The sequence below is a fragment of the Chroicocephalus ridibundus genome, chromosome 3 (assembly GCF_963924245.1).
Source record: "Chroicocephalus ridibundus chromosome 3, bChrRid1.1, whole genome shotgun sequence".
NCBI lineage: Eukaryota > Metazoa > Chordata > Aves > Charadriiformes > Laridae > Chroicocephalus > Chroicocephalus ridibundus.
In genome coordinates this window covers 60,198,426-60,307,928 of record NC_086286.1, presented here as the reverse complement: position 1 = coordinate 60,307,928, position 109,503 = coordinate 60,198,426, and the positions used below count along the sequence as shown (strand labels likewise).

Sequence of the window (109,503 nt, the reverse complement as noted above, 5' to 3'; positions counted from 1 at the left end):
TGCTACACAAGGGTAGCTGTTAAGGCATTGACTGTAAGATTGTCCTCTATTAGAAACTTTTATCAGCTGTCGTTGGGCTTTATGGTTATGCACTCATTCACTCTCAAAAACTTGATTCAAATTGAAAATGAGTTTTAATTGACTCATTTTTGTCCCTTTTCCTGAGAGAAAGGAAGGAAAAGAAGGGAATATCTATGGGAGGCACTTGTTCATAAATTATGTCAAGTTCAAGGAAAAATGAAGTCCCTTCTTCTCTTGCATGGAGAGGGGAGGAGGTCTGAAGAACTTGGGAAAGGCTGTAAGTCCATAGCCACCTGCAGCCCAGATATTTCAAGAAAGGACCACTGCTCCATAGCCACCCTCTAATCAATATTCTCAACCAGTATGGCCAACACTAGCAGAAGGAACCTCACTTATTTCTTCAGGGACTTTCTGGTAGCTGCTTTACCTATGTATATGTCACACCAAAGCTTCTCTCCTGTGTCCTGTGGAGCCTCTTGCTATGTGGAGTGGTTGTATGTGGCTCTGAGAGGTGACCACTAAGCAAGGGTGTTTCTTGACTCAGGTATGCACTAATAATGTCCAAAGCATTTCTTTACCAAAGAAGGAAGCATGTAGCTCTTTATTTCCTTTTCTTTATATTTGTTACAAAACATTAATAATACCAAAAATCTCTTTCCAAGAGAACCAATGGAGTAGGCTGTGATCTGGAGACGGGCTTGGTGTCGTGTAAAGAACAAGTGTGCTGTGCCCACTGGATGATAATGCAATCGGTTGAATAAGCTGCTACAGATGTGTGGTGGCAGCTAACAAAGTCCTATATTTTGTTTCAAAGGAACATTGAAGTTCCTCACTGCATGAACTGAGCTCATAAAATCTTTAAGAGCAGGTTTTACATGGCTCGATGAAAAGCACTCAGACTTTAGATGGTTTGCTTCCCTACATGACCCCTCTCCCCTAGCAAAGAATAGAGACATCTGTGTGTGATGCACAATATTAACCAGCTGATGTTTAGCAAACAGCAACATGGCGCAGGTCATTCGCCACTATCACTACCATTTGGGAGAAATGCCACTGTTGGCTTGGGAGAATGGTTTAAAATGCAGGAAAATCCTATAGCAGTGCATGTCACAATATTCCTGAGTGGGGTTATTTTTCCCCTTTACAGTAACAGCTCCTGTTAGAAGTTCTAGTGTATGGAGAAGTGTTAAAAATTCAACTTGCTCAGATCTTTCCTTTTGCATTTTAATATGATTTGGAAAGAGTGAGATCTGCCCTGTGTTTGTGGAATAATTTCTCCTACCCACTTCTGCTCTTCCTCTTTGTACCATGTTAATTGAAAAGTGAGGGGAAACATGTGAACTCCCAAAGACCAGTGCCTTTGTCCAAGAGGTTAAATTTGAAAGAAGTTGATTTCTTAACTTCTTACTGTGTATAGCAAATATAGAGGGTGCTCTTTAGTTTGGGGGTAAAAAAAAAAAAAAAAGACCCACAGATCTAGGAATAAATCATAGGCAATATCTTTCTGGCTTAATCTGAGAAAAATGTAGGTAACAAGTTAGAAACTGCTATTATGCAGAAACTTGGCTTGTCTCTTGGTATTGAAGGTACATGTATCTGTTCTAACAAAAACTATGCCTAGGTTGACTTCCCTAATGAGTACAACATACGTATCCAGATATCCTGCCGTGGTACAGTGCTCCACAGTACTTTGAATACTCTGTCACAATGGCAAAACATGACAGTTAATTGGAAAAGACTGTAAAATCCACAAAAACATAAAAGACTATTTGGCACTCTTGCATAGGTGTATAGTGAAGTTTCAGGAATGTGCAGTTCAGAAACATTGAGCAGGCCTCTGTTTTAGTCTGTAGAGTGTTTGCAAGCCAATACCTTGGGTGTTCCCTTACATAACCATTGTGAGAAAATACTGTTCTGGATGGTAATATGAAAGAGGAAATAAGCTATAAAAATGAGTACTAATAGCTTGTAGAGACAGAGTTCAGGGCAGTTCTTCAAAAACTGTGTTTCCTCTAATATTAAGGTTAGTTAAATTAATCAGTGTTTGAATTCTGGATGACCAACTGAGCTGGGCAGAGTACTGTTAGTATACTAATTTTATACTAATCAATGAACTGATAACCCTTTTTTCCCTCAGAAGCAGGGCTTGTTTTAAAAACAACATGCTCCACAAGCTAGGTGCTCATTGAACAGAAAGGGGAAAAAAAATAAATTCTAAAACTCAGCCAAACCAGGAAACAGATGGTGAAGGCTGGCTTTATAGTTGGAGAGGATAAAGAATTTTCTTCTTACAAAAGTAATTTTTTTTTGGTCCAAATTATATGTCCTGTTTTTACTACCTTCCCCACAGGCAATCTTCACAAACTGCTCTTTACCTGCAGCCACGTCGTGAATAGACCAAGTTAAACCCCTCATCAAGCTTTAGCTTGGACCTTGATGATAAATTCAGCTCAAACCTTTTCTGCAGGTTTTACTTCCACAGGAGTTTTTCTGCATTCATCAGTCAATTTTTGGAGTCACCATCTGGGCAGCCAAGCTCTTGTGTGCGTGCATTGTCAGAACTGCCTTTGCCAGCAAGATTGGTATCTCGGAGGAGAATGGGTGCTGGATTGTGCTTGTGGTTTCTGCACTTATTTAAGTACTTCCCCCGGCTTCCAGTGTACGTCCTAGTGCGCCATCTCAGACCATGAGTTAGAAATACTCGTGCCCCATTGGAAAGAAGTGTTGGGTCCTTTGGAGTAAACTGACCTTGGCTGTACAACTGTGACGTCTTTCTTCTCTTTAGTCTGAGTTTTCCTTTCCACATGCCTTGCTTATGGAACACATGTTCTTTGTGGCCATCACATAGAAATGCTTCTGTCATCTTGCAAGCTGTAAGGTTTTATAATGGACAAGAGCTCTCAAGAAAGCCATCGACTTAAACTAAAATGTAGAAAGAGCACTCAAAAAAAGACCCAGTTTGGAGAATGAAGAAAGAGGGGCCGGGCTGAGCTGGACGTATGGGCCTGTGTTGTGTTGAACACCCTTTCAGCAGTAATGCAGGAACTCTGCAGAGAAAACAACCCAAACAAGTGCTACAGGCCCGCTTGTTTCTGCTGCTACATTTGTGTGGTGCTGGAATATGAAACAAGGGCAGTCACTCAAAGTAGTTATATATAGTTCCATGCACAGCACTTGAGCTGTAAGATACATGACAAAAGCAGTCAAGAGCTGCTGTCAATATATAATTTCACCAAATTCCACTGCCTACGCTGCTGCTGCGTCAGTTTAAAATAGTAACCTTTTCTGCTGTTGCCTGCACAATGCCAACCCAGCTCCCTGGCACATGCGTAACCATCAGTATTGCTCTCTTTTGTGATAGTCGGTACCTGCTGGTGAGATTGTGTCATTTCCGTGGGGCCTCACGCAGTGGTCCAAAACCTTAGTTTAAGTTACGCTGGACTCAATCCAGAAGTGGAAAGTCAAATTTTAAAACAATATGGCCGGGCCAATATAACTTAGAGTTGGGATTTTATTTTATACATACTGAATGTGAGACAGGCAGGAGTTGTCTGTTGCGTGTACTTTGCCAGTAGGAAGAAAAATGAGGATTACATATTTGGTGGAAGAAAAAAACCCCAGACCTTTGTGTGTCCTCCAGTTCCTGCCAGTAGGAGAAATGTGTTTGTTTTAGCATGACATAGAATGGATGGAAACATTTCTTTTTAAACCTCCCTGTGTGGCCACCTCAGTTGTTCAGGATGATGTAAGCCACTGACTTTCCCCCTTAAGTGGTTACGGAGTTAACCTAATATATTATTTTGGGAGAGGGCAAAGATATCTCTTCTTATGTGATTATGCGATTTGTTAACTGGCCATGGAGACAGAGAAATTAACCATAAAACAAATGCTGGACAGTGCTGATTTGCAGGGAAAATCCTTGGGATCAATTTGTGATTGCAGTTTGTGTTTGTTCCCTGGGCTCTGTTGAGGATGAAAGTGGTGGCAGTTTGGCAGCAGCTAAAGAGTCGGAGGACAACCAAGTCCAATTTACCGTGCCACTTTCAGCAAAGTGAGTTAGTTGCTGGTTTGTGTTGTGTTGTGTTTTGTTTTCCCTTCTGTAAGTATAGCCCTCCTTCAGCACAGATGGGCCAGAGCAGGACTGGTTGGAACGGGCACGTGGAGCAGACCCGACGAAGCAGCGAGCTGTGCTTGCTGCTGCCGCTCAGCTGCTGCGTGCTTTGGTGTACTCCGGGAATGCCTTTGCAGGTAGTGAGCCCTCATGCCTTTGCTGAGAGGCTTTTTTTTTTTTGTTTGTTTGGGAAATATTTACTGAGAGCCATAGAAAATGCCACAGTCTAAACTGGTACATGTATTTAATGGCTTTTTCAAGTACTTGCATGCTTCTCGGTGCTACTTATTAATGTGTTTCCCTCCCATCCCTCATTAGCTGTTTCCAGTGCAAATGCTTCTAATGAAATCCTTGCATATTTCCAGTGAAAATATTAATAATGCCAACTAGTCACAACTGGGCCACGAAGTTTTACCTGTAAGCTGTAAAACACCAAAGAAAAATCAAACAAAAACCAAAACGCAAGAAGAAACCTTTTTTCTACCTTATGAATAATAACTTTATGAATGATGACAATGAAACTAAAGTTCATCACCCTGGTGAAATGATCGGCCAGACTTCAGTGGCTGCATCTCGTATGATTTATATGGTTTTATTACATGGTGGTAGGAAGTGAGGGCAGTAGTTGAGGTGGTGTAGGTTCTTGTAGAGCAACTGCAGTGTTTAAATTTCTTTCCGCAGAACCTGAATGAAGGTTTTCTTAAGCATAATGCAGCTCTAGCTGAGACTGTCTTCCCCAAGTCCACTGAATGTCCCACTGAACACGCAGAAGTTTTAATACCTTCTGGCACAGCTCTTGACCATTTGTTTCTGGTGGGAAGTTGGTGTAAGTTGCTCTAAGTGAGCAAGATAAGAACAAAATCACTGATCTCCAAAATGAATTATTTCCCTTTCCCTTCTTCCTGCTTCCTCTCTGACCTTCTCCTCCCTACATTAAGGCCAAGGGACTTTCCAGGAATTTCTTGCACAAACAAACAGCTATAAAGCTTTTAATATTTATAGCATAATCTAGTTTGTTTTGTTGTCCAAGATAGCTTTGGCCAGGCCTTTCCAGTAAAAATAGTGCTGCTGGCAAGACAGTGCTTCCAAGCTCTTGATTCGCGTAAGAATTCCTCTCTGTTTAGTAAGCTGTCAGCTTAGACTCTACTTTGAGGCTGCTTAGACCACCCCAAGCAGTCCTTGTCCCTTTAGCTCCAAACACACAGGCTTCTTATCACTGGAGAGGAAGAAAGGTCTGCTTTTTCTCCTAGCTCTGAGTTTTGTAACTGTGGATTCTCAAAATAAAAATTTAGACATTTTTTGGCTGCAGAAGCGACAAGTAATTGTTCAAGGTTTTTTTTAGAAGCAATAAAGACAGGAAGTACAAATGTCTAGGATCGAGCGCACCTAATCATTTCCCAGTCAGAAGGCTTGCCTGGGATGCTGGGCAAGCATGTGGCTGGGCGTTAACCCTTGAAGCAGCAGCCACTGGTAGGCTCCGTGGCCCTCTCTCCTGTCATCATGCAGGGGCTGCTCTGTGGGTTTCTTTCATGAATGGGCTGGACTTTTACTAACAGCATCCGCACTGATGGCTTCCTGCTGCCCTGTAGTCAAGTTGAGGGTTGCCTTCCACCCCCAGTATGGCTTTTTTTTTTTTTGTGAGCTGGGAGCCAGGTGAGACTCATTCCCCATTAGCAGGGAGAGAGGGGAGAGGCTGGCATGGTGTGCTGGGTCATATCACCTGGCCCACGTGGGCTGTGAGGTGTCCTGCAGTGACTAACCTGCACTTGATTGTTTTGACTGTCCCAATGAGCTGTAGGTCAGAACTAGCTTGTGAGTATACATGAATAGCAAAGGAATCTGGGACTAGAAAACTAAAAACTGGAATAATAAGGCTAATGTGATAAGATACATTAATTAATCTTTGATTTGTGAAGTTTGTTTTCCTGTGGAACTGTGTGAACAGTTTGGGTGGATGATATGTCCCACAGCATGGTGTCAATGCACAGGTAATGTGAGGGAGCCGTTATTTATAAAACAAAAAACGTTTGGCAGCATATGAGTTCCTTGTACGGCATGGGCATGATTCACCTACTGCAATGCAGAAAGGCCTTTATTAAAGCAAAGTGAGCTGGGGTTTTCTGGGAGACTGCAAAGCAAGGCAGACACCCAGGGGGGCTCATGCATGGGTGAGCCTGGACGCAAGAGGTGATGATACATTTGGCTTGCTGCTGACTGGAGTTTGCTGTTGTGTTTGGGATGGGTATGGTCTGTGTGTGAGGAACAAGGCCTCTAGCAGGATGTGGAAGAGGCTCAGGTTTCAATATTGTGACCCATTTTCCCAGTGGTTGACCAGAGAGAGGGGAGTGTGATGGGAAGCCATGATGAGAAGTGCTCCCTTTGCTGTCAAGAAATGGTGGGGAGTGAAAAAACCATCACCAGAATTTTGAAGTTCAGAAAAACTGAACTACCGCTGGTAACCAAAGCACATGACATCTCCCACAGCTTGCTCCTGCAAATGTGGATTTTTCATCTAGCTTCTGATGAAGTATTTGACGTGTTCTTACATTGACGAAGATTTCGGGCACCCTCTGATCTCACACAGCGCTTGCTGCTGATGTATCTGGGTGTGATCAGAGACATCTTAGTGAGGGTGGCCGAGTCTGGCAGTGTTGACTCAGGACAGGGGCTGCGAGGTGAGAGTTGCACCAGCCTGACTAGTTTCATACAAACTATTTGGGTTGGACATACCTAACGTGTCTACATCTTAAAATTAAGTGGAGGTCTGTTATAAAAAAAAAACAACCCAAAACCATCCAAAAGCCATTAGATGTTGCCAAAGCATCATTCTCTGGTTGCTTTCTGATACTCTCACCTACCTTGCACCCCTAAGACAAAATCCTATGTGGTGCCCTAATGGAAATGGGCACACTTTGGGCTTCCTTCTGTTGATGAAAGCACCAGGCCAAGCAACATTTCTGTTGTGTTTTTTTTTTTTTTTTTTTCTCTAGGTCTTGAGCAACTTCCAGTGATGGCCAGCCTGTTCAATCTGTTGCTGCCTTCTCCCTTTGCTTAAGCGAGGTGGCCTGTGGTGGCATGGGTGCTATACGTGCACTTGGACAGCAGTTGCGCGTTCCCCTGGATGGTTCCAGTTTGGCTGCCCTTGCTGAGCACCTTGGGCACTTTCTGCATTGCTGGGCTTGTGTGCCTGCAGCAGGCAGTGTTGTGTTTGATGTGCTTGTGTTCTCTAGGTTAAATAGGCATTTCTCCTGCTGAGTAAATAGGGCTTGTCTGGCAAGAGGGTCCATCCAAGGCAATGCTAGGTCTGATTCTTCTTTTCACTTTTTTTGTCAAACCTGCTTGGTTTATTAGAGCCATTTCTGACTTACGGCTGCAGGGGTGAAATGAAAATAGGATCTTGCTGACAAAGAGGATTCAAGTGAACGTTTGAACAAGTGAGAAAAGGCCAAGGAAATTAGAGAAGTAAAAACAGGCCCTATTTCTTCATCTTTGAGCAGTGCTAAACCAAAAATACACCAAGTAAACGTGTATGTGTTTTGCATTTGTGTGTGTCTTTTTTTTTTTTTTTTTATCTCAGCCTAATGTCTGGAAAATTTTAATGTTATTCTCCTACAAGTTTCTAGACTATGAGAATATCTTGAACTTTCAAAACGTAGCTGCAAGTAACTTCATGGGACACTTAGGATCAAGCTGCTGCTTATTGTGCTGATGTGTCCGGGGGAGCAGGCTGCTTGCAACATCTGGCTTTTCTGTTCCTTCCCAGCCCTCCCACTCTAAACCCAGCACACATCACATCAGGTGGCTTTCAATATGATGTGCTCGTCACTAGATCCTCTTTTCACTGCCCTGTTTGGTGCAACTTTCGAGAACAATATAAAATGGATTTTTAAAGGCTGGAGATACTGCAGTATATAAACACAGGTGGATGTAATTATTAGTAGGTTTGAGAACTGGAGCTGTTGTAAGGTGAAGTATACACTGCTGCATTCCAGATGAAAAGTTGTTCTTCAAATAGAAATTGTGTTGATATGTACTTGGACTATTAATTATGCGTTTGATTCAGAAATGCACAAAGCCGCATTTGTGTGCAACTTCAGTAAAGTTCACGTGGAAAAGCTGAATCATCCAAGCCATCTGAATGATGCACACTATTCGGTGGTTGTTTTCTTCAGCAGGCAGCTGGTGATCTCTCTTCCTGTATTCAGGGCGAGGGGGGGGAAGAAAAGGAAGACAGGAAGGAGTCTCCGTGGGGGGGAGCCCTCTTGGTTCATGTGTGCAAACTTTTTGATTTTCCTGAGAGATCTCTAGATTTATGGTAAGTGGAAACTATATTCAGAGGATTGAATAGGCAATATGCATTACAACTAGGTTATAAAGTGTTTTTATTTTAAAATAATAATGCTTTATACATTTTTCAGGCATGATTTGCTTAGTGTAAGTTATATTTCAAGCAGTGCTTCACGTGGAGGATATGGGAATTGTGCTAGGGCTGGGGATCCTTCAGACGGGGTGGCTTTTGCGTCTCCTGCTCCCCCCCTCAAAATCAGGAGGTGAACTGTGAGATTTGGTGCCTCCTCGACCAGAAAGTGTTAACTCGGCTTACCTTTTGTGCTGCCTGTGTTGTAAACTTAATACTTAATTTACATGTTTACCTACCTAAGCTCAATGGTAGTGAAGGGCTGTTTAATGCTGGAAAAACTTCCAGCTAAGGAGTGGGACACACAGGTGATGGGGCAGGGGGGGAGCAGTTGTTTTGCAGGCATGTCCCTCCTCCCCTCCCGCTGCTGCAACTTCTTTAGTTTTCCACATTTAGGATGTATCTGGTTTCCTGTGGGATATTTTGTTTACATTGAGTGTGGCTAACAAGTTAACTGTTTTTATGCTCTATCCCTTTATTACCGTCTGTCATATCTATTTAGATCGTAAGCTTTTTTTTCTTTTGTAGCAAGCCAGATCTTACGGTTGCAACATCCTGAGCACGCTGGGACGGTGATTTAATTGGCTTCTAACCACTTTCGTAGTAAATAGTAATGATACAGTTCAAAAGGCCTAAAGAACAGCAGCAAGAACCTTGGTTTGGAATGGAAAAAGCAACACAGAGGAGCTTTGCTCAGAGATCTTTTTGGCTTGATTTCCCCCCACCCCCCTTAAGCTGAAGAGGGACACAACCAGCAGGCATTCAAATCTTCGAGTCTATAGCAACCTCTGTGGCTATGGCAGTACAAATAATAATCTGCCTGGGAAATGATGGTAAACTGCTTATATTTCTAACCAACACAGAACAGAAAAAAGGATCGGAGTTCTTGTTTTAGGCAGGTTCTTCAAGAGTCTCTCATTGACTGTGCTGGGGCGGGGGGGACACTTCTATTCCTTTTGGTGTCATTTTAGGGCTGGTAATGCCAATCACGTAACCTGGAGTACTCACCACAGCAGGTATTTCCAATGAGGGGGCAACAACCCCCTCAGGGCTCTTTGCATAGAAAACATTGTCTTTTGAGGAAATATTACATAAAATAATGTTGCATAGTCTTAAGAAGAGGTGACTGAATTGGTGTCATAAGAACAAGCATGATAAAGTTTTTATGAAAGAAAATTATAGGACAGATTTTCATAGGACAAGAGATAATAGGCTTAAATTACAGCATGGAGCTTGAAGTTGTAGAAAAATCTAAAGTCAAGGAGAGTTAACCACTGGTTTAGGCTGCTGAAGGAAGCTGTGGAACCTCCATTATTTGATGTCTTTAAAAACAGGTTAGGCAGCTCAGCCTCTGTTCAGGAATAGCCCAAGTATAATTGATCCTGCTGGGAGAGCCAGACTTAATGATCTCTTGATGTCTCTTTCCAACCTTATGAATCTGCAGAGGCCCTGTGAATAGGCCCTATATAATTGCCTCCTGGTGGAGTTCATCAAGCACTTTCAGGTTGTTCTGGATAAAAGCCACCATATGCACTTAAAATCACTATAACTATAGTGAAGTTCTGAGGTTTAAAGGACCCTGAGGCAATTGAGTAAATGCATGAGAAGATCCAGTTCAGTGGAAGACCAACAATCAGAACAGTGGAAATCAATACTTTTGCAAATTCGCAGCTGTCTAGAATAAAATCATCATCTTCTGCAATTACCACTGTCATTTCTTCAGTTAAGGCACCTGCAGGACATTGGAAAAACATAGCTATCTAACTTGAGGAACCACATTTTTTTTTCCCCCTTAACCAAATGAAAGTGTTAGAGATGGCTCTACACTTTCAAGTCTTCAAGGGAGAGCATACTGATAGCTCTAAAAGATATTTTAGTCTTTGAAAACCAAAACAACAGATCTACAAAATCTACTCCTGCTTTATATCACTTCCTTGGATATAATACAGTTGAAAAATCCCTGCCCCCTGCCCATTCCTGTTGTAATCCTTAATTTTTTAGAAAGGAAAATGACTTGCAGACAGGCAGGGTAGCTCAGTGCTTATGGAAATAGCTTGTTTCTGTATGTAAGTTCCTTGTTAAAACAAGCTGTGAAGCAAAAAAGTAACCACTGTCGTCTTCTTTCAACCAATGAGCGGCCCATGGATAAGAACTTTGTGGGGAGACACAGTGATGGCATTATGCTGAGAAATTAATTTCCCCACACAGTGCAAGTTATCAGTGGCCAGAGTCTCCAGAAAGCAGCACCAGATGCCCAGAGTATTTTGGCATGCAAGTCTGTAGAAAGCTCCAAAGAAGAGGAAGTGAAAGAACGGTGGTAAGTCTCTCGCAAGAAATTTTAGAGATGTGGGACTTCATTTGCACATGAGTAGGACAGCTCTCTTCAGCAAAAAGCATGGCGGGAAGTGGGATAGACTGTGTCTTTTCTACCACTGAAAGGACGGAGCCATCTGCTTTTCCATGTCATCACTGAATGCTGACATGTCTGCTTGTCTTTCTCTCTTCTATGGACTATTCATTCTTTCCATAAGTAACACATACGCTTCTTCAGGCCTGTCGCTATTGTCCTCACTGGGTTCAATGCATATGTAAAGGCAGTAGTTATTTTAGGAAGCAATAGCTGAGTCTGTGCATCAGATTCCAAGATATGTTCTTGGGCAAGTTTTCAGATAATCCATTTATATGCAATCAAAGTGCTTTGAAGATATAAAGTGCCATGTTACTGATAACAACTGATTAGTCATGCAAATAAATGGAAATATTTTAATTAGGGCAATTTCAACATGACTCGTACTGTGGAAAAGAGCCTATATAAACATATTAAATAGATAATCTATTAGTGGGAACAACCTATGATTAAGGGCGTTGTGTTTTAATTTTTTTTGTGTGTGTGGGAATAATATACATAGCAAAGTAGCAATGCAAGAGAATAACAATCTGATAAGCTAAAAAACAATAACTAATAACCTGTGTTTTTCAAAGTATGAAGAAAGCTACAAATGAGATATTTGTGTCCCTTCATCTCTGCTTGAGCCACAGCACAATTCAGAGTAGGCTGGGGATGCCTAGGTACGTACTGCCTGAAATGTGGCAGCTTTGTCAGCCTGTCACTGTTTCAGTCTACCTACACGTCCTGTGGTGCTATAGTAGCTTTGTTTTAGGGTTTATCATCGCTTTTCTGCCAGGACCCTTCTTTCTTGCAAAGTCTCTTTTTTTGGGGGGGTGATCTGCCAGCATCCTGACTGGGAGTAACAGCAAGTGGCTGGACCATTTGCTACAAGGCCTTCTGGTGTTCTGTAGGAGATGCGTGTCAGATGTTGCTAGGTCGTTTTATATCTACTTCATAGTCACTTTTTCATGTGTGTACAGCTATGTGTAAGGTGGATAGAAATGGAAGGCCAGGATCAAGGTATCGTGTTGCACCACACGTGTTCAGGAAGGCTTCAGAGGGTTAGAGCCAGATCTTTGATGTTCTGTAGGCTGCACCCTACGCCTTTGCTTCCCTCGGAGAGCAGGATCAGGTACCTCTGTGGTAGGGAATGGAGCAGAATATCAGACTATTGTTATTGATATGTGTCTGTTTATCACCTTTGACAGTACATCTGGGCAATGTAAGTGATGAGTGTTTGATGGATTATGGGAATACATTCATGAAATTATGCCTTGTCTTTTTGTTTTTAGTGCCAGGACTTGTTTATAGTGGAGTGTGCCGGAGTTCAATTAACCTCCAATTAAAAATCAGGAGAAGCAACAGTTTACCTCATGGTAAACACCATGTAGTGCCTCAATTTACTGTCTGCCAGTTAGTCACAACACCCACAGTCTATTTAATTTATGATTAAAATGCAAAGGCTTAATGTAAAGTGAATCTTCCAGTCCGACTTGCTAGTTTCAGTGGAATTTGCCTGAGCCGTATATGGGTGAATTTATGTGTGTGTATGTCTGTGGGTATCCATGTATATACCCACATGTTTTTGAATCCTGCCCAAGTTTAACCTACTCATCTATAATATTTATTAGAGATGGAATTGCAGGGCTTGTCAGCGCTGTCTTTCAGAGTCGCTCTTTCACCTTTGCTGCAACGCTTCCCAGAAAGCCTAGACTTAAAACCTGTAGTCAAGGCACACCGGTCTCCAGTTGCCACATTTCCCTGTCCCCACAGCAAGTCCCCTTACCTAGAAAGGGGGTAAAACCAGTCTCAAGTGAAAGCTTTTAATGATGCAGCTCATGTGTAACTTGCAACTTTATGCCTGTACAAGAGGCATATTTCTCTTGGTTTTATGTTTGTTTTTTTTTTTCTTTAAACTGAGAATATACAACAATAAATTTTCACAGTCGTTGAGGTTAAGATGCCTATTGAGTAGGTTTTTATATGGCTGTCTACATGAAGTTTGGTGCAAAACATCTTGTTAATCATTGCTATTCTCTTTCTAGTGTAAGGGTTACACTCCAAGTGCAGCTGTGTCTGTCTCTGCCTTTAAAAAGAGGTCAAATTGACATTTAGAGTTATGCTTTGAAAAAACTGCTATGACTTCATGACCTTTCTAAAACTGGTATTCTCTGCCTTTTAAATAGGGACTTTCACTTGAAGGAATTTACAACAGATTTTCCTCTCAATCCTTCACATTTAGATCCTGGCTTCGTTCCAGATTGTAGAAACTAGATTTGTAATTGCCTTATTTACAAGGTAGGGTTTCCCCCTCCTTGTTTGCTTAACTTGACAGATTGTAGACTATCAGGCGCCACTTAACCTTTTCAAAAAGATGTTTTATTTCAATTCCCTTTGTCTTAAAGATCCATTTATTCGCTTGAGAAACTTTCATCAGAATGAATAGAAAAAGTGGATTAACCTAGATTAAATTTGTAATACCAGAGACTGTGTCAATTTGTGGGTTTACCAGAATGGGGGAAATTAGATTAAAGTTGTGCTCAGTCTTATTAGCAGAGAATTTGATTAAAAAATCCTGTTTTCCCATGAATTTGCAAATTCAGATAAAATTTGGATAAAACAGCAGTCTGAATTCCCATTCCAAGCTTAAAAAAAGTCTCAAACATGGTAAAATCCTAATCCCAATTGGCTTCTGGTTTAAGACCCTGGACTATTTATTTATTACCTTCAGTCTCTGCTCTTTGATATCCACATAGCACTAGCAGTCTGAAGCACAGCTGGGAAGGAGACACAGCCAGCACGCGGACACTCATTGGAAAGACTTGTGCGTTCAGGACACTCTCAAGCCTTTTTCTGTCAGACATGCCACCATGTGCCCTTCTGCCTCCTCGTTGCCCAAACCAGTTCCTCATCAGTACCTTCCTCTTCCCAATCACCCTACCAGCAAGTCCTGGGCCCAGGATTTTCTTTAGGAAGAGATAGTTGATGGGTGAGAGAGGGTGTAGTCCAGAGTTTGTTTTGGGACCAACAGGCTATAAGAAAGCTCCTGAGAGAGCTGGTTGTCCTCCCACTGTTTTTCGTTCTCCACTGGACTCCTCCCACTGAGGAAAAAGGCTGCAGCAGTGCCAGGTCCTGCTCACAAGGGTGGAGGTGGAGGAGGAATGGTGCCTCCTCTTTGCCGTGGTAGGGATTGGACCATGACTGGAGGAGCCGGGGTGTCTGTCTCATTATCCTGTTGTGCCGGGAGCACTGGGTGTTGCTGACGATCCCTGAGGAGGATTGTAGATTAGAGCAAAGAGGAGGATACCCTGCACCAAAGCATGTGTGATGCCTGCAGCGTCCATCCACACAGCACCGTCATCGTGCAAGGTGAAAGCAGGCACAGTGGTACCACCACTGCACCTCGTGTCTCCTCACTCCTCTGAGATCAGCACCAAGTGACTCTCCAGCATTGGTGCCCTGAGGCGTTTGTGCCTGCAGTGCTGGTCAGAAGGTCTATACCTGAGAAAGGTCTTTCTCTTGGATGGAATACTCTTTGCTGCTCGCCTGCTGGAGCCTCCCTCACCCTGCCCCCTTCACAGAGCATACAAGGACAATCGAGGTACAGCTGGAGAGAACTGGTGCTTTTCTGCAAACTGCAGCATCTTGTGTTGGTAACCCTGGCAGACCCCAGTCTCTGCTGGTTTTGGGCAAGATGGGAGCTTTTGTGTGACTGTGCAGACTGTGACTACCAAAATGTGCGTTATTTATACAGCGTATTCTCCTATCGCTTTCTATAGATTTATTTCAAAAGGACCCATGCAAAAGGCTAGCCCTCATCTGGAATTTCTGACAAGTTTTGTTGCTGTGTTACTTAACGTTTTTTCACGTATCACTGTGTGAGCAGATGGCACTTGCCGTCGGGTTGGGCAGTCGGGCTCCTGGCTGCATGACTGCTGTAGGAGACCACAACAGTAACTTTTCCGCTAGCTGGGCTGCTGAGGTGGGGACTAGCGCTGGTTGGATTTTCTGGTCCGCTCCGCCTTCTCTTTTGTTTTATCTCAAATAGAGTGCGAAAGATTCTGAATTGTGCAAATTGGCTTATCGTCTGTAGCTGTGTGACGAGCAGCTCGTGTATAACAGCCTGGTGTACAAGTCCTTCGGAAACTGTTTGCTTCCATGGTTTCCCATTTGTTGTTCGTGGCGTTTGACAGCCTGGCTGAGTTGTGTAGGTTTCTCTCTGCTCCCTGACAATTTTTTTTTCAGTGGGAGAAAGATGTTTTTTTGTCCTCCGTGGATGAATATGGGTATTCATAAAAAGCACAGACTGTCCAGTCATGCACATAAATAAAAATCCATTCAAGATAATGATGATGAAATAGGAACATAACATGAGTCGGATAGATCATCTTCTGTAAATCCAGATAATAGTGAAGTCTGTAGAATCTACTTAATTTAGGCCCTGGTCCTGCAAGCATTTATCAGTGTGTGAATACATTTATGTAGCACTGCTGACTTCCAGATGACTGCTCGAATTCATAAGATTAGTCCAAAGGCTATGGAATAACTAGAGTCATTTTGTTAAATCTCATCTATTTTAATGTGTCAGCGTCTTCAGGCTGTGGTCATATATATTTTGTACTTCGTAGGCGGGGGAAGGCTGTCCCAGAGGTGAGTAATTGTTAATTGGAAACTTGCAAGTTGTGAGCGCGGGTCCCGGTGCTGCTGCTGCTTGAGCCTCAGCAGTAGGAAAAGGAAGGTCCTGGAAGAGAAAGTAATGTTTAACTCTCATATTTCAAAGTCTTATAAGAGTGAATACTTTCAAAACTGTGAGGCAATCCAGAACTAGCCGTGGCTTTTTATATTTCCTATTGGAGGTCAGCAGCTTGACTGACATTTGATAGTGCATGTAGCTTATTGCAAGGTTCAGATGTGAAACTTCTGATAAAGAAATACCTTTGGGTTTGCCATCAGGAAGAAAACTTTGAATAGCTTGTTTGGCCTCATCCACAAGCTAAAGCAACTAAAGAAAAAAGCTAAAGCAACTAAAGAGAATGGGCTTTGGAGCTAAATAACTGTTTAAAACCACTTTGGTAGACAATTGAATTCTTTTTTTTTTTTTTTTTTTTTTTTTTGAAGAAGAGAGATTTAAAGCCTGTATATGTTAAATACAATGTCAATGAATGTTGATTGTCATTTATAACTATACTGCCTTTTGATACATTGAAGACTTGTCTCTCAGTAGAGACTGAGCAGGGGAATGATGGTCATTCCTGCACCATCATTGTTGTTCAACTGACTGAAATGTGAAAGTCCAGATGTCTCTTTAGGGAATGTCTCGTGCTTTATCATGTACATGTGCGTTACCGGAATTCACGTCTGAATTCATTCCATGCCAGTGAAAAACAATGTATAGCTGAGTTGTAATGGAAACCTGGATACAATGAATAACAAGAGAAGAACTTGAAGGGAAAGAATGAGAACAGGAAGTCTAATCTTCAGCTTTTTTCTATATATAGAAAACACCTCAAGGGTAAGCACATACTGTTTTGTATAAATACATTTAAAATGTGTTTTGTAGGCACATATTTTCAATGTGTTGTCATGATTGGAAACACATGTAGACTCTGAAAAATTATGTGAAGCATGCAGAGCTCTTGCCCATGCACATAAGTAAAAGCTATGCACGGTGTATACGTGTGTAAATATTTAGCTGGAGGAACAGCCACATGAGAACTACTTCAGAACAATCCCCAAGTCAGGAAGCCACAAATTATAGGTCTGAAATTTACCACATTGGCATGTCTACATAAATAAAACCAACTGGAAAGATAGGAGGGAGGAAAAATGCATTTACAAACAGTATTAGATTAGAGAAGACGAAAAATGCTAAACCCTTTTCTTGGCTCTAATCAGAAGGCAGGGAGATTATTACAGGCAGGAGCTTGCAGACTTCAGCTAAACAACTTCCCGGCTCTGAGTTTGAGTTTTGATTTTTATTTACGTGTATGCATGCAGAGCTTTACACATAGTCATTATTTTGACAGAGGCCAAGAGGAGGCATGGTTGTATTTGTTTTTCCCCTTTCCAGGAACGTTACCATCTTACTCCCTCTTTATCTTTGCCAGCTCTTTGGGATGGGATGATGTCATCATCTTTATCTACCTAGTATCTACCATGATGAGGCCTTGATCCTGACCAAGGGTGTTGGCTGTTTCATGAATGTTGAATTGGGAAGCAGCCATAGGAAACCTGTATTTCTGTTGCAGACAGCAGCACTTCAGCTAGAGTAAATACAACTGATACTTGTAAAACCACCGAGACAACTGCTAGTTATCACAAGGCCTTATACAGGCATAGGTACGTCACTCCTCTTCCAGTCCTCCCACCCTTAGCCTATGCCGGAGCAAGCTCCCAGAGCTTCTCTCCCCACTCAGTTGTCAAACTTGCAACTGAGCTGCAGGCAGGCTGCTGGAGGCTTGGAAAAAGTAGCTGCCCAGAATGATCGCTCGCTTCTCGGACCCAGGTCTTCCTGGAGCTGGACAAGGACAGCAGGTAAAATACAATCCTTTGAACCAAGGAGTAGGAAAAGGGGATGTCACTAGGTCTGAAGAGAGAAAGCAAAGTGACTGTGTGTGTGTCTCTGGAGTTGTCTTTTCCTTCTATCTCTCTGAAGAGAATCGCTGAGCAGAGGTGTATCTGTCTCTGACGTGGAGCATCCCCACGTGGTAGAGAAAGTCCGGCGCTCCTTGGGTCTGGAAGGTCTGTAGCACGACCGACGAGAATGTAGCAAGGACCACTGCTCTTCCATGTGCAGACTTCTGGGGCTTTGTCCACGTCCTCTGCTTCACCATCTCAGAGGATGTAAGGGAAGAGGAGGAGAAGGGAAAGCATTATGTAAGTTGGGGAAACTCCCTTATTATCGAGCAATGTCTGAAACTTAAATGGGGGTGAGGGAGTAAATGCAAGTGTTTTCTCAAGACCGCATGTCGTGAAACTAGAATTGAACGCACAGGTTCAGTTCTATCACCTGGCTTCTCTGGAAAGGAAATATGAGGAGTTTATTCTGTAAGTGCCTGGAAGCTGGAGGCTTGGCGCAGGGAACTCTTGTGCTACAGGAGAAGGATCGGTAGGTTTAGAAATTGTAGTTCTATCCTTAGGCTCCGCTGTTGGAGATCATAAGCGGACGCTGAATTGACCTTAAGGAAAATGACTGTGAAGAATGCGTTGGCGTAAATGTTGATACGTGTCAACTCCTGGGAACTGCAGTGCCGGTAGGACCTGGACCAGAGGTGTTTCTGGGAGAGGGCACCTCCTGTTCTGGCACCGAGAGCTGACATCTGTGTCACTGTAGCTATGGCATTGTAATCAGCTTTATTAACTTAAAGTCATGAGAGTTTGGTCAGCAATCGGTAAGATGTAAAGGTCATCTTTTTAGTTCCTCTGGTTGAAAGGCTAAATCCTGCTATTAGTGAGGTCGATTGATCTCAATTGGCATCTAATAACAAATACTTGTTTTGGGTGGTGCCTGGGGACTGCAGTCCCCACAGCTGTGGAGCTGAAGTTCCCTATAGTGTTTAGTGGATTTATGTCTGCTCTTCGCAGTGCTTCCATCCGCAGGAGAGCACAGCGGTGTCTTTCTTTGGGTGATTTGGGGAACTGAGATGGAGGTAAGCCAAGTTTGCTCAGCACTGCAAAGCAAATGGGGGAATGAAAGCCCTTGAATTGAGCTCTTCTACAGCTGGGCTGTCTTCCCTGTTGTCAGTCTCTTAACTATTCAGTGGCTGTGGATTACTCAGTAGTACATGGTGGTGGTAACTACCAGTTATTCAGTTCTTGAAATGACCTCTGCTTGATGGGGTTCCTATGCCTGCAGAGAATTTGTCTGAACTGTATTTAATGAAGGACATGAAAAACTTAAGTCTGCAAATTAGCACTGAGAAAAACATCCGGTTGGATATTTCTCTGTCCAGAAAGAGTTTCAATTTTCTGTTAAGATTTTGATCTGTTTGGAGTGATTCCACTTTTTTTTTTTTCCACTAATAGAAGTGGTCAGGGACTAAATTTTATTTCTGTTTAAATCTTCTGGTTTAGAATGCACACAGTTCTCCTTACTGAAGAAGGGGGAAGGAAATGGTTTGATCTGTGGGACGGAAAAGTTGTGTAAAGAGAGGCTCAAGGTTTGCAGTTTGTGATGTTTCCACTGCCCACTCCATTGTGCGTGGTCTCTTTGGGGACAAGATACACATACTGTTGTCCCCCTCTGCAGCAGAAGGCTGAGCTGCGGGAGGGGGAGACTCTGCTGGGTTGTAATGATTGGAACAAAGATGTTATCCTCGACAGATTTTGGTAGAGTCAGATTTATATGTGGCAATTCTTTCAAAATATTTTCCTATGTATTTCCCCAAAGCTTTTTAACTGTATGTAAAGTTCCTTTTAGATTTTCCTATATGTGATAAGGCAGGATTGGGAAACAACGCTTAAATATTTAACCTGACTACGATTCAGGGGGTTAAATGTTGGTTATAACTCGTACTTTCTTGAATATCTTGTACATCTGTAATCTCTAACATCTTACACAACTGAGTGCTTTTCGAGCATGACCATGCTTCTATCGTGCTTTGATTAGATGGAGCCGATGCACAGAAACTAGATGTCTTATTAGACTCTCCTTATCTCATCTCAGAGCATAAGAGGTCCAAGGGAGCCTCCCACCGAAACCTGAGCCCTGCATGCAAGCGCAGGTCCCTACTTCCCTCTCTGCTGGAGGAGGTCACTCCACCAGCTGTCCCGTTCTGCTCTTAAAACCAGCCCTTCATCCAGCAATTCAACACAGTGGCTGGACCAGGAAGTATGCTGCTGATATAAATCGTCCATGGTCCGATGTATAGTTAATAGTTAAACGCTCTATGGCTGAGACAAATTTTTTACGTGGGGTTAGGCTATAGAGAAATCATGAACTGCTGCAGTTGAGTGTTTCTGGCAGACAGCCTAAGGGATGGGAGAGAAAGGCTTTCGTAAATACACTGATGCAGAAATGTATGCTTAATGTGTGCATGCAAATACATAGTATTTATTATACAAGTAGCTTTGCATAGCAGGAGAGGCGAGCAGCTGTTCTGCATATGGCTGGGGCATGGTGCTGCTTCCTAGCAGAGCCCGTCCCCTGCCCCCTCCTGCTGGGTGCCACCAGGTCCTGCCCTCTCCTGCCAGGTGCCACCAGCCCCAGGTCATGGCAGCAGCACCCTGCTGCCTACTGCAGCCTCCCTGGCTCCTGTGGCTGTGCAGGCACTGCAGGGGGGGCAGTTCCCCGAGCCCTGGCTTTCTGGTGAAGTTCTTGTTCTTTTTATTATTATTATTATTATTATTATTAATCTTCCAGTTCAGAATTTCTCAGAAAGCGAACATCAGCACTTAATCTATAGGGATTTTCCTTCTGAGGGTGGAGAAAAGCTTTCAATTATAAAGATTGTTTAGTAGGTAGCACTTGTTGAGAAGAAAGAAAACATCCTGGATAAAATTTTAATTCCAGATGTCAGTAACAAAAAATAACGTGCTTAGGGGGAATGCCAAAGAAAGCATTGCATCTCTTATCTTCATTAGACTAAACAAGTGTAGCTCTGTTACTGTCGATACCATAAATGACTCCTTCCTGGAAAGATTAACAAGCCAAGCCATAAGATAAGAGTCTTCAGGTGAGCCTAAGCAATGCACGGCAGCCTGGTATAAGATGTAAAAACCACTCTTCGGGAGGAACCACAGTGACTTCAAATTCAGCATCAGTCTGGTAGTTAGGAAACAAAATAAGGTAACTTTAAAAAGTGGACCAAAATTATATGAGAATGTGCGTTGAGAGAAATTGCCCACCTGGGCAATTGCAGCAAGAAAGAGGAGTAAGGATATGTGAGAGAAGCTACTCTGCAGACACCCAGGTCAGTGAAGGAGGAGGAGAAGGAAGTGTTCCAAGTGCTGGAGCAGAGATTCCTCTGCAGCCCTTGAAGACCATGGTGAGGCTGGCTGTCGCCCTGCAGCCTCTGGAGGGTAATGGTGGAGCAGGTATCCACCTACAGACTGTGGAGGATGCCACGCCGGAGCAGGTGGTTGCCTGAAGGAGGCTGTGACCCTGTGGGAAGCCTGTGCTGAAGCAGGCTCCTGGCAGGACCTGTGGAGCCGTGGAGAGAGGAGCCCACATTGGAGCAGGTTGTGGCCCCGCAGGGGACCCACGCTGGAGCAGTCTGTTCCTGAAGGACTCCACCCCATGGAAGGAACCCACACTGGAGTAGTTTGTGAAGAACTGCAGCCTGTGGGAAGGACTCATGTTGCAGAAATTTCGTGGAGGACTGTTTCCTGTGGGAGGGACCCCACACTGGAGGAGGGGAAGAGTGTGAGGAGTCCTCCTCCTGAGGAGGAAAAAGCGACAGAGACAATGTGTGATGAACTCACCACATCCCCCATTCCCTGTCCCCCTGCGCCACCCAGGGAGAGGACATAGAGAAACCAGGAGTGAAGTTGAGCCCAAGAAAAAAGGAAGGGTAGGGGGAAGGTGGTTTTTAAAATTTGGTTTTATTTCTCATTGTGCTACTCTGATTTCTTTGGTGATAAATTAAATTAAGTTTTTCCCCAGTCTAGTCTGTTTTGCCTATGATGGCAATTGGTGAGTGATCTCTCCCTCTCCTTATCTTGACCCACGAGCTTTTCAGTATATTTTTCTCTTCCCTGTCCAGCTGAGGAAGGGAAGTGATAGAGCATCTTTCGTGGGACGTGGCATCCAGCCAGGGTCAACCCACGACACATCCAATAGAGTAAAATGGAAAAGACTGTAAGTTCTGGTAAATAGTTGTTAGTCTTTTTGGTTTGATTGCTAAAGTCATAAAAAAGGGGGACACACCAAAATCCTTTCACATCATTAGAAATAGAAACCAGAGAAAGATTTTGGTACAGTTTGAGTTGTAAAAGAAGTGGGAAAAGATGACAAGACCATAAGAAACAGTGTTAAATGAGCCCTTGTACTAAATGTTTCTAGATGAGAGCCTTTTTGTGTGAAAGAAATCTAGAGGAACTGTCTCAAACTGAAATGCTATAAGGATACCTTTCAAAACAAATAAGTAAAAAAGGTTGATAGATCACTAGCTTTTGGCAACTGGCAGTAATGATGCAGAATTCTAAAGCAATTGGGAAAAGGAGATGTTAAATTATATACCCCAGTATATAATTTACTGTCTGAATTAGTTACAGAGTACCAAAGTGTCATGGTTTCAGTTGGGATAGAGTTAAATTTTTTTATTAGCAGCTGGTGTAGTGCTATGTTTTGGATTTGGGATGAGAAATACTTTTGATAGTGCACTGGTGGTTTTAGTTGTTGCTAAACTCTCAAGGCCTCTTCTGCTCCTCACACCACCCCACCAGCGAGCAGGCTGGGAGAGCACAAGAAGTTGGGAGGGGACACAGCTGGGACAGCTGACCCCAACTGACCAAAGGGATGTTCCATACCATGTGACATCATGCTCAGCATATAAAGCTGGGGGAAGGAGGAGGAAGGGGGGGTCGTTTGGAGTTATGATGTTTTGTTTTCCCAAGAAACTGTTAAGCATGGTGGAGCCCTGCTTTCCAGGAGATGGCTGAACACCTGCCGGCCAATGGGAAGCAGTGAATGAATCCCTTGTTTTGCTTTGCTTGTGTGGGCAGCTTTTGCTCTACCTATTAAACTGTGTTTATCTCAATCCATGAGGTTTTTTTTTTTTTTCTCGCTTTTACTCTTCCAATTCCCTCCCTCATCTCAACTGGAGGCAATGAGCAAGCCGCTGTGTGGTTCTAGCTGCCAGCTGTGGTTAAACCAAAAAATGAAGGAACAGAAAGTGGCAAATTAATAACCAGATGGATTCACAAGTATGAAGTGAGAGTAATCCTAACTTTGAGTTTTTTGGAGTGAAGATGCCATTCTTCATAAACCCAGAGTTCTTTGGATTAATGAGCAAACCTGAACTAAAGGTGCATCCAATTGATAGAGGATGTGATGCCATAGGTGGGTTAATTCAGGTCAGGAGTCCACTTATGAAGCAAATCTCCTGATTATTCTCACTGTGGTTCATACAGTAGACTGATCTCACATTATACGAAATGAGGAGCTAATCAGTCCGTGAGATCAGACTATGGCTACTCACTTGCAATACTTACATGCATGTCAGATCCTTGGCACCACCTATTTAGCTCTACAAATTCGTCATTGTTGGCCTATTGTACTACTTGCCCATGTACGTGTCCGTGCAGTGGACTTGGATATCCAGAAATCTTTTGGCAGGACTATTGTCAAAGGCTTATGACAGCTAGACGGCTACAGGTCTTTTGTGGGTTAAGAGATAATTAAAAGGTGTGAAGTCAAGGTCAGAAACAAGGTACAGAAAAGGGGAACTAGGGTTTCAGTAGATTGGGACTCCTCAGCTTGAAAAAGAGGATTGAGAGGTAATGTGATAGGGTCTGCCAGTTATGACTAGCACAGAGATGATTACAGGGTGGCAAGGAATACTCATTTTTTCATAGGAAAGCTGATATGCACCATTTATTTAAAAAAAAATCCAAAACAACAACAACAAAAAAAACCCCAACAAAACAAAAAAAATCCCCAACAAACCTGACAATAAATTGAAGCAAAAAGGAAATACTTTTTTCCACACACCACACAATTAAATTGTGGGAGCTGGTGTGGATTTTATTTTGCTGAATGTATAAATGGGTTCAAAAAGCAAGGACAAAAGTTTATGGAAGGAGAGGCTGTTGACAGCTCTTGCATACAATGAAGCTGTGCAAATCTTCCTTCAGGATGTGCCTAGACTGTGGAATGGCAGAAGTCCCCATGGAGGCCTCGCTTTACGTTCTCTCTATTTCTGTGCTCTCTATTTTGTCATCTGCTGTTGTCAGAGACGGGGTCTGGGATCACCATTACTCTGACCCAGTTCTGAGCATGAAATAAAAATTCCACTTTTATTTTGCTTTCAAACCTGACATGTAAGTAATTCAGAAAAAAATAATCCATGAGATCAGTTTTCTTCAGCTTGTTCCTCTTCATCCCCTTGGGACACCTGTATTATCCATACTTCTTTTTTCTATAGTAGCCTTGGGTCAAGTACACTGCAAAGTGTCAGGGATGAAATCTGGACAAGTATGTTCTTCTCTAACAATGTTGCCTTGCAATAGCCAGGGAAGCTTGCTTCAATCTTGGAGATCCTACTGGTGCTGTGAAAACTTGCACAGGACCTCCCAGCCTTGTGCACCACCTCTAACCTCACTCGCGGAGTCTTGCTGTAGTATCCAGCTGTGGGAAATGCCTTGCTCATACTGTCTCTGTGTCAGCGTCGGGAGTAGTGTTGCTCTGGACGTTTGGGCCAAAGCTCAGTGGTAGCAGGGAGGTGGCTGGTGGGGCGCAGGGCAGGCGGAGGGGTGCTTTGCCAAGGACTAAGACAAGCAAGAACACCTGTAGGGGGTACCTTGGTAGTTTCTGACTGTGGGAAGCAGCAGGGACGTTACAGCTGTGGTTACAGCTGTTGTAGCAGGCCGTACCACTACTTTATGGTGATGACACTGAGGGAAACATGCAGAGCTCCTCAGTGAGCTGAAATTGGAAGACCAGGTGGTCCGGGTGTCCTGGCAGGCAGAAACTGCCTGGGGGGCTGTGGAGAGCTCCTCAAAAGGTACGGTGCTCTTCTAAGTTTCAAAGATCCGTTGAACTCTTCAGCAAAGAACTGGTGCAGGCTCTTGGAGAAAAGGCAAGTGGCAAAGCTGGAATCTGTCCCACTGGTTTGTCTAATCACATCTTCTCTTTTGCCTTCCCACTTCCTCTTTTTTACTCTTTCTGTAATCATTCACCTTTGTTCCCCTTCATTTCTTTTTTGAATAGACAAAGAATTCCTTTATAACTGGAACTGTTGGAACTGAAAATATAATATGTGAGCTTGAAGTGTTTGTTGAAGTCCTCTTATGCCCAAAGCCTCGCATGAGCAGTTATTTGGATCTCAGCAACTTTTTATAGCTGTGGAACAACTCTGTAGGAGTAGTGGTGGGGTGGAGGAGCTCCGAGCCCTGCTTGAAATGTCAGAGGACAGTGTGTGGCAATGCCACTGGGTCATGCCGGCCACAGAGGTGGAGAGCAGCAGAAGGGCTCTTCATCTGCTTAATTTCAAACAGCTTGAATCTTGCTGCTCTCAGAGAAGCTTGCCCAAGTACTGGTCAGTTCCCATATAAAAGGAAAATAAATTCTGCTAGTTGGTGATGACCTTGAAAGTTAGAGTTGACGATACCATAAATAACATTGTCTTTTTAACCAGGGAATATTTGGAAGACTTCTCTGAGAGCTGGTTAAACAATTGCTCCCTTATGACAAAGCAGAAACCAGTAGGATATGTGCAGTGTAACTGCACAGGAAGTTTTCAGTGCCTTTGTACAGAATTGCTGACATTAACAATGTAAAAGTGTTGGTAGAGGTGTCACGCAAGTTCTTAGGGTTTTGCTTGTTTTTGTTTAATCAGGGTACAATCTAGTACTAACATTTTCATGTTCTGCCTCTATACAATGGGCTCAACACTGAGCCGTCTTCCTTAAGATGTTCAGAGATCTCCAGATTTAGGTCTTTACTCAAGTGAAGTGGCCTGTTGCGGCACACATGAACCTAGAAGAAAAACGACTTGGTAAAAAAGGAACAGTGAGTCCCAATTATATTTCTTGAAGCCTAGTGCTTAGGTGCTATCACAGGAGCCTATTTGAGAGAGAGAGAGAGATATTTTAACCACTAGACCACAATGACTCAAATGTTTACTAAGATATATCGCATAATGTTTTTATTCCCTTCTCTCACTTTATTATGACTGACTGTTGATGATGAAAAATGCAAATAAGCTGGGGAAGTGGGGGAAGGTAAAAATCATAGCTGAGTAGAGTGACTGGAGAGCATCCTTCACCCTCCTCATCCTGGTAGGTTCATTGCTGTGCCGGGGACAAATGCTGTGGGGGAGGAAGAGAGAGAAAGAGGAAGTAGCAATTGCAGACACTTTGCAACCTCAGCAGAAAATACTGAGGAGAAACAACAAACAGGCAGCTGAGGTCGGTTCTCTTCCTGGTGAACATGTCAGCGTTGCTGCATTGACCTCTCTTGCGCCTCGGAGGTGTGAGGGCTCAGCAGCCAGCTGCCCTCAGGCCAAGGAGACGCACAAAGGAAAAAAAGCCAGGAGGGAATTTGATTTTGGTAAATTCAATGAACCCAAATGAATCCAGGTGATGTGTATATATGTAATGATAGCATCATTTGAAGTCATTGTTTGATAAATAGAAGTGCAAACAAAACGACCATGGTGTGTCACCCTTCCCTTACCAATGTTTCAAAAATTGACCTTTTGCGAAGTAAAGATTTTTGAAGGCTCTGCATTTCAAATGGCTGTATCATGACACTATTTGAATTTAAATGCAGCTCATATGACCCTAAACTATGATTGAATTCAGTGCACTCTCAGTGACTTATGTACAAAGTTTACTGATGAATTGTTGATGTATTGTTGAATTTGATGACACAAGTCAATAGCTGCATTGGCTTTTTATCTATTTATCTTACATCTGGAATGGGACATCCCTCTTTTGTGTTCTTTACAAGTAGGCTATCCTTAGGAAGCTTAAAGCGCAACTCTAGAGTTACTTGAAAAATACATTTGAGATACATGAAAATAATGATTTTTTTTTTTCCTGAAGACTTTCAAACACTTTAAAATATTTTCATTTTCAAGAAATATACTAGTTTTTCATTTTTAATTTTTGCTTTTGCAAAATGACCCTGTGTTTGGAATAGAAACATTTGAGTGAGAATGCAAAAAATATGTCTTGCTGATTTATTTTTCCTGTTTAACTAATTTTTTTCTTCTCAAGAAAATCATTACATCCAGCAGCTCCCCTCTTTTCTTAAATAATTTTTTAAACATGAAATAGTTGTATAAAGGTCTTATTCCTTTTTCTGTCTATGAAAAACATGCTTTAAAAACCTTAAGTTTGGGTGACTTGGCAGAACAGCTGAAATGTATGAATGAGGTAGAAGGATGTGTCGGCTTAGTGAGAAAAGAAAATTTCTAAACGAGTATATTTTTGAAGGTGTATAGTCTCGGTTTATTACCATATCCTTAACAGTGTTATATTTTGTATTTGGATTTTAGCATAGATTTTTACACATGGAGAAGGCTCCAGGGAGACCTTATAGCGGCCTTCCAGTACCTGAAGGGGGCCTACAGGAAAGCTGGGGAGGGGCTGTTTGCAAGGGCTTGTAGTGATAGGACGAGGGGCAATGGTTTAAACTAGAGCAGGGTAGGTTTAGATTAGGCATTAGGAAGAAGTTCTTCACAGTGAGGGTGGTGAGACACTGGAACAGGTTGCCCAGAGAGGTGGTGGAGGCCTCATCCCTGGAGACGTTCAAGGCCAGGCTTGACGAGGCTCTGAGCAACCTGATCTGGTTAAAGATGTCCCTGCTTACTGCAGGGGGGTTGGACTAGATGACCTTTAGAGGTCCCTTCCAACCCAACACATTCTATGATTCTAAGTACCCAGGTTTTCCTAAACTCGTGTTTATATTAATGCATATTCTGTTTTTTGAAAATATATACATCTTTCTACTTTTGGGAAGACTTTTTACTATCTTCATTACAAGTTTGTGGATGATCTGCTAGTCAGAAGTAGTTTTGGATCTAACAGGGAATGACAGGCTCACTGCGATACCCAGGCTGGAGGGGATCTGGGGAGGTCTTGGTCCAACCTCCTGCTCACAGCAGGCTCAGCTGTGAGCTCAGAACAGCTTGTTCAGGGCTTTATTCTGTTGAGTCTTGAAAACCTCTAAGGATGGAGACTGCACAACCTTTCTGGGTGACTGCTCCCATTGCCCTCATGGGAAAAGAGGTTTTCTTCATAACCGGTCTGAAGCTCTCCTGTTTCAATTTCTGCCTGTTGTGTCTCATCCTTCTGTTGTGGCCCACTGGGAAGTGCCCATCTCCATCATCTTGCTTCCCCCCTCGTAGGTGGTGGAGGGCTACTGTTAGGTGGCCCCTGAAGTTGTCTCTTCTCCAAGATGGAAATGTCCCAGTCCCTCAGCTTCTTGCAGGAGAAGTGCTCCAACTCCAACCATCTTGGTGTCCCCTGCTTGAGTTTGTTCCAGTTTGTCACCACCTTCCCTATATTGGGGTGGTCCAAACTGGACGCAGTATTTGGATGTGGTTAAACCAAGCAAAAGGGATAATTATGTCCCTTAATCTCCTGGTTATGCTCCCATCAATATAGCCCGTGATGCTGCTGGCCTTGCAAGCCTATGACACTCCCAGTGTATCTGGAATACCCCGTTTCTGTCACAGGGTTAGTGATGAAGTTGTGCATGTGAATATTTACAATGGGAAGCTGTTGCAGCCTCTCTGGCTGGTCAATGCATTTTGAACGTACACAGCCACAACAAGCAGCAGTAGTGTTAATATGACTGGAACTGCTGAAGGCTTTTTATCAGAGATGAAAGGAAAGCAGTGGCATAAGGTTGTGCAAGAAATGACTTTGAAGCAAAGAGTGGGATTTAGGATTCTGTACATATGTTAAACTCCTTGATTAGTATAGTGCTGCAATAAACCCAGTGTCTAATGTTCAACTTCGGCAACCGTTTGTTTTCAAGATGCTTAGGCAATTTTCTGGTTACTTTAAAGATGTTCTGTTTTCCTCTTCTGATAATGCTGTCATTATAAAGATAGCTAATATACTGCCCTCCCATGAAATAGTTAATCTGGGGAACTCCAAACACTTTAGAGGTATTAATTAGTAGATTTTCATAACATTCCTCCAATGTAGGTAATTACTGTGTACCTCCTTTAAAAGCGTGGTGGTAAAGCTATGGAAGTGGTCGGTTCAAAGTCAAGTGGTAAGTCAGTGCCGGAGTCAGGGCTGGAGGCTGTGAATGCTCGTTCCCCGCTCAAAGGCTGCCAGCCCCATGTCATCCATCAGCATTTTAGTCTCAAAGTCTCACACTGGGATTTAGCCAAGTGGTAGAGGTAAATATACAGCTGATTTCCTCTCTCTTGATTTTGCAGATAGGGCTTCCTCAAGGCTGACTTGATCTGAGGGAGAGAGAAATACAAGACTGAAGTGATGTGTATAAAACCCCACCATTCTCTTAACACTGGAGTGTTCAAGGGCTGCTTAGTGCTCTCAGTTTCAAATTCACTTCATTATGTCAAACAAGTTAAAATAGAAAAGAAACCTCACAGAGTAAGCTGGAACATCTTTACTGCTTTGAAGGAAAACTTTGTGGTAGTGGGAGTTGGTAGCTTTCAATCATAAAAGTTAAGTGCCAGCAGCAACTGGTTTGCATGTAACAGATGGGTACGGCAAATATGAATCATATTGGCTGATAGAGACTCATCTCATTCCACTTGTGGTCTCCGCAGCCTGGGGCAGAAGTCGTGCAACCAATAGGGTTTGTTGGTAAGTGATATGTAATCTGCTTTCAGTGGCTTTCCCATATCTTTTGGTACGTTCATCGGTTACTTAGTTGGCTGAATAGGCAATGGAAGGCTCAGATGATACCTTATTTTCCTGTTTGCAAGAAATAGACACTCACACGATGTTTTTCGAATGAAAAAGACACAGTGCCTAATGGGATTACATTGCAAATAAGCTGTGAACTGGGTCACTTCTCTTCTGATTCCTGTGACAACTGTTACTCAGCTCAGGGAGAAAATACGGATTCTATGTCTTGAATTTTTAACCAGACAGATGTGTTTTCCCCTGCGCGATGCTCAGATCCAATAGATTGATTTGAAATCTGCTGTAGGAACACAATGGAAAAGTAGTTTAACCTGCCTGTTTTCAGCAAGCCTTACTCTTCTCATCCCTGTGAGCTGCCCTCATGTTCCTAGTACATATGATTTTTGTTATTCTGCTTCCACAATCCTTTGTTCCTCACAGGAAGCTTGCCAGATAAATGGGAATTAGGAATTCCTAAATTTTTGTGGTCCCCCCTGAAGTTTTCTTGTGTCTTTGTAGCCGTGTTGGCAAGCTGTCAAGGACTTGGAAATCCCTTCAGAAATCTCTCTTCTGCTCCAGCCTCTCCCACCTCCCTGGATGGAAGCCTAGTGATTTCTACAGCCTGCATTTGCACAATTTTATGCATAATTTTTTAACTCTCTGCATCACTCATCCTACTGAAGCTTTTTTTCCTGTGATGTGCAGCACCTACCTCAAAAGTTACTGAAGGTCTCTTACTCTTTGTCGCTGCTGTGGCCCTAAGAAGCTAGTAAAACTGAAAGAATAATTTTCTTATGCTGTGAAATTTGCTATGTATGTTTCAATCTAATGTTCCTGGAAGTTACCTCATTTACTGCCCTTTGCACATAGTGAATCACTATTTGCCCTGCTTCACAGAGTAGTATTTTCAATTCTGCACCAACTTCCACGCTCGGGTTCCAAATACTGTACTCAAACCCACTTCCTTCTGTCCATTTGGTTTATCACCTTCAATTGTCTGTTCCTTCCGTTTTTGTTTTATATGACCAAGAAAGAGTTGTATTTTCCCTATATAAATCATAATTTTAAATATTTATGTTGAATCCCTTATCAGTTATGCCACCCTCCAAAGCATTGTTTGTATTAAAATCCATCTTCCTACAAAAGCTTTCTTTTCCTGGCAATTCTTGATCATTTTTTTCACTCTTTGCTATTTACTCTTACAGAATTCCTTCTATTGTTTGTTGGCGATGGTTATTTTACACAATATTCCACACAAAACTGCCACTGATTTAAACAAAAGCATTCTTAAATCCATTAGATTATTCACCATTTGCTTCCTCATTTGTCTGAACGTTTTGTTCTGGTTTTGACCACAGCTGAACATTAAGCAGAAGCTGCCTTTGAACATGTCGTACACCTCCTCTATTAAGTTTGTTTGCAGCAACAGGGCTATTAAGTTAATCAGTTGAATATTTTCCCCTTCAAATGTTATTAATGGAAATTTAATAACAAAGGTACATACACTTACTTTTTTCTTACTGTGTATCTTCAGGTGATACACTGGAAAGAAGTCTTTACGGACATCACCTTAGCTATAGGTTGGAAAAGTGGAAAATTACTTTGTTGGTAAAGGGGGGGGGGGAACAGGAAGCAACATCAAATAAGTTTATTGGTATATTCTGAAGGATATACAAGTGCTTTCCAATGCTGATGCAAAGTACCATATGCATGCAATGCGAATACCAGTCACTGAAGTGTGAAGCATTATATAGTCAATAGCTAAAAAGTAAATTAGAAGAGGAAAAGCTTAAAATAGACAGAAAGGAGGAAAAAAAAAGGTGTGCAGCCATTATGGAAACTTGCCTCAGATTCATCTGTTTGAAGGTGATGTCTGTCTTGGTTGGAAGCAGTTGAGGATGTGGCTGCTCTCTCCTGCTTACACTGGCACAAGCTCTAAGGTGGATGGACTGTGACTGCATTGTACTGGCATGTCGCCCTCCCACAAAAGATTCATCTTTGTAGCAAAATATCCTCTTCTGGGTGCACTGAGGTACTCAAAACAATGCATGTTGCTCACTGTGAACAAGGCTTTCAAGTTATTCCCTGTAGACTGACATGAGTCATCTGTTTTTTGTGTTCTTGTGATTCTGCCAAGACTACTAGAAAGCCCTATAATTATAACAACTGGCATTCGTGCCATCAGCAAGGCCCAAATTAAATTTCTTCTGCGTGTCCTACAGGTGGCACTGTAATTTCAGTGTCATGCATAGCAAAGCGTTCAGATCTCTGGATGTCTCCTTTACCTGCCTTTGGATCCTGGAATTTCCCTGCCACAGTGGAGAGAGATCTGAGGAAATACAGGAGAATCCCTAGGCAGCAGCATCCCTCCATCCCGCTTTGAAGAAACCGACCTGTAATATTCTAGTGAGTCAAAAAGGAAAAACTCACTTCAAAGCATGCAATGATCTACCTTATTTTTAGCAATGCCTATCACTTTGAAGAAGCATGAGATTTAACAGAGTGTGTGTTCTCTCTTTTCTGGGCTTCATACGATATGTGAAATAGAGTTGGGTAGAGAGAGCAATGAAAATTATTTAGGTGCTTGTGCTACAATTAGATGTCAATTCATTCCTGAAGTCCATATGCCTGTGGCTGAAACTGTTGAATACACAAGCCAGAAAAGTACCCCAAACTACAAGGCCCTGCTTTTTACTTTTCTTTGTTCCCCAAGCCTAGTGAAAGCGTAACTTATAGAAGCATCTGTCTCATATTTTGAATAAGGCTGTTGATTTTGGCTTGCCATTTCATCAGGTAGTAAAAAAGAAAAAATGGGATATAAAGACTGTTGAGTTGAAGCTGTTAGACCCATGTGCTCTTCTGCAGACCTTGCTGCCAGCCCCATCCCTGCCTGGATGGTGTTTCCTGGGACACACCTTGCAAGTGACCCAGAAAAACCAAACCGGTAGCGCTTCATGCCCCATCCTTCCTTTTGTCCCGAGGGCTCCCCGTCCTCGGCGTGGCTGGGCCCAGGCTGCCCTGAGCTCTCCCACACCTTGGGGTGCCGTGTTGGACCCTGGAGGGTCCCTGGGAGACTGAGGCTGAAGGGGTGCTCTGGGGAATGGGTTAGAAACAGAGGCCGCGCTGAGGCTCGGCGAGTACGATTTGTTACAGTGCATCTATGATAAGCTTTCTCCTGTCTCCCACAATGCACTCTGAGTGGGAGTATTCGAAGTATTTGATAGCACGGTTTTTGAACAAATTTCCATTTGTGGAAAAAAAAAAGTAAAAATTAAAAACTTGCCATCTGGGAACGTTTCTAATTTTTTAGTCCCTTCCCCTACCCCATTTCCACTTGGCTTGGTTCTGGTATTAATAGTTCTGGTGGGCACGGCTTTTAGCACTCGCTTTGATGCCTGGCTTCTGGTTTGTGTAGTCATGACTTGTAAAAGACATCAGTTTCCTCTTGGGCAATTTCAGCGTTGCAACCAATTTCTGTAAGAGTTTCCTCTCTGCTTTGTGAGGTGTGGGAGTTGACAGGGCAAGTGTGGCTGTTCGTCAGAATTCCTTGCTGGTAAGGTTGTGGCTCATTTCTTTCCTCTTAAGTGGCAAACAGTAGTTGTTTCTGTCTAATGACATCTACTTTCCTTTTTTTATTATTTTTAAATATGGTTTTAGCTGATGAGAAACAACGCTTACTTGGTACAATAAAGGAAGTTCATGCTGGCAAGTAATTGCCCTTTTTTAAAGATCTTATGCTTCCCCTTTTTTTCCCCCCACCTTTAGGTTAAAAATTGCAAATGGATTACTTAAAAATATTGAAATCATTAGAAATAATGGAGTGTATTTGTGAAGACAAGTGACAGTGTGTATGTATGTGAATGATTCCTATTTTGGACAAGTTTAATTCAGTTATGTTTTAAGATTCATCAAAGGAGAAGGTGACAGTCTAGTCATGACTGTTTCATGTAAAGCAGATATTTGTGAATACAAGTGTGTAATATGGAAATGGAAGCAATTCCTTTATTGATTTTAGGTTCCTAGACAAAAATGTGTAAATCTAGTATCGTGTAAAAACTATTTAAGGTGCAATATGGGGGTTGACTGTAATGTGCTGTGGTGACAACACTGAGCAGACTGATTTCTAGTTTTAATGTGAAAAGAATTTTAGAATACATTAATGTTTTTTGTCACAGATGTGAATTTGTGTGAGTAAAGACAAAGTACTATGTGAATGGGCTTATCTATACCATGAACAAAAGGACAGTCAGAATTAAAATCTCCTGTCCTTTGCACCAAAACAGAAAACCCCAAATCCTGACTGCATCTCTGGACTCGAGTTTTCTTCAACAAAATGTGCCTGTGGTGAAAGCTGAGATTAACAGCTTGTTTCATCATTCACTTGCTTCCAACAAGTTCTTTTTGGGGTGTAGGGTAATATCTTTCTTTACTGGGCTCCGTCCTATTAATTAGATTTCTTGGAAGGTTTATTATCCCTGCTCAGGAAGCGCAGCTCAGTTCAGCAGGATTTTCCTGTCTGCCAGTTATGCCAACACTTATTGGTTTGTGACAATTTATAAAGGGGAGAGAAATTTGTTTTGTAACGTCTCATGAAATGGCCCTTCTGTACCTTCCCCTGTGGTGAAATTTTTACACTTTCTAGAGGCAAAAAGTGCCTCTCTGGGAAGGAGAGACTTCCACGGTGCCCCTCTCTTGGCGTTGACTCTGGTGTCCCAGCTGCACATGATTTGATCAGCCCTGAGCATGGGGGAAGCTGCGTGCCCCAGGCCAGGAACGCTGAAGCTCCCTGCCTTCAAATGCTGCATCGCTTGGACTTTGCCCTGCGTGCTGCTTCTCCGCTGCCCCCGAGAGAGAGGTCTTCTCCCCGAAGCGGGGAGAGTGGGTCCTCACATGCTGCATTCCAACACCTGCTTTCCATCGGGAAGTCATAGTGGTTTTGTAGGTGGGAAAGGTGAAAGGGCACATCAAAAGGTATACTGTATGCAAAAGTGTGCTTCGCAACAGCATCTGTACCAGAGCCAGGAAGAAACAGGGTGGTGGAAAGTTCTCTTTCACTCTATAAATGGCAAGAGCCATTAATGGCAGGCTGTTGACTTTCACGTGAATTTTGGTGCAAGCTGCTTGCTACTTGTCCCCATGCATACTGGGAGACATGATTTCTTGTGGAGCTGCCTGGTGGCCAGAAAGCAGCATTTGCATCTCAATTTTTTGTGTGTGTTTCCCAGCGAGGGTGCAGCAGCCGGGTGCTGTGTGCTCAGCATGGCACGTTCTCCACCAGTGTCCGTGCAGTCGCTGTGAGGTAGCATCGAACCGTCATGGGCTGAAGAGCTTTCACAGTTGACAAGGTGTTCTCTGTTTTATTCTTGTTAATTCCAGATGTTTCCCCTTGCCCCCTGCGTCCATCCTTCCACACTCCCACACAATCTAGCTAAACTAGGCTTGGTTGTGGGTGAATAGGATGAGGACTGATTTGGATAAAGTCACAATGGTAGGACACTGCACGGACAACAGTATTGTGCACTTGCTTGATTCAGTGGTACGGATGTGCAGCCTGCTGCTCATCAGCTTGTCATGTGGAGGTTCTAGCAGGTTCTCAGTTGGTGGTGGATCCTCAGGCGGGAGCAGTAACCCAGAGAGGGGTCTATGTTGCTAAACGACAGATCGAATAGTTTTACTATTTTGTGGATGGAACTGTCTTCAAGGGATCACTCAACTGCCTGCTAACACACGTGGAACTGCTTATGGCCCTGGAGAAAGTGTCCTGCCTAATGCAGCACTTATTGCTAATGAAATCATGCTGAATCTGGTTACAAAATCACTGAGAAATCATGCTGAATCTGGTTACACAATCACTGAATGGGGAGATGGGCACTCGGGTAATGCTGTGTGTGAAACCAGATCTATTGCCCCTTTCTGCAGCTCAATTTCCCTTTCAGCTGAAGCAGAGCCGCGTTCCTATCTTTTAAGGGTTTTTCTGAAAAGCCATACATGCAGTTAAAGGCATAACTCATCAAAGTGCGTATGTGTGTGCGCTGTGTTTGTGCCTTAGTGACATACGTTTCTAAAAATATTTCCTTTCTGCACCCTCCTATACCCTCTAATTGTTCACTTCTCTCTCCTTTCATCAAGTTACATGCTGGCTACCCTCCAGTGTCTGCCGCTTTTGCTTTTGCTATGGGGCATCTCTGGCACACGTCCCACGAATAGACTGAATTCTTCTGCCGCGATGAGTGTGTCTGTCCTTCTTTAGCTCTCTGCTGCGCCTCTGGCTCAGCTGAATCATGCTTTCTCTGTGCATACACTTTCAGTTGTCCTTATGTTCTTGTCTCTTTCCTCTCCAAACAGGTCTTGCTGACTGCTTCCAAGGAGAGGGATGGAATCCACAAAGCGACATGGCCTTGCCTCACCTACTACTTTTTTAACTGCTTCTCCTGCAGATATGGCTTCCTTATCTGGGCAGAGCTCTTCCTTCGGCTTCCTTGCCTTGCTTTTCCCCAGAACCTCCTCTAGTCTTTCTCCCTTTTCTCAGCTAGTATGTTTTTATTTCTTGTATTAAATATAACCAAGCAACAAAAGTCTCTGTTCTCTGCTGTCATTTTTATCCTGGCATCTCTGATTTTATCTGAAAATCTCTCCTTAAAACCTTACTGCCTGTGATTCTGTCTGCCGATGGTTCTCCACCTGTTTTCTGAGACACACTTACAAATTGCTTTTCAGAAGGTCCTGGTATACTCCAAACTACTGGCTATGGTCTACTAAAATCCTGTCCTTGGATCCATTTTTTTTGTCTGCACCTTATGTCCAAGTAATTTTATTTACAAACATCAGTGTGGCTTCTCCCCCTATGAAGGGCAGGTATATTCCTATAACTCAGTTTTACTTTTTTTTTCTTTTTTTGACCAAATGTAGAGTTTGGCCAGTCTCTGTGATATGTCTCAGCCTTTAGTTGGACCCAGCCTGATCAACTTCTGCCTCTCCGAAGTCATCGTTGCTCACTACTGACAATGAAATTATGGTCCAAGTGCCTTCTTCAATTCTCTGTGTCTTTATTTCCAAGCTATATTTAAATTTTGCGCACACTTTCAAATGCCTTCACTCTCCTCCCTCACAGAAATAAATTGTCATCCAAGTTGTCATTATCTCATGTCACATTTCCTGAAATCTCCTATTCTCTGGCTTTGACAAAAGCAATTTCAACCAGTTTACATCAATTCAGAAACCAACTGCAAGGATAATTGTCTTGCTGTGCTTCTTTGTTGAGTCTCTCAGCCTATCTGTTTACACTTCTGGGCAGCATCAAACATATTGAGCCTTAGCTCTGATTTTTGAACTCCCTGGGATCCCTCCCTCCCTGGGATCTCTTTCTTACTTTTACGAACATTTGAAAACATCATATCGTTATTTTTCAGAGCCACTTGCTATGGCACCAGCAGAGACCTTGACAATGTCTGTCCTCAGGCATGCTGAGACCCAACATATGATGCTGATGACTCTTGTCTCGCTGCTCTCTTGGACTCTGCATCCTCCTGTTGTATCCTGTCTCAAACTGGAAGCCGCCAGGAGCAGAGTTACCTCCTCTATTCTTCCATGTTCCACAGTACTTGACACATGGTCTGTCATAATGGCAGTAAACATACTGCGCAATCCTTATTGCTAATACTTCAGAAAAGTTTCTTCAACAATATTTTGGGTGGTAATGCTGTAAATCATTTTACATAGTTCCCTGCTTCTTTACGTTGTGTAGCTGCTTCGTTGTCCTCTTTCCTTCTTGCAAGGTCTCAGGAGAACTCGTGCTCTTATTCTTGGTGCATCCAAGTCTATAAATTTCTTCCAGGAACAGCTTCTGGATACAAGCACTATCAAAATACCATACCAGCTGAGTCATATTAATTGTGCTTATTTTCTTTTAATCTAAAGCAAATGCTGCAACTGCTAGGCAATTCAGTTTAGCTTAGATCTCTTTTGTAGTTAGTTAATATGTCTCAGCCGACACATAGTAACTTGCTTATGTGTCTGAGCTTTCTGTAGCTCTCTAATACGGTCTTTAAATGATTTGTGTGGATCTCACGAAATGCGAGGAGAATGGAGATGATGTCAGTCACATTTTCTCAGAAAGCAACAGTATGAAGATGTTTAGTAAGTAGGAAGCAGCACTCCCCAAACTTGTTATTGAACATCTCTTCAGTTAAGAACAAAATAGGGAATTGGGAGGGGAGAGAAGAGGGGGTGGAATAGGGAAACAGGAATTATTGTTGTTGTTGTTATTATTATTATGTACTAGCAATTTAGTGCACTGGAGGAGTTGTTTTCAGGTATGATTTTTGTCTTGTGTCTCTATCTGGAGTCTCGTGCATTACCAGCACACTTAAAGCACTTCTCCTGCTGAGATGAAGATTGAAGCTTTACTCTAAAGTGACACATAGTATGTGCCATTGCAGGGGTAAGCAAGATCCTTCAGCAGTTTTCTGTCTTCTGGATGCGTTCTCTGTGCCCGGCATAAACTGCATTTCCAGTAAAGATGTGTTGTGGAGATACAAACCTAGAAAAACAGTGAATCACAGCAACTTAACTGTGGTCTTGGGTTCCTGCACCACAGAGGAGACATTTTCATCTTGTTTTGGTTAGTTGCTGAGTCTGTAGGGCTTTCTCCAGTTCCTCCACTTTGATAACTTCTGATGAGACCTACTTTCAGATAGTAGTTGCATTCTGGCCTGTTTGCCTCCTGATGGAAACCTTAGGACAGCTTTAGAGACAGCTACTCAGCATGCTTAACTATTTTGCTCCTACTTTTGGGCCATAATATTGCTTTATACTATATCACATTATATTATATTTGGGCCCTATAGTGCTGCCTGTGGAAGTGGAAGGACGTCGCGTGCTTAGTTAAAGTTTGTATCTTTTCTCCACTGCTGCTTCCTCCTTCTTTCACTTTTAATGAAGTGACACAGTAGGAACATATTGGTTGCACATGCAACACATTATAAAATGTGCTGAAAACTTGACTGACATCCAGTTTGAACAGCTGTTCGACCTTCTGACCTGACTTACAAAGCCCTGTGGAGTTTCAGCTGTGGCTACCTTGCATTCAACATTTCAGTTTTCTTTTATCCTAATATTTGTGTGAGCTCACTTTCTTCTGCAAAGAATTGGGGCTTAAACTCTGGAGTGGCAGACATTTAAAAAAAAAAAAAAAAAAAAAAAAAAGACCTGCCCAAACCAAACACAAACATTTTGAGAGTGAGTGCCCTGGAACAGTTTGATTTTCTTGTTTGGAGTAGCTTGGAATTTTTCTTCCTCATTGATCTCACTAAATCACAGATTGATGGTCAAAAGTCTGTCCACTTCAAGAGAAGTGGATTTCTTGCACCAACCTTCTTAGGAATTTGAATGCATTTTGTATTATTACTCAATTATATGTAAGTTATAAAATTGAAATTTAAGGACTGTAATGGAATTGAAAAATAAATATTTTTAAATCAGGACATAATGAACTTCAGACGTTTTAGACATGATACTGGGGCTTGATTCCAATTAATGTTTTTGTCATCCTATGTTGTGCTGTAAGTCTCAGGAAAAAGAAAGCTTACTGGAAAAAGGAAATAATATTGTGAGACAATACACCTGAAAAAAAAAAGTATTTTTGTCTAATTAGTCAGTTATTAGACTGTTTATCTAAATTGTGTTTTTTGATAAAAACAATTAACTTCATTTTTTTTTTGTGATAATAAAGCTTGACTTTTCCTTCAAAGCTCTATATTTTTTAACAAAGTTGTTATATTTCCTATTTTAAAATCTCTGGGTTTTGGGAGGAGAGCAAAAAAAATTTTTTTAAAAATTAAAACATTGTATTCTCTGAGATTCTCTGTGGAAGAGAAGTACAAAGTAGAACTAATGATAGCTTGAAGATGAGAAATCACCATGATTACGGTGTTCTTAGTGAATAAAACTCACATTAGTTGATGGGATTTAAAATTGTCACGTTGGCACGTTAAAGTTATTGAAGTGTGATGCTTATCTCGTTCACGTTTAGACTTTCTTCAAGATATTTCTTCATCACTGAAAAAAATGGACAATAAAAAGCTCTTGCCCAGAAAGACGAAGTGCTTACTGGTATTGAGCTGGACTTTTGCATCCAGATGTTCCCCTCAGAGCTCTGTGAGCTCACTGGGGCATTTCTGGTCATGCCCACGTGTCTGAAAAGGACCGTCACCCATCATGAGATAGTAATTCAGTTGTATTCTGCCACGGCTGTGCCTAGAGGAGTTGTATCCAAATCTTTTGATGATCTCTCAATCTTTCCAATCTTTTCCATGACTTTAACGAGACAGGAGTATCATAATCTTGTTGTGCTTGACAATGCTTGCAAAACAGATGTGCTAAATTATATCTGGTCAGAAGGCATGAGAAGCTATCTAGCTGCCAACAGAAACAGGATGCATCATGGCACTTATTTGACTAAAGCCTGAGAGATCAGCTAGGAAGACAAATACACCATTCCTTCCCTGTGTCAGAAAAAGTGTGTGTTGCAAGTTGTGTCACGGAGTGAGCTGATTTAAATTGAGACAATTTAAATTATGGATGTTTCAAATCCCTATGTTAGCCTCAGACTCTTTAACTGGTATAAATTACAGCTCTGCTGCAATGGGAAATACCAAGCGTGGGGTTGCTTTTCTACAAGCATTTACTGCTCGTTAATTATCTGTACTACCATGAGGGTTTTGTTGCCAACTTCTCTTGTTGCCAAAATAGCACATGGCATGAGAGGGAAAACTGAAGTAACAATTACAAATAACTTATTTAAACAGGATCATAAAACTAAGAGTAACTACTGAGTCTGCAATTACTGTAAGCTATACACTACCATTAAATGGTTGATAATACTAATTTTGTTTTGTCTTTATGAATATCTTTTATCATTGGGAAGTCTTAAAGTTATTTTGTCTATTTGTTTTTCTTATGTAAAACTTGAAATATATTTGTATGAGAATTAAGTTAAAAAATGGAGGTACTCTATATTGGAACACACTCGTCTACGTATAAAAGGACCTAAACAGCTGGGTACTGGTTTGGGAAAAAAAACCCCAAACAACTGAGAAGAGAGAGAATCTCTCCTTAGAAGAAAAAGGAGAGACACAGACAGAGACTTAACATTGTATAAAGTATTGGGAGAGCCATAATATGGTGGAATTTAGGGGAAAATGTTTGGTGAAATACAGCTTACGACATTAAAAAAAATCCAGACCTGAGAAAACCTGGAAATAGTTCCTGTGAAAGAACAAGTTCGCTTTCTAGTTTTATGTAAATAGTTTTACCATATTACCTTCTCCTCTAAAGAAATGCTCACTGCTTTCCTTTCAGATTTTACTACAACGAGGGCAAGCCCAGAGGAAAGGAGTAAGGAAAAGCGTTCATATAAGAAGAAAGTGCCTGATGTAGTCAGAGCTGCATTTGCAGGAGCAACAAATAGTCATCTTTAATGATTTATTTCTGTGTGCAGATGTTCTGGCAAAGGCTATAGTGTTTAAGAAGCAAGAATTGTAGTAAATCCTGAATGCCTAGAGGTGCTGATGGCTGCAGAAAAGTATTGCAGCAATCTTTTGCAAACAGTAACAGTTTTTTCTAAGTTTTATTTCATCTCCCACGGTGAACCAGCTTGTAATGATACCCATCTTGGATGAGACGCCCTTTTCATGCCGGTGGGAGGCTATCTTCCAGCAGATATTTCTTACTACTCTCTTTTTGTGTGGTGTAGCAGGCTTTCTTCCCTTGCTTATTGCAAACATAAGTTAAAGTAAAGACTGCTGGTAGCAATTTGCCCAGATAATAAGAGCTAACATGATAAGAAGAAAACCAAATCTACTGCTGAAATAGTCTAGAAGCAGGGAAACCATTAATGAGTGACCTGAATTCCCAGGGCAAAATGTTTCTAAGAGCTATGTTTCTATCATTGTTTGAACAATCAGCCATTGGAATAATCTCCCCAGGGAAGTGGTGGATTCCCCAACATCGGAAACTTTTAAGATTTGGCTGGACAGGGTGCTGGGCCATCTTGTCTAGACCAGGCTTCTGACAAGAAAGTTTGGACCAGATGATCCTTGAGGTCCTTTCCAACCTGGTATTTGATGATTCTATGATCACATCTTTGAGTCTTTATCCTAGAGGTGATTTTTTTGCTTCTCAGCAGTCCGTATCTGGTCTAACTCAGACCAGCACAGGGCTCCCAGTCACCTGCCCAGCTTGCTGGTCTGCCTGTCCTGGACCTTGGAGAAAATTGATGTTATATACTAGCACATGGACCTGGATGTTGATTTGAGGGATGGGTGCCGGTTAAATTTCTCTGGAAAAGCTCTGATGTGAGTACTCTGGTTTTCTCTGTTCTCTTGTTCCTGGGGAAATGACTTTCACCCATGGGGAAAAGAAGACCACATGCAAATCTTTATGGATGACCAGGCTTCATTATAGCACAGGAGCAGTTTCACCTTCCTGGTGCGACCTGCCAGGGCAGTTTTGCTACACCTCGCCCCACTGAAATTGCTCTATTGCAGAGGTGATGTTTCTGTACAGTACATGTATTTCGTGTACTGTGAAGGGTGAAAGAAAGATAAACTCTTCAATGCTCCTGATCTTTTAAAGAAGAACCAAACAGGACTCTCAAGGCTTCTGTTTCTTGTGAACTATGCAAATGTGGAGTGCAAGTCTTTGACGGAAGAAGCAGCAAGTCCCCAGCCACTTCTTCCTTACTTCGTCCTCATAATCACCAGTATAATGATTTTTCTTTACTTTTAAAAAGCTCTTCTCTTGACATTTCTCTGGAAGTGCGAATGCTGGCCTTTTGTATAGAGCTGTTGATATAATGAACATTGTCTGGGTGGAAGAAAGGAGGAGAGGATTCACATCTAAGCTTCAGAGAGCGCAAACAGTAGCAAATTTTTGTGGCCTTCTGTTCTCAAATGCAGGAGCCAAAAGTGTGCTCCAGTTATCCTGAATGTATTGCACTGGAGTTGTGGCCAGATGTAACAGGATTGAATGTCCCTGTTGCATCTCTCGTCAGGCTGGCGGCTCGGGAAATATTGCTTGGGTAACTCTGGTATTTTGGACATAGGAGAAAATTCCATCTGTGGTGTCCTGGAGGGCAACTGTAAACATAAGGAAGGACTGCTTGGCTTCTGCTCTAGCCTTGGGTCTCCTGCCTCAAATCAAATTATTGCTGTCCATGAGCTGGCTTGGGCAATGTGTGGGTGGGGGCTGAGCCCCCCTGGGCAGCGGGAGGCCCTTCCCCGCCCAGGGGTCTCCTGCATCAGAGGCGGGTTTTCATCCCTATGGCCACTGAAGGGGAAATAGTAAAAATTATCCAAAAGGAAAATGCCACTATGTGTGCTGAGGGAAGTGCCACAGAGCCAGTTTGTCCTTGAAATGGCGCAGGGCAGAGCTGGAAGTTGGCGTGTGCCAGGCAGCCTCCCCATGTCAGTGCTACCTGGCAGAAATTTTAGCTTCGGAATTCTGGTTCATTTTGATGACAATACCTTTTCTCTGTGTTTTTTCCTCTGAACCTTGTCCTCCAAATTCACAAAAAGTTTTGCAGCGGCTTATTGTCATGACGAAGTTTTTAAATTTTTACCTTCCATTAGATGCATAAAACCTTCTGAAATGCCCTGACAGCAAATGTTTGTCAGAACTGCCTTCCAGTGAGGATGTCTCCGTTCCTGTCACTGCGATGATCCACGTTTACGATTAGTGCAGGAGTTTTGTGCCTTTGTGCTGGGGGGAAACATCCCCCTCGTTCTCTCTTTACATTTGCTGAATGGCTGATCTGAAAAAATAGAGGAGGGAATGATGCTCACTCTCATCTTATCTGTATCTTTTTGCAAGGGACTTCCTTCAAGAGAAACCCCTTAGATTCTTGTCTCAGGAGGGACTATAGGTTTCAAGCTTTTTTTTTCCGTGGCTCCCCTCTGTGTTTCATCTTCTGTGCATATTTGGAAGAGAACAGAAGATCAGGGAAGTGCTTCTTTAGACATGGAGTGTTCCCTTACCCCTTAACTGAGCTAACTCTTCATCCTTTTCTGCAGCCAACTTAACTTTGCCTGCTTTTGTTGCCTGCCACAGCGAAAGATCCAGCTAAGATGCAGTAGGAATTGCAATATTGCACTTAATGTTACTGGAAATTCTTCCTTGGCCTTCAAACATCGCAACACTAGGAATCAGCTCAACATTATAAGGAATCTGCGTGCAAAGTCACATTTGGGGCAGACACGCTACACTAAGCACCCCATTTTGATTTCTCATTTTCGTCTGTGAGGCCACAGAGGCAGCTGGAGCATCTCTCTCCTGTTGAACCCCTTCTTTCTTTCCAGCTCCCCTCCTCTTGAAGGCGGTGAGCGTGGGCTCCTGCAACTGCTTGCTCAGAGCTGTCGACGCCTGTGATCTGCGGCTCTTGGGCTTCCTGGCTGGACCGACAGGACCTGGCTGTGATCCAAGCAGGGCAATGTCTCCAGACCCTTTCTGCCTCCGAGACGGGAGCGGTGAACTTTGTTCCAGTTTTTCCTGGCCCTCCCCCAAATGGAGTCAAAAGTTGTCTTTTTGAATTGCTCACAGGGGCGGGGATTGAATAATTTCAAATGCATTTGAAAATAAGGTTATAACCAATGGTATTATAATGCGGCAAATGCGGTTTCTTGCTGTGAGGCCTGTGATAAGAACCCTTTCAGCTTTTCAAAGGGTAATTTTTATTTAGCATGCTTAAATTTATTCATTGTGGCCAAAGCTGAAGGTATACTCTGAAAATTATGATGATACTTCCTGTTTCCAGTGCTAAGGGTAAATCTGTAGTTACATATGCAATTGGAAACGTGAAGTCATGGACACTAGAGTGGGTGGGACACAACTTCACCAGGCTGGAACGGTCCATGAACTTCCGCGAAAAGTTCCTTAATGTCTGTTTGTCATTTCTTAATGTCTAACTTTGCTGGTGAGCCAGTAAATGAGAGAAAACCTGCAGATCAAGAAACTCCTTGTACAAGATGGTCAATTTAGATAGCTAATTAACCAGTTAAGTAACTGACTAGATCTGATTAATTAGTGGTTAATGGTAAGGTTCTGTCAGATTAAATTGATCTCTGGTAACCCAAAGGACAATTATGAGTTTACAATCACTGTGATTATTTTTTCCCCAGCATTGTTTCAAGAACCCCAGTTAGAGGTAATGTGGTAATTTGGGACTGTTATGTAAGGCTGTCTCCTTGCCACAGGACAGTGCATCAAGTGCTGCTACAATTTGGGGCAATGCTATTCCTAATGCTTGGTAAGTGAGATATGTGATTAAGTAATCATTGATTTTTTTTTTTTTTAGGGAAATTTTTGTAGCACTATCACTAGTTTCATATCGCCTGTCAATTCATTGCCCATTGAAGTGCAGATGGTTGCAGGCAGACAAATAAACACAAAGCAAACAGAGATGTTAAAGCTGGTGACCAGTGTGAGAAATGTAAATAGAAGGAAGGCAAAAAGCTTATTTTCCAGGTTGTCTTACAGCTCTGACTTGGTGCTTGGTAAAGCAGAAATTTTTTTTTGAGTCTTCTGTGTCAATGCCATCTGAACAGGAACTGAGCTACGCAGATTTTGGGTGCTTTTGCAACACAAATAGTTTGAGTCATGTTACATATCTCAAATATTTTGCTCAGAAGCAGTAAGGCATATGCCCACTCTGGATGTCATCTGAGGGATGCCTGGAAGGCATGTCTGGCAAGCTTACACCAATATCATCGCAGATCAATGTACTCACTGGTAGCTTGTGACTGGTAAGACACAGCGTCAGGCCTTGTGGATTTTGACTTCCACAAGAGGAATATTACTAATGAATTAAGATTGCTTTTTTGCAATTAGAATCATTGGAACCTCAGTGGGTTTTTTCCCCTTTTTTTCTGCCCTTAACATTGCCTTTGATCTTTAACAGAGATATTTCTATTTATTTCAGAAGAGATGATGTAGTCAAATGGAAGTGATTGCAAGATATTTCTGATAAGTCATTTGCTGTGTTTCCACATCTGTTGCATCAGCTCTTACTCATGTACCTATTTGTTTATTACTCTTCTTGAAAGAACAGGAGTGAAGCGGGACTAATAAAGCTATGCAAATCGATATTTATAGTTCAGTTGTTGAATCAAAATTAAAAAAAACCTCAAAAAATTGAAATAGATATCTTTTTGCTGAAACCACATTTGACATGTTGTATACAATTCAGAATGAAATTGAGTGAGTTGTTTTGGGCACCTCCAAGCAAAGACAAAGAAATCTAGGTATGGTTTACAAACTGATAATGTAAATCCATTCCCTTTGCTTTTATCGAGTAGATCCATTACATTTTATTCTCCAGGAAGTGAGAGATTCAAGTTTGTTTTCTCCTTTATAAAGCTGCTTGGAGTAAGAGAGGTTTCACTGTGCCTTGTTTTATTTTCTCTCTTTGGTTTATTCTGCTTTGCAATTTTAGTGGATTGAACATCCATCACAGCAGACTGCTATCCTGGTGCACATTTTCCATATAGGTGCCTTAATTTGTAGGCTGGAGGTTTTCCCTCTCCTTCTGTTCCTAGATCTTACCCCCTTGCAAATGGAGAGGCTTAGGAAGAGGGCCGGAATCCACACCTTGGTGTTTAGTGTACACCTTTGGGGGTGAGACCCTGCTTCAAATTCAATGTCCACCTAAGTCAGGACGAGGATATACACATGGGTGTCTCCAATCTGTAATATAGTTCCCTGAGTGCTACGAAATGAGATGGTCTGGGCCAAGTCTTCTGCTGCAGCTGTTCCAGTTAGGAATTGGGACACCCTCCTGGTGGTATGAACCCAAGTGTTGTCTCCTACTAACCTCTCGCTGACATGCAAAGCTCCGGAGCTCAGGCGTAACTTTCATGGGCTGGGAAGCTCTTCTGCCAGAAAAACCACCAGCCCTGAGTACACTCCTGGGCTGCCGTGGTGTGACCACCTACCATCACACAGAGGGCACGTGAAGGGCACAGCTCAGCCAGGGATGCTAACTGCAGTGTCTGGGATGGGAATACTGGGGAGCGGGGGGCTATAGTTCCCAGAGACAGCCCTTGCAGATTCATGCTGAACCATCCAGTAAGGTGGGTATAGACTAGCTCTACTTGAGTAGCTACATTTATCCAGCTCCTTCTCCTAATTCACCTGTCTGTTTAGAAAGGATAGATGATTTTCCCACAATGCATCTGCAGAAAATTGAAAAGAAACACTTATTTTACTGTAGTGCAGAGATAAACAGGTTATGCCCTTCTGAAATGTTGGTTTTGCAACAGTTGAGTACACTTGAGTGGACGTAAAAATCCTAATGCTATTTCACAGTGCGACTAATCTCACTCAGGTTGGGTTTACTTAAGAGAAATAAACTCAGGTTATGTGTATGAGAGTTATTTCTGCAGTGAACATGTGATTTTTTTTTTTTTTAATACCTTTCTTTACACAGGGAATAGTAAATTATACTCTTAAATAGAATGAGACAGAAGTCAATGCTGCTTTTGAAAATTGGATGTTGGCTCAAAGATTGCTTATCCAGTGTCTGGAAACTAAACAAAAGTCTGAGTTCAAGTCACTGAGAAGATTCTGCTGAAATCCATTTCAACTCCTTTGGCACAAAGCATGCAGGCGGAAATATTTCCTTGGCAGTTAACTAACATTTCTCTTGCCCCTGGTACCGTGGCTGATTCAAATCTGTGCAGTTCCTATAATTACACCCCACCCTCTCCAAACCCAAAGGACACATGAAATGAAGAAATGACAGGAAAAAGGCCACAAGTCACAATAATTACTATCATTTGTTCTGTTATTCCCTTGCTTTCTGGCTCAGTGTTTGAGGCTTGACGTTAATTTGTTTGTATAACTAAAGGTGTTTCCTCTGCTTGTTTATACTAGCTATGATTTCTAAACATCCTTGGAATTATTTGCCATAATGTCTCTCCTAATCATGATATTACTTCAATTTGAGCCACTTATAGATAGTGCTTCTTTCTATTTTGGAAGAGAAACTGCTGGGAGCCAGAAAAATATGTGTTTGTTTGCCTTTCTATTTTTGGTTTGAAATTGCTGGAAGCCAGTAGGTGGGTTTTTATTTTCTGTTTTAAGATTTTATTTTCAAACTAAAACAAATATTATGTATGAGGATTGGCACATATCTTAAATTGCTGGTTTTAGTAACAGGAAAAAGTTCTGTTAGAAATTCTTCTGAAGTGTGGCTCTATTTCTGGAAATCCTTTCTTGCTCACATCAACAGAGTCTTGTATCCTCTCCCATTTCACTGAATGATTCTTTCATACGCAGAGGGGTGAGTTTTATAGGAACTGTGCTGGGACTAAAAAGTTGGTGTGTTGTCTTTCATCTTGTACACTGCACTGAGTCTTTCATCATCCAGCCAAAGGAAAATCATGTAAGGAGTTGCCTATTTGTTGTGTATGCCAAATTAAGTCACCTGAACTGTCATCTAAATGGATAACTGCTAATTTTGTTTGTCTTTGGAAAATAAACCCTAGAATCTGCTGTTGGACTGCACATATTTTGCTCTCCAAAAGGGAAAAACTGCAATTCACTATAGACTCTCCAGTATGAGATCCCATCCTGCTCGGGAGAGTGGGCATATTAGCTAATTAGAATTCTCAGAAAACACCGGGGAATAGCTCAGCCAAATTTAAATCAAAATCTTATAGATTTCTTTCAAAGTAAACCCCAAAACAAATGAAAAGCGCCGCCCCCCGTTTTACTTGTTTATTCTCTATTAATTTCCTAAACCCCTCCCCCTCTCCCCTAAACTCCAAACCACATCCATGAGTTTTATTCTGTTTATTTCTTACAAAAGCTTGGATAACTTTGAATTAGTGTTCTTTAGCACTGATTGACTTCTAAATCGGTAAAATCAGGTCACATAACATAGCATTATCTTTGGAAAAGATCTTTTTTGAGGGGGTGGGTAGGGTGGGAAGGGTAAAGTTAGCAGGTCAAAAGTGTATTAAGACATCTTTTTTTACTCTACTGCCCAGACTTATGTTATATGAAAATATAATGCAGAACTTAAGTAAACAGAACTTTCTCTTTTTACAGCTTTCCCACTAAACTTTGAAACCATTCATGGAAGCTGATGGCAACGCTCTTGTAAGTATAATTGAAGTTATGCCAGAGTTACTGGTCAGCTGAAGAGGCATGTTGAGGTTCTGTCCTTGTAATCACAGAAAACTGTGGATAACAACAATATCAATAAATATCAATAAATATCAGTATCAATAAAGGACATTGTAGAGAGGTTGGTGCTGGTCTCTTCTCACAGGTAATTAGTAATAGAAAAAGAGGGAATGGGTTCAAGCTGCAGCAGGGTAGGTTTAGGCTGGACATTAGGAAAAAATTCTTCACAGAAAGAGTGGTCAGACACTGGAATGGGCTGCCCAGGGAGGTGGTGGAGTCACCATCCCTGGATGTGTTTAAGATTCATTTAGATGTGGTGTTAAGGAATACAGTGTAAGGGAGAACTTTGTAGAGTGGAGTCGGTTGGACTCGATGAGCCCAAGGGTCTTTTCCAACCTAAATGATCCTATGATTCTATGATCTAAACAAGGTGTTGCTTATGGGCAGGCTAAAGCTACCACAGGCTGCCCTGGTTCTGCTCTAAGGGTGAAATGAAGTCTATTGTGTGGGCCTGATGCCACTTTCGAGTCCTACCCTTCAACAGATGAGAAAGCAGTAACTTAGGACTCATAAACTTAGCAAAGGATTTTTTTAGCCACACACCTATCTAAACCTTGAGAAGCTTGAGGAAAATACAGCTCTGTAGAAGATGAACTATTGATTATATCAGCCTTTGGTGCTTTCTCAGACTCACGCATTGTGACATGAGACATGAAGCCTGGTCTTTAGTATTAGCCCAGCGCCGCTGCTTTTGCTTGTAGAATGATTTTTTTCTTTCCCCCTAAACAGCCTCATACTCTCATTTCGTCCAATTTTTTTTTCTCCGGGAGAGTCTGCAGGCTGCAAGTCCCTCAGTCTCTAGGCAGAACTATCCCCTGGGGTGATCCTCAACTGCTCCTGGCAGCTCCCCAAGGGGATGCTGCCCACCCTAGTTTGGTTCCCGGCAATGATTGCTCAAGGCTACCCATTTGGAAGAGAGGGTGGAAACATGTAGCCTCCATGATATATATTTGCAAATCCTTGCTGTCAGGCAAGGACAAGGTAAGGGGAGCCACAAGGGTGTGGGCCTGAGGAAGCTCTAGCAGCTGCTAATGAGTGTGAATAGCTGCCCTTGACCTAGGGTGCCTGGAGCCTTTGATGAAGCTGCCTCTGTTTAGGGAGGGTCAAGCACCCTTTAACTGTGCTCTGGAGGGACCTACCTAAGATCTAGACCCAGAGGGTGGAAAACGGACCCATCAGTTTGTGCATCAGGGTGTGAAGGAGTGCAGTAAGGGGCCCTCAGTTGAAAATGTGCTGCTGTAACAGTCATAAGTCTGGTGGTAACAGGGCAGTTTCCCCAACATACGTTGCAGCAGCTGTCCCTGCCAGGGCAGAAGCTTCCACGCAGACTGAGCTTGAGATGGTGGGTGCAGGCCTCCAAGTCCCAGGCTGCAAAAATTCTTGAGACCTCTCTCTGAGGCCAGGAGAGATGTCCCTCTGCCCTGCAGGAGGTGTGCCATCTTGGAGGAGCTGTGCTGCCAAGTGGAGGAGATACAGGAGAAAGTAAACAGGCTGTGCAGCATCAGAAAAGGTGAAAAGGAGATAGGGTCTTCTCTGAGACACAACAGCTTGAAGACCCTCAGTCCCCACCTGCAATGGAGAAGTAGGTAGTGTCTACCCCCACTGTCAAAGTAAGCAAAACCTCTGGAGAAGGGGAAGGATGGAAGTCGATGACTTCTAGTACCAAAAGGAAGACTCCTGCCCCACCTAAGAACTTGCAGCTGCAAAATAGGTTGACTGCCCTCAAAATTGAAGAGGAGCCAGATATACCTACTGCCAAAGGACCTCGTTCACCTAACTGTAAACCATACAAGGCTACCAGTAAGAAATGGTGTGTTGTCGCAATGAGCAACGCCCTGCTGCCGGGGACACAGGCACTCATCTGTATGCCTGTCTAGAGCAGTTTGCTGCCTGGCAAGGGTCAGGATCCAGGATGTTGTGGAGGGACAGCCAAAGCTTGTCCAGGCATCTGACTTCTACCCCCTGCTGTTATTCCACATGAGCACAAATGATACTGCTGGGGAAATCAGTATACGCTGGGTTTGCCCAGCTGGAAAGCATCTTTGCAGAAAAGGACCTGGGAGTCTTGGTGGACATCAAGTTGAACATGAGCCAACGATGTGTCCTTACTGCAAAGAAGGCAAATTGTATCCTTGGCTGCATTACACAAAGTATTGCCAGCAGGTCAAGGGGAGCTGATCTTTCCCCTTTATTCAGTGCTGGTGAAGCTACACCTGGAGCACTGTCCAGTTCTGGGTTCCTCAGTACAAGAGAGACATGGACATACTGGAGGGAGTCTAATGAAGAGCCATATAAGGATGATTAAGGGACTGGAACATCTAATATATGAGGAAAGGCTGCATGAGCTGGGACTGTTTATCTTGGAGAACAGGCTCAGGGGGATCTTATTAATGCGTTTAAATACCTGAAGGGAGGGTGCCAAGAAGACAGAGCTGTGCTCTTTACAGTGGTTCCCAGTGACAGGACCAGAGGCAATGGTCACAAACTGAAACACAGGAGGTTCCCTTTGAACATCAGGAAACACTTTTTTATTGTGAGGGTGACCGAGCGCTGGCACAGGTTGCCCAGGGGTGCTGTCGATAAATATCTCCATCCTTGGAGATATTCAAAAGCTGCCTGGACGTGGTCCTGGACAACAGGCTGTAGGTGTCCTTGTTTGAGTGGGGAGGTTGGACTAGATGACCACCAGAAGTCCCTTCCAGCCTCAACAATACTGTGATTCTGTGGAAAAAGGGGACCTCTAAACTGACAGAAGTCTGTCACTGAACTTGTCACTCCTCTCATAGGTTTTTGCTCACTGGTGGAGGCTGCCTGGCACAGAAGTTCAGCCATGCTCAGCCCTCAGGCCTCAGTAAACTGATGAGTAAACCAAAACCTGCCAAAAAAGATTAAAACCTACCCTGTATTGCCAGCCTTGCACAAAAATGACAACCCTCCTAAAGTCGCAAGTAACTGTAACATTTTGCATTTATTTCAGAGCTTTCTGAGGATTATTGCTCTTGGATTTTCCCTGGTAACAACAAGAGCTAGAAATAGATCAGATTTTTCTGGTTATTTTTTCAGTTGAACCTGTGATAATGAAATAAGTCATTTGTCATCACGAAATTGAGCTTTGTAAAAAAACATCCACCATGTCTGCATAGTAAAATCATGACATTTGGTTCAGTTTCAGATTGTTCCAGTGACTATGTGTGGTAGTTACAGTATATTCACATCTGAAACTGCTGTTATGCCCCCGGTCAGTACCATTGGTTTTACTGGTAATAACTCTGCCTTCCACAGTATTGTCTTTGTTCTCTGCTAGTGTTAATGTGTCCTATTAGGGGTGAAAGTTAAAAGCATCTTAATCAATGTTCACCCAGGCTCACTGAAATGAAAGATTGTTGACTCTCATAAGCCAGTTTTTAGAGGAGGAAATTCTATTTAACTTCTTGAGGAAAGGTTTGCCACTGGAAACTTGCTAAAGTTCTGTGTTCTTGTGGAAAACTGAATCCAAATCTGGCTGGTGAGGCATTTTATGACTTTTTAGATTCATTTAAATATAGGTTTTCTATTGGTTTAAGATGAACGCCATTTCAATGAAAACTGTTTGTTTATTTCATAAAATATCTGACTCCAAATGCTGCTGCTTTGGAGAAAGAGGTTGTTTTTGTTTATTCATAAATCAACAAAATTTGGGAAGACAATTTTGTGAATAACACCAGATTTCATTGCCGCAGTCTAGGTCTCGGGCAGAGCAAAACAGATATTTTTTATAAAATTATGCTGGGCTTCTGAACAGCACTAAAAACATTTAAAATTGCTGCATTCCAGGCTTAGGATTAATTTGTTGAAAATTTACCTCAGCTTTCAGGAATACTGGGAAAGAAAACCAGAAATGCATCTTATTTCATGAAATCTCACTCAGCGATGATTTTATTACAGATTTATCACTGATTTTATCCAGGCAAGCTAAACACAGTCCTGTTCCCCAGTCCACAGGGCTGGGGAAACCGCCCTTACTTCCCCCATTAATTTCCCAACTCCTCCCATAAAATATGAAGAGATGGGGATTCATCACCCTTGTCAACTTGCAGCAGGATACCATCGTTGCAGCTGAATAAGAAATGCACATTTGTAAATTCTTTTTGTTACTCCCAGCTCTTACTAGGTAATCGATTTCTTCCTCAGCCTGTATATAAAGGGGGCCCTAACAGATGATTTACATTATATGGATATTAACCCTTTCTTTACAGATGAGCCACAGACCACGTTATTTTGCTTTAGATGATCAATAAGGTTAGTGGAAAGATCTCTCCTTCTTCCTTGGTTGTTTACAGAGAGCCACATCCTGTCTCAGCATCGCCCTTATGGTTGCACGAGTTTATGTTAAAGATGAAATGACCCCACTGTAGCATCATGGCAAAGATGTGACGTTGCCCCACTACCTAGTTTATGTGCAAAGAGAGCTGCTTCATATTTGTTTTTCTTAATACCACTTTGGATAGCTCTGAAGGAAGGTAATTAGTGTGACTGCATGACCCATTGGTTCATTGAGGCCGTGTGTTATTTCCATGTGTCCTAAATAGGGCATTACTTTCTTTGGAATGAAGACACGAAGGGCGGCCTGTGTAGGATGGGGAAATTGCAGAGCCTCCGATAGAGATGATGTGTTTTCTCATTGCTTTTCTTTGTCTGTTGTCATGGAGAATAGTCTGAGAGAGAGAAAGGCAGTGGTAGAATTAAAAAAAAAAAAAAAAAGAAAAAAGGAAAAAAGAATACATGATGATTAAGCAGGAGTCTGGGATTATTCATTCCTGGTAAAGCCTCCCACAGGTGTGTTGTTCAGGTCATCTCAAATAGGCACCAGATAAGCACACGACTGCGATATGCAGTTCTGCAGTCTGATACGTGCTGCAAAGATCACTGGTTGGAGAAAGTTCTAGCTCTTGTAAATGCTGGTGGCAGTGGCCTCTTCTATTACTGTTTCCAGATGGTGTAGCTTTACTCATCTTAAATTCGCCTGTGAGAAGAGCCATCAAATCCTTCAAGAAAAACATGAAATAGGGTTTTGTTTTCCTGAAAAGGCGGCTGGCTAGGCAGAGGGGCTGCATTAGAGATGTTCATAGCGTAGCTCTGCAGTGGATCAGGTAGCTACTGGCTTTGCATAGCAACGTCGTGGCCCAGCATATTAAATCATACGTCACCTTATCCAGCATTTGTCATCCAGAGGCTTCAAAACCTTCCTAAAAATAGAAAAAGGTGAATGCTTTTATTCCCATGCTGGAGATGGAAAAGTGGAGGCAAAGAGAAGTCAACTGCTTTGTCCACAATTGCACGACCAACCAGCCTGTCTGGGGAGAATTTACTCCAAAAGCCAGACCTTGCCTTTCTAATGACCTCTTTTTTGGTTGTGGTCTTCTGGTTTAGTTTCATTTTCTATGTGTTTATGTGGGACGGACAATATGGACTGCAAAAGAGTAAATATAATTCACTTGTGTTACTTTTGCAGTGACTAAAACTCTCATATATGGCCTGGCAAACTTCTGTCATATTTATGTTTTATGGTTTGGATAATCTGCCAGGTTTGTGTGATTGTTTTTTTTTTATTTTTTTTGTTTTTTAAGACATATTATGAAAATCTTACATAGTGCGAAATACATTCTCTGCACTAAATTAAAAAAGAGGAGGGGAAAATCCAATTTTTTTTCTTTTTCAGGATTTCTTAGAACGAGCTAAATGACAATCAGACCCCTGGCATGTATCTTTAATCTCCCCACGTTTGCAAATCCCCCTCAAGGGGTGTAACGAAGCATTAAAACGTTGTAGTCCAACTTCTATTTTTTAACTTCTGAACAACACAGAATACAATTCAGGCAAACACGTAGCAAAGTAGAAGCTGCCTGTGGGTGTGAAACAGGAAGCACTAGTAGATAGACTCATGTATAATAGAGTTACGTTTGCTCTTGCTCAACTAAGATATACATCAATTTTAATTAACACGTTTTATGCTTCAGCTACTAACGTCCCTTCAGCAGTGAGTGGGTTATGTGTTTCCATCCTGCATATACCACCAGCATCACCACCGCGTCCTTCTCTAGCTTCCCCCTCCCCTTTCTACACAAATGTTGCAACACAATCTGAAATTTCCTCTTTTCTTTCCTTCCTGCATTTCTTACAGGTTCCCTTGCGTCAGAAGACAAAAAAGAAAAGTCAAGGTAATGAGAGATTGTTTTTTCTTTTCTCTTCTGTGTTCCTCTTTTGTTATTTTCTTAGTATGTCTTATTCTTGGGAGGGTGAGGATTTTATACTGCTACTCAGCTGGTGGAAGGCTGCTTTTTAACTCTACTCATTCTTGCACCGATTCTGAGAAAACAAATGACAACGGGCTGTTCCTTTGGACTAAATCCTTGTGGTATGTTAATTGAATCAAAGCTGGAAATCAATGAGGTAGAATCAGCTGCCTGCACATACGCACACACTAGCGGTTTTCATGTACTTGGCATAATAGTTTTCTCTAGCTGACTTAAATAGATGTATTCTTTTCAGTGCAGCTGTGTGAAGGGAAATATATGCATGCTTCTCTTAAAAGGATCAAAAATTATTTTTAATTTACAAAAACTTGTATATGGTTATCTTAGCATTAGTTAGTGTCTGCGTTATCTATAGCTTACTATTTTGTTTCTGCACATGAGAATGCCTTTCAAATGAGTGTGTTACTGTCACAGCCATTATAAAACTGAGCGACTTCTAAGTATATTTTAAGATATGCTTGGATGACTTGCTGAGATTGCTAAGTAAGGTTGATTTCTTTAATTGGCAGCAGCATCTTTCCTGGTAATGCACTTTCAAACAAGCAGAACACTGTATTTTTAATGGCACAGGGTTCTTTATAATGAGCCGACGGAGGATATCGTGTAAGGAGCTGGGGCAAGCCGATTGCCAAGGATGGCTCTACAAAAAGAAGGAAAAAGGAGCTTTCATTGGCAACAAATGGAAAAAGTTCTGGTGTGTGCTGAAGGAGTCATCGCTGTATTGGTACAGCAGTCAGCTGGTGAGTACAGCGTCCACCCAGCTCCGGGTGCCGGACAAACAGTATCTGCTGGGACCGAGGGAAGGGGAGCTGGGGGTCACAATTTAGATGCACCCCGGAGATGTACCAACAACTGGGTTTGTTTCTCAGCCCTGACATTTCTTGTAATCTGGGAAGCGTCTATGTGAATGTGAAACATGCAGAAAACTGTGCATTTTCTAGCTCAGCAAGTACTTGTGAAATGTTAACTTGCTGTCTGGTCTGCCCTTTAAAGAGCTGCTCTTTGCAGGCACTGGTGGCATTTGAATTTGGGAAAGGTTTTCCTGGGTTGGGCAATTTGCAGACACTTGCTACCAAGCCTTAAAACAGAAACGCTTCTTCACTTCTAATTAGTTTGATTTTCAGAAGTCTCTCACTAGCTTCTCTCTCCATCCCCTTTCACACTAAGATTAATCTGTTTATTTGTTTGTGTTTTTTTTTTTTTAATTTCATCTCTTTTTCCTTTCTATCCCCCACCCCCACCTCCCCCCACCCCTCCCCCGCCCCAGTTGGCACTGGCAGGGTTGCAGATATGAACACTATTAGTCGGTGATATGTTTACTGCTGGTCTTGCTGATGTCTCATCCAGAGCATTGTATTTAAAGGTTCTCACATTCTGCTGATTTTTAACTTCCTGCTCTGATGAGTTGACCCTAAAAGTCAAATCTGCAGGAGGACGCAGTGTTTCAAATTCAAGGTCCAGCTTTCTCTTCAGAGGATGAGCTTTCTTCAGGACAGCCGGTATAGATAGCATTTCCCTTCTAGCCGATCCAGCCCAAGTAGCCTACTGCACTTACAGTGCGAGTGGGAAATAGTCTGAGACAAAGAACAGCAGGTCCTGAATTCCTGAAATCCATTGAAGAAACCAGAAATTAAAAGCTGTAAAAGGTTGGGGCGAGAGGGAAAGATGTAATGAGAAATATAGAGCAAGCCTTTTAATGAAAGGTTATGGCTGAGTTCAAAGAAGCAGTGAGTTCTAGGGAACAGCTGGTTTTATTCCTGGCTGTTTGTTACAGCTTGGCAGAGAGGGTGTCTTGCCCATCCTAGGAAGACTGCGACATAATGTATTCTCTTCACTTTGCTCTCTTGCACTGCTACCTCTAAAAAAAACCCAAACTCCTATCACGTTCAAATGATGGACTGTCAGAGCCCAGAATTGGGATGTGCAGAGCATTAGGGGACGCAAGCAACAACATAGATGGAAACTCAAATTCTTCCATGTGGAATTGTGGATGGGCATCAGGTTTCCTAAATACAAATGGGCTGCTCTGGAAGTCAGCATGTCACAGGCTCAGGAAAGGGTGAAAGATTAAAGAAACCTTTATTAATTCTTAGAGCATTTAAAGAAATTAAATGCAATCTGGGTTGTTTCCACTTTTTTATTTATATTGCAGTGATCTCCATTTAAATTCTTGCTAACTGTTTCAGGGAACAAATGGAATAGTTTAAACCATAAAAAAAAAACCCTGAAACCCTAAACAAAACTTTACTCATGTAAAGAGCATTTCACATTCTCCCTTCAGTTGTGGGTATAGTGTTGGGTTTTTTTAAACAGAATAAAAACTTTGGCTGGCATTTGAAGATGGTACTAGCTATTCTTTTTTTGAGGAAAAGTGAAAACACCTCTGCTGATCTTGCACTGTTGTTTTTTGTGGTGTTGTGGTAGTCTGATTTAGCTTCCTCTCAAGACCAAGTCAAATACCTGCATGAGAGAAAGAGAAAAGAGAAAGAAAAGAAATAGGAAAAGTAGAATAAATAAATAAAAGGCTTTATTTTCCCAATGCTTACAATATCTCTGCTTGAAAGACATGGCCTGGCAGATAGACTCATCAGCAGCATTAACACCCTGCAAATCCTTATTAACATCAGATGTTCTAATCACTGCTTGCAGCTGTACTTCTAGCCAAGCAGTGTTAAGAAACGTGAGCTGGCTGGCTGATGTGCCTTTTAGACTTGGGAACTGTCGGAAAGGAATTATTCTGAGGAGTAATTAAGCTGGGGAGGAAATAAAACAAAGCAAGATAAGGTAAAGTTTGCCTTCCGGGAAGAGAGGAGGGGGGAGGTGCAAAGTCCTCCACTTCCTTTAGTTGTTGTGGCCTCACTGAATTCCACTCTTGGGATCCAGAGAAGCCACAGTCATGCTGATCCCAGTGCTACTCGGACAGCATTTGTCATTTGGGTGAACTCATCCTTTTAGTCTATGCCTGCTTTTCGTCTGTCACTGACTGCCCCAAAATGAACAAGGCTGAAGAATGGGTGGCATCCTCATTCCGACTTATATCATACGCTCTAAAGAGCTCATGCAGCTTCAAAATACTGTTGGCTTATGTCAGCCCTGACTTCTCACCTATCACAGTTCTTGTAAAGATGCTAGCTGGTAGCACCTCTTTGCTTTCAACTTCTGCTGACTCTCACACACTATTTTACGTTAAAAATCTGAGGTTTCTTTGGACAACTTAAAGTGCAGCCTCTGCATAACCGTAGATTCAGGCAATGTTTGCAGAATGGCAGTAACTACAGGGTGTGGGAAGGAAAGGAGTTGTCCTTTGCTAAGGTCTGCTTACTTAAATTGATGAGACTTAAATATGACCAGAGCCATGCCCAGGGTTTTATCTGAGATGATCTCGACCTGCTGTGTTTTCACCGGTATTTTCACCTCTAGATTGATGAAGCAGAAATAGCAGGGACATAATCACTGGCTTGTTTGATGTTTCTTTTACTTCTGTATCTGGTCCATCTTTAATACTGCCTGTGCTTCCACTGCTTTCAGTAGAGTTAATCCTTAGTCCCAACAGGGCACCCAAGGCGACGATCTTAAATTCATAGTTGTGTTGAAAGAGGAGGACCCCTCCTCATCTTGTCCGCAAGGCTTCCCATGACAGGCTCTCTTTGAGGCTGAAGTGAAAGGTGGTGGTGGAGGAGCAGGCCTGAGGTCAAAGGAACTGGGACATGCTGGTTGCCTGTAGCTCTGCCTGACCACTTTCGTTCTTGTGAGAAATGAACATGTTTCCTTCAAGGCTGTGTGGAAACCGCAGTCAACCAGACACTGGCAACTGTAGCATAGCAACGGGGTGCTGGACCTAACCTTTTTTTCTAATGGAAATGGAGAAAGTAGGGAGTGGGTGGAATTTGTACAGGAACGTGCTTTGTCCTGGATTTGGGTAGGTAACCTCAGCTGACATTGTGTTCTCGGTGAAGTCTGTCCTTGGGCATCTCCAAAGCTCTGGATGTTTCTGTTGCTCTGATTTAATTTGCCTTCAAGCTACTCTTGTTCTGGGTCTTTCACATGAGGCAGATCAGGGGAGGTGATACAGGACATTTGTGGTGATATTTGCAGACGGTAGTTCCTTCAATTTGACATAAAATATGTTGTGAAAGCCACAGCTCAAAAGAGAACAAAATAATAAAATACTGAGAAGGGTCAGCAACAGCAGATTAGACGCCGTGAGAGTCAAGCTTCTCCTTTACTGAAAGAAAACCAGAGCACATAGGCAAATCCAAATTAGCTTTTGACTGGCTAGCTGAGGTACTGAGACTGGTGGAGTTAGGGTCCCGGTGGTCTCAGCAGGCTTGGGTAGACTGCCCTGAAAACTCTTCCCATGTACGTTTGCTCTTTCTACAAAACATGGATACCACTTGAGGCAGATAGATAAACTTTTTTTGGAGCATGGAAGCACCCCCTGTCTGCGGAGGGGAAGCTGTTTGGACTAGGAAGAAACAAAGAAGGGTTGGTTTGCAATGGAAACACAGAAAATGTCAGAGAATGGATCTGAGCAGTCAGACTTTCTGTGTGCATTCAGGAATACCAGACTCCTTGGACAACCGCTCTTTGTTAGCGTTTGGTTCCCTCTTTCGAGTGGGAGGGAGCTCTCTGTAGGGCGCTGCCGTGAAGATGAGTGTTTAAAGAGGACAGTGTGTGATCCTGCCTGCCCCTTCAGCAGTTTTAGTTCTCACACGGAAACCCCGGAGGGAACCAGTACTCCTGCATAGGAAGAGGGGTGGAGGGGTAAGATCGTCACACGTAATCCCAGGCTCCTGGATCCTTGCGCTCATTGTGACTGTGTTGGATAGTGTTGGCTGGAAAGGGACAGAGGACTAAACGGTCTAAAGGTCTTGTGGGCCTTAAGGATAGCTCGGCTGGTTTTTCAAGTAGAGTTGAAATACAGTTTTGCAGGATGTGTTAACAACGGTTGTCATGGGGATTCAGCTGAAAAGAAATATAAATATAAAATGAAAGGGTTGCAGGCTGTGATCTACTGTCACTGTTTATCTTTGATTTTTTTTTTTTTCCCCATTCACTGCATTTAAATTGGTCCTCACTTCAACAGCTTTGCCAGGAGCTGTATAATTGCAGTCTTTTAAAAGAGAAACCTTTCACCTTTGAGTTATAGTAGCTGCTTACGAGAATGATAAAAAGTCATTGAAGTCGTCTGACTGCGCTGAGGGCTTTGGGGACCTGTGGTCCAATATCTTACACAAATTATTCACAGTTCTATAGGTTGCCTCACTGGTGTACTTGTCAGAGAGAAAAAAGACTAAAAAGTCTTGAGGACTGAACCGCTCCTCCAACATCCACAGGGTCTTCTGGGGCAGCGCTGAAACGCTGTGATGAAGCCACGAGAAGTACCTTGAATTGCAGATTGCAGATGTTCCACAATAACTAGATACTTTCACTTTACAGCACTATTTTTTAAAATTCTTCTGCGCCACTTTCTGCATTCACTTTAAATACTGAAAAATGTCTCTTAAATCATTTACTAAATCTTTTAAAGCCACAAAATATAGACAAGGTATTGAGGCAAGCTAAAAAGGACATTAGCCTCTTTCAGTGAATTCATGCATTATTTTTTCATAAATATTCTTTAATTTTTTTGAGTGAAAAGCTTTTTCTGTTAAAAAATGGTTACTTTCTTTTTTGCCCCAAGCATTTGCAAAGACTGTTATTATTATTGAAATTATTTTCCCGCAATTGGGCATACCAAAAAGTGCAGATTTATATGTTAGGCTAGCCTGCATAAAACCCACAAGAGATAACAGCTTAGTCCTTTAAACATCCTGATTAAATAGGAAACACATCAAGGTTCTTTTAATTTGAGGTTTTTGGGGCTATTTTACAACTTTGCAGTAAAATCTGAAGGAAGTTTGAGTGAAATGTGTGAGTTAAGTAATAACATGTTTAAAGTCATGTTAAAGATAACATTTTGGAGAAAAGAAAACATTTAGAACTTCTATACGTGTTTAATATTTTAAAAAGTCATTTTTATTCCAAGATTGACCAAAAAGATGACTTCCACATGTTCTGTTCCTAGTGTTTATTTGGAATTCTATTTGCTGATTGATTGTAATAATGCTCACAAGGTTTTACTGTTATGATTTGGTTTCCTTTTTTCCCTTTCTTTTTTCTAATTATGGAAGTACATACCCATCAAACCCCTCTTTTCTGTTATATAGATGGCACATCTGAGATGTGTACCAATAGTGCATTAAAACAAAAAATTGACACCGTTATCCTTCTTCCTTTCACTCATACATAAAATGAAACATTAAACTTTTCTTATAAACGAACAAATGTGAAATCACTGACAGAATTAATATAAAACCTGAATGCATTGAACATAATCTTTTGCCAACTGCAACATGTCAAATACCGCATAAGAAGCCTGAAGATTTCTCTGTTGTAAAACTGGTAAATGTAAATTACTGAAATCAAAGCCTACAGACCTACTTTCATTCGCAATTTAGAGAGTACTCCTCTAATTTACATACTTATTGGATATGTCAGTAGTTCAAGTTCCACCTCTGCATGAGTGGGAGCACCCCAGGTGAGTGCCCCCACACTGTCTTACAGGGTGCTGGTAATTCACTAGTCCAATACAAAATCCGAATGCTCAAATGTTTGTGTAAGTTGACAGTAGAAGCAGTGACTTACCTAATGGACTTAGTTGCATGGTCTTAATCTCCTCATCAGTGCTTGTGCAGCACCCTGAGCAATTTATGGGCTGCAACCTAGACCAATGGCTACCGCGCCAATAGATAAAGCGGGCTGAGCTGTGATTGCATTCGTAACACATAAGGCCAACCTGCCCCAGACCCTAGTCACCCACTCACTCACCTGATGGCTTACCTAGCTCAGGCCATGGATTTGTTGGTGTGTGGGTGGGAGGGTACCTGGGTATATTTCTTCACATGGGATCTTCTGGATCTCTTTTTTTTTTTTTTTTAACTCTGTTTATTGATTCATACTACAGAGAAACAACTGGCACTGTATATATTTCTCATCCAGAAGTGTGCATAATGATGGCCTTGATACCTCATGAACTGCTTTTTTGAGGTTGGTCTCTGGTGTTCTTAGACTGGTCTTGGGAACCAAACAGGAATGCTAGTGTTTTCACTGCACCTGGTCTAGTAAGTGACCACTATTTTTGGCACAGAAGTGCAGGGTAGTACATTCTCTATCTTTAGTACAATGCAGCCCATGAATAGAGCTCCTCCTTTACTCAGTCCTACTCATTCACTCATCCCTATATACTTGGTGTAGTATGGATCTGGTATGGAAATACTAGCTTAAGGTGTAAAAAATTGATTGAAATACAGATAAAAAAAAAAAGATTTTAAAAAAAATCTTGTCACTTTTTTTCTTTAGTTAATTGCTATTTTATCTCAAAGAGTTTAGTCTCACTAAATTCCAAACCTGTGGAACGGAAAAAAAGATCCCCAAGCCAGGCTCTAAACAATTTTGACAGATACAACTATAATCAGAGAAAGTTAAAAATCCACAATAGCAAATAAGCATTTCTTGGTACAAATGAAGCCACGTTGCAAAATCAAAGGTTTTTTTCAGCCCAGATGCTGATATTGTGTCTTCTGTCCTGAAACAAAATAACAAATAAATCCCCCCTTCCCTTCCCTTCCCTTCCCTTCCCTTCCCTTCCCTTCCCTTCCCTTCCCTTCCCTTCCCTTCCCTTCCCTTCCCTTCCCTTCCCTTCCCTTCCCTTCCCTTCCCTTCCCTTCCCTTCCCTTCCCTTCCCTTCCCTTCCCTTCCCTTCCCTTCCCTTCCCTTCCCTTCCCTTCCCTTCCCTTCCCTTCCCTTCCCTTCCCTTCCCTTCCCTTCCCTTCCCTTCCCTTCCCTTCCCTTCCCTTCCCTTCCCTTCCCTTCCCTTCCCTTCCCTTCCCTTCCCTTCCCTTCCCTTCCCTTCCCTTCCCTTCCCTTCCCTTCCCTTCCCTTCCCTTCCCTTCCCTTCCCTTCCCTTCCCTTCCCTTCCCTCTCCTCTCCCTTCCCTCTCCTCTCCCTTCCCTCTCCTCTCCCTTCCCTCTCCTCTCCCTCTCCTCTCCCTTCCCTCTCCCTCTCCTCTCCCTTCCCTCTCCCTCTCCTCTCCCTCTCCTCTCCCTTCCCTCTCCCTTCCCTCTCCCTTCCCTCTCCCTTCCCTCTCCCTTCCCTCTCCCTTCCCTCTCCCTTCCCTCTCCCTTCCCTCTCCCCTCCCTTCCCTCTCCCCTCCCTTCCCTCTCCCTTCCCTCTCCCTTCCCTCTCCCTTCCCTCTCCCTTCCCTCTCCCTTCCCTCTCCCTTCCCTCTCCCTTCCCTCTCCCTTCCCTCTCCCTTCCCTCTCCCTTCCCTCTCCCTTCCCTCTCCCTTCCCTCTCCCTTCCCTTCCCTTCCCTTCCCTTCCCTTCCCTTCCCTTCCCTTCCCTTCCCTTCCCTTCCCTTCCCTCTCCTCTCCCTTCCCTCTCCTCTCCCTTCCCTCTCCTCTCCCTTCCGTCTCCTCTCCCTTCCCTCTCCCTCTCCCTTCCCTCTCCCTTCCCTCTCCCTTCCCTCTCCCTTCCCTCTCCCTTCCCTCTCCCTTCCCTCTCCCTCTCCCTTCCCTCTCCCTTCCCTCTCCCTTCCCTCTCCCTTCCCTCTCCCTTCCCTCTCCCTTCCCTTCCCTCTCCCTTCCTTTCTTCCCACTCCCCCTTTATTCTTTTGGTCCTGGAGCAGGAAAAGCTATTTACTGTTGAAAATGCAAAATATAAACCTCTCATATGGATATTTAATACATGTAAACTGCGAAATGATGGTTATGCCATGATTTATCGTATATCAAAGAACAGATAGGCAGAGGTGCAGGGAAGACATCCACTGAAATATCCATTCTGTATCCGCATTTCGGTTCTCAGAGATTCGTACTTCCAAGCATTAAAGCTCAAAGACTTGTCTCGATGAACATCTTTTTATAGTCTCTTCATATTCATGCATAATGTGACTTGAGATGCTGTCAGTCATCTTCATTTATCTTCTGTCTTTGTAATTGTTGTGTGTATTTTACCTGCTTTAACTGAGTGTACGTTTTCAGAATTTTAATGTGCCCAGGTCTGAGGGCTGGGAGCAACAAAAAAGTGATTCAGGAATGAACACTTTCTGCATTTTGGAAAGTACAGTTTTTCCTGACACTATATGCTACAGACTTTTGCCTACGTTATTGCTCCCGTTAGGAGGAGTCTTTTCTTATTGCGGCTGATCGGGTGAACGTAGGTAGATGTAGTAAAGGAAGATGTTTCAGCTGCAGGCAGCAAGAGCAGGGATTTGAGGCTAACCGGTCGCTTCAGTTTTGCTGGTGCCACTCTCTGAGGCAGAGCCCAGCTGACCCGGGACAGAGGCGCCAATGCTCTGTAAACCCTCACACCCAGGAAGGGGTGACTGCATCTAAACAGTGTACTGTAAATGTCTGCCTGGCTTTTGCTACCTCCTGTGCCACACCTGCAAAGTTCTGGGAGGAGCGATAGCTGGGTAGCCAAAGCCATCTGAGGCTGGTTTGCAGTGTTTAACAACAGAGCTCAGCTGCGTGGGACCATCCCCTTGGACCATTTCATCTCCTGGCATGGGAGCAGCCCGTATTGCCTCTGCCTTGCTCACGTACAGGCCTATATAGGTGACCCTGTGGAACAGCCCATGACCCTACAAAATGGTCCATGTTACACTTACCCAGGGGAGACCCTCCTCCATCTGTACCTAGGATCATTTTGGGTCACTTCTGAATTCCTGTCCCTATAGACATGTATTTTTCAAATATCCATAGATCACTATGGGTGGTGCTGTTGCACATCTGTGTAACACACAAGCATGCTGTATAACGGAACAAATGCTCCTTTGAGATTGTATATAACATCCAGACCTGAATGGATGATATAACCCTTACTCGTCCTCTTTTATGTCATCCCTCTCTTTTGAGAAGCTTCTGCTTTTAGAGCTGAGGTTCAGTAGGCTCGTTTTCTGTGGTCTATGCACAAAGCCTGGCTGGTCTCTTTGTCAAAAGAATTTATATGATCACTGATGGCTGCAAAGGAATTGGGTTCATCCACCTTCACGCTGTTTTCAATCCTGGTTCGATCCAAGCCTAAATTTTGCCCTTAACAATTTCAGACTCTGAACTAGACTTTTGACTTAACCATGGATCTTAGATAAGGGTGCTCGGATACAAACGCTTCGAGGCGAGGAGGACGAGCAATCTATCTCAGCACTATTGTAGGAGTTGAGGATCCTTCCACTTTCAGGCACTTTGCTGTTTGGAAGCATACAACAAATCCTGTGCTCACACTCTGCTACTTGCAGACAGGAGTGGTGGCTTTCTAGCATCCAGGACTTGCACAAATAGTAGCCGGTATAAGAATATTTCTTGTTCACAACTGTCAGCCAAAACATCGGGTGTTCATCTGTCCCCATGGTGATAAGCATATATTTTCACATTACAAAAAGCTGTCAAAAACAAGCACTTGCACATTAAATATCACTGAGCATTGGAGTTTGGTAGTTCACCATTTGGTTGATGTGGTGATTTTAATTTTTTTTTAATTTATTTATTGCAGGCTGAAAAAGCAGAAGGATTCATCAGACTTCCAGACTTCAGTGTGGACCGAGCAATTGAATGCAAAAAAAAGCAGTAAGTTTATCTCTTGCTCCCAGTTTTGCATGATTTTTACTACGTTGCAAGGAATTGAATCTCAGTAGTGCCTGACAATGAAGCTGTGGGGAGCTCTTCTGTGTTGTATAAATAATGAGATATCAACTGAGCTACTGAAAGAAAACCATATTGCAAAAATATTTTTGAAAATTCTCTGACAGATGTGGTCTGTTAAAACTACAAATAAAAAAGTAGATCAGTATGTCAAATGCTTTTTTTTTTTTTCTTCTCTCTGTTCACTGATTACGAGTAAGTTGTAGTCTATCTTAGATACCTTCTCTTATGTGGGGAGGTCAACAGTGGTGCAAGTAATGCTGCTTCCCTCTGACTTGAGATTATTCTTTAGGCTGCTGTGGAGCAACTTTGTTTAGCAGGGTATAAATTTCAAAATATTCCCTTCAAACTCCATATGCAGTACTGACTTCCAGCTGCTTTTGAGTACACTTCAAAGGTTTGGAGGGGTGTTGCTGCTGTTCAAAGTTATAAAGCTCAGCATGGTTTTTATTCTGTCCCTCAAGAGAAAGCCTTCATTCTTCTGTTTGGATCTCACGCAGACATTAGCTGTAGGTGTTCCTGAGACTAACTGTGGGCTTGACTCCTCCAAAGAAAGAGGGCAGTTAATTTGAATATGGGGAGCTCCATTTTGTTTTCTCAGAGGAAAGACTGAGTCACACAGTACAGGACCACGAGAAAATGTTGCCCTTCGCTTCTGCAGCTGTTGGCCTTCAATGACTGTGAGGAAAACACATGCTCATCATTTATTTGGGGTGGGGTAAATTGGGATAACTTTGAAGAGTGACCGGGGCTGCTGGGCCCCAGTCAAATAGCATGTGCTTCCACGGGACAGTCAGTCACCTAATGAGGAACAAAAGAGGGAAGCCACACAGCCTCAGGATCGGAGACTGTGTTTTAGGAAAAAAAAACCCCACTCTAAAAAGTCTTACTGATGGGTATTCAACTAAAGCATAGTCTGGGGCTGAGATCAACAAGGGAGTCAGGGAACTATCCCAATTTTGTTTGTTTCACCTGCCTAGGTGCCTCTTTGGTGCTTCCTAAAACTTGTCTTGGAAAACACAGTGACAAGTCAGTCCCTGATCACCCGCTGCATGCTGCTTGTGATTTTATGGAATCACAGAATGGTTCGCGTTGGAAGGGACCTTAAAGATCATCTAGTTCCAACCCCCTGCCATGGGCAGGGACACGTCCCACTAGACCAGGCTGCTCAAAGCCCCATCCAGCCTGGCCTTGAACGCTTCCAGGGATGGGGCATCCACAACTTCCCTGGGCAACCTGTTCCAGCGCCTCAGCACCCTCACATGTTACTGTATTATATCTCCCTTCTCTTAACAACCAGTTTTCCATGCTGCAGGGTCTTAGCCTGATTAATCACTCATGGAAGCTGTTCCATACCGTGGGTCACCCCTGGTGCTTTCTCTGAACATTTTCCAGGTTCACTATGCTCTTCTGAGCTGGGGGAAGCAAAGCTGGACCCACTATTTGAGATGTGGGCACACAACTGAATTATGTAATGGCATAATGAAGGTCTTTGTTTTATTCTTCATTCTTTCCTTTTTAGTTCTGTAGTTTATACCCTCTGAATTATGCGTGGCCTAGGAAATGAGCTAAAAATAGACTGGAGTTTTAAGAAAAGAGCTATGTGGATGGATAAGCTGGTCTGGATTAATATAGTGGAGTGAATAAATATTTTAAATAATTCATGGAGCCATTTTTTCTTTTCTTATGTAAACTAGTTTTCTTCATATCTCTTCTATTTTTCTTTTCTTACAGTGCTATTAAGATCAGCCACCCACAGATCAAGACATTTTATTTTGCGGCAGAAAATGTTCTGGAAATGAACACGTAAGTAGGAGCGACTGGCCATGTTTCATCCTGTCTCACGCCTGAGAACACCCTTTGAAAGTTCATTCTCTCACTGTCAAGCAGTTGTTGACAAAGTTATTCGGGGAATTACTGAATCTATTTTGTTTTCTGGTCATTGTAGAGGGGGAAAATACTGGTATTTGTTCACTAATGACAGTTGAAATCAGAATCGCATTATTAATCTGATTTTGATGCTGATCTTCCCAACATTTGCTGGTATAAATCCCTTTCCATTAGAGAGGCGCAGGGGTTTGATAGCAAGTTCATCACTTTGGGAGAAGTGAGGAAAGAAAGGAAAGAGAGAGAAAAGCTTAATATAGTTTTGTCTCAGAGCTCATCTAGGACTGGAATATAATACTATCTGCTTTCAGAGTACCGTATCAGTTAACAAGAAGGGTTAAAGAGATAGAACGGTTTCTTTAACGTAAGTAAACATTTACTTCACTGCCAAACTATGATGCAGTTAGATGATCCTCATGACAGATCAGAAATTTTCTTTCCAAAAATGTCCATAAGAACAATACATTCATGCAGTTTTTAATGCAAGAAGTAAAAATGGATATGAAATGGCCATTTTAGAAACCACTGAGGTATCAGAAGTAGATATTACTTGCTATTGATCCAGTTTTGTCTGATACAGATACTTCTTATATCTTCTTCGTCTTTTCACTTCAGATTGCAGTCTGTTCACAATGCCATTGCGTTAAATGGCCAAATACCGGATACAAAGCAGTGCAATTATAAAGGGAAGAGAGCTCCTATGGTAGTCAGGTCAGGATTTTAAACATGGCTCTGCTGGTGACCTTTGTGAGATTCTTCACAGGGCATTGACTGTTCTTTCCCTCTATAAACAGGAGACCTCATTCATATTTACCACAACAGAAAGGGATAGAGCTTGAGAAGAATGTGTGTGACCTTCCGAAAGGGCTATAGATACAGAATTGTACGTTACTACAATAGTGTACATACGTTTATATTCATAAATCTGTAATCTATAGATGCATGCAAGTAAATATAGATGGAAAGAACATGTTGCCCTTTGCAACTTGGAGCAGGACAGAGCATACTGGTGGGGAGATAACCATACGTTTCTGTATTGCTGCGTTTCCTACCAGAGCTCCTGAATGGAGTGAGAAATTCTTGAGGCAGATGTGCTGAGGATGACTGAGAATGAGGGACTGCTGGACAGGAATATTTCTGTAGAGAGTGTTACCCTGGTTGAAAGAGAAGAGAGGGAAGGATGTGGGGAGAAAGAAAAGGAAAATTAGAGCTAATGGAGGAGGTTAGTGAGTGCTAACAGCCAGTTTGGAGCCCAGCTGGAAATTCTCAGTGTTTTAATGACACTTTTGAAATGTTTAGTCTCATGTGAGTGATTCAAATCTATGCAGGTGTCCCAACTCTTATGCCTCCAGAATGATTTTCTTCAAACTCCACTTCTCAAGTAAATTTAATTTTGGCTTAAAGCTAAGTAGCCTAGTGTTAGAGCAGCTTGTACTATACTACACTAATACTAAGTCCTCACTGTTGTAACTGATGATGTTTTCCTTGGCAAAGTATAAAATACATGCATTTAATACATAAAGTACATGCATACTCACGCATATGTCAAAACAGACTAAAAGACATCTGTTCTCTTGGCTGCAGTCCCATAAATACATACGCATGTGAGTGGTTCCACTGAACTCACCGGGGCATTTGCGTGTGTCGAGTTACTGGTGTGCATTAATGCTTGACAGATCATGACCTTTCATAACTCTTCATGCGTATATATCTATTAAATCAACAGTGGATTTATAAATGCGGTCATTTGCTTCATTAATTTAGCATGTATTTGCCATTGTCGTGCACACATGAAAAGTAAATGCGTGCTGGCTAGCTGCATGCCTTTGCCAGGCCTCTTGCACATGGTTACTGGTGATCTGTCTGACCTTGTGGTTAATTAAGTCCTGTATTTTTAGCAAACCTTTACTTTTGTTTATATTTTTTTTTATTTAAAATATCATTCAGCTACAAGTAGCTGTTAGAAGAAAGTCAATAATCCACTCTCACAGAAATGACACTTTGTTTTCTTGAATTGTTATGTAGCTCTATTGTTCACACCGCAGTCCAAAAATCCAGTTACTTTGACACTGATTTTACTAGCAAATTTACCGTTGCTTCAGTAGGATCAAGATCCGATACAATGTTCTTTCACAGTTATGAATCTTCATTCCTGCCCTTCAAACATTTCCTATTTAGGCCTTGAGTTTTAATCTGAAAGGCTTGAGATTTTTCCGTTGGTAGTTTCTTAAAACCTGGATAGATCTGAATGACCTACAGGCAAGCGCAATACACAGGAAGTATATCCAGGGATTGTTTCTAGCACTAGAAAAATGCAGACACCTAGGAAGAGAAATGAAAAAAACCCTGTTAATAGCTTAAAGCAGCACAGGAAGTGGGACTTAGTAAAAACAAAAGTATATTGGGAGTTAAAGAAAACAGTATGTAATGGTCAGAAATTCTAGTTTTAAATGGCTTAGATTCTTAGACTGTGCTACAGTAGCTTTGACCAGGGCATCTGACATCATCTTCTACGGCTCCTGTGCCTTTCGCTTCATCTCAGGTGAAAGATGACACCACAACAGCAGGACTAAGCCACTGACGTTGTGTTATAGCACACATACTTTTCCTTCAGCTTCCATGAATGCAACTCCTCGGTCATCAGTAGTGCTTTTTTCAGGATCAGGGAAAGATATCACAGGTAACTAGTCCTGCTTATGAGGGGGAATATTAGTATTCAGGTAACTGGTGCCTTTCTAGAGGATGCTCTAAGAAATAGAAGGGAACTTTGATATTTGATCTTCAGGTTAATGAAAATTAATGTAGTAACATAGAACACATTTGAAAGGGGCAAAACTCCATCCAAACAGCATGGCAGTATCCGTAACTCTGTATTCCCTCTGTTTCAAATGCAGGTGGCTAAGCAAGCTGGGGATGGCTGTAGACCCTCAGGCACCCAATGGGAAGAATGAGGATGGTATGCTCCTAACGGTGGTTTCAGTGTGTAACTATATCATGTTCTTCACAGTTTCTGCTTGGCCAAATTTTTGTTAGCTATTTTCTTCCTGTTAAATTGTCAACTTGGGTCTGTCTACCAACTTAGGTCAGAGAAACCACACTGACACAGGGCAGAGTGATCACAGAAAAAGAAATAATGGTGAGAAACTGTGCTGCTGAGAGACACTGGGTGATCTTGTGAGAGGTGTGTAACTGCTTTTGGTTGCTGGCTTGCTGAGCCTATCAAGTGTGAAGAGGAGCAGCTGTGCTATGCTGGGTTTTGAGTGGGTAAAGTATATTACAGGAGTAATGATACAGTCGAGGAGTTTGCTAGCTTGGAAACATCTTGTGCAATGGAGACCTGTCTCTACTGTCTCCTCCATTTCTGGGGGTTTCAACAACATCAGTGTTGGTGAGGTGGGGGTGGCAGTGGTGTACTGAAGCCTACAATTTCCTCCAGAGCCAAGCACAAGTGTTCATTGTGGAACGAGTAATTTTAAAAGTTCCTTAGAAATCTATTGTTTTAATTTGTGCCCTGACCTCAAAGAACTTTTTGATACGCGGCTGCTTGCACTTGAATCACAAATCTGGGTAGAGCAAGTCACCTGTTAGAGTGCTTGGAAAAGCTGCTGGTGAGGACAGGCGTGATGGGAGCTGGTTTAGAACAAGAAGTGCTGTAGGTAGGGTTATATTAGCAAGCCAAGGATGGACTCGGACCTGAGGAATATGTATGATCTTCTGGGTTTTTGACCCTCCATTTTTAGAGCATTGGTACCCACTGCTTTTTTTAGAACTGCTCAGATTGTGGAGGAGCTGGAAACTGGTATTTGTGGTAGAATGAACACAGGTGATGCAGCCTGTTTTGTCTAAGCACTGAAATGCTCCTCCCTGCATCCCTTCTGCTGTTTCCCAGAATAAGGTCGTAGTTCATGTCCAGGCTTTGGACACGTAACACCATTATTGTCTAGTCTGATCTGGCTCTGTTTATACTCTGGCTCTATTTATACTCTGCCATTAGAAGGAGCTTTGGGGCTGGTAAACATATATACCACTGATTTCCGGAGGTTCACCAGGTCTCATCAATTTCTTTGTTTTCAATTCATGGTTCCTCATTATTTCTTGTCAGGAAACTTGTTAATTTCCATACCCCCAAATTCCTCCAAAATGCCTGTGTCCTCTTTGAACCCAATGTTGTATCAAACCAGTCTGAGATGATTAGGATAAAAGGCTATATTGAGTATTAGGCTGTGCAGCAAGAACTGCGTGGTAAATGTGCTTGGCGATGAAGTGTCCAAACATGTTGCCCGTGTTTTCCCAAAGGAGGAGTTTGATGGAATGTGAGGTTGGTTGAAATGCTATACATGAGAACAAATTATTTTTTTATAGCCTCAAATTATGTCATATAGATCGTGTTGGCTGAGTCGAGAATTATAAAACAATTCAAAATGAGCCAGCCCACTAACCTTAATTTAGAAAAAATGACAGAAAGATAAAAAACAATCCACTCAATAACGTAGCAGCAGGTTATCTAGTTACCCCGAAATAAACATAATATAGCCAAGATTTCTTCAGCTTCTGAAGCTGGTGGCCCATTTCCCCTTCAGAAAAAGGCACTCTGATCCTGGTGTCAAACACCTACTCGTCTTTCCGCGTGTGTTTTGTCACAGGTGCTCCAGCAGCTGCCTTAAGCGTGGGTTCAGCACCCCACTGACACGCATGGGTGGACGTGCCCTTGCAGAGGCAGTGCTGTGCTTCAGAAAAATGCTGTCATTACCCACAGTCACGTCTGTTCCTGCTGACCTAGTTCTCCCCTCTGTGTCACACACCATAACTCTTCGGGAGGGTCTTGGCTCTTGTTATGGCAGTTCTTGTATATTCGTGTACTTTCTATGCATTTTAACACCCCTCCCATTTGCCTATTTACAGTATCAGAAACAGCTGCTGATTCTTTTTCAGTCCTGTGTGCCCAAAAGGGGAGCAGTAGGAACAATAAGCTCTTTACTAAGAGTTATTCAAGAAGGCATTAATAGAGCCTTAGAATTTGATATAGGCCTTATTGCAGCCAGTCTCAGTCCTTTATGGTAAGATGTGCCAGCACATATTTCCAGTAAACAGAAGAGCAGCTATGCTGTTAAAAAACCCTGTAAGTCTGCAAACAGTGTGGGGAGAAAAAGTAATCAATCTCTTAAAGTTCCACTTTGTTAACATCTTAGAAACTTCTCTCTCATGTATAAAATTCTTCTCTATTAAAACTTTGTTCCCCTCGCATCGTGCTTATTAAAAGCCCCAAGTGACACGCACAAAAGGAAAGTGTGTGGTTATTAGTTTCGTTGAAAGATGAGATAATCACAGGTGATTTCCCAGAGACTGTGCTAACACACTGCTTTCTAGTGGTATGAACCCATGAGGTACAGCTCTTGTAAAGTACTCCCAGAACACAAACAACCCTGGACCTCTTGGGGAGAGGGCCGGGGGGCTACTTCCATCGGAGAGACCCAGCGGCTGTTGGCCAGCATGAGCTGCTGCGTGCAGCCTGTAGATGGAGAGGCAGTGCAAAGAGCCCTGGCTCCCGTGGAGACCGCACCGGTGGCCTCGGCTCTTGTCACACTCGGCGCTCGCTCATGTTGTCCTCATTAAGCTCCGACTATGTCTTTGCAACCTTTCACGTCCCCAGCTCAGTCGGGTGGGGGTGAGCGCCGTCACTCTTCACGCGTGGTGGAGGGCAGGATGCAAGCACTCGCTGCCACCAAGGTTGGATGGTTGACGTGTGCTGGGACGCTTAGCAGAGGGAAATGACCTTGCCCAGGGGTTACAGCCAGGCCCTGGGGATGGGAACCAGGAACTTACTGTCTCCCTTTTTCTGTGTCTTGTTTTATCAATGATTATCACTTCATTTAATCCGCTTTTAAAAAGCACCTGAGAAAACCCTTTTACCTGCTACACAGGTAGTTGAAAGAAATAACAACATGACTGCCCCTCTGCTGCATGTCAATAGATACTGAGGCTCTATCAGCTTACTTTCTATTAAAAAAAAATAATAAACGAGTGGGGTGTGTAGTCCTAGAGTACTGTGGTACTGTGTTTACTTTTAGTCCTAGCTCTGCACATGTACTGCCACGCTGCATGGTGTGCCTATGCGAGTTACCATGTGGTGACAGAAGACTCTCACGAGGCTGCTCTGTGGTTTCCAAAGCAGCATGCGAGCAATCTGTTTCCTCCAAAATTGGAGCCAAAAAATGAGCGCTCCAGGAAAATTTACTGGTTACAGAGATTAAGGGACAGCATCTGCTACTTGGGGCAGGTCTCCCTATCATGCTACAAATGATACAGCCTTTCTTCTAAAGGCTGAAAAGGGAGGAAAAAAACCCACCCCAAACCTATTTGTGAAGCTATCTAGAGCAATGCCACCTAGTGTTTCCTGCCATGGCAAATTAGCATTTTTTTTGACTTAAAAAAAAGAAAACGTGTTGCCATGAAGTAGTGTAGCATTACTGCAAGTGGGTTAATTTTCACTGTAGGAGACACTGACTTGTTACAGCGTGGTCCTCAGCCCAGAACATCCCACTTGGTGATCTTTGGTTACCATAGTGCTTCAGGGAATAAATGAGTGTTGGTCTAACACTTTGATTTTGCTCATTTTTCCAGAATGCTACAGTGAAAGTGAACACGATGATCCAGAAATAACAGACACGCCACCTCCCCCCTACACAGTCCAGCCACCTCCGCCTTCGGTAAGTAATTATCGTGCTTCTAGTTGCTAGCCAGTTAGAAGAAAACTTTCTTGAGGTGGTGGACCTTTGAGGAATAACCTAAAACAGTGGCTGGAAACGTTCACCCTGTGTACCTGTGGGATGAGGATGGGCTGACTGCCCCGTGGCAGAGCACACTGTTATTGCAGCCTGCGCTGCTGGGAGCCTTCCACTGCAGAGAGCAGCTCCCTCAAATGGAGGTGTATTTGTCTTGCTGGAGAAAGGGAAGCGTCACTCCACCTTGTAGGCACACTGTGTCTTTTCTTTACAAGGTTTTTAACACACTGCTATAACCCTGTTTTTCATGCTATTCTTTTTTTTTTTTTTTTTTTTTAATCATTCCCAAGTCATCTTTCTTTTTGTGACCCTGGTAGCATCATCCAACAGATTTGTATTCATTTATTTGAGTGAGCTGTTCTTTAGACTGCTGAATTTGAAGCTGCTTTTGTGGCAGTGAAGAGAAGTGAAGGGAAAGAGGCCTCTTCTTACAGTGATAAAATCGCTTCTTTTCTTCTACCTCTGAAAAATAGACTATAAAAAAAGAAAATAAGCATCCTCCCAAAATCTAAACTATTTTTCTCTCTTGTAGAGTATTTGTCCAGAATATTCCTTCCTGCTTCGCTTCATTTCATGAATTAGAATGAGCACTATGCACCCTCATGTATCTAATCAAATTGACTTGCCTAATTATCAGCCACTTGTCACCCTATTAATTTTGTTTCTACGTTGTTGCTTTTCCTAGTGACCTCATCTCCCCTTACATGTGCTTTAAAATGCAAGGTTTATTTAATTCTGTGTTTAGAAATGAGCAATCTGGTTTGGGATGGTAATTCAGCTGAAACAAGGAATCCCGAGTTCAAGCCTTTCCCTTCCCCAGCTGAAGGTTAACATCGAGGGGTATGCAGTAATACTTATTCATATACTAAATCATATTCAATACTAAATCATCTCATTGCATCTCATGGAAGGGAAGTGTCTGCTGCCTCATTGGTGTGCTACGGGTTCCTGTACGTCACGCTGAAATGACATCCAGTAGCTGGGGTGGGCACAGAGGCAGCAAAGCAGGAACAAATTTGAAATATACAGATGAGCTGGAGAAGCTCCCGCGGTCACAGGCAATAAAAAAAGGCGATGCCGTGCACAGGGTTGCCTGCCTGGCAATCTTTAATTAGCGCGCATAAAGCCGAGAGCGTATGTCACACTGTCACACACTTGCCCCCTTCAGTTTCGGTCAGATAAGTCAGTCTTCGCTTCCGCTCCTGAGACAGTCGTGTAACGTTAATCACTGCAAAACAATCCACCTGGCACTCGGGGGTGCGTGCTGTTCACTGCTGTGTAAAACGCGGTTCCTTATTGCCTGTATTAACTGGCAGTTAAATGTGGCTGGGTGACTATAAATATCGGAGAAAATAGGAACCTTGGCAATACGTCTCCACGAGTTATTCTGGGCCGAGGGCCGATAATGAAGCGTCTTGAATTTTATACCTCAGTGGCTTGCCTTTAAGAGGCTGTAGATGTCTTTTCCGTCTGCTCACCTCTGAGAGAATGCCTGCATTTTTCAAGATGATGAGTTTTAAGCAGGTGCTGTTTTTTAGTTTTCTGTTTTTCTGGCTTCCGGCTGCTTGTCCGTCTGTTGCTGCAGAGGCGATCTCCGGTTGTCTCCTTCCCATATGCTCTTCTTGAGTGCTGGCCTCCACGTTTTAGCAGGGGATGAGTGGGAGGCAGGCAATGGTGCAGGTGCCGAGGGGTCCTGCTTCCTCAGCCTTTCTCTTAAAGGTTATCTTCCCTCCAGCCTATACCTCTCTCAGCTGATTTCTCTTCTCCTCATCCACAGCCTAAAATCCCTTCCCCCGTGGACAAAGGCGAGTGTCTCCTGAGCAAAGTTGTCATCTTTTCACCCCAGAAGTGGCCACTGGAATAAGCTCCAGCTGCCATGTGTCTGCCCTATGCTCAGCTTGCTTATGTGGTGGGTAGGAACAGTTGGGTACCAACGCAGCTGAGTCTGACTGCGAGTCAGAGTCGTCTTTTAAACACCTGATTTAATGCCCCTTTCCCTTCTGGACAAGTATTGGAGTAAGAAAACCAGTGGAAGGATTGGGAAAGCACAGCTTCAATTCTAGGAGTCAATTCTGGGAGCGGAGCACTTGGTTGTCTCAGGGAAGGCTGGTTAAATGTTGTGGAATTTTTGAACCAAGCAGTGAGATCCCAAACATGTGATGGGTTTGAGTAGATACTCTGTGGGTACACCACTTCTGGAAGGCCTTCTGCTTGAATCTTTTCAAATTGCTACTGGAAGAGACACTCATCCTGGGAACCCAGCCCAGCATCAAGAATGGCACGGGCATTGACTGGGGTTTATTTCTTTGTGTTATTTTTATCTTTTTTTCAAATTGCACTTCTTCCTCCTGAGTGCCAAAGGGATCTTGAAAAGAAGGAATTAGGAGCTATGGGCATTTTGGAAAATCAAAAACCAATACTGTTTTAAGCAGAAACACCTCCAAACTTCTTGAGATCAACTCTAGACTGAAAACTATTAGTCTGGAAACTAATAGCCATCCAGGTACAGCTTCTGCTACATTTAAGAGCAGCAAACATTTTGCTGTACTTTTAGCACAAAGTTTTCATTTGCTGTTCTGTTCTCTGCTGACTCAAAACATTTTAAAACTTGAAAAAGAAAAAAGTAGTGATCATAAGCTTTCTATGTTTATGCATGCTTTTGGGTACTGTGGAAGAAAAAAAACAAGTGAGGAACAAATAAATTTTAACATCTGTAGGACAAAAGTTAAACTGACCATCTGTATTAATTTCTCCACACGTGAATGGATTTACAGTTCAAAAACCATCAGCTATGTTGAGACAATAGATTGCAGCAGTCCCAAAAGAGCAGTTGAGGTGTTTCATGGCGATAATTTTTCTCTAAAAAATGCCTAGAGACTCATTGATCTCCAGTGGAATACTTATGATCTGCTGGCTCAAGTATCTGCTTTTTAAAATGTCCTCAAATGTAGATTTATTATTATACGGATGATTGCAAAACTTCCAAAGGAACCACTTGAGTAAGTTAGGTAAACATTTGTCATGCTGAAGAAAAAAACCCACAACACATATGTAGAGAAAGAGAAACACATTCTGGAAGTCATCTTTATTCTCACCCACATTTTTTTATTTAACACACAATGAAAATGAAAACAAAAATATATTCCACTCAGCGAGGCACAGTTTTCATTTCAACGGCACTTTCTTTTGCATGGACGAATGCCAGAAAAATAGAGGTGAGATCTAACGTCTTCCTTTACTGTCTTTGAACGATTGAAATTAGACCGTGTCAGCAAGGGCTTTTACTGTTTGGTGCTTCTACTTGGCTGTACAAATGCTTCAAGAACTTGTCTTTGCGATAGGAGCTCTTAGATTAAATGCTTCACATCACCTGTGTTCCCAGGGGTGTTTTTATCATTCATACATGTAGTTTATGACAGCATCTCCTTGTCCTTTGCTTTGGATGCATTTGTGAAGGTTTCCTTTTTAAAATCAAAAATGCACCTGAAACACAATGTTGTACTTCTCATAATAGGAATATAAATTAAGTCCGGTCTCACAGTGTTGGAGGAATGGCTTTGAAAATTTACAAAAGTGAAGAAAGTGCTACAAACAAATTGTGACCCACAATCTGGAATTGGTCCTCCTCATCTTCTGAATTGATTAGTAGCTACATGATACAGCTAGATTAGAAACACAGAAAGGCAAATCTACTTTGTTTTCTTTTATGTTAAAAGGAAGTAGTATACATTACAGCAACACTGAATAGCAGAAGTTTATATATCATAAGAAAAAAAAATTCACTCTTGGTTTCGTTTATATGAATACATCTTATTTCTAGTTTAGCAGGTTATAAATAAGTATTCCAGGCTAGTCCCTTTATTGTGTTTGCAGCTTATCCACGTCTCCCTAGCAACACCTTCTCAGTAATTTTCAGTACTTCCAGTTTAGTTATCATCTGTTTTAATCCTTACACAGATCTATTCTACATATGTACTGAGAACATAAACTTGCGGGAATAGTGGTCCATCAAGTCTGGTATTTTGATTCTGGCATTGGCCAGTAGCAGATGATTTGCAGAAGGAGTAAATTTCTGCAGTAGCAGATACAAGAAATCTGGCTTTTATATCATGATGATCTCGTCATGATTTCTGATCATCACTATAAGGCTTTCTCTCCCGTTTTCTTCCATTACTTTATTACTGTCAATTAATCCTCTTCTGGGTATTTTAATGTATATTTGTGTGTTTGTGTATGTATTATTTGTTTATTTGACTCTCTTGGCTCACCTTTTCAGTGGTGTTTGGTGGCTAAGAAGCAGACTAGTGCTAGTTGTTCTTGTGTGAGTTGCTTTTGGTGCTCAGATAATAGTACAACTCAATCGATGTAAATGCCTACAGTAGAGAAAGACCTGTGCATCTATTTGCTTGTCCGGGAAGGTAAATAGTGTTCAAAACTTTGTTCTTCCTCTCAACCTTTCTTTACATGGAATTGTGCATCTATCATACCCTCTCTCATTCAACTCTCAGCTCCTAATGATGACTCTTAGACAACTCTGAGACCTCTCTGGTTGTATGTGCTCTTGTTGAGGCAGGGTGACAAGTACAGTATGGAGGGCCTTAGGATATCTTAATGATTTCTGATGTGTTTCTAGTGAAGTTTGGATCCCTTTTCAGATTTGTGGGCTGAAGGATGAATCCAAGCAGGTGAATGAGCAAGGCAAATCTTGTACCATTCCCCTTTTGCTGTCTTCTGCCCCATGACTGGCTGTTTTTCTTTCCATCATTAACTTGCCATCATATTACCCATCAGCCTTCTTGCCTTGGCGAATGATTAGTCCCTTGAATAGACCAGATAAAATGGCTTTGTGTGCTGAGAGGATCAAGGTAGTTCAGTACTTGGGCCCATTTCTGTCTATCTGCAGTTATGGCATTGGTGGAGTTATTGAATGTTTCAAGACAACTTCATGTTCAACGGCTAACTCAGAGTTTCTCTGCTGCACTCTTGATTAGAGCATTAAAGTGAAGACAAAGTAAAGAGTGAATGTGAGTGTGAGACCTAGCATGGAAGGCTACATTCAACACTATTTTTCCTTGGTCTGTTGTTTGTAGGCATTGTCAGGTTTTTATCTGTTTTACCTCTGGCTTCCTTGTGGCTTAGTTTCTGAAGTCACCGCTCTGTAGGAGATTGGCTACCATACCTCAGGCTTGTTTGGATGAATAATTAATCAGGTTTTATCAATTTTTGGTCAGTTAGCATTTCAGCTGCATATCTATAACATGTAGAACCTAGCAACAGGAATAACTTGGAAATAATTTTTTTTTTCTCCCTCCCCCCACCATGTTTCTGGAAAGCAGGATCAGCAGAAGTCGTCTTTCACCTCGACTCTGTCAAGTGAAGCATCTTGTACTCTCTCCTCTCCTGAAAGCACTCTCATCTCCCAAGAGTCGTCTTCTTCCTTGACGTCCAAAGTGGTTTATTCCGAAAGGCAGTCCTGGCTTGACCTAGTTAACAGCTCTGCTGCAGAAGAGGGTGATCAGCCCTTAACTTTCTGTGTACAGATTCATTCTGATGAGCCGCCAGAAGTAGACTGTGGAGAAGCATCAGAAAGCCAGGAAGTCCAGCTTTCCAAACCCAATGGTGGATCCCAAAACTCTTTTTTAGGTGTGGATACACATTGTCTAGCTGTGCCAGATGCAACAGGACAGAGATGGCTAGCCAAAGGTGAGCTAATGAGAGAGGAGATTTTTGTCTGCAGAGTCACACGATGTGGGAGTTGAGGGGTTTTCCTCAACTTCTTTTCCCCTTCCTTTATGTTCTTCACTGAAGAGTTTTTCCAGTGGGATATTTATAACAAACATCTTGTTTATTGTGCAGTAAGTATATAACCTAGTATCTAATTGGTAAGTACTTTTACAGCTTTTCTCAAATTTTACCTGTTTGTTAAGATCATAGCCTTAGTGTAAAATCCTAACACAGAAATTTTTTTATTAGCTTTCTTTATTTCAATACAGCTGTCTTTTATTAGTTAGAAATGAATCAAAATTTTAAGAAAGTGTGTCACAGAACGGATCCCCTAAGCAAAATAGCTTATATAGGAATTGTGGAACATGGGGTTACGTCAATACAATTTTGAAAATAAAAGCAATTGCGTTTACTTCCAGTACGTATTCCCTATTTGTTTCATTGAGCTTCATTGTAATCAAGGGGAAACAACTACAATCCTGAATCAGAAAGTCCATTAAGACTGGATTTTGTTTAAGCAAAGAGGTATCTGCATAACTATCCTCCTACCAAAATGTACCGCTAAATTAAAAAGGTGGCACAGTTCCAGAATTTGGTCATTGTTACTGTTAATAATTCTCCTGCCGTAACGAGGCAATGTGTCTCTTGCCTTTTGAGCAAACCTTCTTCTTCCCGCATTCAAAGCGCTTGGAGCGTAAGAGGCGTTTCTGGGATACAATAAGCTGAAATGAGAATACTCAGCATGCTGCCTAGAAAGGTAATACATAAGGAAGCAACAATGTTCTTGTGCATCTGCTCTGCCCATGATTCCGAATCCTTTAAAGATTTGATGTGAGTACTTTGTTGCTGTTTCAGTACAATGCACAACAAAGGTGCAGCCAAAAGCTTAGGCTGAAGGTAATGCAAAGATGAAAAGAAACAGCACTGGACTCGTTGGGAACTTAGGGTATTTGTCTGTAGATGAACTTGGCACTGATTGAAAAATCATAGTATAAGGCAATTAGTTACATTGTCAGTCTCCCAGTTGTTTTACAAATATCAACAGCTAGCACCCCTTTAGTTTGCCACATGTTTTTCTGATTTTACAAAAAAAAAAAAAAAAAGAAAGGAAGTTTAGCGAAGTACAAATTTTAGAAAAAGCAAAAATTAATTCAGAGTGTTTTGCACTCAGCTTCATTATCCTTTATCTTCTAGGCTGCTCTGCTAGAGACTTCTCTAGCAATGAAGATCAGTAAGAATTAAAACCAAGAGCGAACATATGTACTGTTTCTATGTGGTGGGAAAGAGTGGGTGCTTTCAGAGAGTTACTGGAATCCAATTCCCATAAATTCTGGCTTTGCAAGTAGTGAAAATGCTGGGGCTGGCAGAAATGGAGTCCCTTAATGAAAATTTCACTAAGGAGTAGTAAATGCATTGTCTTCTGTAATTTCACCTTCTGGGTTAAGTAGTGCCTTTGGGAAACATTACTAGGTGCGTTCAGGTGGATTGTTAGAGTGTAGGTCATATATGGTATGGTGGCTTATAGATCCTGTTAAGAAGATTTACTGGTTGCTCTTCAGAAATCCTGACTTTTGCTTGGAATATGTTGCTCTGGTATTGTCTGCAGTCCTGCAATAATGTATGGGTTAATGCTTTCCGTTGTAACTGTAAGGGTGACGAGTACTTTTATGGATGGTCATAGAATTAGCATGACACCTTCATAATCATTTAAAGCATAGTTTGATAGGCTCAATAATACTAACCAATAAAAATGGAATTGAAATGTAAATCAAAGCACATTTTTGGGTATATTCCTGCCATTTGCAAGGTAGCTTAATTTTCCCAAAAATATTCCTGGAGAATTCTTCTGTTGGTCACTGCTCAGCTGATGGCTAACCCTGATCTCCTAACTTCCATCCTTCCCTCACTGGTGATCGCTGATGGAAATCCAGAAATAGATCATTTCAATGAGACAGTAACTATGGAAACTGTATAACCTCACTAGTTATTGTCTGCATCATAACCCGTTGTTGAGCAAGTAAGACGTACACCATACACACATTTTTCTTTCCTTTATCAGTCTGCATAGTATGGGGAGGGCATGGAGAGTCACGGCATGTGGGGCCCTCCCCTGCAATAGCCACTGAAAAAAGAACTGAAATAATTTGCAAGGAGATTAGTTAAGCTACTTCAATTTGAGAATGAGGTAGAAAAAAAGGATTAATGTAAAATAGCAATTCAGTTCCAAATGAGAATTGTCAAAAAGGATACAATTCTGGTTCTGTGGCTTATACCCCAAGAATTTCCCCTTCCAGCTAGTTGATAAGGATGTGCACAACTACTGTGAGACAAATTCAAATTGTGGGGTAAAAGCTAGCTGCAAAACCTTATGATTTACAAAAACTAGTAAGAAAACCCTTGTTATGTATGTCAGGCGAAACAAGAATGCATCCCTCAGTGCAGTCTGTATTATTTGCTTTACAACACTTCTGAATAGTGCATTCCTGACAGCTCTTCATGTTTCGAGGTAATGAGACAGCATCCAGTAAGGAGACATGTCCATCTTGCATTGGCATCTGTCCTGAAAGCGCGTGTCCCATGTGCGTAAAGCCGGCTCTGCTGTTATCAGAACAGCTATGTGCTCTTTGAATCCACTCCCCACAGAGCCTTCACGTGTATCGGTGCTCTCTCCTTCTCCTTGTGAGGATAGAAAAAAACAGTCCCACACTCTGCTTTGTGGCCACATTCTGCTTCGTAACACCCCATGGGGAATTTTTGGTAGTAGCTGATAACAGCCTAGAGCTGAGGTGAAACTTTTCAAGAACTGAAGAGCACTTTTGTTGGCAAAAGTCAGAAATGGAGTCCAATATGAGAAAAGTTGGTACCCAGAAGGAAGAAAGAGTAGCTGTGGCTTTGCGGGGAGAGCTTATCATGAAAATACAAAAATAGCGAGGAAACCTCAGTGATGAGTTAAACAAGGAAAGAAAAGTTTCTCGGAGATAAATGGATGAATCTCTGTGAGAGAAACTACAGATAGGACTTAAATGATCAATGGATTATTTTTTCAATGAACGTTATTTAATGAAATTTGCTAAGCAACCGTGTCTGGTGCAAGGAGCTGAGCTGTACCATATGGTATTTTTAACAACCTCTCCAGCTACTCTTTGCACTGTTATGACCATTCTCAGCCTTAATTCTCAGCACCAATTACTGGGGAGAGGTTATATACCAGAGGGTAATACAAGGTACAAAAAATGAGAATTTAACTGTTTTCTCTTTTGGAAGGAGATCAGCATTAGGTTTCCATTTACTTTGCGGGAATATTTAATACTTCCGTGTTGCAGCTTGCTACATGCACAGTGACAAAGGATTCAAAGCTGCCTGTGACACAAAGAAACTGAAAGGTAAACAAGAAACGGTTGAGAATACAAACAACTATCTGACTACGTGCTCTATATCCAGAAGCTGGCCTTGCCTGATCTGGGATGCCTGATCTAGACACACTCTGCAGCCAAACTCCGTCCTTTGTATTTCTTCTGGTAACTCCTAGAACAAAAAGCATCTGACTATGACCCACCACCGCCATCATCAAAAACTATGACAACAAAAGGAAGCTGCAGAAACTGAGAGGTTACTATAAGAATGCAGGAATGTGTGTTTGTATTTATTTAGGGATCTTCTACTAGAGAAATAACATCCTTCTTCCTTACATTTTCTGAGGGTTTTATGGTCATGTGAAGTTAACGCGTCTTGGCAAGGAATTCTTAGGGTACCATTTCTGGTTTATTTATTTTTCCTTATCTCACAGAAGCTGATAGAAGATCTGCTGTGTGCTGATATTTTGAAAAACCTGGAAAGCACTCCACTTGAATTCTATCTGTGTTGGTTTTGTGGGAAGGAGTTGGTTAAATAGGAGCTGGATGCGGTCAATTCCTTCTTTTCTCAGAACTGATATCCTCTTCCCCTCTGGAGCCTGCCTGTGCCAGTAATAGCCAGAACAGATCCTCTAGTGTGCTCTGGCCCCTTTGTTCCTTCTGCTGAAGTTACAGAAAATGGCTAGATTGTGGCTGAGACTATCCAAGAAGTATGTCTACGGTGAGAACAACTGTGTAGAGAAACAACTGTTTGAATGATTATTTTGCTATTGATCAAAAAGGCTTTAGAAATCATTGTGAAAGCTACGACGTTACGGTTTTCTAAATTCTCTGAAAAAGAGATACTTATTTGTGTTGTTTCCAGTTCAGTCACAGTTTGTTAAAATGGCGTTCCTCACTGCTGAGTCCTCTCTACTGTTTAGTCAAGAGCATCTAACTGTTGGTGGTAACATAATTTTCTTGTTTTTTTCTCCCACTTTCTCCTACCTTTAGTTCTGCATTTGCCAGTAAGGAGTTTGCCTAAGCTATGCCCCGCTAATTCAAATATTTCATGTCTTTTCTGTTGCGGAGTTCTGTGGAAGATGTGATTTCCTTGTGCTGTCATCATATTCCTGTTGAAAAGTCTACTACCATTACGGAGACTGGATGGGTGTGGGGTGGTGTGTGTAGGCAGGCAGGTAAGGGAAAAAGGGGTTTATAATTGTTTCTTCTCCTCTCCCCAGCCTGGGTCTGTATGTTGTCCCATTGGCATCAAAGGTTTTGGCAGAATCAGAAACAGGGGTGTTGGCACAGCCACAAGAAGCTCATAAGAGCAGCAAAGACATGAGGAAGAAGCAGGGTTTTTTTTCCTGGGATTAATACACAGTTGGAGAGCTGTGAGATCTCAGTTACAGAGTGGGAGAACAAGTGTTTACATTTCAGCTTAGAGTTAATAAGATATGTTCTGTTGGAGGTGGTTTTCAATGCAAAATCCCCATTCTGCCAAACATTGCCAGTTTCTATATCTTTACTGCTGAGAAACAATTAGCTTGATTTTTCACAGCTGCTTTTTGGAAAGTTCTGGAAAACTTCAGTTTTGTAGGCTTAAAGAGCATTAAAGTTGAGATTTCAGGCAGGCTCCTGTATTGCTGCTGCAAGGTGGGGAGTCTCAATACCTTAATGTCTCCCACCTGTGGCAAGTTGGCCGACAGAACAGTGGAAGCTGAAAACTGAGGAGGTGAGGAGCTGGCGTGTTGAATCTCTGGCAGCTTGCTCTTGTCTGTGATATCTCCTATTAGTTAGAGGGAAATTCCAGACAAGTGGCATCAAGCCACAAAATTGTGTTTTACTTCTCCCGAAACAGATTTTGTCAGAAGTTCTGACTTGCCTGAAATATTATTTTAGTTTCCTCACCCCAACCTAGAAGGTCTCTTTCTCTTGAATGTTAAAATAGCTCAGGTCATGATTTCCCTTTTCCTTGGGTTAGCACTGGTTCTTTTGACTTTCCCCACTGTGGAGTCTGACAAAGTTAAGAGCTATACAAGACTATACAATTTTTCCAGAAGTGCTATGAAGCTTTTAGCAGACCGCAAGGCCTGTGAGTGAAGGGCGTTATGCAGGAGCCCAGGAAGACTGTTACTTACAGTGGCTTCACTCGACAGAATTGCTATAGTTAATACTGCCAAGGGAAGGGAAAAGTGCACAATGAGTGCATTACCCCGTGTGCATGTACACGCTCATAAATGCACACAATATGTAATATCCTTCCACTGTTGCCGTTTGTTCCTTACCACTAATCCTGCAGTAGCTCCTGGGAGAAAAATGAGTGTATTTTATCTTTAAAATGGGATGAGATAAAGAAGTGCTGTAGTAGAATTCCAGTTTCCTAACTTGCATTCCTGAGACAGAAAGTGCTTAGCTTCAGGAGTACTGGTGGAAGAGATAACTTGCAATATTATAGTTTGAATGTGCCTGATGTTAGCTGTGTGACCTGACTGGAAAGACTCACTTCAGAGCGGTGCTAGTGGGGCCCAACCTATCCATGTTATTAAGAATTTTTGTCAGTGGAGTATATCCATCATTGTAAACCTTCTGAGGTTAACAAAGCTCAGAGAAGGGCTGGTACATTTATCTTTGGGAAGCCAACACAGACAATCTGTTCATTTTTACACCAGTGCTTGTGTACTATGTGCTTTTTGCATAAATCTTTACTTTGCGATGCAAAGCAAATATTTTGTAACGATTCAGTGGTATGGTCTAGACAGCCCAGGTTTCACGGGAGACATCCAAATCCTGAAGCCTAAAAATATAGAACTGGTGAATGACTGTGCTTCTGTTAGAGACTTTGCCATCAGCAGGTCAGTGCTCTGACTCCAGGTGCAAGGGAATTAAGCAATCTGAAGTTCTGGGAAAATGGGCTGTGCATGTTTGAATCCAGAGGAAAAACTCCAGTCTGTGCTTACGCCTTGAGTCACATTGCTTTATATCTATTATCCAACCTTATTTGGTGTTTTGTGGGGAAAGCAAGCAAGCAAACTGTAGGTAGTGCTCCCTTCATTTACTTTCATGGCATTAAGAGGCTTGTGAAATACCATAATGCACCACTGTGTGAGTGAGGAGAAATATATTTTGTTATCACAGATCATTTTATTGGTCTTGTTAATTGATTGCTAGAAATAATGCCTCTCCCATCCCTCCATGACCTCTCCCCCTTTCAGATTTGTAGCATCAGTCTAGTGTGTTCAGTGGGAGCTTCAAGCCTGCGACAGATGGGCCTTTGCTTTCTGAGCTTGGCACCAGGGAACTCAGGACGTTGAAGGTAAAAGTCCAGATAGGTATCAGACAGTCTGATCCCAATTCATAGAGGTTTGTTGGCAGATACACTCTTCATCAATAGCAACAGTATCTGCTTCTATACAAAAGCACAATATTAAGATACTGTTTTCGTTTTTTTTAGCTCTTGTGGGAGAAGTTCATTGCTCATCAGTGTAAAGAAAGGTGGCGACAAAATTACTATATGACTCATGCCTGGCTCTACACAGCCTGTAGGTTTCATTCACCCTTGTTTTCCAACTGTTTCCTGAAATCCCATTTAGCTGCTTCACTGTCACTCCCTTGATCTGCCCAATCTGAAGAATCTAGCACATTCCCTTCCCTCTGAAATTACCTGACCCTGATCAATCCCTTGGGGGTAGGAGCGGTGGAAGAATAACAAATAGGAGAGGAGTTTGAGGTTGCAATCTTGAGAGAATGCGAGAGCTGAGTGCCGTTGCCGGTCAAGGGCATCATCTGGGAGCCTTTTGCTGGGCTTTTCTGACTTCAGCTCCCTCTTTTTTTTGTGTACTGACTACTTCTTTCCTCCTTACCTTCACCATCAAATACACAGAATATATCAGAGTACGTAGCATGGAAGGAGAGTGTTCAGTGAGGGCATTTTCTCATGCTTGCTGTTTTGTAAGCCTTTTAGGACACTGAGGAGCTTCATGTGTTAGCCTCAAAAGATATCTGGAGCAGGGATCTTATGCCCCCCATGGCTTGACTATTTTTTAAAGTTGCTGGACAGGATCAATGGAATTTTTTTTTGTTCTTATATACTCTTTCTTTGATATCTGATAAAGGTCAATTTATCTGTCAAAGTGATACTGTGGACAGTCCTGATGGGTGATGTCTACAGTAGCGCTGAGCCAGTCCTGTGCAGGATCTGGCTAATGAAACAAACAGCTGCTTCATCCCAAGAAAGTAAGCAGGAAGCTAGTTATAATTACGAGCCTCATGGCATGAACCGACAGTTTTCAGGAAATACTGCTGCCGTGTATTATGCCTTACACTTGCATTTTTTTTCTGTTTCCCGCAGCTTGTTAAATATACAACAGTTCTCCTTTTCTTCCCCAAGCACTGTACCAATGTTGGAAGCTATATTTAGTTCTTGTCAAGTTACAGCCGGCTTTTTATAATCACGAAGTAGTGAAAAAAAGGCCAGCAACACAGCAAAGGCAAATATTTGTAGCATATCATAAACCTTTCTTGTAACCTAAATATTTAGAAAGAACAGGGGTGTAGGAGGGTGCTGTACTTTTTAAAACATGGGAAAGATAAGGAGCAGCCTCCCAAGTGTGCTGACATGTTGGAGAAGTCTTTTTGCTGTGGCATGAGTGAGCAAAAGGACTTCTTCCTTTTGTTCAGAACACGTTTGGTAACTGAAGATGATTTAGAAAAGTCAATGTCTAACATTTCATTAAAAGAAGAAAGTGCCCAGGCAGTTTGACCGGCACATGGAGGACTGCAGTTGACAAGAACCATCACTGCTGTCCCCAGTGAAATAAAAAGAAATGTTACCCCAGTGGATCTTGAGGGACTCATTAGCACCCTGAAAACACCAATAACTTTTAAGATTTTCCTTTAGCAAACACTGAAGTAGAAAAGCTTGCAGTATGGACTGAGGGAGAAGTGAGTTGCGCAGTCTGTTGCTGAAAATGGCCTTCTGCCAAAACGCCCCTATATATGCCTGGTACATTTTTAGTTTCTGACTGCTCATTTTTAAGTTGTTTTATTCTGAAAAACATCTTTGCTTCAATTTTTATCTTATTTTATGCTATTTCATGCTCAGCTGTTTGCTAGCTTTTCCTTTCACGTCTTCTCTGTCATGGAGGATGGTGCTGCAGCTTGGGAGCCATCAGGATAATTCAGGTGGAGATAATCAAGGCTTTGTTGTGGGGCACCACAAGAAAATTCTGTGCTGCAATCTGTGAAATTCATGAGTTAAACATCAGGTGCCCCAAGGTTTTCTGCTTTAATCTAGGACACCTGGGTTTTCTAGGGACCTTCTTTTGGGACTCCTGAAGTGTTCCTCTGTTTCATTTAATTTCATTTCTCATTTTTTTTTTTTAAACTGTAGTTTCAGTAATTAACAAAACCTGAATGGGTACACCAAATAGAATTTGACCTGTGAGTTGCCGGGTAGAAATGTAATTCACTGTGTGCAGCATGTAGGGAAAGGTGAAGGGGTCTAGATGCTATCAGAGCTGTTTTCATTCAGATGTAGCATTATTGACAGTTGTTCAAAGTCTGTGATATACTCAGAGCAATAAAGCAGCACTCTATCAGTGGGAATACATGCTTGTATGTGTTTCGATTTTGACCTAATTCTTAAATATATTTGAGTTTGGTCGCATGTCTTTTTCATGTGTATTATTACCCTATAAATTACCCTAAAAATTGCTTTTGGTTTTAACTCTCATACCATTACTTTTTGACTTGGCTAAGAGCCTTCCTGATGGCTGAACTTAACATTTGTGCTATCTGCTGCCATATTCACTTTCTCATACCCAATTTATTCTTTTCCTTGCAGATCAGGAAAAATGTGATGATGATGAGATGGAGCGACTTTACAAGTCATTAGAACAAGCAAGCCTGTCTCCCATTGGTGACCGTCGGCTGTCAACAAAGAAGGAGCTTAGGAAGTCATTTATCAAACGCAGCAAAAACCCTTCCATTAATGAGAAACTCCACAAAATTCGAATGCTGAACAGCACATTAAAGGTGAGGTTGCAGAGCAAGCCAAGAAAAAGCCTTAGAGAAAAAAACTGTTTGGCTGAAAAAAGAAGCAAACCTAAGGCTTCAGCCAAACTATAATTACATATTTACTTAAAGCCCCAGAGAATTGGGTTAAGGTTTTGAAATTGTTTTCTACTTCATTCTGAATACTGATCTGTGTTTTGTTGTTAAATCTGAACTGGAAGCAGAGGCTCAGAAGGGACTCTTCTTGCAGAAGTTCCAGCTCATTTGGAAAATTTAATAAAGCAAGCTTCTCCTAGTTAGCTGGAAAACGTGCAAGCTCAGCTGAATGCACTAAACAGGGGAGCCTTAAAAAAAGGAAGAGCAGACAAAGTACATTGATGATAAAGGACATGAAAATGACCCTGAGCCAAAAAAAGTTTTCCTTATGTGATTATTGGAGAATGTACAGGATGTGCCAAAGCTATTGTAAAGACCTCCTGTAACTAAAATATTTTTAATAACAAAAGCATCCTGCTTTTATGTTGGAAACATATCATGAACTGGAGGGGTGGAGGGGGTTTAGGGGACATTCCATGAAAGGGCCAGTAAATCTGTCTGGAGTGTAGGGATTTATGGGGCTGTTTACTTGCCAGCATCATTTCAAGTGTCACGGGATTTCAAAGCCTGCTTCTGAATGGCACTGAGGGAAGCAGAAAGCTTAACCGTAATACTTAAACTGTAAGGAGAAGAAAGAATAAATGTAAACCTGGAGCTTCACTTGTCTCTTTTTGTATACATTAGAAGCAGGAATTGAATATCTTGTTTCAACTGCGTGTATTTGGCTTCAGGCGTTGTATGCTGGAGAAATGCATGAAAAACATCTGCTGTTAGCACAATCATTTATTTGATTATTAGTGGCAATGGGAGGCTTGGCTTTGGCGTTCCGGCCTGTGTTAAACTTCCTGAAGATGCAGTTGAAAAGACAAGCAGGAATACGGGCGTTCTCCCTGTTGCTGGGCTTCCAGGCTCCATGTGAGACCTGGTGAAGTCTCTCCTCCTTATCAAAGAGTCTTCAGTGACATGGTACTGACTATAGCAGCATTCATCTGCATCAGCAATAAGTGAGCCCATCATGTGACAGAAAGTTAGTTTAAAAAGCATGCCTATTTTATGGGACAGGAAGCTAAATATAGAAACATACTGCAAAGTATTCCCCGATAGGAGCCTCCCTAATAAATCTAAATAGAGTTGTATCCTGTGGGGCAATCAATTTCATTAGCATGGACCTGAATGGAAGTCTAGAAGCCTTACTGCCAGACATAAGCAAGGACAGCTCTGCATTGATTCAGCACAGGAGTATCGTATAACTTGTGATTAGCAGTGTTTATAACCTTGGGCTTGTCTAACAACTGTATTTAATGTGGAAAAATCATTTTTAAAATGTTCATAATGAATAAATCGTGTTGATCTTTTTTTTTGCTTTCTTCAAACTAAGAAATTGGAGTATTGACAAGACAAATATAGCACAGACATTTTCTCACAGACACAAACAGAGTTCTATACATGGTAGTGTTTAAGTTAGCCTGTCAGAGAGGTAAATGCCTGCAGTGGGAAAGTGCCATATTCTTTGCATCAGTGGGATTATGTGCTCGTAAAGCCAATTTTCTTAACGTATAACATGAGATAATGGGAAATCATCTATTGGAAATTTAAAAATCAAGAAAGGTTTTCATCTGACCACATTTACTCTGCTTTAATTAAAACCCTATTAGTTTGAGACAAGTGATTTATGCAAGATTCAGTGCAATTTTGACTCCACATCTTTAAGAACAGATTAATGTTGCTGTCACAATATATCATTAACAAAACATGCTTTGGATAGTTTGGAAGAGAGGGAAGCTGTGTGCAAATGTATCACAGGCTTAATGAATATGGGAAATAGATTTAGTGCTGCAGAAAAATTCCACAGCGTGGCTTTTTGACACCAAGTTTGTCTGCTGGGAATACTATTCTGTCCCTTCTGCCTCCCTGTTTCCTCTTCTCTTAGGATAACCGCTCATATCTCTGCATTGATGCCAGAAGCCCTCTTAGGAGGGCTAGTGCTGGTCTGGAGGGTAGGACCTGTGTAAACCAACAGTTGAACAAGCTTTTCTGTTTCAAGAGCAGCTTGGGCATCACAGAGATCAGAGTAGTTGATAGTTCATTAGACCAGTATTGGGATATGGATGTGTAAGCAGCCAGTTGCTACTATTGGGAAGCATCACAAATGTCTGGGAATATTTTCAAGGCAGCCACTAGCACAGAGTGTTCTCAGGCTTGATGAAAGTCGTGGCAGCAGGAGAAGATGGTGAGAACTATTCCATTGCTTTCACACACAGACCGTGGGGAATGGAACCAGGAAAAAGCAGTACAGGTTTGTTAGTGCAGCATGGTGCCTCCATTAAGAAATTGTAGCTGATAACTGGGGCTTCTCTATCCTGTGATCCACTGCGTGGTAGGCAATAAGGGCTGGAAAAGCAAAGTGGTTTGTTGTGTCAGAAAACGTGAGGACATCAACGTATATAAATACCTGAATGTAAGGTGCAAAGAGGAAGAAGCTAGGCTCTTTCCAGTGGTGCCCAGTGACAGCAGCAGAGGCAATAGGCACAAACTGAGACACAGGAAATTGCCTCTGAACATCAGGAAACACTTTTTAACTGTGAGGGTGACTGAGCACTGGCACAGGTTGCCCAGAAAGGCTGTGGAGTCTCCATCCTTGGAGATATTAAAAAGCCACCTGGACGTGGTCCTAGGCAGCCTGCTCTGGGTGTCCCTGATTGAGCAGGGGCTTTGGACTAGACTAGATGACCTCCAGAAGTGCCTTCCAACCTCAACTGTTCTATGATCGTGACTTAAAGGATCTCTGTATCCCTGTATCAGTGACTGTTCACGTCTTATGATTGAAGCAAGGTGCCTGCAATATACGGTCTGAGCTGCTCTTGTCTAAAAGTAGAGACCAGATTTGTTAGTAGTAGCTGGCGGTAAATATATTAGCAGCCACATGTGCTCTAGCCACCTAGAAACTCTACTGCCAGTGCAGAGATTTTAATCAAAATTATTTTCTCTCTGGCTCCCAGAGAAGAGAGATTTATAATATGGTCAGGGAATAAGTATTTTTTGAAAAAGTTGGAATTGGTGTGAATTATAGAAGTAAGTGCTGTGGTGTCTAGTTTCATGCAAGTACTAACGTGTTGTGAAACAGCGTAACTGTCTAATTTTCACATGAATTCTCTGTCATGAAATTTTGCAAAGAATCCTATAAAATAAAAAATATTTACATGGAGTCGTAATCTTGCCTTCAACTGGGACGAATTTCTGCTATGGACTTTAATGATCTACATTCTAAAAATGGGAACAAGTTACCAGGAGGATGGATAATTGGCCAACTCCTTGGAACATGGTTCTCTAATGTTCCCAGACTGTTTTTGTTACGGACAATGAACTCGACAGTTTCTGTGGGAAATAACCACTTGTTCTCTTCCTAGTGTAAGGAACATGACCTGGCCACAATCAACCAGTTGCTAGAGGACCCAAAGTTGACGGCAATGAAGTACAGAGAGTGGAGGAACACAAACATCATGCTGGTCCAAGATATCTATCAGCAGCAAGAGGTCCAGGACGTGTCCACAGAGAATAGCGAGGAGCAAGAGACAACTCCACAGCCTATCGCTGAAAGTGCTATCTGAGGCCATGGTTCATGGCAAAATTTTTTCCCCACGGGACTTCACGTACAGGCACTTTAAACTGCTGCATTTTGAGGTTTGTTTCTTCCAAGCGTTCTCTGAAATGAAAACAACCCCTTCTCCAAAGCTTTAATTCCTTTTGCAAAACTTACTTCATGTCGAAAAAGCAAATCTCCCAAATTAAAAAAGCATGCTTGAACGTGGGCTGCATACCTAAGACGACTGTTTTTTGAAGCAGCAAAGAAATGTTTTTCCATCTTTGGAGAAGTAAATTAAATATTTCCAACTCCTGGAAGTCACAGAACTGTATAATATGAACCGTATGAATGTGAGATCCTTGGGGTTGTTTTGACCATGTAACTTACTGTTAAAGGAAGCTACAACAATGCCAACAGGACGTAGTCTACTCTCTACCTTTTTACTCTGTAAGGTAACCTGATGTATGCATTTTCATCTCTACATTCACCCACTTTCACCTCTCTACCAGTTTAAACAGAGACAAATAGATTAGTAATTACGCATGAGTTTATACTACAGACAGCTGTCAGGCACACAGTTTGGGCTCTGCCTGATGTTTTATGAGTTTCAAATTTATTTATGGACTAGGCCAAGGTACTGTCTTTCTACATGAAGAAGAGAAGGTCTCTCAATGTTTGCTAACATGTAATTTACTTTTCAGTGAGGCAGCTAATGCTTCAACAAGTTTCAAATTTTCTTATGGACTTGGCAGAATTCCTTGGAAGATTATTTTCTTTTTCTTATTTTTGACAATTGTGACTGTATAAGGTACAAGTTCATCCCAGATTCCTACTCGGGAAGGTGATCAAGTTCACAAGGCAGAAGCTAAAAAATAATTAAATTCCTGATGTGGACCTAAAAGTGTAAAACATAGCTGCAAATATTTTTGTAAATATATGTCATTTTATGGCTTATATGAATGTGACTATGTACTGTATATATGTTTTATTTATATATTTATATATGCTGAATTTCCTAATGAACACATGGACCAGACCCACCCAGATGAGAATGCTTACAGCTTGACTTGAAATGCCTCTTTGGTTTTTTTTGTTCCATTATGAATCACAGTAATGGCTCTACAACTGAGACCACCCTGGGGTGTCTGCTGTAAGTTTTTCTTCTGGCTTTCTAGCTTTGAGTTTTAGATGAAGAAAATCTGTACTATTTAGGGCAGGAAAAGAAGTTTTCTATAAAATGCGGAATTTCCCTGTGGGCAAACAAAAATGCGTATGTTAAGAGGTTTTGCTGCAGGATTACAACTTTGTGGCTTCATTGTCCTCAGTACAACTTGGGTTTTTTGCCTTCACATCTTATGCATGTGTACAAGTATGAGGAACTTTGCAGAGTGCTAAATTTTGAAAAACAAGAATTAGCTTACTGATCTCAAATGAATGCTGCTACAAGAATGGTGGCAGTCTTCACTTCTGTTGGTTATTTCAAAAAGATATGCCTTGTCATTAGTTTTCAACATAGTTTATCTTTTAAAGCAAAATACACTATACAGATGCAGCCATATTCACCTGTCTTTATACACTGTATGTTTTATCATAGCTTGATTGAGAAAACAAAAATTAATAGTGTTAGTGGGAACACGTGAAGTCTTTTCCACCTGTGTAGCGACGTATGACTGTTGTTATTGTATTTTTAACACTCAGCAGCTTTCCTTTCAAAATAGAGACATGGAATTATCTCCCAATGCATCCAAAATTGGCAGTTAAGGCTGCGTTGAGTGTGAGAACTGAGGAGCAGACAGTAAGCTATAAAAAGGGGGAAACGGAAGAAAGAATGTAGGCTCCTTTGATATGGCTTTAATGGTAGAGGGCCAGGCAAAATGGGGGCTGGTTGAATGCAGAAGCAGGGCTAAGCTTGGGGATAGCATCACTGCCTCAGGTATAAATGGGTTTAGAAGTATGAGGGTGAGGGCTGATATTGGGTCAGTTCTTAATAACTGGTGCTAGTCTTCCAGTGGGGAGAAAATGTTAGCTGCAACCTGGAAGTGGGTGACAATGACTAAGTGGGGAAGCAGGCATAAACCTCAGGTTGGTTAAAAAGCTATTGTTTTCAGGAAATTGTCACATGAGTGGTAATTTCATCACTTTAGTAATTCTAACTAGAAGTTGATAGAAATTAAGCAAACTCAGTACCCGTTGCAATTTGCTTTAGAGTAATCACTTCCTAAAAATTAAGCCCATTTTAAGATTTTTTTATCTTTCACCATTCCCCGAAGACCCTCTGGATTGTGGACATTTGCGAGTGTCCTGCTCCTGAATTAAATTCTTCAAAGCAGATACGTGGGTGGGAGCGGGATAACCCTTGCATTTGACATGATGTCGATTAACTGCTGTGCACACGCCGCTTAATCCATCTCAATTTTAACTACTTGGTGCTAAATAATTGATAAATAATGGAGAGCAAATTGAACTTTCTCTTGCAGGTGCAGGCCATTCAGTTTCTCATGAAACAAAGCATGTAAAAACCATTTTTCTTCAAAAGCAGATTCACTTAGATCTTAAAAACAAACACGTGCTTAAGAGGCCTGTCGAACTGGGCCAGACTAGTCAGTGCCTTGCAGTTCTGAGCAAAGTCCTAATCGATGCCGTTTGCTGAAGTAGATTTGCACTATACAAAGGAAAGCACTATGTGGCCTGCACACTCTGTGTTGGCTCTTTTCACGCTGTGCTTGTATAAGCATATACAAAACAGGTTTCCCAAATACAGAGACAGACAAATGTCCTCCCACTGCCCAAACTCTACTATTGGTTTTGATAAGAATGCCTAGCCTAAAACAGCTTTTAAATTACTCTCTTTCACCTGGTGAGTAGATAGTTATTGTTGAATCATTGATTTTTTGAAAACCTGCTGAGGATGGGCTGTATCACCCTCTTTGAAAATAACAGAAAACTGTTGAACTTCAATGCAGTTGTTTTAACAAATTTCTGTGTGTTCAAGAAAACAAATGTATGAGTTTTATGCAAGCGCGGTGCTGGGAGTCTATCTCCATTCTCTTCGGCTACTATTTAGGCCTGAAACAAATGGAAAGTTTGGAAAATGTGAAGTGGAAATTGTAGTAAACCAGGACTGATTATCCAGCACTGCTAATTAACGTGGCAGTTTTGACCTGGTGCTGGATTCATCACAAGGGGCTGCGCAGCCATGTGAAAGCCACAGTCGGAGAAAGAAGCGTGCACAAGCCGACAGCTACAACTAGTGGATGCAGCGGTGAGACACCGCGGCAGGAGGAACTTGGACAACTCTGTGCTCTGCTCGGTGATGCTTAGGGGAAACGGTATCTGTTGGTCTGAACATGGAAGGCCTGCGCTACTGATTCATAGTGTAGGGAAAGTGTGCATCCCTAGTGAATGTCTAAGTCTTTAACAATCTGCCTCATGGGACTTGTTTTCTGTATTTTTTTTTGGAGAAAATGTGTGGGTATGGATGTGTGCACATGCACGCTTATTCCTGTGTCAGTAAAGCCTTTTAGTATTGGCGCGACTGTTGGTCCAGCTATATGGATTTCAGAGTGACTAATGACAGTATCTAATTTCAGCTGTTTCTGCAGCCTGTCTCTGGTGGCTTTTCTGAAAACTGAATCTCTCTGTTTTGGTGGCATAGATCTCACGAGCTACAAGAATGAGCTGGGATCGCACTTCCTTTCCTAAGACGGGAAAGGTTTCATGTGGGGACAGTAAATCGTTCTGCATCTAGTCCTGATCATTTACTCAATACTGGGTTTTACCTGAAGCAGAAATAAATAGGAATAAATGATGTGCTACAACCTTTTTTTTTTTCCCTGGATAATTTTCTTACTGGAGAAAACCTTCATATTGAGACAAAAAGCTGTTTTGGGACAGCCAGGGAGGGAGGGAAAAAAAAAGGGGTGGCATTTGATTTAAAGCTATGTAGAATTGCAGAACTTAAAGTGATTTCTAACTAGGAAAAATTATGGGCATGCTGTGACTATTGTGTGAGCCTGTAAGTTTACATGTCTATTACAGATATAATAAAAAAACTTCTATTTTTTAGCTCTTAAAGTAGCAAGAGAGTCCATGTAAGCATACTGCTATGTGAGGAACTCCATGCACTGTGGTTGAAATTTGGGGTTTGGGCTTTTTTTAATTTTTGTTTTGCTTTTTTGGTGGCACAGAAATGACCAATTGCAATGAGAGCCTGGGCTTACCTCATTTGTGAGAGGCATGTCTTTCTGTTCACAGGAAGCCAAAGTGGTTTTCTCGTAGTAGTAGAGCCAAAGTGGTATTTCCTGTTGTGTGTGGGGCATTTTGAAGCAGCAGACGCTTTAAGATGTCAGTCAGCATTTCCTTGACGGCTTTAAGATTTATCTCATTTTGGTCTGCTCCAAGCTGCCACGTTCTTGCATTTTTAAGAACCAGCTTCATTATTCACTAAAACAAAAACTGAGGTGAAAAAAGAAAATGAAAAACAGAACAGAAAAGCTCCGAGCTAAAATGCGGCTGAAAGTCTTTCCTCTGTGCATAAGGGTAATGGGAGTTAAGCTTGCCAAAAGCTATGCATTTCAACACTGAAAAAAAGATTGTCAGGTGTTGAGGAGAGTACTACATTCCTTGAATTTGCTATGGGAGAAGTTCCAAGACCTGTCTGCTTTGGAAAAATGAATATTTTTCTAATTTATTTCTTCCTGGTAAAAATCCGAAGGGAGAGGCTTATAAGCTGGCAGAAAGTTAAAAATGAAATATGCGTGTAACCCATTGACAGTTCATCAGCCTTGAGGTATTACCTTGAAATGATTGACTTTAGATGACTCAGCCTTTAACGCAGAAAATCCATTTCTTTGGGAAACCATTATAGCTACCACAGTGTCTGAGGTTTATGTACCCCATCCAGCACGCGTGAGGGCTATTTTGAGGATGTTGCTGTATGGCATTTCTATAGGGCAAATAGTTTACATCACATCATACCTTAGGAAACGTGAACTCTAATGCTCCTTGTGTCCTAGATGCCTTACGACCTGCCCAAATTATTCTGATTCCTGAAGTTGCTTATAACAGTTTTACTTCCTCCCACCTAAAAATAAAGAGGATATGAAAACCCCACTCTCATGTGAAGAGAAACTAGCGCTAATCTAGCAAATCTAGCAAAATAACTCACCTGACGAAATGCCATACATGTATAATAATAGCAGTGTTCTTGTGCAAAGCATTCAAATGCTGAGGATTGGACAAAAGGAGGAATGGGGGTGTCTATTCCATTACCCTCTGTGTAGACAGGGAAAGCCATGCATGGAGCCGTATTTGCAAGGATATCTGTCAGGCAGGGGCACGGCCTGCAGCACCATGAAGGTATATGGAATGTCAATTTGGTATTTTATCTGCTAAATCTATTTTTTTTTTCCACTGGTTTCAAACTCAAAGCACAATGTTTGCACTCAGCGCTGCCTTTTTACTGCTTGTTGCCCACACATGTGACTTGATTTTAATGGAATGATACACACATCTTGCAGAATGAGAGCCTTATGTTTGCACTTGTCAATTAAACACTGAAATGAGAGAACATTTTGCTCAGCCTTTTTTTTACTTTTCACTGCGGATTTTTCAGTTTACTGCTATATAATAAGGATTTTCTGGCTCTTTAAACAAGCAAATTCCCCTTGGGACTAATATTACTATTAAGTTGAATAGTCTGGAACGAGTAAAAGTCAATGAATGGTTTGACTGAGGAATGCCTTCCACTAGTTGGCAATGTAATTTTTTAAACTCTGCTGTTAAATTAGTTAATTCTCTTTAATTTGTTGTTGTAGCTACCCTTAGGGAAGGATGGCCTCTTCTGACAGGCATGGGACGTTGTTGGATTTTTTTTTTTTTTTATAGCCCAGAGAGCAGCCTGTTTCAATTCAAAGAGGTTTGGGGTCTTTGTCAAAAGAGTTTCAGTTTAGCTGGACAGGCCAGCCAGATATCAGCACAGTGAAGGTGTGTTTCCTGAGAGATTATCTTGTCAAAGAGGTCAGCTGCCCTAAAAGGAGAATGTCCCTGTCCTCCTCTGTTCTTCCAATCTCCTACATGCTCCCACTGCTCTCCTCAGGCTAATCTGCTCATCATTTGGCAGCTCTGTCAGCTCGACTGTGTCAGGCAGCAAGGAACAGACCCAGCAAGTTGGATAGTTGTCTACTGCGATGGTGAATAAAATTGGCTTATGAAGAGGCTCAGTGCCTGCCGCAGCCCTCACGAGGGAGGCAGCTGGATTGTGTAGGCAGAAGCAGAAGGAAGAAGAGCAGCGTAAGTGGGAGGGAAGACGGGGACCTCTTCCTTTTAGGAGCAGAGCATTAGCTTGACTCACCTTCCCGCACAGCTATAGCTTCACTTTCACCAAGTGATGATTTCCCTTTTTTACCCCTGCAAGACATGGTTGTGAAGACAACCTGCGGGAACAGTTATTCTGCAGAGTTTACTGTGATCTCAGCCTATGCTCTTGCTTTCCGTGCCTCATGGATTGCCAAACATTTTGTTTCTGGGCCTGAAAGCCAAACACTACAAAAAAAAATGCCATGTTTCCTTAGAATCCTTCCTGGCATGCTTGCTGTGGGGATGCTGGTGCAGGCACGAGAGAGGCAGTGGTTGGGGCTGGAGCACCATACGTTTATGCTAGCGATGAAACTGCACCTCGCTGGCTTGGGCCACCTCTTATTTTCCTCTGGATTTTGATTTACACCCTCCTGTGGGAACACAAAATATAACCAGTTCCAAAGTTTTATAAGAATAGAAATGAGTTGCTCATCATGATTTGGACATTTGTCTTTTGTCTACTTAAAAAAAAAATGCTAGTCTTCGCTGGGCTTCCAGACAGTCCCTGTGAGCTTGGAGGTCAGTATGTTCCCTGGCAACACAGAGGGCAAAAGCGTCATTCCTGGCATCTGACCCTATTTCATCACGCCACATTTTGGAAATGCTCAGCCATCATTCTTCTGACATTATCATGGGCTGTTTCTTGTTGCTGGAAGAAAGTACCTACTGTCAGGGGGAAATGTTTAAAACAGGAGATGTTTAAAATTGGCTGACAGAAGCCTTGGTAGTACATGGGATACTGTGCATAGTGACAAACTGCTCTGTTATTTTGAAGGGGAAATGTGTATCCTCCCTCTTTCCACTCCTGGGCAGAGCGGTGTCAGCCTCAGCCAGACACACAAGTTCTCCTTGTACTGCCGCTGGGAAGACACAGCTTCTTGCAAAAGGGTCTCAGCAAGTTTGTCTGATGGAGAAAAATGATCCCTTAGCACAGCCTGCTGGCTGCTGGCGAGACAGCAAGCCAGGGAGAAAATTACAGGTTTCCATGTAAAAAGGATAAATAGCCGTTACTGCTGTAGGAGTGATGGTCTCAGTCTACACCTGAGCAAGTTTTCTGGGGAGGCGACAGCATTTGCTGCAGGTGGGAAAATGGAGATGCTGTCTGGCACGCGGGCCCTCTCCAGACCTGAAACAGAAGCAGTGAATTGAAACCAGGTACAGTTTGAGGAAAAAGATGCTCTGTGAGGAAAAGCAAGCCTGAGAGGCCAAGGCAGGTGCTAGGAAAGGAGAGATGGTAAATCTGGGGTCAAAAAGGGGTAACTATTGGCTGTGTAAAAATGAGGGCATGAGATCAGTGGAAACCCACAACCTGCCATACAACTGATGTCTCGGGATGGTTTTAATATCTGGTTATTCAACATCCATGAATTTCACTCAGTAACTTGTTAAAACTATGTTGTAGACCATGTAAGACCTAAAAGACAAGGGTTGAGAAGTCCGAGGTTGTTTTGTGGAAAATGCTCTCATGCCGGTGTTAAGGACCATGGCGTGCTTCTGTCCTTCATGAAACATCTGTGCAAGCCTGGTAAAACCAAAAGCCATGGTCATGGTGTGGCACAGAAGGACAGATGAAAATTCAGAAACATCTTCAATGTCCTTAGCCCTTGCAATGGCAGCCATGTCCTGGTAATCCACAGGCCTACCTGTGCTCTTGCGGACCTGTTGCTGAAGAAGGAGGTACGTTTCTAAGGTGCGTTTTCTTAAATCTAATTTTTATTACAGACAGTAAATTAATCTCACCTCGGCTAGCACTTAAGTTCATAAATTACAACAGATGCTGTGATGTAAGAAGATGACCCTGGTGGTGCTATCCTTTCCTGTGTAATTTGAAAATTTCGCCCTACAAATGCCAGGATGCGACCCAAATAAGATTTCATACTGCTGTAAAACATACACATCACCTTTCCAGCTTGATGTGATATTTCATCATGAGCATCACTCATTTTCTGTGAAACAATTTATTCTGCTCACCTTGCCGATGACAAGTTGAGGCAATTCGGGTGGCTGCGTCTTATGTGCTGTTTCTGAATGGGGTTTTCTAACAAACAAAAGAGGATGAATTAAGGTGCTGATATTGGTTGGAAGAAGCAGGTGAGAATCCTTAGGACTGAGGCAGCAAACAAAGCTCAGCACTTTGGAGACAGTGACACAAATGATGTGTGTGCCTTGGAAAGGGGAGGCAGGAACCTCATTCATTAAACAAAGGAAGGAAACTAGTCCCAGGAAGAATCAGTGGAATGCTGAAGGCAAAGTTTCTATTCATACAAACACCTGAGTGTGAAATAACCCCTGTGACCAAAGGCCAGGTGCAGAAGGTACGGGCTGGTTTTGGAGCATGGCTGCCCTGAGTGACGGCAGGGCAAGCCGGTCAGGCCATACCCCCATCAGATCCGGGTGCTGGGCCAGGGGAATGAGAGACGATGTGTCCAGGCCTTTCCTCCAGATGTTAGCACCCATGCTAGCTGTTCTCTGGCATGATGCTGATTTGTGGATCCGGGCCCAGCTTGGATTAGCCAATCTAGTTCTGCATTTTAATTTCTGCCTGGGAGCGTGCCTGCAGTAGGGTGCAGTGGATGAAGTGCCTGGTTTATTGGCCTCGTCGTGTGAAACCTCTTGGACTGCAGTTGTGTCTAAGGCTGGGCAGGGTTTCTTGTTCATATTTCAGAGTCGGTGCAGTGGTTCTTGCTGATAGAGATTAGTCTAAAGTTAAGACTAGCTTTTGTTTCAGAGGAAGAGAGGGTTAACATTGGGTGTAGGAGAGGTCGCAGAGGTGAGCTAGCACTGCATCATGCACTTAACCTTGCTTTGCTCCTAGCTGTGGCCCTGGTGTGTACCAAAGCGGGGCTCATGATTGAATTTATGCTTGGATTGTGTCAGGGTTCAGGACAGAAATTGTTTAGGATCTCTATTACTAGGTCCTTCATGAACAAATGGGATCCATTTAAGACAGGAGAGCCCGGGGTAGACAGAAACTTGTCTTTAGGGTTGCATTCAGTTTGGTATAGTGGGAGCTGAAGGTACAGATTGTTTTCCAGGTAGCAGAAAAATCTCAGAGGATGTTTGAGGGTTAACAAAGGCTGTTGTCTTTCTTTTAATTTTGGGGTTGGGTGGCATTCTCAGGTTAGGGTGACAACTAACATTCGGGCTAGGGTTAGTCCATGTGCTGAGATTGGCTTCTGAGTCCCTGCCCATCCTAGACCTGTTCTACCTGTGCCCTAATTGTGGCTTTTGTCTGTAATGGCCTTAAATGTAATTTGGTGTCTCTAGACCCAGCACTACTGCAGGCTCATCAGTCCTTGATTACATGAGTGCTTTCCCTAAGCAGAGAGAAACTGAATACTGCTTCGAAGACCATAAATATTCCCCTGAACTTCTATCGCAATTCTAGAGGGCAGCTTTGTGCCTCAGCAAAGATGGAGGCAGAGGGCAGAAATCCTGGACCAGCTCTGACAGAGGAAGTCACAGTCTGGATGTGTAAGAAAACAGGTTGCATAATTGTTCTTTTTAATGTACATGGGCACTGGCAAAAAGAACGCAGATAACAGCTCAAGTGAAACCAAACTTGCACAGCCTTGGAGAGTGGTGTCTGGCTTGTGTGTCTTAAGGTGACCTCAACTGCTTCCTGCTAAATAAATGGACTTTGAGTGCTTTCTGAGGACAAAGCTTCCCCTCTAGAGGTTGCTATACTGAAACCTGCTATATTTGATACATTCACGTTCTCAGAATGAATTTTAGAGTTTCTGGTGGATCTTCTCTGAGATCTCTAGCACTGAGCTAGAAGGTGGGACTAGGTTGGGTCTGGTGCAGGCAGAGAGGCAGAGAAGCCCCACAGACACTCAGGGAGTCTGGAGCCTATGGAACCACTGGGATGTAGTTCATAGGTGGGGCTGCCACGAAAGGGCTACTCTTGGACTTCCCACCTTCCTGTTAGGATCTCTCCTGTAGGAAAATTTGCTGTGGAAAATAAGAAAAAAAATTGATATATTTGGATATTTTAGAGTGACAAAAGGAGACAACACTGCAGCCCTTTTGCTATTTATGTTCCACAGACACGTTCTGAGTTGGGCCATCCTTCCCTGCTCCCAAAGTGATGCTGGGTCTTTCTTTGGGCAGTAAAAGCAACACTGCATGAAAAGAAGTGATGTATCACACGGCAGTAGGTGGTCAGGCAAGTTAGAAGTAGCCGTGTAACATAATGTGTTGATTTCACCCCAGAAGAAAGAGTCTGATCTACTCTGAATAATAATAAATTTCCTGTCTGTAATTTTGTTGTGCAGAGGGTGCGTATGTGTGGAAAAAGTAATTTAAGGCGTACAAAGTTGGATGTAGATTTGAAGGATCAAAGTTCAACTTCCAGACACAGGTAATATGTGTGATTTTGATTAAATCACTCCTACCCAGTCACTCAGTCCCCTGTTTGTAACTTGGTGATGAGAAGTGTCTACTGCAGAGGGCTGTGAATCCAGCAGTGCTACTCCACTGATTAAATAGAGGATGCCATGGCGTTGCCAATACAGGCTGCGGCAATCAATGGTAACATGGTGAATCTTTCAGACCTTGAGTACTGACGATTCACATGTGGGTCGCTGCTGGCGATATACTTTCAGGATGCTCTGTGTAGGGGAAGAGGAAAGTTGGAGGGATTTCCTGCCGAAGTGTCACCTCTGACAAGAGGTGCTGCATCCTGGACCTGACATTGTCCACTGCAGAGTTAGACCTCATGAGCCCAGTTCTCCTTGTGTGACTTGGTCTCTTCTGAGGCCAGAATATGGCTGTGTGCAATTGCAGATGCTTTTGCAAAAGAAATATGCAGCTGAGCTGGCTTTGAGCTGGCTTGTGTGAATTCACTCACCTAAGGAAGGGAGGGGTGGGCTCAGCTGGCAACCTGCAGAGTGGGGCTCAACAGCTGAACGAACTCCCTGTCTTTTTGGCTTTTACTGAAGTCAAGGCAGCATGGGGAGGCTTATCTGTGCTACAGGCATCTGACTCTCGTTTTGAGTAATAGGAAGTTATGTTAAAAATCCACACCAGGCCCTTTCACCTATCCAAATTAACAGGAAAATATAGGGCGCTGATGGCAGGCTGTGTAATGGGCAAAGCAGTCTTGACTAATTCTTGCCAATTAACACAACCTTTTCATCAGGATCCAGGTACTGGGAGAAAGCTCTGGAAATCAACTAAAATGTGTCAGATGCAGTGATCGAAATACTACTTCAGTAGCCTCAGGACGGTTCCTGCCCCTGCGTGGGTTGCCTGCAGCCACTGCCCCTTAGGCGTGTCCCTGTCCTCCTTGCTTACTTATTACTCACTTTCTGATTTGACCAAAAACGGTATCACTATAGGGTCAATGTTTTGGTAAATTAACATGAAAAAAGATTAGCTATGATTTTCCATAGACCATTCAGTAATTTTTGCAGTGACTTACATTGGAGCTATCTGATTTTCTCAGAACTATGTTTTTTTTGAGATCATGCTGAGTTCTTTTGAAAGCCTTTTTCTACAAACAAACTGAAAGACCTCCTTTCTATTTTTGCTCTGTACCAAACTTTTATCTGCATCATCAAGGATAAAATTGACTACTTTTGCGACAGGACTGATAACTGATTGGAAAATACATCATATAGGGATTGCAAACACTGAAATCTCCAAACAAGGCAACAAGATGAACACTTTACTTTCCACTGGGATCCAGTTTCTAATTTGACTGTCTGCTGTTTCTCTTGGACTTATAAAAAGTTTCTCCTGATTAGTGCTTCCATGTATGACATTTTGGCAAACAGAATGAAGGCAAAACTACCTCTACTTCCATACATTTTGGCTGAATTTTTACCAGGCACAGAATTTTCTTCTCCTTTCTTCTGCTTTCCCTCCCCCCGAGATTTCTAACAACTAGTGTTTTCTTTTTCACTTTTGGAAGAAAAATATATTTGTGAATAAGGTGCACTTTATGGTTCAGGATAATCCATATTCTCTCCCATTGCTTAATGAGTCTGTGAATGTACATAGTCAACCTCTATTGCTGAATGTTTGCTTATTTTAGTTAATAGTGCAGAGATGATACAGACTGTTCAAATTTAATTACTTTTTTGCATTTCTTCATTGGAATATTTCCTTGTGTCTGATGTTCCAGAGAATCAGAAGACAAAAGACAAGGGAACAGGAGGGCTAAAGGCATGCACCATTCACATGTAAATGATGCATCCCTTGGGTGTTTCTGCACATCTGTTTAATGTCACTGCCTCTTTCTGTAAATATCTATTTTATTTTTCTCTTGTAGTGTTCTTAGTAAGCAGCAGCAAAAGAAAGCATTCTTCCCAGTTCCCTGCATGTTGAGTCAGAGGGATAAATACAACCTGGTATTGGGAGGTCTGATGACTGGAACAGTCAAACCCTGTTGTTCTGAAAGATCTACAAACCAAGATTGCTTCCATGTATCATAATGCAATTAGATAAAAGTAGAGAACGGTGGCAGCATAACACTGACTAACACAAAAGTTATTATGCAATGTTTAAGAGATTTTTTTTTTCCAGAGAGGATTAGACCAAATCTAAGCATCAGCATATGATGGATCAGAATTCATGCACTGACATTAACTCCTGGCAATGGAGAAGATGAATATCATCACTAGATGAACTGTGACCAGGAGGCCTCCTATTGGTTTGCTGTTGCTAATATCTATAATCTCCTCCTGTGCTGATGGTCTCTGGCCTAATGCAGTTCATTTACAGAGTAACACAAGACTAATTTTTTAAAGTATTTGATAAAGCATTTATGTTGCATTTTTATATTGCTGTCATTATCTCTGTCATTTGGAATATGAATACGGGATAATTTTAAGAAAGCTTTTCTTCTCTCCTAAGAAAACCATGCACAAGAGTTACAGAGAAACTCAATTGTATGCAAACAGGAAAAGTAGCAGCAGAATTACACATTCACAGTTGCACCACCTATGCTTCTGTCTATTGGTTCTGCTGCAGTAGAATCACAGAATAATTTAGTTTGGGAAAGACCTTTAAGATCAATAAGTCCAACCGTTAACCAAACACTGACAAGTCCACCACTAAACCATGTCCCTAAGTGCCACATCTACATGTCTTTTAAATACTTCCAGGGATGGTGACTCCACCACTTCCCTGGGCAGCCTGTTCCAATGCTTGATAACCCTTTTGGTGAAGAAATTTTTCCTAATATCCAATCTAAATCTTCCCTGGCGCAACTTGAGGCTGTTTCCTCTTGTCCTATCGCCTGTTTCTCGTGAGAAAAGACAGACCCCCACCTCTCTACACCCTCCTTTCAGGTAGGTGTAGAGAGCAATAGGGTTTTGCCCAAGCCTCCTTTTCTCCAGGCTGAGCAACCCCAGTTCCCTCAGCCGCTCCTCACAAGACTTGTGTTCTAGACCCTTCACCAGCTAGAAGTTTTAAATTTGAATGTGACAGCTAACAGAGTGTTTTAAAAAAACATTTATTTATTTTATCACTATTTAATTTTCTGAAGTTGGTTTTTAGGAAATTGAAGAGTTTGCTTCAGTTTCATGTTCAAACTCCTGTTCACTCATTATTATTTTGGCTTTTGATGATTGAGCTTGATAAAGGAGACTCATTTGAACCTTGTATGTCTTAATACAGGCAGATACAAAATCATGGATCTGTGAACAAAAAATCTTCTGAAATAAAATAATTGTGACACATTTTTAGATAAAAGCAAACAATTAAATGAGTAGGAGCTCCTGATATTATGCTGAAAAAGTGAATAAAGCCCTCGGAGAATATAACCCCTGGATGAACGTGCCCCCTCTAAATATGCAGGAAGGACAGTGGCTAGTATATGAATGCATTTCTGAAATTTCATGCATTTGTCTGAAACTTTGGATACTGTTCTCATTTCCACACCAACACAGACACTGGTATTAGCAGGCTAGTTGGCAGTAAGTGTTACACAATGAATGGAAATTTGGAAACCACGCCTTGTAGGAATAAAACTAAGAAGTGCAAAGGGTTTCATTTAATGTATTCAGAGAAGTAGAAAGCTTTTGCAAGGTCTGCTTTTTCCTAATGAGGCTGAACCTCAGGCCAGCTCATATGCAGCTCCCAGTGATAAATGCTCTGAACTGCCCTGGGGGAGCCTGCCTCTCTGCCTTGAATCTACTCAAGGGAAAGTTGGAAGAATAAATTCACTAGAACAAAGTTACCCCTGTAAGAAGTACCTCATACAAAGCCAATGGGCAAGGATGTGGCTTCTAATAGCATGGAGTCCTTAAACTCTCAGAAAAGGCATTGCAATAGGTAGGAAGTGAAGCAACGGCTAATTCAGGTAGCTCCCCTGTGTAAAATATATGTAGCAGATACATGTTTTGGACAGAAGTATCATAAGGATATAATGAGATTTCTGTCCTTTAAAGTCATTGAATCAAGAATACCCTTCTTCCCCACTTTTCTTTAAAAACACCCAACATATTACACCACGCTGTGGGGTCAGTTGGACTTGGTAAAAGATTAGCAGAATCGTTTTGTAGAAAGTCAGAATAGAAGGTTATAGCATTTGGGTTTTGCCTTCAAATCTCTGGCCTGGTGAATTTGCCTGTAAGGGATGAGCAAAACACCATTTGAAGAAATCCTCAGGGTGTTTTGGTTTAAAAGTAATAATACAGGTCACTAGTAGCAGTAGATTTTAGGTAACCAAGGCAAAACTTCAGTAAATCTCTTACAGGCCCTGAACAAACATACATCAACAATAAAATACAATTTAGAAGTGAGTGAGAAAAAGAAAACAGACAGAATAGTATAAGTAAATTTACCATGGAGGAAAATTCAGTGGAACCAGGATTACCTATACTGGAGTAAAATCCAGGGCATGTTTTGGATGTCACGTAGGTGGTTATCTCCACAGGCTGTTTTATTAAGGTTTCCCCTTCCCACTCCCCCACCCCTTTCCCTTTAACATTGCTGCCTCTGCTTTGTAGCTGCTGTATTACCGCCTGTCTGGTGTCAGCTCAGTGGACCTACTGCTGCTTCTTCCCCAACACAGCAGCAACCTTCTCTTTGGTGCATAATGCTTTTCTTTCCGGTCCTATTCCTTTCTAGAAATGATTCTTCCTTTTAAATGCATAGTTTCTGTTAACGCCTTTGATGCCTGTTGCTGGGCTTTTTGCAGAGAAACCAATGAGAGTCTGAAGAGAAGCATCACTTTTTTTTCCTCTGAATTTATGATGAAAAGAACAGTGAAATAAAATGTTATCTAAAAAGTGTTATGAAGCAAAAAATACTGTGAGTGTTCCATAATTTTACAGGCTTTAACACATTTTTCTTCAAGCTCAGGGTGTTATCTTGCAACCAATATCAGCATATTAACCTGTGAATTTGCACTTATGTGTAAATTTATGTGTAGTCCAGAAAAGGCTGTTGGATTAGAAGTAATTAATTGGACTAATACACAACAAATGTCTGTCTTTCTCCTATAGCCATACTGCTTTTATATTCCTCATGAATGTAGCACACAGGAACTTAGCCTGATATTACAAATCAATCCAAAACTTTCACTGAATTGTTCAGCAAAGAAAAACTATCTTCTGTTTCTTCAACTAATGCCAAAGGTGAATTTGGTGCAGTGGAATTATTTTGATGCTACATTAAAAACTGAATACAGGTTTGTGTATAGTTATTGTGCTGATCCTTACTGTAAACCTTAGCAGAGAGAGGAGGAGTATGACGTGGTTGCAAAGATCCTCATCCAAAGAAAACACTATGTCCTGCCCTTAACCTGATGAGTCATTTTACTGTGGGATTTTGGAGGGGGCGGCTCTACATCCCAAAGGCCAGCTATGTCTTGCTGGGGAGCTGCGCGGTGTCTGTGCAGCATCCCTTGGATCATAAACAGCATTTATCACTGCTTCCTATCCAGGCGGTAGATAGTGCATCAGGGAAGATGTAAACTCACATAGTGGGGCTTCATCTCTTCTAAAGCAATAAAATCATTGAAAGACTGAAGGCTGAAGAAACTGCCCAAAGTGGCATC

At 42.1% G+C, this 109,503-nt stretch overlaps 1 protein-coding gene across 13 annotated transcripts; it reads left to right on the top strand.

The window, feature by feature from the left end:
- Positions 1-8,360: 8,360 nt before the first annotated feature.
- On the top strand, positions 8,361-98,694 carry IPCEF1 (interaction protein for cytohesin exchange factors 1). 13 transcript variants are annotated; one of them, XM_063329359.1, is made up of 12 exons: positions 8,404-8,447; positions 10,758-10,866; positions 48,541-48,591; positions 54,839-54,875; positions 55,542-55,711; positions 65,564-65,637; positions 67,447-67,518; positions 70,494-70,555; positions 74,221-74,306; positions 79,715-80,084; positions 89,286-89,476; positions 92,959-98,694. In XM_063329359.1, the coding sequence occupies exons 3-12, from the start codon at positions 48,568-48,570 to the stop codon at positions 93,157-93,159; spliced, it is 1,287 nt and encodes a 428-aa protein (XP_063185429.1). In that variant the 5' UTR covers positions 8,404-8,447; positions 10,758-10,866; positions 48,541-48,567; the 3' UTR covers positions 93,160-98,694. The 13 variants fall into 13 exon arrangements, with proteins under 13 accessions (XP_063185427.1, XP_063185429.1, XP_063185423.1 ...); XM_063329353.1 differs by lacking the exons at positions 8,404-8,447; positions 10,758-10,866 and adding exons at positions 14,088-15,588; positions 16,317-16,450; XM_063329351.1 differs by lacking the exons at positions 8,404-8,447; positions 10,758-10,866 and adding exons at positions 14,088-15,588; positions 16,317-17,814.
- The last annotated feature ends 10,809 nt before the right edge of the window (positions 98,695-109,503 follow it).

Coding starts and splice junctions, on each gene's coding strand:
- IPCEF1 (XM_063329357.1), top strand. CDS start 48,568: ATGGAAGCTGATGGCAACGCTCTT. Junction 54,876..55,541: donor GACAAAAAAGAAAAGTCAAG/GTAATGAGAGAT, acceptor TTAATGGCACAG/GGTTCTTTATAATGAGCCGA. Junction 89,477..92,958: donor TGCTGAACAGCACATTAAAG/GTGAGGTTGCAG, acceptor TTCTCTTCCTAG/TGTAAGGAACATGACCTGGC.